Source organism: Euleptes europaea, chromosome 1 (genome assembly GCF_029931775.1).
Source record: "Euleptes europaea isolate rEulEur1 chromosome 1, rEulEur1.hap1, whole genome shotgun sequence".
Classification (NCBI taxonomy): Eukaryota; Metazoa; Chordata; class Lepidosauria; order Squamata; family Sphaerodactylidae; genus Euleptes; species Euleptes europaea.
In genome coordinates, this window is record NC_079312.1 from 98,590,093 (window position 1) to 98,734,271 (window position 144,179).

Consider the following 144,179-nt stretch of genomic DNA (forward strand, 5'->3'; position numbering starts at 1 on the left):
ATGTGACTTGGAAATACTGTAAATCTATCTCTTCTGTAAATGGTTTCCTTCATATCCGCGAATGTTTCTCCCGTTACAGTTTTTGGTCTACAGGCTACTAGGGAGGTGATTTTTGGCTTGGTTTTATTAGGCATTTGCTGGGGTAGCAAATCCTAGCACTGTGAAAAGTTTCTGCTGTCCCACCTGGGGTATTTAGAGATAAAGATTTGAGGAACACCCTTGCACCTAGTCTTAGAATCATAGAATCATAGAGTTGGAAGGGACCACCAGGGTCATCTAGTCCAACCCCCTGCACAATGCATGAAATTCACAACTCCCTCCCTCCCCACACTCTCAATTACCCCTACTCCATGCCCAGAAGATGGCCAAGATGCCCTCCCTCTCATCATCTGCTTAAGGTCATAGAAACAGCATTGCTGACAGATGGTCATCTAACCTCTTCTTAAAAACCTGCAGGGAAAGAGCGCTTACCACCTCCCGAGGAGGCCTGTTCCACTGAGGAACTGCTCTAACTGTTAGGAAGTTCTTCCTAATGTCTAAATGGAAACCCTTTTGATTTAATTTCAACCTGTTGGTTCTGGTCCGACCTTCTTCCAATGATTCCCAAGGGATAAAAAAAAATCAGTGGTTGATATAACAGAGGTTTATTGGTGATGAGGCTGCTGCCTGGCTGTAATGATGATTCCCTTATACTCTTGCTGTGCAATACTGAAGGGGGGGGCAGATGCTCTTAGGAGCTGGCATGACCCCTATGCCGGTATCCGTGCTACTTGTGCTGTACAAAGTGGCATGGATGCTGGCACAGTGCCAATTACGCTGGCCCTTCTGAACCGCGGCAGCAGCAGCGAGGCCTTTGATGCTGGTGCGGCCACTCATCCCGGGAGGCGTTCCCAGGGCCTTCCGGGGGAGGAGATGACAATAAGCAGCTTCCTAATCCAAATTGTGCTAGGAATGCTCCCTAACGCACTATGTTTATTGTTGTTACAGCCAATGGCCAGCATAAGCCCCCTAGCACAATGGCGTTGCTGCGCCACCATTTTTTGGGGTGCAGCATCTCTGTTTGCAACGGGGCCTTTCCCCATTATAGTTTTTTTTCTTTATTAAACCCCTCCCCCTCCCCCGCGGAGGCCGGGAAACCACTCTGAAGGCGCCACAGCTGCAGCGCAGCCACACTGTCCCCAGCTGCTGTGGTTCCCAGGATTGCACTGAAAGTAATGTATTGCATATTTTCCTCACTTTGTATACTGTTTCCTTCACTAAATAAAGTCCTCAGAAATATCGAGCACCATTCTGGCAGTATCAGAGTCATGCGAGCCATTTAAGTAATGGCTAATGCACCTCAGCCGATGCAGGAAGTATACACTTCCGTTAGACTGATTTACTATAAATGTATCAGCCTCACAGGTATACACTTACGCATATAATGAAGTGAGCCCTGCCACAAGAAAGCTTCCGCTTGAATAACTTCTGTTACAAGAAAAAACATTACCACATATGGTCAGAAGACACACTATTGTAAAGATGTGACTGTGTGAATGTGGCCCACTTTCCAATTCTAGGCCAAATTCACACTTTCCTGAGTGATGGGTTGCCAGGCATGGTCTGGAAACTGGCAGGAATCCAGGGAGGGCAGGGATATAGTGGCACTGAAGGGCAACAGCCTATCACTTCCAGGGAAAACAGGAAAGTGATACCATACCTCTCTAGAGATTACCGTTTCTAGTGATTGCTAGTGCAGACTTCCAGGTTTTCCCCAGAAGTGATGTCATGCCATGCCTTGTAGCTAATTTTTAATATTATTTTTATCCTTCTAGCTGAAGGAATGGAGGCTGGAAATGGGAGCTGGAGGCAGGGGATCCCCTACCCCAGCAGGAAATGGGGATTCCTGCCTGAGTATAAGAAAGAAAACCCTCCTTCTACTGCCTCTCAGCTATCCTAAAACAGCTGATGATTTAGGTTCCACATGTGGCTTAAAGAAGTCTTGGTAGTCTTGGCACCCAAGCTACTATGGCACCCAAGCTACTATGAGGGAACTCTGAAAAAATAGGTGAGGCACCTTTACAAACACAGAAGGAGCACTAAGAGTCCAGATAACATGAACACAGAAGCTTTGTTCATTGAGAGGAATAATACAAATATCTGGGAAGAAGAATTAGCAATCTCAAGTATTCAAAATAATATGAAGTAATACCTACTCCTAGAATTCCTTATCGAGGCCTAGTGGTTCCAAGACATTCAAACACTGCACAGTGTACTCCACTGAAGCTGTGGGTTAAAGGGACCAAGGAGGTAGAGTGAGAGGATAAAGCAGAAGCTGTAGCTACTTGTCCTTGCAGATCTAGGCAAAGGTAACATTCTCAAGGCAGGGACAGGAGAAACCCCAGTTTGGGGGCAGCCTCTGCCTCAGTTATAGGGCAAGAGTTTGACCTTAAAAATCTTTTCTCTTCATGCTTGGAAATAATGGAAAGAGGAAAGGGATGAGTCAGAAAGCTTGCTCATACAACCATTCCTTAAGCATATCTGAACAAACACTTCTACATTGTCTGGATACGTTGTTGTTGTTGTTGTTGTTGTTGTTGTTGTTGTTGTTGACAACTTCTGTAATATATGCCTGATAAATGGTCGCCTAGTAGTCATAATAAATGAAGAGAAAGGTCCCTTATATGTAAAAGAGACACTTAAAGTGACTAATGAGTATTCAGGTTCCCTCTTAAACAGATTTATAAATGCAGTTTAGATGTGTGTAGTTTATAAATGCTTCATAAAGATATATTTTTTAAAAAACTAAAGTCCTGCAATTATCTTTCCTTGATGGAAAGAGAAGCAATACGGGGGCCTTATCAATTCTGCCTTGTGTGCCTCTCTTTGTCTTCCCTCAGTCTTGCCTGATGCTTTTCTTTGACATGGGCAGCCCAATCCTGACAGGGGGGGGTAGATGTGTGGTGGCTGGGAGCGGTGCAGCCACAACGCCTTCTCAGAGGTTCCCTGGCCGCCATGCAGGAAATAAAACAATAAAAAATGTAAAATGGGGAAAATGCCCCCAGAGAAAGCAGAGAGGCTACACCGCCAAAAAAGGTGGTGTAGCAACGCCATAACTCGAGGGGCGAAAGAGGTTAGGATGCTGCCTAAAGGCAGCTCCACCCCATGAACCCCCCCTTCATGCTGGTGTGGGCTCCCACTTCTGGGATTCTGCTTCCAGCATGGTCCCATGGCTTGCCGGCTCCAGCGTGTGTTCCACTTGGGATGGCGTAAGTGCCCGTTATCCCAAGATAAATGGGCACTTACGCCAGTATGGGTTTACGCTTGCTGCTATGCTGATACAGGCATCCCCTTCAGGATTGTACTCAAATTGGTTCAGATTAGTTGTTAATAGATACCCTATGTGGTAATACCAGGTGTCTCAAGTTAGTGTAACTGGTTAAGAATTCGAAAGTGTGTATAAACCTGAGCGCATCCCCTGCACTGTATTTAAATCTTTCCCCCATTCATCCCAAACCTCATCAGGACAGATAATAAACCACTTCATGAACAGATGTGCCACTTATTCATCTAGTTCTGTAACGATAATGAAGAAAATTTAATCTGGAGTGTCTGTGCAAGATGATCTGAAAGACAGATTGATATGAATAATAAATCCTCTACACTGGAATCTAAAAACTGACATGAAAAGACAATCATTATGTACTTTACAATGCTGCCTTTGATATCGTCCAATAGAGCATAAAAACAAGCACCTCTGGGGGGGGGCTGGGATCGGGAAGAAGCTCTTGTTTCAGCAAATTCTAAATGTTCTAAATAGCTTCTACTTTAAAGGTACATAAAAGAGATATTCTCCTACAACTGGAAGCTACATTTCATGTTGCAAAAGGCTTTAAATATTCTGGAAAAGGACTGGTAGTCTCAGACTCAAGACACATGCAAGGTGAATCAACTAACGTACTAGTGCACCATTCTCCGGGAAACGAGTAGATTTAAAAGGGGATGTGGGAAATGAAACTTCTGAAAAAGCATTCCACTGAGGACAATGATTTCTTACATTAATTAACCCAGAGTACAGTGAGGTTTACGGCGCTATTTGTTCCTCTTAATAAAATGTTGCTTTAATGTGCTGTTTCGCTAGGCATGCTTTCTGGAGATATGTACAGCAAGCAAGGCTTTCAGCTGGTGCCTGCATAGTGTGCCCAAGGGATAGAAGAGGCCATGGCATTACCGCAAATTTGCATTGGTATAAATCTCTAATGTATGGAGCAGGGCCTCATTCAACCTAAAGAGACCATTCTCATCGTTCATTTACAACTGATGAAAGTTATTTAGAAGAGACATTGATTGTGCCAGGTACTTTTTCAGGACATAATGAGAATTTGTTTTTCAAATGTAACCTCTACCCCATACATGCACTTCTCTTAAAATCTTTTATTAATAGACTTGCATACTTATTCGGAAGTCTATTGTGCTCAATGGGGCTTAATTACTGGTAAGTGTGAAATTCTATACACACTTACTTGGGAGTAAAAGCCATTACATTCGATGCAACTTTCAACTATATGCCCACTAGATTGGGCCATTATTCTAGTATTTTTTTCCATACCCACCCAGAAAAAGTCCATCTTTTAAAAATTTACCAACAGCATTTAAATGCATATAAATGTTAAATGAGCCCTGTGGGGCAGAGTGGTAAGCTGCAGTACTGCAGTCCAAGCTCTGCTCACAACCTGAGTTCGATCCCGACGGAAGTCGGTTTCAGTAGCCGGCTCAAGGTTGACTCAGCCTTCCATCCTTCCGAGGTCGGTAAAATGAGGACCCAGCTTGCTGGGGGTAAAGGGAAGATGACTAAGGAAGGCACCGGCAAACCACTCCGTAAACAAAGTCTGCCTAGTAAACGTCGGGATGTGACATCACCCCATGGGTCAGGAATGACTCGGTGCTTGCACAGGAGACCTTTATCTTTAAATGTTAAATGATGTTTTTCTTTATGACAAAGAAATCATATAGATAATTATTTAAATTATGTTACATTTTGATTATGTTGTCCTGAATGCAGCTCCTTTATGTCCCAGTAATTATTTTCTATAACTTATTTATATAATAATTTTATTGTAGACGTAGTAAGAAGGAAGGGGATTTATCCATTGTTCCCTGAAACAGTGTAAAAATGAAATGACTGATTTTTTTTTTAATTTTTAATTGGGAGTACTAGGAGACTGGATAAGAAGTTGATAAAAACTGCTTATATTTTCAGTCTCTATGTAAAGACCTTAGGTCAAATCATTCACAATTTTGGGGTTGGCTGACATCAAGATGCTGATGATACCCAGCTCTGTACATCCTTATCCAAATCTCCTGGTGATGAGGCAAAGATCCTAAACAGCTGTCTGGCTGCTGTGGTTAACTGGCTAAAAGTTAACAAATTGAAACTAAATCCTAAAAAGACAGAGGTAATGCTTGTTGGGAAGCTGGAGATCCTGAAGGACATTGTTCTCCACACTTTTGATAGATTCAACTGACCCTTGCTGACTCAGTTAAAAGCCTTAGGATTACACTGGATCCAACCTTATTATTGGAGAAGCAAGTTACTACAGCTGCAAAAAATGCTTTCTACCAACTCAGCCTAGCCCGTAAAATGGCCCTCTTGCCTTGATATGGCTGATCTGGCCACTTGGATCCATGCCACAGTAACATCGAGACTAGACTACTGTAATGCACTGTACATTGGTCTCCCCTCAAAATCAACTCGGAAACTCCAACTGGTTCAGAATGCCACAGCTTGGTTATTTTGGGGAGCTAGATTGAGCATGCATATTACTACCATTCTGCGGATCCTCCACTGGTTGCCCATTTTTTTTACTAGGCTTAATTTAAGGCATTGGCTATCACATACAGAGCCCTTCATGGCTTTGGTCCCTCTTATCTGCAGGACTGCATCTCCCCCTATGCTCCACCGTGACAGTTTTACTCATCCGAGCAGGGCCTTCTGCAGGTGCCAACCCGCAAATTGGCAAAATCAACTACTGTCCATACTAGGGTTGCCAGTTTCCCCCTCTCCTCTGGTGAGAGCTTTTGGGGCAGGAGAGTGGTGTGCCCGCATGTGCACATGCGCGCCAAAGTGCTGCTTCGCAAGGAAACTTCGCGAGGAACCTGAGTGGTAAAAGGCCCCTTGCAATCCGTTTACACCTGGAAGTGCCACATCACAAGTGGCCCTTTACCACTCAAACTAAGAGTTTGAGTGGCATAAGGCTCCTCGCGAGGCGGCACGCGCGCACGTTCGCCTGCCAACCCTCAGGTGGTCGGCGGGCAGAGGGGCAAATTACCAGGGTTTGCCCGCCACCGCCGGGCACCTGGCAACTCTAGTCCATACACATGCTTTCTCCATTGTGGCACCCACTTTATGGAAAGGCCTGCTTGCAGAGGTCAGGAAGGCTCCCATTCTTCTGGATTTCTGCAGACTAGGCAAAACTGAATGATTCAAGTGGGACTTTTTGCACAGGTAATAGGTTGCAAGCTTTCCCTCACCTCCCAAGAGCAAAAGAGAGCATAGCCTTCCCAAAGGCAAGTCTCTCCCTGACCTCCTGAGGCAGGGAAGTTTCTGACACAGAGCCACACACACACACAGAGAAGGAGGTATACCTGTCCTATATATCAGCACACTACAATGCCCAGGTTTCTGGGAAAGGCCATCAGCAACTCCCCTAGATCAGGGGAGGGTCAGCCCTAACTGTTCTAAAAGCTCTGATTGTATATGGTGTTCAAACTAATGGTCTCTCATGCCTGCATTACATCATCCTGATCATGCTGAACACATGTGCATCTGCATGTTCTACAATTTCAGTGCATGTTGCAGGTGTTTGGGGAGGATAGAACATAGCAGAAACTTCTGGGGTCTTATATGGACTTTTGGCACTGTATGTGCTCAAAGGGTGGGGCCTCTGGGGGTCTTGTTCCTCTGTAACAAACAAGTGACCTTCAGGGGCAATAATCTGGCCTCCTGGCCATCTCTTGCTGACTCAATAAGATGCACTTCTTTCCAGAGAGACAGATTGTCTCTGTGTTTCTATGAAAGGCAGAGAGGCCTAGATGATTCCAACATGGCTGTGGTCTGGACAATAGAAAAGGCCTAGCTAAGGCTCAGGAAATGCATGAAAATGGCTCTGAAATAACAGAAATAAGGCTCTGTGTTACAGAGAAGGTGGCTCTACTGTGCAGGGTTGGTTTTCTTGACTGTCACGATCATTTACCTATACATTTTCCCTAGAAGCAATCAAGGCAGCTCAGAAGGAGAAGAACAATTTTTAGCTGAAAAACAGCAAAAAGAAAGAGTCTAGGAAGCCCCTCTCCCTGCCCCCACACTACTATCACCCTTAAAACAGTAGTCCTAACAACCGGATTTTGTAAAACACGCACAAAAAAGAACCTGTTTAAAAGAGTCTTGGAATACTTCTCTTAGGCCATCCTGCTCCACTTAAATGTGATTCTTTGCAGCCTCTCAATTTCCTTTCCAATTAAAAAGAAATCTGGATAGTACCTTCACGTAATTAAAATGTCTAACATTTGCAAAATGTCAAGTATTTTTCAAATATCTATTTCAAGCATAATTCCACATGAACGTAGTCTCCCATTCACTCAGATCCTATACACAAATATTGCTGGACAAATATTCTTCTGTTCAAATTATAATGTGATCACAAATTGTGAGCAGCATTCTCAAACACGTACAGATATGCTTGTTGTTGTTTTTTTAATCAAATGTTCTTTCCTTCCTAAATTAGATTACAAATACTTTGCAGTTCAGAACTATGGTTCATATGTGAGGTGAGGGTAGGGTTGCCAACCTCCAGGTGGTGGCTGGAGATCTCCTGCTATTACAACTGATCTCCAGCCGACAGAGATCAGTTCGCCTGAAGAAAATGGCTGCTTTGGCAATTGGACTCTCTGGCATTGAAGTCCCTCCCCAAACCCTGCCCTCTTCAGGCTCTGCCTCAAAAATCTCCAGATATTTCCCAACCCAGAGCCAGCAACCCTTGGTGAGGGGAAGGCACCTGTCCCAAACAGAACAATGCAGATTTTCTTCTGCTGGCCCAAACCAGGGAGAAGATCTTAGGGGGAAAAATGCAAAAGAGATGCATTGCTCCTCTGTGGTGGCTGCTTGGCTTGCTTATCTTGCATGCTTGAGTCCTTGCAGAGAGGGGAAGACTAATCTTTAGTAGGTGATTTAAATTATATCACAAATAGTTTGTGAATGTACATTCCCATGCAGCCATATGTTGCTAAGGTAAGTATGCGATGCTCAGGAGTCCAACATGATGGCTTCTGCCATGATTTGAATGATGCACAAGCAGCAGCTATGAGCTGGCTACCTAGTTTGATTATGGATCTCGCCAAGTACAAATATGCAGAAACAGAAACTGGAGATTATGGGGAAGGGGATTGACAAGAGATGGACTTTTTTAAAGTCAGGAAGTATGAATTTTTGAGCACATTTCTATAGAAAGATCACAGCATCATAGTAGTAGTAGTAGTAGTAGTAGACCCCATTAAATTCCTTGCCTGAATTATTATTATTTTCATTTTTTTCATTATCTTTCTACCCAATGGGGACCCAAAGTGGTCACCCAGTAAGCTTCCATGGCAGAGTGGGGATTTGAACCTGGGTCTCCCAGATCCTAGTCTGACACTCTAACTATTACACCAATCACAATAAAAATATTCTCAAAACAAATTAGGACTTCAGTTCACACGGCAGTGGTTTCCTTTGAACTCAAAGGGATTTCCTTCTAAGCAACCATTGATAGGATTTATAGGCTGCAGGCATGGCAAACCCAGTACCGGATTTATTAGTGTTTTGAAGGAGGGGAAAAAAGAAAATCCCTGGTGGGACTGATGCATTATTATGTTTGGTCAGGAAACTGGTAGAATTGCTTCAAGTGAATTCCCAAGATGGATACTTCTACTCCTATCATGGTGGGTTATTTCCCATTTATATCCCTGAACTGAATTCCCAAGAGTCCTCCACGTTGACACAGTTCAAATGATTCCCTGCAGCAAAGGAATCAAAGGGGAAAACACAGGCCAATAACAGTAAATCTCTTTTGAAGAGTTTGTCATCAAATAAATGCTGTGGCTGGCACTAAAAGTATTTCCAAACATCTGTCACAACAGCTGCAAATGGAAGATATAAAAGACAAGAGAGAGCAAGATGACTTCATAGAGCAGTTGCAGACTAAATAGTGTGAGTAAGGTTTAACACAAACCATGAAGAGTTCTACCTGCTGTCATCAGAAATGAACTGGAGCCAGAGTCGTTTGAAGCATTTATTCCATAGAACGAGAAGGATACCTAACTACAGTTTCTCCTTGTTCAGTCTTTGGTATGGTAACTTTTCTCTGGGTGGAATTCAAACTGCTGCAAGAAAAACTGCACTCATGGAATGCTTTTCTCCTCCCTCCCTCCCTCCTACTGCAGCCAAGTGTGTCCTGTAGAATGCAGCTGCCTAGAGTTTCGGGGTCCCCAGGAACAGCCACAGCAGCATAGTGAAGGATATGAAGTAAGAAAGGGAAGTAGCAAAAATCCAGCAGTGTAAGTGCCCTTCTGCTGGCCAAAAATCAGGATTGGACATTACGAACTGCAAATAGAGAGGACTTCCAGAGGTGGGTCCTCTCCATTTTCTCCTTTCTATAGTAGCTCCCTGTGATCCCTGAAAACCGAACCTATTTATGATGCTGATGATTACCATGCCTTACAATGGGGTACTAACCATTCACCTTGCAACTAGCTTTCATGAAAATAAGTGTGTATCTTTTTGTGATGCCCTGTGTGTTAGGCATATTGACAGGTTTGCCAGGACCCTCTTCACCATCATTTGAAGGTTTTTGGGGTGAAGCCTGAGGTGGGTAGGGTTTGGGGAGGGGAAAGACTTCAATACCATAGAGTCCAATTGCCAAAGCAGCCATTTTCTCCTGGTGAACTGATCTCTATCAGCTGGAGATCAGTTGTGATAGCAGGAGATCTCCAGCTAGTACCTGGAGGTTGGCAACCCTACATATAGAACCCCTTTCCTTCTCTGGATACCACTTGCAAAATATGATTGCATAGCTAGCACTCTTTAATCTCTTCGTCATGGCCACATGTAGGGATTAATTGCTGTTTTCATGCACACCCACAAGAGCACAAGCCCAGGCTACAACAAGGTATCCCCAGAGCAGACTGCTTATTCTCCTGAGGCCTCTCTGTACCCATCTTTAGTTGGTGGACTATCTTAAATTCTAGTGGATGGGTACCTCTGAATTCCAATGAATCACAGGGAAGAATCTCCAAGTGTCCATTCAGTGTGTGGGAACTGAGTCTATGTCGTTCAAATACATTAATTCAATGTCAAAAGAATAGCCATAGACGCCGCCCAGAAGGATAGTCCTGTTAGAGCTGTCTTGACAGGAGCTGCTTAGACATTGTCACTACGTGTTAACTTGTACGGACATTTCTAGAGATAGACTTTGTGGACTTCCAGTGAGACAACCATTTCAGGGTTCAAAACATCACATCATGGCAAACCACTGAAATCTGTAGGACATCTATGGAAAGGCCAGGTGTGACAAACAAAACAGCTGATCACATTCATCATCCTTGTAACTGGCAGCATTCCTCTATTTGTCATTGCCCAGTGCTTACATAAAAGTCAAACCTTTCTGGCTTTGGAGACTGGCATCCTGCCAAGAACACAAAGGCTCTATATAAACCACAGAAAACAGATATACACCCTCCAAATATCCTACAAAGCAGACAGTGCTTGTGGGATTGTGAAGATAAGAGATGAAAAACACTATGAACTCATTTCAATGGAACCTTGACAAAAGGCTGCCAGTCTCCAGGTGGGGCCTGGGAATCTCCCAGAATTACAACTGATCTCTAGACTACAGAGATCATTCTCCTGAAGAAAGTGCCTGCGTTGGAGGGTAGACTCTATGGGATCCTACCCTGCTGGTGTCCCTCCCCTCCCCAAACCCTGCCCTTTCCATCTCTACCCTGAAATCTCCAGGCATTCCCTAACCCAAAGCTGGCATCCACAACACTAGAGCAAGCCACAATGGAAACATTTGAAGACCAGTTTGAGCAGAGTTGTAGGCTGCACCTATCTACTGCATATGGAGACTGGGTGGGGTTTTTTTTTTTTTTTGTAACTTGTGATATTTGGAGGATTAATTTGCCATTAAAACTTTGCTTCTAATTACTCACTGGGCACTGAACTCGTTTTAAAAAGCAATGGGCAAGGCTACTGAGTATATGACAGCATCTCTACATCTTCATGATACGGTTACAAAGCACGAAGCCATCTGTTGTGTTGGCAGCTGACAGGTATTGTAACATTATAGAATATGTACACTGAGATGATTAATGGGGGCAAAAGCACGTGACTGTGTGCAGAAAAATGTCTGAAGTGTTAACAACAGCATACATTTAATTTGGTGTGATAGTAAAATTAAAATTAAAATGCGTGGCAGAGAGCGTATTCCTTGGATAAACAATTTGAGATGGAAATTATTTCTCCTTTTCATTGCATTACCATTGAATTTCCTCACACATGATTCCTCATTCCTTAATTTTACATGCTAATTGCAAATGGTGCATCAAATTACTAACAGCACAATCCTATGCAGGATTAAAGGGAAGTAACCCCCTCTGTATTTAAAAGGGCTTTCTCTCAAGTTAAATGTACATAGAACTGGATTGCCGGTACCATAGCTGGTCACAATTCTGGCAGCTACTGGGTATGTAAACCACCTGCCAGTGCAAGTGGTACTTTTACTGGGGAGAGGCTGCCAGGGGAAAGAAGGAAGGAAAGCTGAAAACAGGGGAACAGATAAAGGTAGGGTGGCTTATGGGTGGAAAGGCAAGAATGAACTAGAAAAAGGGGAGAGACTATGGGGGCTTTCAGGAAAGGGAAAAAGTATGTAGTGAGGGAGGGGGAAATTTGATGCCCCCCGAAAGTCCTTGTGGGTCCCCCCTTGTTTATTCTGGTGAACTGGATTTGTTTCCCCACTCCTACACATGAAGCCAGCTGGGTGACCTTGGGCTAGTCACAGCTCCTATAGCTCTCTTAGCTGCACCTACCTCACAGAGTGTCTGTAAGCCAATTTGATTCTTCCTTAAGTGGCAGAGAAAGTCAGCATAAAAAAAACAACTCTTCTTCTTAATAGCAAAGTTGGCCAAATCTAAGGACATTTAAATTCAGTAATTGGAGCTATAAATGGACAAGACAGATCTTTCAACAAACCTGAAGAACGTCCCAGATTTGCAGGAAAAAATAAAATATATAAAAAATACATTGTGGGGTTAAAAACAAGAAGCAAGAAGAGGAAAGGGGGTGTGAGGGCTTTCAGTGAAGGGAAAGAGGAAATGGTGGAGGAGGGGGAAATAAGATGCCCCCTGCAAACCATTGCATGTTCCTACGAGTTATCTAATTTTACTGCAGAAATTGCCATTGCGTTGACCTGATCAGGCCCAGGCTAGCCTGATCTCATCAGATTTCAGAAGCTAAAAAGGATCGGCTCTGGATAGTCCTTAGATGGGAGACCACCAAGGAAATCCTGGGTTGCTAATCAGAGGCAGGCAATGGTAAACCACCTCCAAACATCTCTTGCCTCAAAAACCCTATGGGGTTACCATAAGAGGTGGTGATGGCACTTTCCACCCCCACTTCTTGAGTTGATTGTAGCTCACCACTGCGTGGCATCAAATATTTTGTTTTAACTGGGGTGGAGGGGAACACATATTAGGCAAACATAATTTAAAACAATCTCTTGTTAGAGCCCCTCATTCATTTATTGAAATATTTTATTGCTTTATATTTCAGTGAGCTTCATTGTCCTGGAACACAAATGTTGACAAACAGGATAAGGACAATGATTCATGTAGCTCAATATCAAACCTCCCACTAAGATTAGCACCAGATCTGGCCAGAAACCAAGGATGAAGTAACTAATAGAGTATGTTCCCAAGGCAGCTGCAAATTATCCCTTTTTTTACTCCCCTTCAAACCCATCTTGTCAACCTATTGGTCCCCAGTTATTTTTGGTACTGAGAAACTGTCTGCATCAGCACTTTTAAATATCCTCTTAGAAGGTGACTAATAACCTACCTTTATTTTTGGCAGACACTCTCTTTTCCTCAGAGAAATGACCAGTGGTGCCATTTTACATTGGGGGGTGGGGATAGAGAGGCCAAAAATTCATAACAATGTTCAGAAGTCTGGTTTATATATATATATATATATATATATATATATATATATATATATATATATATATATATATATATATATATATATATATATATATATATACACAATATTCAGCTAAATCAAATTAAAAACTGATTCCATTTTAAGAATATACGTTGTGGTTACTGTTTATTCCTTTTAATATCTACAGCACATTCATCCACACAAGGCACATTTCCCAAGAGGGAAAAAGCATCCTTTGACTAATTAGATAGATTATAGGGAAATATTATCTTGAACCATCCCACTTTCTGTTCATAATATTAACAGACGTTTGCTGCCATACTACTATTAATTACATTCTAAGTTGCCAATCAGGATAAGAATGAGAAGGAGTTGAGACCAAGAGTGGAAAATAAAGGGGGATTATAAATAGGAGGGAGAAATGAAGGCAGATCATGAAAGGAAGAGCGCAAAATTAAGGAGAGGAGATAAAATAGTAGAATAAAGGGAAAGAAATTAAGGAGAAAAGAAGGGGAGGTAGTTTGATTTTGCTACAGAACACAAATAGGGCTATCCCTTGGCAAAATCTGCATGGGAAGACAAAAATATGAAACTGGGTGGAATCAAACTGTCACAAGAATTATTGGAGAGGAAGAACTTGGTCAAATAAATGACTAGCTGCAGTAACAGGCTTGTGCCTATCCTCCCTGTTCATACACACACGTGCATGCACGCATACATGGAATTATAACAAAATAGTATCAAATATGCATGCCATATACTATGCAACCACTTCATTTTGAAAGCACAATAGAGATCAGATATACTGACTAACAGCATACGGACACCAATAAACCATGCCTCTTGCAAGCCCTCAGGACAAAGCCCTTTCAAACAAAACCATTTTGTGGGACTTCCAAAAGGCTTGCAAAGACTGGGATTCTCAGAACAGTCCCCAGAATCTCATTTGAAAGGGGGGGAGTAACAGTGCAAATACTCTCAAGTGGACAGGAAGAGCATCTGCCAGTTGGAGCGATGGAGCTTCAAAGGAACTGTTGGACTGAATGAAGTTGGGATACAGGTTCCAATGGAGACTCCTTGGCCATTTATGCAGGGCAGTTTGCCTCACGGTCACCCCACCGACTGCTTCGGGGCTTCCTTTTGATTATGCTTGCCTTTCCCTACCATCAGAGGTTGCCTCGCTCTCCCCACATGTTTCCGCGCATTTTGCCTGTGTTTTCCAGATGCTGTCAGAATCCGGAAAATGTGGGCAAAATGCGTGGAAACACATGGGGAGCGCGAGACGACCTCTGACAGTCAGGAAAGTCTTGCATAATCAAAAGGAAGTCCCGAAGCAGTCGGCGGGGATGACTGTGGGGAAGCAGCCCTGCATAAACAGCCCATATGTGAATACACACAGATTTGCTTGATCAGAGCAACAGCTTTTCAGAAGAACCCTTCTTTAATGCACTTTGCATATGAAATCATGAAAAAAAATTCATTGGAAGAATAAATATAAGCAAGAATATAAACAGCCATTTGGGATGAATTATTTCATTTCCCTTAAAATCTGATAGTAGACGTAAGTTCTGCCTAATACAAAAGCTTGTTAGAGAAAGGAGGCTTTCTAGTGTATTGCTTTTCCGTCTTCCAGTAATCAACGGTTGCTTTTTGCACCTGTTTGCCTGACACTTCTCATTGTGTCTAATTCACTAGAGCCAGGGAAACAGGACATCCTACAGGAGGATGCTAAAAACCCCAAGACAGAACATTAGCACAGAAGGCTTCCAGTGATGCCATATTCATTGTTAGTACAAACAATAACCTTGGGTTCTACATTTTGTCCCTCTGCGCTATGCAATCATAATCATTCAGGTGGTGGCAGTTTGCATGGATTTAAGGTTTAAAAAAGGGAAGAAGGATTTACTTCATGTTGATGAGGGACAGTTGAAAGTCATTTATGAAATCATAAATTTTAATGTACAACTTGAGTATACTAGGGTTGGAAAGGACACTAACGTACAGGAGCATCCATCTTTCAAATTGGTATCATTTTTTCTGCTGTCCATATACATGTTTCATAGATCTTTACCTTTGGGCACAACAGAAACCTGCTGTATTTGTTGGTGTCTAGGAGCAAACTGAATCCCCGGGAATTAATAGAGATCAAGGGTGGAGGGGAGGTGGAGGGAATAAAACCATGGTGGGGGCCGAGCTTGCTTTCCCAGCTCAAGTGATCCACTAGCCACTCCCACTTTTGACTTACAGTTTGAAACTAACCCCCTGAACAATATACACATTTGAAAAAAAAACAGACTTCAGCAGAGAAGGGCTTTTGTGCTTAATGATCTAAACCCAGGATTGCTCCAGCACTGGATTCGTGCCTTATAGAAGATCAAACAGACATAGCAACTGGAATTTATTTTGAAAAAACTCCATCTCCTATTGCCTGACGCTTCCATCTCATTTCCATCTCATCTTTTTTCTCCACCTCATTGCCATCTTTCCGATTCTCCCTCCTCCTCCTCCACTTGCAGCTACTGTGCTGTAAACTGGGGCTGCCCACTCCTACCACAGCTTGCACTAGCTGTCCATCAGGGCAGAAAGGCCATTATAACCACCAGGTAGGCTTGCTAGCTCTGGGTTGGGAAATACCTGGAGATTTTCGAGGTAGAGCCTGAGAAGGGTGAAGCCTATGTGCTCCTGGAGAGGGAGGGGGAAGGAGGGGGATGGCTCCAAGCCGGTCGGCAGCCTGGGCACCCCCGGGGAGGGGGGAAGGAGGGACAGAGGGAGGGGGGATGGTTCAGGCTGGCCGCGCCGGGCTTCAACAGCTTGTGTGCGGCTGGGGAGGGAGGGGGGAAGGTTCAGGCCTTCAGCAGCCTGTGTGCGCCTGGAGAGGGAATGGGGAAGGCTTCCGGCTATCTGGGCCGCAGCAGCCCGGGAAGCCCAGAAAAGGTCTGGGGAGGGGGAGAAGGGGGCTTTGGCACCATGGGTCGCAGAAAAGCCCTCCGGGGGCCAGATCCAGCCCATGGGCCGCATGTTTGACACCCCTGTTCTGAGGTCAGGATTACTCATTCAACAGTTAGTTGGTTCTCCATTCCCTTTAAAATTATCAGGCCAGGTCTTCCCAATGAAAATAATCTCCCTTTAAAATGTAAAGGGAGGGAGATCTCCATCAGTCAGCTGTGAGACAAGCTTCCTCTCCCTCCCTCCCTGCTCCTACTGCTTCTTGGGAATAGGGGAAGAAGGACTTGCTAAAATGGTCCTGAATTAATTTGCAAAATTCCCAAAATAGTAAAGAGAGTCCCAAAATTTGGGGATAATAAACAGCATGCCCCCCAGATACAGATCCAAAATTAATCTGAAAGTTTTGGATGCACACATCCCTACAGCAGTTTTGCCATTAACTATTAGTCCTGTTGCCAAATGAATAGCATAATTTAGCATAACAGCATTTTAATCTCAATTTATTTGTAATCATTTATAAAGATTATTGGGCCTTATGGTATTTTTTGAGGTAATTCCATATTTATATCTGTCTTCATTCATTCACTTTCAGCCTTGACACAGAGGCTATTGTTACTGTGGAACAGAATTCATTACACTTAGAAACAGCTAAGACATGATGTATTGAAAGAATAAAGCCGTTTCACTTTGTATGAAAGAATAGTGACTTTAAAAAATGACAACGGGATTATTGGCATTAAGCCTCAGTGTATTCCTAAGTATATGAACAGGATAGTTAGCAAAGAGGCAGATGTCTATAGGCAATTAGTGCATGTTTGGTAGGTCAGGATTCGATTGTCAAAGTGTTTCCCTTCATCACTTGTAGCCATTTTAGCGCCAGTTCTATCAGAACATAACCCAGCAGCTGCCACACTGGATAAAACACCAGAGTTCGAAAAGAAAAGAAACAATGTCATCTCTTCCATGCTGCAAGTAAGACTTTCCAGAAAAGCATCCTGGAGGACCCCTTGGGGATCACACTGAATACATCCTGAAGGCAGCCTCCCAGCATTCCTCCCAGCAGGTCAGAACTGTGTATTTGGTTCCATAAATGATGCCTTTTATACATAGGCTCCTTTTGATAAACAGATTGCTAGGCAACTTGATCAGAAAAGGATGATTTTTCCATTCAGAGTCATGACGTATAATCAGCAAAAATAGTCGCTTTGAATTATATGTATTTTTTTTCTTTCTGTGTCCTTTTCCTAAGCCCACAGATGATGAGGCTGCTCTCAACCAAATAGGACAGCTAGTAGAGAACTTCATTTTGGGAAGAAAGTGCACAAGTCCTTTGTATTATGCTGGCTTACTGGTTACTGGAGAGAGTGGTGTAATGGTGGTGTAATGGTTAAGAGTGTCAGGTTCAGTTCTCCACTCTTCCACATGAATCATGCTGGGTGACCTTGGGCCAGTCACAGTTGTCTCAGAACTCTCTCAGCCCACGGGGAGGCAGGCAATGGCAAACCACCTCTGAACATCTCTTGCCTTGAAAACCCTACGGGGCCACCATAGGTCAGCTGTGATTTGATGGCACTTTCCACCACAGTTGGTTATTGGATTCTCTGTGACTCTGCTATTGGGAATCACAAAAGACTTAATACAATGTCTTGGATCTAATCAACCATCAGTGAATGACATGCAGATCTTCCCATGGGTTTCCTTCCTGCAACAGTTCTTTTTGCCACTGCTGGAAGGTACGAAGGATGACTTCTCCTCCTCCCTAAACAGCAGCATTCACATCAACATAGCTTTTTTTGTCCAGGTGGTTCCCATGAATGCAGTAATTATCTTTCTGTGGGTTTAAATGACTGCTGTTGGGAGGAAAACATAGAGGAAATCTTTATCTACTAGCACCTTCTACTGGTGCTTAGTGGAAGTCAATATTTCTAAATCACTTCTAAAACCCATTTAGTTCAATCTGAAAAGAATTTAAGGTCCCAGATGTTAAAATCTTGTGCTTTTGCTCCATATTACCTGTGAGTTACCTGCTTGGACCTCTGTGTGTATGGACTGGACTTTGACAATTCTTTCACACTCTGTTTCCCTGCTTTTGACCCTTGGTTTACTTATGAACTTGGACTGGACTGGGACCCCATTCTTGGATTACGTTTTGGCTATTTGTACCAGGACTCTCTTGATATCTCGGCTTTGAACTCACTGCTATTGACTACGCTCCTCTGCCTCTGGCCCTGGGACCTGACAGCAACAAAAGTCACAAATTCTCTACTAGCTGTCCTATTTGGTTGATCTTCATGCAAAATTAAGAGGTGGACATGGCTTCCTGGTGAATTAGGTCACTCTGGTCCTGAGAGGGAGTGTGGAATGGAAACCTGGAGGAGAATGAGTTGCTGAGTGGCATGTGTTTTTGTTTGCTTCCCAGTGTGTGTGTGTGTGTGTGTGTGTGTGTAAAGTGCCATCAAGTCACAGCCGACTTATGGCGACCCCTTTTGGGGATTTCATGGCAAGAGACTAACAGAGGTGGTTTGCCAGCGCCTTCCTCTGCACAGCAACCCTGGTATTCCTTGGTGGTCTCCCATCCAAATACTAACCAGGGCTGACCCTGCTTAGCTTCTGAGATCTGACGAGATCAGGCTAGCCTGGGCCATCCAGGTCAGGGCTTGCTTCCCAATACCACAACCTTTTCAGAAACCCCCAGTATATTTGTGTAGCACAACGGGAGGCAAAGCCAACTCTTGTTTTCCTGGAAAAGGGAGATATTGGAGGGGGCCGGTGTCTTGACAAGTATTGCAAACGTTCCTAATTAGTGTAAACAACCACACCCTCTTAAAATGTCCTTAACCAGGCAGTATGTGTGGGAGAGGGTGTGTGGAGTTTTCCTGCACATGAACTGAAAGACCCACAGTGGAAGACAGTTAGGGGAGAATTTTCAATGCCAAAACTGAAATGGAGCCAACCACAGGAACTGATCTTCAAAATGGGAAGAAAATCCTTCATGTCAAAGCAGCCATGGGGAAAATACAATTCCCATGCTCCTTTGCTAAACCACATATGCATGTCACAGCATGCATTCATGAAAGCTGATCACGTATGTATGCATACTGTTTTGCTAGATGTGCAGCTGCCTAGCAAACTCAGACAAATGGTTCAGCAATCGTTTGATCTGATCATTGATCCATCTGGGGCTATATTCACAACTGGCAATTCTAACGGGGGCTGAACCCGAAGTAGTTCATGGATCTCTACTCTAGACTTGAGGCATACGCTGGAAAACCTATCATTTCAATTCCATATCACAACTGAAGAAAGGGAAGGTGCACCGGTTGTAAGATCTGTCAGAAATGTTGTTGTATCATGGAGATTCATCGGGTTCCGTTTCCATTTTCATTAAGATCAAATTGGATGGCTACCCATTGTTTTCCATGCAGATTTTCCTGAATGGACTTCCCCCCCACCAAATGGTGTCCATATATCTGGGAACCTGGTCCATCCCCTCTTTTAAAGACTACTGAAGCATAAAGAAAATTGGACAGTGGGGATCTTATTTTATAGCCCCTAAATTGTGGGGGGAAATGCAAAAATCCCACTAGTTTTCTGGAGCTTTTTGTCCTGTTTTAGCTCAATTAAGCTAAAGACTTCCAGACTGTCTGTTTAGAGAGGCACACACCCCCACACACACTCAGTGTGTTGTGGAAGAAAGGGGGCATACCTATTCAAACCTAAGGAATGAAAAATGCAATCTCACTAATTTACCTGCAAAAAGATGGAAAACAGGTAACCCACTACCTGAAGGTAACTAGAAAAGCCTACCAACCAACAAAAAAATAATTCACAATGAAAAACAAGAAACAAACTCTTCAGAAGCACAAAAAGGAAAGGCAGAAGATCAAAACTCACCAAATATTAAACCTCACAGAAGCAAAAAACAAAACAAAAAACAATACTTCTACCAAAGTCCTCCCCTTTCAGAGAGCCAGCATGGTATCAATGGACTCTGACCTGGAGAACTGGGTTTGATTCCCCACTCCTCCACATTAGTGGTGGACGCTAATCTTGTGAACTAGGTTGGTTTCCCCACCGGGAAACCAACACATGAAGCCAGCTTGGTGACCTTGGGCTCGTCGCAGCTCTCTCAGCCCCACCTACCTCACAGGGCGTTTGTTGTGGGGAGGGGAAGGTGATTGTAAGCCGGTTTGATTCTTCCTTAAGTGGTAGAGAAAGTTGGCATATAAAAAACAATTCTTCTTCTTCTTCTTCTTCTGTCATTAACCCTCCCCCAAGGGAAAAGGATAGAGGAAAGGATAGCTAGTAGTAAAAATAAATGAATCTGACCAGTCTGTTGAGAAGCATCTTCCAGGTAGGATCCAGCCTGCCCGCCAGCAAGCCATCTCTCCCAAGATGCAAGGAGCATTGCAGCACAAAATGGCCAATGTAATGGGCAAATGCAGTTTAAAAACTCCCCCCCTCCAAGAAAGACCATGGTTGGCCAAGGCATCTTACTTGATTGGTCTCAGGGCTAAGACTGGTGAAGAGAAATGCTGTTTCTTTGGGAATGGGGAGAAATATTTAAAAACGAGCAGGCAGGCTCCATTAAATTTCCGACAGCTAATTCATGATGTTAAGAGATCCCGGAGTCATTCCAAGAAAGCTTTGACTGCCTTTGATGTATCCTGCCTGATTCAATGCCAGGGACGTCACACAACTTCTAGGGTTGGTAATGTCCAACCGAACACTCCTACTCTAAAAATGTAACTTGGATATTAAAAGCTGTCATGGGGAGGGAAGGGTGTGTGCAATGTGGACTAGGACCACAGTGCTAGGGAATGGTAGGGGTAAGGCTTATCCCATGTGATTTTAGTTCGAGAAGGGGGGGAATAGATGTGTGTATTTGTGTAATCCTCTTTGAGTCCCTGTGAAAAAGGCAAATTATAAATAACATAAATAAATAAAACGTCATTTGTAGTCTGCCTATAAGATGTGGGATATCATGGAGAAAATAACTAATATTAAACTGGGAGAAATCAGGATTTCTACTCATTCTTTTTGGATAAAATAGCATTTGTTTATGCAGTATACAGCCCATTCCTGAGGCTGGGGGCTGACCCCACGCCAGCCTAAGGGCCCTCTTATCATGGAATAAGGGGCACTTACACTGGCACAGGGGGCATTCCTGTCGATGCCAGGGTGCCACGGAGCTGCATAGTGCTCTTCCGCCGGCACAGCCTGTCCAGGAACTAAATCCCAGAAGAGAACAGTGGCGCCGGCATGGGGGGCGTTCCCAGGGGTGGAGCTGACTCTAGTCAGCTTTCTAACCCCTTCCAACCCAGGAAAGCCTTCTGGGACTCCAACAGGCCTCTTCCCTCTTTTTAAGGAGGCGCAGGCTCGCTTTCCCCTATGAGGAAAAAAGGCCTTTTCCCCCTCCACAGCAGCCAGGAAGCCTCTGAGGGGGCCTCTCAGTTGTGCCGTCTTGACCGCCGCAGCTGCCCCCCCCCAGGAATGGGCTGTTAGAAAGGGACCCACTATAGTATTTGGTTTCCACAGTACCACCACTAGGATATTTGAACTTCTGTGGAAGAGCCCCATGGCACAGAGTGGTAAGCTGCAGTACTGCAGTCCAAGCTCTGCTCATGACCTGAGTTCCATCCCGATGGAAGTCGGTTTCAGGTAGCCGGCTCAAGGTTGACTCAGCCTTCCATCCTTCTGACGTCGGTAAAATGAGTACCCAGCTTGCTGGGGGTAAAGGGAAGATGACTGGGGAAGGCACTGGCAAACCACCCCGCAAACAAAGTCTGCCTTGTAAAAGTTGGGATGTGATGTCACACCATGGGTCAGGAATGACCCAGTGCTTGCACAGGGGACCTTTACCCTTTTAACCTGTGAATAACTACAGTTTACTTGTAATATTTATAACTCTTCCTCATACATTGGAGAAATATAATAAAAAGAAAGAAATGACAGGGTATTCCACTGGAGAAAATCCATGTGTGACTCAGGAAGCAAAGAAGTACACTTGAGAATCAGCTCACAGTAAGATTCTTTTTCAGCAGTTTGGCATTTTATATGAGCGGATCAAACAAAGCTGAAGAGAGAAATTATAAATATTAATCTAGCACCTGCTTTAAAATTACTTTCAGCTTAGAGGAGCAGAGAAAGTCCAGGGTGTGTCACACAGAGGAGGCAAATCCTGAGGTGCCTTCTAAGTTTACTTTCCTGCCTTTGTGGGATGTCACTGGGTTTCTCTTTTAATTGGTGCTCTGGGGCATGGGCAATATTAATTCAGAAAAGGGAATGCCACACCATCTAACATGCTTGCACTCTTTGACAGCAGGGACCAGTCCCTGGAGAGACTCTTTCTCTCTCTGCTGCTTTCTGATCCGAGGGAGCACTTTAGCTTGCTGTTGTCATCTTAATAGTCTACTTGGCATATTTTATAGCTCTACAGTTCTTTCCTATTTCCCTAGCTGTGTCTTGTCAGTGAAAGGTTTTTCCTGTTCATTTTTTTTGTCACTGATAATATGTTTATTTTTAACATTTTTTTAAATTCATTTGTACCCTTTCTTTGTCCCCAGCAGGGATCCAAAGCAGGTTACATCATTCTCCTCCATTTCATTCTCACAACAACCCTGCAAGGTGGGTTAGGCTGAGACAGTATGACTGGCCCAAGGCTACACAGTGAACATCCATGGTACGAGTAGAACTTTGAACCTGTATCTCCTGGACACTAGTCCAGTACTCTTAACCACTATACCACACTGACTTTCTACATCACATAATTATACATTTCACAGATTAACAGAAGTTAAATGTTTCTGCGAAATGAAAATATAAATGATTACCTAAGAACGCACAACTAAGCTTGCAGGCCAAGCATACTGATGAAAAACTGATCCTATCTACATCCATTGGTAGGGCTGCCAGGTCCCTCCTCGCCACCAGCAGGAGGTTTTTGGCGGTGGAGCCTGAGGAGGGCAGGGTATGGGGAAGAAAGGGACTTCAATGTCATAGAGCCCAATTGCCAAAGCGGCCATTTTCTCCAGGTGAACTGATCTTTATTGGCTGGAGATCAGTTGTAATAGCAGGAGATCTCCAACTACTACCTGGAGGTTGGCCACCCTATCCATTGGGCATTATAGCATCACTTTTCAGTCCTGTAGCACTGGCTGAACACAAACAGTATATAGCTACTACCCTGGTGGGACCCTTATACTTTCAGTACTCTGCCATTATAGGGTGAAATACCAGGCAGAGTTGCAGACTAGCAGAGGATCAGCAATCTAATTTGGACACATTTGGTCACTTTGGATTGATCCCACATGTAATAATGGCATAACATGATACCTACCAATGAAGTGACTTAATTTACAACACTGGGCAATACAACTCCTACACTGATTCCACTGTCACTTAGGGAAGGAGCCATGATCTGTAGATCCAGATCATGCAATTCATACTCCGAGTCCTCCGAGGAAGAGCCCAAGGAGCCAAAACCACCAGCCAAGGAGAATCAGGGAGAGCCTAACATAGCTGAGGCACCTGGTGACAATGGTCCAGCAGCACCATCGGCCCTCCTACTTGAGGCTGCAAGGGAGGCCTTGCCACTGTCCCCTGAAATACCAGGCCTCCACTGGTAGGGTTGCCAACTGCCAGGTAGTGAAAACAGCAGCACGAGGGCTCACAATAATGTCAATATTGTATTAATTATTAATGAAAACAGTTGCTGAAGAACTTGGCAGTATAATACAATTATGAACAAAAAAGAAAAAGCATTACTTCATGCATATAATCAATTCAACACAAGGTAAGTACACCCAAAGCAAAATACATGTAAACGGGCAAGCTGCCTTCAAACAAGGTGAAAAATGTTCCACTATCAAGTGGTAAAGAGTCTCTGTGGTGCACTTGATATATCTAGGAAAGGATGAAGGAAGCCGATAAGCCGAGACGACACCTCCGGTTTGGTATTCGTTTCGCATGTGCTTCTTCAGTCGGATGTTGCCATCATGTGAAAACTCTCTAGGCAAAATAAAGGCTTATATAACATAATGTCCATTACTAAATATTATCTGATATATAGAAAACAGAATTATTCTTACCATATGTCTTACAATTGACCCAGAGGGTTCATAGACCACAGGTTCTCATGTCCTTCAGCGAGGTAACAGATCATGAGATAATGTCAGGGTATGAAATTTAAAGTAGCAGCTCATTACATACAGGTGAATTGAATACATGGCATTCTGAGGGTCTTAAAGCTACATATTACAAAAAGCAGGATAAATCAAAATCATTGTTAAGTCCGGTAGGGGTCAGTGTTTTAAAAAGAAAAATGAGTTTCATTTCTTGCCTGTGCAAAATCTGGGCTACATTTTGATGATGAAAAGGTTTGGGTCTATATTTCCATAATGCAAAGAATAGCATGTCATTCTCTGAATGTCCCTTTTTCAGAAAATGTTCTGTTAATGGTGCTTCGAGATTCCTCGCGCGTAAACGCGCTTTATGCTCGCCAATTCTGAGTTTTAATTGGAGTGTGGTTGAGCCAATATAAATTAAGGAACACGGGCACGTGACCGCATAGACCACATTGTGTGATGCACAGTTGCTGAAATGTCTTAATTTATATTTAAATTTAAACGCTGTAGAGCTGACTTCCTTAACTTGCAGGCTTAGCGGGCAAAAGGTACAAGAGCCACACTTAAAATGGCCGAAAGTAACTTCCTGTTGTACCGAAGTAGTACTTGTTTGTATTAGTTGGTCTCTCAAGGAGCTTGTTTTTCTCAAGCCAAAGAGCGGAGACTCTTGGCAACCTAGAACGGTGTGCAGAATGTGCCAATGCTTGTTAATTATCCTTTTGATATCATTAGTAAGATGATTAAATTCTAAGGATGAAACGATCCTGGTAGTACTGCTCTTTGTTTGCTCCGACCGGAAAAGTGACTCTCTAGTTTTTAGTTCCGCTTTGGTATAAGCTGCGTTTAAGACCTGGTCATTGTAACCCCTATTTCTCAGTTGAGCACATAATGCAGATGTGGTTTGTATGTAATCCTGATGAAAAGTTGAATTGCGTTTGAGCCTTAAAAATTGGCTAAAAGGTAAGTTTCTAAGCAAATGAAGAGGGTGATGGGATTCAAAATGTAACCCTGCGCCACAATCTGTAGCTTTTTTAAAGGGTTTAACTGCAATCTGACCCGTCTGGGTCCTAAAGACCATGATGTCAAGGAAGGCTATAGACTGTTAGTCAGAACATCCAGAAAAATTAAGATGACTGTCCAAAGAGTTGATCCACCTATGCAATTCGGAAAAGGTGTTGGCAGAATCCAGGACAAAAAATAAATCATCAATAAATCTAAAATAAAATAAGACATGTGATTGAAAAAATGTATTGCAGAAAAGGAATTTATTTTCAAAATCCGCCATATATAAGTTGGCTATGGCAGGGGCGCACGCGGAGCCCATAGCCACGCCTTGTTTTTGTAGAAAAAATTGGTCCCGATAACGAAAAAAGTTGTACTCAAATAATATATCAATGAGTGAAAGAATAAAATGAGTAGGAGGATGCGGGTTCTTTCTGGAGTCTAAGTTGTCCTGGATAATGTTCCTTGCGGCATCCAATGGGATGTTGGTGTACAAAGCCGCAACATCCAATGTTGCAAAAACTGCTTGTTCAGGGATCTTCTGCTTCTCTATTTTCCTAATAAAATCACCAGTATCCTTAATATAGGAAGGTGTGAGGATGCTAAGAGGCTGCAAAAATGAGTCAACGTATTTAGAAACAGGTTCAAGCAGACTGCCGCAAGCTGAAATAATGGGTCTACCTGGGGGGTTGTTCAGTGATTTATGGATTTTAGGTAAAGAGTAGAAATGAGGCACTTTAGGAAATTGTACCAATAGAAAATCCATTGTGGATTTGTCTATATAATTTAAAGACAAGCCTTAATACAAAACAGTTTGTATAATTTTGGTTATTTTATTAGAAGGGTCATTAGATATTTTAATATAGTATTGGCCATCATTAAGTTGTCTAAGATTTTCAAACTCCTATTTTTCTGTGTCCATAATAACCACCGCACCGCCCTTATCAGCTTCACGGATAGTAATGTTGGGATCATTGGCTAAAGACTGTAATAAGCCATGGTCAGTTTTTGATAAATTGGATTGTTGAAGATTTCTCCACGCCTTCCTTTTTTCCAATTTTGCCACGTCTCTAAGGACTACAGCAGAAAAAGTATTGATAAAGTGGCTGGAATTTTTAGGAAGAAAAGAAGATTTAGGTCGAAAGTTTCTTATGGCAGAAGTCTGGCCCTGGAAAAAATCTTTTATTTTAATGGTGCGAAAAAATTTAAATAAATCTACACGGGTTTGGAATGCTGAGTAGCGCGGGGTCGGGACAAAACCAAAACCTAAATTCAAGACGCGTAGTTCATCTGGCGTTAGGGCTCTAGATGAAATATTGACTACTAAGTTTGTTGGTACTGTTGTTGGCGCCTTGGGCGTCTTGGTGGTCTCGGGTCGTAGGAAAAATCCCGTCTCCCAGATCAAAGATGGTAAGAGGAACCATAAGAGCCCCCACTGGAGATGCTAGAGTTGCCTCCTTCTGAGGAGGAGGCTTCTGTGTCAGCGGCCCTGGCTCCGCCCTTACTTCTAAAACTCCTAGTTTGTTGTCCCTGCCTGTGCCAAAAATAAATTTTATTGTTGGAATAATCATCACGGTCCCTTTGGAATTTGCGACTTTTATAGCCCTCAATATCTGCTGCATATTTTTCCAAATCTTGTTCTAGTTGATTTAATTGAGTCTCATACGCCTCATCGGAGAGGGTGGATTTAAACTCCATTTTAAACTGTTCTGCTTCTTCCTTGGACATTTCCGCTTCTTTAAGAGAGCGTTCTATTATTAACATCATTAAATCAACTGAACATTTGTTTAAAATGGAAACCCATTTATCATTGAATTCCTTATCCAATTTATATAGTGCAGGAGGTTTCTGCATACGTAAACCTCTCGGTATGATCTCATTTTCAATGTATTGAGACAGTTATAGCATGCGATTCTGCCCTGACATTTCGTTTCAATGCATTCCAAACTTTAGACATATCTTTAGTTGGTACTTTGCCTTGCACTATATAAAGTTTAAAATGGAGTTTAAATCCACCCTCTCCGATTATTAAATGGTGGGTCCAGTCTTTTGACAGTCCTAAAGATAAACACTAAGATTAAATAATAAAAAGACATATACACAGTAGTTCCTTTAGCTCTATCTCAGAATGTTCTATGTGGCAGGAACAATAGTGTTGAAAATCTTGTATTTTGGGGTTATGTTGTCAAGGATCTATTTAAAAGTCCAATTGAATGAGGTAGGAGGCAAGGTAGCCTTCCTCTAGACACCATTTTTAAATTCATGGCAAGTTGGCAGACAAAGCACAGGAACAAAGTGGGATGCTGTTTTCAATATTGTTATACAGATGCTTTGTTGTATTTATCAGTTTTGAAATATTTTAACTGTCATCTGCCTTGAGTCTTTCTGAGAAGGACAATGAGCTTTTCTGCAGTCTCTTTTTCCTCATCTAGAAGCTCCTGTTTCTTCAGTGCTTATTTTACATTTTCTAGCAGTCAATTCGATATAGCAATTAGATCTAGCTTATTTCCCTGCTGATTTAAGCAGCAGCTTTTTATTCTTGATAAAACCGGATGTGATGTTGAATCTACCACTAGAGGGAGGAAAACACATTCAGAACTTTAAAAAGCACACACCAAAGAAATAGGAACTTGGAGAGGAGGGAAAAAAGAATGTGGAAAAGCCTTATAAATGGTGCTAGCTAGCTACCTAGATGACCCAGGCTAGCATATTCTTGTCAGATCTTGGAAGCTAAGCTGGATCAGTTCTGGTTAGTATTTAGATGGGAGACCACCAATGAAGTACACGGTCACTACCCAGAGGCAGGCAATGCCAAACCACCTCTTGCCTTGAAAACCCCATAAGGGGTCATCACAAGTCAGCTGCAATGTGGCAGTACTTTACACACACAGCAAGCTAGATAGATAGACTCTTCCCTGTATGTTCTTCTCGATAAAAAGGCACTTTACACATGCATAGCTAGATAAATAGCTAGTTAGATAAATAGATAGACTCTTCCCTACAAGCCTGTGTATCCTTCTTGATAGGAAATCGATTCAGGTCAGGTCTTTCTAGACCCATGGATGCTATTATGTCAGCCTCTTTGATTCAAGTACAGTACAAGAGACTATTGGAGCACTGGGTAAGTGCCCAGCCAATAGGAAGACCAGAAGGATACTCTTATAAGTGGGCTATGCTTTCCTCATGCAAGCATTTGCCATGCCCTGCTGATTAAGGGTACCGTAGATTTTTTCAGTGAACCTATTTGACAGACTGTGTGCCAATCAAGGATAGCTGGAGATTGCATCAAGCAATTCAAACAGCTGCTGAACTAGTTTACAGCTGCCTGTTGGTCAGCTTCATATCCACCCTGCCTCCTAAACAAAATAGTTACTTAGTGAAGTTGCAAAAGGGAACTGTTCCCTACTCCCCAGACATGGCTATTTGTGGCTACTAGTAAAAATGGTGACTAGTCAAGATGCATACCTATTCTCTCCAGGATCAAAGGAGCATGCCTATTATATTGGGTGCTTTGGAACACAGGCAGGCAGTATAATGCTGCTGCAGTCATCTTGTTTGTGGTCTTCCTAGAGGCACCTGGTTGGCCACTGTGTGAACAGATTGCTGAACTTGATGGACTTTGGTCTGATCCAGCATGGCCTTTCTTATGCTCTTATGTTAAAGCTGGACAGAGACAGAAGCAATGCTTTTGATCTCTGCATTGCAAAAGGGAGAGGACAGCTGGTCTTTTCTCTGCTGACAGCCTGGGATGGGGAAAACATAAATGAAATCAGCTGGGTTTATGATCAGCCCCCGCCCCGCCCCAATACGCTGCATCTCAGCAAGTTTGGAAGGTAGCAAATTTTTCAAGATGGAAGATCAGAAGAACTTGACTTCTAGCTGATCAGCTGAGAGTCAGCTCCTGATTCCACCCCCTAAAAACTTTACTGGATACATAGCAAAATTTCCCCAGCTGTAGATCAGAAGCCAGGTCCCAGCTGGGAGTTGGCTACTGATGGCTGCAAGTAGCCTGTTCACCCATGAAAAGATTGTGAAAAGCTGAACAGCCCATCAATACATTGGCTGCCTGATCCACTAGTGATTTCATGTTCTTAAAGTGTGCTACAAAAAGTCTTAGTCTTTAGACTGATTTGACAATAACTAGGGATGGCAGGAATACTGCTGGTTGCTCAACACAAGTAGGGCTAATTGGTGGCTACCGTGAGATATCTAAAAATGAAGGGTCATTCCTAAAGTATCCCCCCACACACAAATTCACTGAGGTGGGTATGGCTGAGTGACACATTATTGCAGAGAAGGCACCACTCAGCACAATTAATGTTCAGGCTAGGACAAACCATCCTGGCAGAAATACTGGTCAAATCGGGAACCAAGGTGGTGTTGCTCAAAATGGTGGTAGCCTGTATGCTTTCTTTAATTGCAACTTAAAAGTCAGAGTGAAAGTTTTGATCAGCTAAATTATTTGGAGGATGCTGGCACAACAAAATTATTTAGGAACAATTCAGAAAGTTTCCTTGTATAGAAATGGTATATTCTGTATAATAGTAAAATATGCTTAAACGTAGTTTATCATTTCATCTCTTTAACAAAACACACCATACAACTTCCTTTATGCCTGTTAGGGAAATAATACTGCCATGTATGCGATCCCTTATAAATGTTATCCTTCTTTTTAAAAAGAAATTATGATCCATCCAGGGTAAAGGGCAATTTATTCACAACATCATTTTAACCATGCTTGAAATTTACTGTTTCTGAAGTACAGTTACCCTATGTCATCTGCTTGTGAAACATGCTCACCAAATGAAAGTACTTACGAGTGCTCCAACTGAATCTTAGGTCTGGATATAAATTAAACTACAGCTGTACTGTCATTTAGCCCTCTCCGAAGAGCAAGACATATAATATTTGTCTTTAGGGCCTAACGCCCTTGTTGCAAGAAATTTCTTGTCTTATGTACAGTGTCTGACATTATAGTAAAGTTCAGAAAATAAAAGCAGTAAGGCAGATATTTATTGTAAAACTGAATACATGTATCCTACCACATTGCCACCAAACATCTCTGGATACTTTATAAAAGAGAATTGTTGGCCTGTTTGATTGAGTACTAGTTGCTTAAGGACGGAGCACAATCGTACCTCCGCAACCATTACAAGCACCAAATCTAGGGCTGTTGAATTTAAAAAAATTCGGTATAGTTCGGATTCGGCCGAATTCAGCCTGTTTAGATTCGGGATGTGTCGAAGTCCGAACTCCCCCACTTCGGATCCGTTCAATTCGGCGGGAATTTAAAGTTCGGGGAAAAAAATCGGCCGAATAAAGCCATTAAAAACACAATCACGCCTTTCCGCGGCTCTGGGGGGCATTTTTGGGGTTAGAGGTCCCAAACTTTCAGCAGAGCTTCAAAGGACGTTTATTGAAAGACTCCCCAAGTTTTGTAAAGATTGGGTCGGGGGGGGCTGAGATATGGGCCCTGAAAGGGGTCCCCCCACCCTTAATGTGCATCTCTCAGCAGAGCTTGCCGCCCACGCACAAAGCTCCCAGTCCCGACAACAGTTTGCAAAGCAACTCAACCTTGTAAAACAACACCTTTGCAACAGGGAAAAACCAGAAGACACACAACTGAAACCTCCCCCCTCAAACCAGGGAGCGAGAGACTCAAGGGGGAACACACACCCCAGGCAGAACCGACGAAAGCCCCCTTTGGCTTCCCCCCCACCCACAGAAACTGCTCCCTCCCCACACACACACAGACTCTGCTTTCCCCCCCACACACACACACACATACACAGGAGAAAAGTTATAGATTAAAGCCCCCAAAGGGGTCTTACTGTGGCTGTCTTCTGTTCCATCAGGAGGGGCTGGGGAGGACTTGTAATCCAAGATGATTCCAATTAGGCACGGGACGTTTTGCTCTGGAGAAGATGCACACAGGATCGGCTCGCTGATCCATTCATCCCAATAGGGAAAAGGGGAAAGCCCATATCTCGGGACCCCCTGACCCAATGTTCACAAAACTTGGGTGGTCTCTTAAGAACACTGGTCTGAAACTCTGCTCAAAGTTTGGGATCTGCACCCCAAAAAATGCACCCCCTGCAGCCACGGAAAGAGAAAAGGGGGGAGGCGATATTTCTGCCCCCACTGAACCCATCTTTACAAAACTTGGGTGGTATCTTAAGAATAACTGTCTGAAGCTATGCTAAAAGTTTGGGGGCTATATCCCCAAAAAGCGCCCCCTGAAGCCACATAAATGGAAAAAGAGGGGAAGGGAAAAGGGGGAGAGCCCATATCTCGAGACCCCCTGACCCAATGTTTACAAAACTTTGGGGGTATCTTAAGAAGCTTCATCTGAAGCTCCACTAAAAGTTTGGGGTCTGTACCCCCAAAAATGCGCCCCCTGCAGCCATGGAAATAAAAAGGGGGGAGCCCATATCTCGGGACCCCCTGACCCAATCTTTACAAAACTTGGGGGGTATCTTAAGAAGCTTCATCTGAAGCTTCACTAAAGGTTTTGTGTCTGTACCCCCAAAAATATGCCCCCTGCAGCCACAGAAAGGAGCAAATGTGCACAAGCACCCCACTCACACACACGAGGATTTCGCTCTCTCTCTCTCTCTCCCTGGCCGGGCCGCACATCAGCTGATTCCTCCAGTACTCAATCCTGACTGATTGGCCAGAAGAAGACCCAGCTTGCCCACCGATTGGCCGGGGGAGGAGAATGCTGCTTACTGACGGTTATGCTGCGTACTGACGGCTGAATTTGCCGAATTTATTCGCGAACTCCTGAACTCGCTGAATTCGCCCCCCCCGGTTGCCCGCCAGTTTTGAGTTCGGTTCCTCCCGAACTAAAAACCACCGAATCAGGGGAAATTCGGCTGATTTTCAGTTCGGGCCGAACCGAATTGACAGCCCTAACCAAATCCCTAGACTAGGGATGCCAGCTTTTTCTGGCAGGACTCTTGGATCTTGCTACTTGGGTTGTGCACCTTTTCCAGTATTTTTAGGGCTAGGGTTTAATAAACCCTGAATTTTTTTGAAAAATTCAAAAAGGTGAATATAATGGATTTGGCTTTTTTTGAAAAATTCAAAAAAAATTGGGTTTATTAAACCCAAACCAGAGAGATATGAGCTGAGGTTCGGCTTTCAGATCCCCACTGCTTGCCAGCTCTGACCTTCAGGTGGAGTTTGGAGCCAGCAGGCAGTGTTGGAGCCAGCAAGCAGCATGCATCTGAATGCTGGAGGTTGGAGCTGGCAGGAACTGTGGATCTGACTCAGGTAGGTAAGGGGGGAGGGAGGGGGGAAATGATGGTGGGGCCAGAGCAGTCCCTAATAATGCTGAAAGATGGCATTATTCAAGATCTGCTTTTTCAGCTCCCTTTAATTACTGCCATTTTTTTACCTCCCCCAATACCGGAAAGGTAATTTCTGGGGGGGGGGGGTCTGGATTTAGCTGAATGCACACCCCTACTTACTATAGATACTAGTTGTTGTAACCAGAGGAACTTGCTGGGGGGGAGAATAGCAATGCCTAGGTTGCCCCTCAGGTCTAAAGAACCTTGTTGTATCCACTTCCCCCTCCATCAAGGTTTGAGTTAGTAGTATATGGATTGAATTAGATTTATTAAATGACCTGCATTATCAAACTTTAACTCAAACTATTAAGTCTCAGTTGGGACTGATAGGCAGCACACTAGCTGCTAGCATTTTCAGAAATGCTATCTGTAAAGATAAATAGGGAGCCAATTTTTCAGCAGACCCTTTGGACCTGTTTTGGGGGTTATAGCACAGTGTTTCATGTATGCTCATTCTCATCCTGAGAGTCATAATTCTCCCCTCCCACTCCCCCAAACATCTTTGTCAGTATGTATCACTCTACAGTAATAGAAAAGGTAAAGGTAGTCCCCTGTGCAAGTACCGAGTCATTACTGACCCATGGGATGATGTCACATCACGACATTTACTAGGCAGACTATGTTTACAGGGTTGGTTTGCCATTGCCTTCCCCAGTTGTCTACGCTTTACCCCCAGCAATCTGGGTATTAATTTTACCAACCTCAGAAGGATGGAAGGCTGCATCATACTTGAGCCAGCTACCTGAGACTGACTTCCTTTGGGATCGAACTCAGGTTGTGAGCAGAGCTTTGACTTCAGTACTGCAGCTTGCCACTCCGCACCACGGGTCTCCTTGCAGTAAAATAAACAGTGAGCAAATCAATAAGTAGACAGTGAGTATAAAGAAACACTTATTTTTAATGTCTTACCATTTGGTGATTAAAGCAGTGTTAATGACAATATTTCACACATGTACATTTATGGGAAGTATCATTCCCCCCTCACTACCTTTAATTACCTGTCTCAACCATCCATGACCCTGGATACAATCACCTCACCTCAAGCAAGGAAATGAAACTTTACCACCACAGCTACTGCACAGCAGCAAAGCTTTTGGACAGCTGTTCAAGGCAGATGGCTGATAGGTGAACAGATCAGATGTTCACCTCATGGGTTATTACAGCTGTAGAAAACAGTATGCTTGCCTATTGAACATGTTCACTGTGAAGTCCATGGCACCTTAAAGATAATTGTTTTACTTAGTGTTTTTTAGAATTGCATTTGCCCACTTTCCAGCTCTAGAATTATTATATTTTAGCTATTGTTTCTTAGCAATTTAAATGTTGAGCAAATGTTTTTGAATCTGAAATGACCTGAAATTTAGTACCATATGCTTAATCATTTTGCACACTCAAATCCAACCTATTACATGCATAATGGGCCTATGGTCGAGGACAGCGATGGTTCCACTCTAGCTGGCCTCCCTCCTCCTCTCCCGTCCCTTCATTCCCTTCCTACTTTCTTTCCCTTGTTTTTTTTTTCTTCCCTTTTTTCCCCTTCCCCCTCCCTCCTTTTTCATCTCGTCTCTGATTGTTCTCCCCTTTACTGGTATTAGTCTCATGGGGGTGCTGTCTTATATTTTATATTTGGTTAGGCTTTTAAATGTTACCGTATATACTCGCGTATAAGCCGAGTTTTTCAGCCCAAAAAAAGGGCTGAAAAAGCCGGCCTCGGCTTATACGCGGGTCAATACGGTAGGGGAGGGGGGAGGGAGGGAGGGAGAGAGGAGGGAGGAGGGAGGGGGGAACTTACCGCCGCCGCCATCGCCGCCTCCGCCGCCATTGCTGCCGTGCCCGCGTGGCTTCCCCCGGCCAGGAGCGCCCTGGAAGGGCCTCCAGAGGCCTCTGGAGGCCCCGGCGCCGCCCCTGCCGGGCGCAGCGAGGACCCTGCCTGCCGGCGCCGGCCTGGAAGGGCCTCCAGAGGCCTCTGGAGGCCCCGGCGCCGCCCCTGCCGGGCGCAGCGAGGACCCTGCTGGCCGGCGCCAGCCTGTGCACCTGGATTGAGGTAAGCCTGCGGGGGGGGGGAGGGGTTATAAGCCGACCCTCGGTTTATACGCAGGTGCCTAATTTTTCCCCATTTTGGGGGAGAAATTAGGCACCTCGGCTTATAAGCGGGTCGGCTTATACACGGGTATATACGGTAACCTACCCATCTGTATAGGGCAGTCATTTTAATTGTATATTTTAAATGCTGTTAGCGGATCTGAGCTGGACTCTGGTTGAGAAAACGTGAGATAAAAAACAAATTAATAATAATAAGTCTGAGTGATCTATGCTCCATTGCTCTTTTAAGGCAAACCTTTTGTTTGTTTGTTTGTTTGGGTTTTTTTAATAGTATGAACAGGGCTAAAAGCTGAGGCTGAAGTTGTGCCTGGAGTGGGGACCAGCTCATGGGGGCTGGGGTGAAGGAGAGAAGGATAATAGAGATACATGCAGAAGTTTATGAACATGGAGTGGGGGTTGGCTTCTGCCAGCAGAGGGCTCTGAATGCCCACCCCACCTGCAGCCCCTTCCTTTTAAACATGAACTGTGAATAAGGTTGCCAGGTCCCTCTTTGCCACTGGTGGGAGGTTTTTGGTATGGGGCCTGAGGAGGGCGGGGTTTGGGGATGGGAAGGACTTCAGTGCCTTAGAGCCCAATTGCCAAAGGGGCCATTTTCTCCAGGTGAACTGATCTCTATCAGCTGGAGATCAGTTGTTATAACAGGAGATCTCCAGCTACTACCTGGAGGTTGGCAACCCTAACCGTAGACCAAATTGGGGCTTGCAGCCTTCAGGTCTGCTGGTCCCAGCCTCCCACAGTCTTGCAGCAGGCCAAGGGGAAGCAGGGCTGAGAATGCTGCCCTAGAGCTGTGTGGCTGAGGGCCAATGTTGGGTGTAATTGCCCAGAGGCATCCTGTTCCCCCTCTACCCAGGCAGAAACAGTGCTCCATCTTAAGACTGAGAGCTAAGCTTCAAAACCTAACATTGCTTGATGTTTCAGCAGAATTATTGAATGTTAGTACAATTTACAGTATTAGTGAGGAAAGTTCAGATGGTTGCAAACAAGAGTGATCAGAATAATTGTTGGTGAGGAACTGATGACTTAATACTCTCTTGATGTAGCAAATTCCTGCCCCCTCTTCCCTTGGGTCAGAGAATTGGAAATGAGGGTCTGTGAATTGTGGGTATGTTCAACAATTCTCTCACATCTGTCCTCTTCACAGAAGATGTTACTGGCTATTTGCCTACATCCGACACTGGCTTTACTGAAATGGAAATTTCAGGAATTAAGTTATGCTCTGAAAATGACTCCTTTGGCTATTAGAACATTAAAATCTCTTTATATGCAAAAGGCACTGAGGAAAGGCACCGTCTTACAGAGCTAAAAGGATTTAGCAATGAACTTGAGAAATCGGTTCTTGTACATTATCCAGGCTGTGTGACCGTGGTCTTGGTCACACAGCCCGGATAACCTACAAGAACCGATGAACTCTGACCGTGAAAGCCTTCAACAATATTTTGAACTTAAGAAAGTTACTAAATTCTTGTAATGAATTTGTTGGTCTAAGTCTGTCATTATTTTTCCTGAGGCTTTTTCTTTTTCAAAAAGTATAGCCATGGGGTCTGTGATTTAAAGCGAGAGACTGGAGTGTGTGTGTGTGGGGGGGGGGAAGAGTATTGAATTATTTTCCATTGTGCATTTTTTTCTTCTCAAAATCACCAGTTCCACCACCCCAAATCACTTTTATCCCCTCAAGGGAAAATGGCACTATTTTGCAAACAGCTGAGGCATAAGCCTTCACTTTGGAGGACCCCATAGGAATTAATAGTACCCTGCTTTTCTTCTCCCCTTCACTCAGTATGCACAAAGAAACAGCACGTATTGGTGTCTGGGGCACAGGCAGCCTCTGTTCATCTTTCATATCCCTCATCCAGTCTTTGCTTTCTGAACGCTGCAAATCACTCTAGAACCACTCCCACACACGGAAGTATCATGGCTATTTAAATATTCTGACCTAGACAAGCATTTAAAAAAAAAAATCAAAAAGTGCCGGATGTGGGCATTTGGGAATGGTCTTTAATTGCTGTTACTAATTGTTGCTTCCCCTCTATTCACTTAATCATTTCTGATTCTTGTTATTCCAAAACTGTTAATTCAGCATGGTTCTATTATTCCCCTCCTTTTAGTATCTGACACATGAACACATGAAGCTGCCTTATACTGAATCAGACCCTTGGTCCATGCAAGTCAGTATTGTCTACTGAGACGGGCAGCAACTCCAGGGTCTCAGGTGGAGGTCTTTCACACCACCTACTTGCCTAGTCCCTTTAACTGGAGATTAGGGCTGGTGATTCGGTCCCGAACTGAAAAACAGCTGAATTTTCCCTGATTCGGCGGTTTCTACTTCGGATAGAACCGAAGTAAAAAAAGGCGGAAAAATGATGAGCCGAAGTCGGCGAGTTCAGGCAGATGCCGAATAAATTCATACAAATTCGGCACCCCCGAAGAAGCATTCTCCCGCAGCCAATCGGTGGCCAAGCTGGGTCTTCTTCTGGCCAATCAGTCACAGGTGAGTGCGTGAGCCTGGCCGCTGTGCGGGAGAGAAAGAAAGAGTGTGTGTGTGTGTGTGAGAGAGAGAGATCCCCGTGGGGGTGTGTGTGCACATTTTTTTTGTCAGCTTGCCTTTCAGTCAGACCCCCGGGCCGGGGTAATGGTACGGCCCAACTGCCAAGGCAATCAGACCCCTGGGCCAGGGTAATGGTATGGCCCAACTGCTGAGACCCTTCTTGCAAGAACCCCCAAGTTTTGTAAAGATTGGGTCAGGGGGTCCCGAGATATGGGGCTCGGAAGGGGTCCCTCCCCAAAATCGCCCACAAAAATAAAGCCACTTAAAGCACATCGGTGGCATTCCGCGGCTCCGGGGGGGCATTTTTGGAGGTAGAGGTCCCAAACTTTCAGGGTAGCTTGAGGAGACCCTTCTTGCAAGAACCCCCAAGTTTTGTAAAGATTGGGTCAGAGAGTCCTGAGATAAGGGGCCTGGAAGAGGTCCCCCCAAAATCACCCTCAGGAATAAAGCCACTTAAAGCACATTGGTGGCATTCCGTGGTAGGGGGGGGAGCATTTTTGGAGGTAGAGGTCCCAAACTTTCAGGGTAGCTTTTTAGAAATTTTTTTATTGTTTTCTAATTAGATCACATTAACATCAATCCTCAAATCAACAAAATCATACAACATAAACCATTTTTCTGTAAACATTATAGTTCTTATTTATTGACTTCCCCTCTCCCTCCTCTATCTCTTTAATATCTCTATTCTCCCCTTTGCATTCAAATTCTAATTCATTATATGTCATTTATATATTTAATTACATATCTCATGGTCATAAAAACTAAGTTTATCATTATTTCTACTTCAATCACTTGAATTAGCTCAAAACATAACCTTTGATACTTCCCAAATTAAATTCATGTATACAATATGTTGTCCAAGCCTCCCATTCTCCCACAAATTCCATATTTTCTTTCTGATTTACTAATGCTGTCCCCCTTCTGGATGCACACCTTAACATGGTGAGGGGGTTTGTGAGTGTCAGGGAAGCTGAGAGCAATACCGTAAGGGGTCTAGACTCTATCAAGAGACTAAACTCCTAGCAGAGTCACTCAAGACGGAATGGTCACAGCTGAGACACCAGACAAAGATGTATCCACCCCCTTAAGGGATCAATGGCCACATCTGCAGAAGAGAACAGGCAGTTCCAATGGGGATGGGGGTAGAGGAATCCCTGAAGGTTAGCTACTGGGCAGTAGCAGTAGTGGAAGGTGACACTGGCGGAAGATCTTTCGTAGACAACGGCAGTGCCACTACGGCTAACTCTGGTTAGTACTGCGCAGAAGAAGGCACTGGTAAACCACTTCTGACCAACCTTTACCTTGAAAACCCTATGATGAGACAATCCAAAATGAAAAAAGATATAGTGCTGAAAGATGGGACCCCCAGGTTGGATGACACTCAATCTGCTACTGGGGTAGAGCAGAGGACAAGTACGAGTAGCGCTGTTCTTAATGATGCGATTGGACTAAAGCCGAAAGGACGTTCAGTGGTTGACATGAATAGATGCAAAAGGAAAGTCCGAAGCTGTTCGACGCATATAATAGGAACATGGAATGTGAGAAGCATGAATCAGGGTAAGCTTGAAATTGTTAAACAAGAAATGGAACGTATGGACATTTCAGTTCTGGGAGTAAGTGAATTAAAGTGGACTGGATTAGGACATTTTCAATCAGAAAATTACAAAGTGTTTTATTCAGGGAATGACAAAAAGAGAAGAAACGGAGTTGCTTTAATAGTGAGGCAAGATGTAGCAAAGGCAGTCAGGAGCTATAATGCAAAGTCTGACAGAATAATATCAATCAGACTTCAGGGAAAGCCTATCAACATAAGCATCCTTCAAGTTTATGCCCCAACTACAGATGCTGATGAGGAAGAAATTGAAAGTTTTTATGCCAGTGTTCAGGAAGAAATTGATCACACACCTAAACAAGATTTGCTGATAATCATAGGTGATTGGAACGCAAAAGTAGGAAACAAAGCAGAATCAAATGTTGTTGGCAGATTTGGGCTAGGAGCACGGAATGAAGCAGGAGAACGCCTCGTAGAATTCTGTGAAGACAACAATCTGTTCATTGCAAACACATGTTTCAGGCAACCAAATAGACGATTGTATACATGGACATCACCAGACGGCCAGTATAGAAATCAAATAGATTATATAATTGGAAGCAGAAGATGGAGAAGCTCTATTCTCTTGGCCAAAACAAGACCAGGAGCCAACTGCGGTACAGATCATGAATTGGTAATATCAAAAATCAAGATAAAGCTTAAGAAAAACACCAAAACATTCATAGCACCAAAATACAATCTAAGCAATATTCCGGAAGAGTTTAAAGACCATGTAAGGAACAGATTTGCATTACTAAGTTCTAGTGAATGTAAACCTGAAGAACTATGGGTGGAAACTAGAGATATTATCAAGGAAGAATGTGCAAAGACTATTCCTGTAGCCAAAAGAAAAGAAAAACCTCGATGGATGTCTGAGGAAACTCTAAAAATTGCCAGAGATAGACAAGAAGCAAAAGTAGAAGGTGACAGAAATAGAATCAAAAGTCTAAGTGCAACGTTCCAGCGACTAGCACGTAGAGACAAAGAGACCTATTATAATAACCAGTGTAAAGAAATAGAAGAGAACAACAAAAAAGGAAGAACAAGAGATCTGTTCCACAAGATCCAAGAAATCAAAGGGAAATTTAAAGCACGGTTAGGCATCCTGAAAGATCAGCATGGAAATACATTAACTGAACAGGACAAAATAAAGACAAGGTGGGAACAATACACTGAAGAACTATACAGAAGAGATGAAAGGATAAAAGATTCTTTCCAAGAAGAATCTTTTGAAGAAGAACCTACAGTTTTAGAAAGTGAAGTGAAAGCTGCACTGAGAGCAATCAGGAGAAACAAATCACCAGGAGCAGATGGGATATCAATAGAGCTATTCCAAGCCACAGAAACAGAGTCCATCAAAATCTTGACAAGAATATGCCAACAGATATGGAAAACAAAACAATGGCCCACAGACTGGAAACGATCCATTTACATTCCAATTCCCAAGAAAGGAGACATCAAAGATTGCAACAACTATCGGACCATTGCATTAATTTCTCATGCAAGTAAAGTGATGCTCAAAATCTTACAGCAAAGGCTGTTACCATATATGGAATGAGAAATGCCTGATGTTCAAGCTGGTTTCAGAAAAGGAAGAGGCATTAGAGATCATATTGCAAATATACACTGGTTACTGGAGCATACGAGAGAATTTTAGAAGGAAATCAGCTTGTGTTTCATAGATTACAGCAAAGCTTTTGACTGTGTGTATCATGAAAAGCTATGGCTGGTTTTAAAGGAAATGGGTGTGCCACTACATGTGATCGTTTTGATGCGCAACCTGTACTCTGGACAAGAGGCCACAGTTAGAACAGAATATGGAGAAACGGAATGGTTTCCAATTGGCAAAGGTGTCAGACAAGGATGTATTTTATCTCCCTATCTCTTCAATCTATATGCAGAACATATAATTAGGAAAGCTGGATTAGATTTAGATGAAGGTGGAGTGAAAATTGGAGGGAGGAACATTAATAATTTGAGATATGCTGATGACACTACATTATTGGCAGAAAATAGTGAAGATTTGAAGCAACTACTGCTGAAAGTTAAAAGAGAAAGTGCCAAAGCAGGACTACAGCTGAACATCAAGAAAACAAAAGTAATGACTACAGGAGAATTTCACAACTTTAAGGTTGACAATGAGGAAATTGATATTGTTCAAGACTTTCTATTCCTTGGCTCCGCCATCAACCAAAAGGGAGACTGCAGCCAAGAAATTAGAAGGAGATTGAGACTGGGAAGGGCTGCCATGAAGGAGCTAGAAAAGATTTTGAAGTGTAAGGATGGGACTCTGGCCACCCAGACTAGATTAATTCATGCCATCATATTCCCTATTACTATGTATGGGTGTGAAAGCTGGACAGTGAAGAAAGCTGATAGGAAGAAAATAGATTCCTTTGAAATGTGGTGTTGGAGGAGAGTGTTACGGATTCTGTGGACTGCCAAAAAAACAAATCAGTGGGTTATAGATCAAATCAAGCCTGAACTGACCCTAGAAGCTAAAATGACTAAACTGAGGCTGTCGTATTTTGGTCACGTCATGAGACGACAAGAGTCACTGGAAAAGACCATCATGATAGGAAAAGTTGAGGGCAGCAGGAAAAGAGGAAGACCCAACAAGAGATGGATTGACTCAATAAAGGAATCCACAGCCTTCAATTTGCAAGATCTGAGCAAGGGTGTCAAAGATAGGACATTTTGGAGGACTTTCATTCATAGGGTCGCCATGAGTCGGAAGCGACTTGACGGCACTTAACACACACACAATGCTGTAAGTTTAGCCATTTCTGCTAGTTCCAACATTTTATTTATCCAGTCAGTTTTATCCGGCACCTCTGACAATTTCCATTTTGCTGCATATACCAATCTTGCGGCTATATATTAAAAAGGATCTCTGAGTCAATATTGATTCCGGTATAATACTTAACAACATCATTTCCGGAGTTTTCGGGATTTTTTTTTTTTTTTTTGTAAGATCAGTCTTAGTTCATTGTAGATCATATCCCAAAAGTTCTTAGCTTTTTCACATAGCCACCAAACATGATAAAAGGAACCAACCTCGTCTTGACATTTCCAGCAGTTTGGTGACATTGTTTTATACATTTTAGCCAACTTTTTTGGTGTTAAATACCATCTATAGATCATCTTGTAAATATTCTCTCTTAACGATTGTGATAGTATATATTTCATATCTCTTGACCAAAGTCTTTCCCATCTATTCAAAGGAATATTGTAATCCAATGTCTGTGCCCAAGTTATAATTGTAGGTTTAATTTGATCTTGTTCTGTATATAATATCAACAACATCTTGTACATCTTTGAAATTAGATGGTCATTATTCTCCAATAACGTTCGTTGTAGAATTGATTTGTCTTTGGTGAAACCTATTTTCATATCATGTTTATATACAGATTTTATCTGATGATATTGGAACCAGGTCAAATGTTCTTTTAAATCTTCCTGATCTTTTAGGGCACATTTATTATCTTCCCATAACAGAAGATCCTGGTAGGTTACAAATTGAGATGGTCTCAATGGTAGTAATGTTAACATTTCTTGTGTAGAGATCCATAAAGGCGTTCTGATTTCTAAGAGATGTTTTGCCTTGGATTTGCTGCTCTGGAGATGCATACAGGATCGGGTGATCCATTCATCCCAATAGGGAAAAGGGGAAATGGAAAAGGCGGGGAGGGAAAAGGGGGGAGCCCATATCTCGGGACCCCCTGACCCAATGTTTACAAAACTTGGGGGGTCTCCTAAGAAGGCTCGTCTGAAGCTATGCTGAAGGTTTGGGGGCTGCACCCCCAAAAAAGCGCCCCCTGCAGCCACAGAAATGGAAAAGGGGGGAGGGAAAAGGGGTGGAGCCCATATCTTGGGACCCCCTGACCCAATGAGAGATCCTGAGCAGGTGCTGCTGCTTGCTGGAATCAATATGGATTACTCCTCCTGACCCCCTGCTTCTGCTGGAAGAGAAGACATCCACAGTTTTACCCATTTTGGGGCTTTTATCTATAACTTTTTTCCTGTGTGTGGGGGGAAGCAGCTTCTGTGTGTGTGTGTGAGGGGGGAAGCCAAAGTGGGGTGGGTTTGATTGCCTCTGTGTGGGACTGTGTTTTCTGCTGTTTTCATTGGTTGCCAACTTCGTCTGGAGTTAACTGTGGGTCAGTGAGTCTCTCTCTGGCTGGCTGCTATTGTTTCCAATGGGCTGTGCAGCGGCTTCTGCTGTTTCTAATGGACTAGCCTGTCATTCGTTTTAGTGCATCCCATGTCAGTGAGTCTCTCTCTGGCTGGGCCGTTCTTCTCCTTCATTTGGAATTTGCATCTTCTGGTTGGGGGGGAGGGAGGTTCTGCTCGGGGGGGACTTGATCTCCTCCTTGCCAGTGTGATTTGGGGGGGTTGCCTGTGCCGGGGGGGATTGATCTCCTCTTTGCAAGTGTGATGGTTGCTGTGGAAGATTTGAATCCAGCAGCATGAAATCTATCAATCCTGAAGATACGCAATTTGCGCTGGTCACACTTATGCTAGTAGCCTTATGAGATGCACTTTGGCTGTGTTGAAATGAAAAGATATGTTACCCATGCTAATTACGCTGTTTACTTACACTTTGAGCGTTGTTGGATGCACTTTTGGCGTAGTTACATCAGCTCTTAGAAGCCACGGACTGGCTTCTACTGTGTGTGTGTGTGGGGGGGGAAGCCAAAGGGGGGTGGTGCTCTGTAGAGATGCACCTTAAGGATCACCTGCTCCCATTCATTCCAATGGGCAGATGGGGGGACCCCATATCTCGGGACCCCCTGACCCAATATTTACAAAACTTGGGGGTTCTTGCAAGAAGGGTCTTGGCAGTTGGGCCGTACCATTACCCCAGCCCAGGGGTCTGGTTGCCTCAGCAGTTGGGCCGTACCATTACCCCGGCCCGGGGGTCTGGTTGCCTCGGCAGTTGGGCCGTACCATTACCCCGGCCCGGGGATCTGGTTGCCTCAGCAGTTTGGCCGTACCATTACCCCAGCCCAGGAATCTGACTGAAAGGCAAGCTGACAAAAAAATGTGCACACTCCCCCGGGATCTCTCTCTCACACACACAGCCACTCTTTCTTTCTCTCCCCGGGCCACGCAGCGGCCGGGCTCGCGCCCAGGACCCTCTAACCCAATCTTTACAAAACTTGGGGGTTCTTGCAAGAAGGGTCCCCTCAAGCTACCCTGAAAGTTTGGGACCTCTACCCCCAAAAATGCCTCCCGCCGGGTCAGCGGAAAGCCGCGAATGTGCTTTAAATGGCTTTATTTGGCCAAATTTATTCCCAAACTTCGAATCTCATGCCGAATTGCACAGATCCAAATCGGGGGAGTTCGGACTTCGGCATTTCCCGAATTAAAATGTGCCAAAGTTTGCCGAATCCAAATTTTACTGCATTCTTTCCCCCAACAGCCCTACTGGAGATGCCAGGGATTGAACTTGGGACCTTCTGCATGCCAAGTAGATGCTCTACCACTGAGCCACGGCCCCACCCCTGACCAGGATCAGAAGAGCATATTTAGTTGTTCCTTTCTCATAATTGCATTTCATTCCCTTAGGTAGTATTGCACACTCTCTCGCTCTTTTCCTCCCTCCCTCTCCCTCCATCTCCCTCCCTCTCCCTCCATCTCTCTCTCTTACTGTATTTATGATATAGTTTTTCAGCACCCAGAGATGAAGCAGAAAAGTAGATAAAAGCTTCCACACAATAAAAACAGAAAATCAATTTTAACCAGTATTTTTTTTTAAATGCAACCTTTCTTCCAGTTTCATCAATGTGCTTTGATGTGCTTCTCTGTAAATGTAAATGATTATAGTTATGGTTTACATCATATTGGAGATTCTTATTTGCTTTCTGAGTCTAGGAACACTAAAAAAAACTCTTCTTTTCTTATTCCATTTATGGCATTCAGCGACTCCCTTTCTTCTCTTTATTCACATATCTCATTTTACCAACTTGCTTTGCTATTGCCATTGATCTATGGATCAATTTGGAGCAGTTAAGAAATATATTTCCAATGTAGAGTCTAATTGTTTAAAGCAGAAGCCAACCTTAATTGCATGCTTACATTTTATTTCAAAATAATTGTAGATGAGAAATTAGCCATATGATTTTGATAACAGTGTGTGAGATATTTCTCCTGATTTTATGACTGGCATCCAACAAGTCACACATCAATGAAAATGCAGGAGAATGCTTGACCTTGATTATCCAAATCCTACTATCTTTTGTATAGGAGAAGAATGAAACTTCCATATGAACTGAACTGTATAAAAATAGACTTATTGCTTTCCTGGGACTGCAACTGAGAAAGTCTAGTGACTGCTGCAGCCTATATCTGTGTATATTCTCGCTCACATTGTAGTTTCTCATATTATGTCACATGGAGACAATAAGTATCTGGTTTGCATGCATGTACTGGCCCATAACTGCGTACTATATGTAATTGGTTATGATACCAGTCAATATTGAGCAAAGTCTCCAGGGTTCATGGGAGCAATAATGAGAAAGGGTCTAGCTATGGAACTACTGAAGATAATTGTGGGGATACATCCAGCAGACAGACACCACTGCAAACTAGCAATTACTTGCAGACTTAGCTTAATGACAGCAGCAAATGTGATGAACACAGGACACAACCTTGAGGGCGAAAAGGGTAACAGTGTCCTTTTTGTGGTGAGGTCTGGCCCATAGAAAGGAAAAAAAAATGTTACAAAACCAGTTTTAGTTGAGGTGTAAAATTGTAATAAATTACAAAAAATTAAATAAAAAGTTGTTTTATAATTAAATACCTTATTTTAAACCAAATGATGCAGCCCTCCTTGAATCTCCTGGACATCCTTATAATTGTGATTGAAATTTCTTCCATGATTTTATTTTGCTTGCTTGAGTTATGTCTTAATGATTTGTATCAAGACAATAAGGATTTCCCCATGAGATAGCATCTGTCCAGAACGGGTAATTTGACATATGCCATTGTGCAGCTTGTTTCATCAGTCTCTTGTTCAAGCCACGCAGCTTACATGTTCAGGTGCTTTAATATTTTGAATCAGAAGAAAGCGATGCAGGAGAGGTAGTGATGTCCATCACCTGGGCATCCAGTGTTAGCAAGGAGACCAGAAGGGCTCCCAAAGTGCAGGCTGACCTGTTCATGGAGTGTGCAACTCCATCTAGTGCAGGATGAAAATCTTTACTTCCCACTCCATGATACCTTAGTTTTGTCTGGACTCCGTATTCAGTTTCAGTTTGTTTCCCCTCAGCCAGTCTCTCACAACCTTTCAGTCTCTTGGTCTCCCATAGGGCTGTTGAATTTTAAAAAAATCGGTATAGTTCGGATTCAGCTGAATTCGGCCCGTTTAGATTCGGGATATGCCAAAGTCCGAACTCCCTCACTTTGGATCCGTGCAATTCGGCGGGAATTCAAAGTTCGTAAAAAAAAATTCGGCTGAATAAAGCCATTAAAAACACAACCGCGCCTTTCCGCGGCTCTGGGGGGGCATTTTTGGGGGTAAAGGTCCCAAACTTTCAGAGGAGCTTCAAAGGACGCTTCTTGAAAGACCCCCCAAGTTTTGTAAAGATTGGGTTGGGGGGGCTGAGATATGGGCCCCGAAAGGGGTCCCCCACCCTTAATGTGTATCTCCGAGCAGAGCTTGCCACCCACGCACAAAGCTCCCAGCCCCGACAAACAGCTGAAAGCAAGGGCGGAGCAGGTGTGAAAAAATTTGCAAAGCAATACAACTGCAAAGCAACACAAGCACACAATGCAACACCTTTGCAACAGTGCAAAGCAACACCTGACACCTGGGAGTTTGCAAACCATGGAAAGGGACAGAGGCAGCTAGCTATGCATAATGAGCAGGAAGGGGTGGAATTTCTCCTTTTGCATTGGACTTGGGACCACGCAGATGCATTCTTTAAGTCACCATTTGAAAACCAGTTTTGAGCAAGCATCAAAATAACCTAACTGATCTTATGAATGAGGGAAAACCTGAAGACACAAAACTGAAGCCCCCCCTCAAACCAGGGAGAGAGAGACTGGAGGGGGGAACACACACCCCAGGCAGAACCGGCAAAAGCCCCCTTTGGGCCCCCCGCACCCAAAGAAACTGCTCCCTCCCCACACACACACAGAAAGGAAAAATTATAGATTAAAGCCCTCAAAGGGGTCTTACTGTGGCTGTCTTCTGTTCCATCAGGAGGGGCTGGGAGGCTGGGTAATCCAATATGATTCCATTTGTATCCAATATGAGATCCATATGTATGCATCTCTCGAGGGTGATCCATTCATCCCAATAGGGAAAAGGGAAAAGCCCATATCTCGGGGGGCCCTGACCCAATGTTTATAAAACTTGGGTGGTCTCTTAAGAAGCCTTGTCTGAAGCTCCGCTGAAAGTTTGGGGTCGGCACACCCAAAAATGCGCCCCCTGCAGCCACGGAAAGAGAAAAGGGGGGAGCTGATATTTCTGCCCCCACTGAACCCATCTTTACAAAACTTGGGTGGTCTCTTAAGAAGGATTGTCTGAAGCTATGCTGAAAGTTTGGGGGCTGCACCCCCAAAAAAGCGCCCCCTGCAGCCACGGAAATGGAAAAGGGGGGAGAGGAAAAAGGGGTGGAGCCCATATCTCGGGGGGCCCTGACCCAATGTTTACAAAACTTGGTGGGGTCTCTTAAGAAGGCTCATCTGAAGCTCTGTTGAAAGTTTGGGGTCTGTACCACCAAAAATGTGCCCCCTGCAGCCATGGAAAGAAAAAAGGGGGGAGCCCATATCTCAGGACCCCCTGACCCAATGTTTACAAAACTTGGGTGGTCTCTTAAGAAGGCTTGTCTAAATCTCCGCCGAAAGTTTGGGGTCTGTGCCCTCAAAAATGCACCCCCTGCAGCCACGGAAAGGAGCGAATGTGCACAAGCACCCCCCCACACACACACAGGAGGATTTCCCTCTCTCTCTCTCTCTCTCCCCGGCCGGGCCGCACATCAGCTGATTCCTCCAGTATTCAATCCTGACTGATTGGCCAGAAGAAGACCCAGCTTGGCCACCGATTGGCCGAGGAAGGAGAATGCTGCTTACTGACGAATTTGCCAGATTTATTTGTGAACTCCCGAACTCGCTGAATTCGGCTCCCCAGTTGCCCGCCAGTTTTGAGTTTGGTTTGTCCTGAACTAAAAACCGCCGAATCAAGGGAAATTCGGCTGATTTTCAGTTCGGGCCGAACCGAATCAACAGCCCTAGTCTCTCATACTAGTTAAACACATTATCAGCTTCCTGCAATCTTGATGGGCAGGAGAGAGCGAGAGCTGAGTATCATCTGCATATTGCTGACACCTCTCTCCAAATGATTTCTTCTAGCAGTTTCATATAAATATTAAATAGCGTGTGGGGCAATATGTAAGCTTGTGGAACTTCGTAGGCCAATGGTCAAGAGGTAGAACAGAAGACCCCTGACACCACTTTCCAAAAAAAACCCTTAAACCAGTTCAACACTGGTGGTCAAGAAGAATATTGAAATGTTATCAAAAGTCACTGAGAGGTCCAAGGGAACCATACTCTGAAACCTGACTGAAAAGGATTCAAATAATCAGTCTTATCCTGGAAAACCTGGAGCTGAGTAGCCATCACTTTCTCCAAGATCTTATTAAAAAATGGCAAGATACCAACCTAAAACGTTATTTAGGTCTGTGACATCAAAACAACAAAGGCTACTACCACCTTCAAAACCAGAAGAATGGATCCCATGCTCAGTGAGTATTCATAGTAATTTTTCTTTGGGGATAGCTCTTCTCTATCAGATTTTATTAGCCCAGGATGAAGCAGAGATCCAATGAGAGAGGCACCAAGTACCCTGTCCAAATTCTTGCCCAAACTGAAAAGAATCCATAAAAATTCATAAAAAAACCCTCAGCAGCTCTATAGATAATGTGATACTCAAGTCAGATTGGATGGGAGCAATTTTATCTGCAAGGTGCTTAGCAAATTTGTCAGTGAGAATCCAAGACATCCACTATTTTCTCCCAGAGGTAAGAGGCTGTAACAGGCCTTAAACAACTTGGAATAACTTTGCTGAACAGCACTTCTATTACGGCGGAAGGGACTTTCCTTGACTGCTGCATTGCCACCAAATAGCCCACAGAATGAGTTAATTTGGTTGAAATCAGTTCAGGTCTTCTTCTACTGTCTCTCTAGCTGTCATGCTAGTTGCTTCGTGATACTTTGTCCTGCCAAGGACCAGTATACTAAATGACTCTGTCCATGTGGGAAATAGTGTTTAGCAGCAGTTGTATCCATTGTTCTCAAAGCACCCTAACTCTGTAGCTTGACTGTCAGTCATATCAGGTAGAACATCCTCCAGAATTGTTGGGACACCATTTGGATCCATCTTTCTCTCGGGCTGAATAATTTTAACTGCCCCCCCCATTGCAGCTAGAGTTTTGTGCCAATGTAGCTGAAACTTCACCAGATCTGTCTGTAACAGTAAAATCTTACTGCACTTTCCCATTCCTAGATCATTGTTCTCTTGTCCCATACAGAACACCAGATCCAGACTTGTTTTATGTATACATGTATTTATTTATTTTATTATGCTTATACCCTGCCCTCCCCAGCAAAAGCCAGGATCATGGTTTATTTAATTTGTGCCCTGCCTTTCTCCCCAATGGGGCCCAAAGCAGCTTACATCATTCTCCTCTCCTCCCTTTTATCCTCACAACAACCTTGTGAGGTAGGTTAGGCTGAGAGAGTGTGGCAGGCCCAAGGTCACCCAGTGAGCTTCTATGGGACATGAGTGGGGATTCTCACCTGGGTCTCCCAGTTACTAGTCTGACACTCTTTACTCAGGCAGATCTGTGGTTATTGTGTCGGCCATGAAGTCCTTATCAGCTTCGGACTGCAAACTCTCAGCAAGTATACTAAAATCCCCAAGCATCAGACTTGGCCAGCTCAGGCACCAGTACACTGACTAGAACTTAGGAGACCTTAATTCAAATTTCCCTAAAGCATGCTGGCTGACGTAGGCTGCTCATTCTTTCTTGATGTAACCTAAAAGGTAAAGGTAGTCCCCTGTGCAAGCACCAGGTCATTACTGACCAATGGGCTGATGTCACATCATATTTACTAGGCAGACTTTGTTTATGGGGTAGTTTTCCAGTGCCTTCCCCAGTCATCTTCCCTTTACCCCCAGCAAGCTGGGTACTCATTTTACCAACCTTGGAAGGATGGAAGACTGAGTCAAGCTTGAGCCGGCTACCAGAAACCGATTTCCTTCAAAATCGAACTCAGGTCGTGAGCAGAACTTTAACTGCAGTACTGCAGCTTACCACTTTGCGCCACGGGGCTCCTTCACACATTTTGTGTGAACAAAATAGTGGGAAGTAGCATGTACTAGAATTCCTTGGACAAAGGGCTGGACAAAAGACAGACCAAATTTCCCCTCTTATATATTATGAGACATGTGCATGCATTGACAAAGTACAGGGTAAAAAAGCAATCACAATGTACTTATATGTAGATGACTGCATCAGGATTGTGTTGTGTGGAGAGTTTTACTGAAGTGCACAAAAAAGAATCTCAATATGACTTTGCATCAAGGTTGGGTTTTTTGTCAATGTTTTATCAATGTGCATTGCTAATAGAGAGGAGGAGGGGAAGGCAGGAAATGAAGGAATTGGAAGCCATAGCAATCTGGATACACACGTTTATTTATACAAAATTTAGGTGTGCAGAATTCCTAACACATCATTTCAGTTTGGGGAACAAGAAAGAAGGCCACAATCTGGACAGAAATGTGAATGGCAAGAGTTTCAGGAGTTTCCTTGACGCTAAATTTGTTTACCTGGAGGAAGTCCCATTGATTTCTGTCAAGCTATGTTTAGCATTTCAGCCTATAGCTGGTTTGAAAAATGTGATTTTTGTTTTGTTTAAAAAGTTTGTATTAACGCCCCGGTTTTCTCTGTGTTAAAGATCAGAACAGATAGATAGGGAGCGGTTTACTTCCTCGCCACTGACACTGGAGAAGCTCAACCTACTTTGTTCATTGCCTAAATGATCCACTGTGCTGCCCCAAGCCTGCATTCCATGAGTTTCATCGAATTCCCAAATGAACCTCCCATTTCTTACCATCTGTTAGCATTAATGCATCACCATATGCTTATGTTCTCCATGGAAATACTAGCGTAGCAGTGAGAATTTTGCGGTTATATTACATTGTGGCAATATTATGAAAATACAGCACCAAATGAATTCCAAAATGAATGTGTTTCCCTCAAGGCTGTAGGAAGCTTAATATTGGAATTATGACTAGAGGGAGCTTTGTGCTCATGGCCTAGCCAGTTAGCGCATTAGAGGCTGGTTAAAAAAAAAATATCCCCTTTCATCTCTGATGGCTGGTTCCTTCTTTCTTTTTTTGTTCCCTGTGATGAAAGGGCTTTTTAGAAAAGCTGGGCAAATCTTATTCCACCTTTCCTCTCATGCTGCAGAAACATCTAATGTTGTTGGACTATGGTTCCTGCTGTTTTTTGGTTTTTCCCTGCTGTTTTTCTCTTTCACTGAAAAGGTTTATCTGTTTTGCATGCAGAAGCTCCGACTTTAATACAAGGGGTAGATGATAAGAGTGCCAGCTGTGCTCATCAGGCAGTCTTTTCCTTGTGGTGCTGTTCCTCAAGATTGTCCACCCAGCAACAGTCAGGTTGCAGGCTTTTCTGTGGTAGGACTAGTCCTTTGGAATAGTTTACCAGAGTGGGTATGGGGGGGTATCTTTACCTTCCACATTCAGGAAAGTGTGTAGCTCAGTATTATTTCAAAGGGCATTTGATGGAAAGTAAATTCTTTTGGCACGTCTGGCTGTGTTGGTTTTATCTTGTGTGCTTTTTTAAAAAAATAATTATATGCTATTTCTTATCTTGTTGACTGAGGCTCATTAGATTGTTTTTAAGTGGTAACTTGTTGCTTTGTTAGCTACCTTAAGTCCCAGGAGAAACGGCGGGATATTAAAATTTTTAAATAAATAGGTAAATAAAAATGTCGGTGCTGTTGCTTGCTTATTTGTAGGATTAGGAATTTTACAATTAATAGATATCCCACCCTTTCTCCAAGGACCTTAGGGCAGCATACTGAGATTAGTCCCCCTGGAGAAATGGCAGCCCCCAAATCTTCAGGAATTTCCCAACTCGGAGGTGGCAACCCTAACAGTCCTAGTCCAACACTAGCCATTACATCACAGTAGCTCTCATGCTCACAGTTTTACTTCCACAAAGGCACGTTAGTGCTCTTAAAAGACAATGCACCTTTTTGGATACTTTCAATATCGGAGCTGACCATAGGAAACAAAAGAAGGCAGAGATAGATTACAGGGCAATCGGAAGTGGGGATGCTTTAGCACTTTCTAGTTTGGCTCACATCCAGTTCATCAGTCGTGAACATGGAGCTGATTTTTTGATTATCAGTTTGATTGTTCATTGATTTGTTCCTAGTTCTTCAGCAGGTAGCTTCATTGTCTTCCTTCCTAAATGTGCAGCACTATTTAGCTTTTCACCCATGCACATTGTCACACAGTCTGAATACAGCAAGTCTGACTGTCAAACAGATTCATGGAAACATGTGCAGCATCCCAACACACATCACAGACCTTACATTCTTGCAATGCTAGTCTGCATGTTGCCTCTGGGCTGATTTCAGAAAACTCTGTACTCTGTGTTCCAGTACTTACAAAGGGTGGCTGGTGAAAGAGTCACTCATAAGGCAGGAAGGAAGTGAGTGGTGATTGGTGCTAAGGCCACATGGCTCCTCATCTCTAAGAACTGTGTCCATCTCTAGCATCAACTGGACATATGAGATAGCAAGGCTTTTTCCATTGGCCTGGCTGGTGCCATGAAACCCCTCTCCTTCCAGAATCAATTTAAAATAGAAGAAGTGTTGGTTTTTATATGCCAACTTTCTCTACCACTTAAGGGCTAATCAAACCGGCTTACAATCACCTTCCCTTCCCCTCCCTACAACTGACACCTCCCCAAACCCCACCCTCCTCAGGCTCCACTCCAAAAACCTCTCACCGGTGGCGAAGAGGGACCTGGCAACCCTACAGATTAGTGTCCATCGCTCATGTGGAGGAGTGGGGAATCAAACCTGATTCTCCAGAGTCCACCGCTCCAACCCACTGCTCCTAACCACTACACCATGCTGGCTCTAATTTCAGTTGGAATGATATACACTCTCTCATATGACATTAAAGTAACTGCACATTTTCCTGTTGCCTTCCCCCAGTAGCTTTTTTTGTTTCATATTCATTCTTGCGTCCTGCACTCTCAAGTGGTTCAAAAAAACTAATGAAACTAATACAGGGGGAATAAAACAATAAAAATATGAAAACATACCTGTAAAAACCATACAAAGAACTTTACAATGTACATTAGATTGTAAGGTATAACTTGAATCAATATCTATTTTTCATTTTGCCCAAGGTCACATTGGCTCCCCCCACCAATATCTGTTCATAGCTATAAAGAATCATTGCTTTCACATTTTAGTTTTACAACACACATTTATTATTGTCTGCTTGTTTTTCAATGCAAATGCAGTGAAGTTATAATGGACAGCAAACTAATGTTTTGGAAGAATATGTTCTGTCAGATCCATGCAATATATGTCACAGTGGCTTTGTGTGTGGGATCTTTGAGTATTGCTTTCAAACTTTATGGTAGTTTCAGGAGGGTAGCCATGTTGGTCTGCCATAGAACAGCTAGATTTGGATCCAGTAGCACCTTAGAGACCGACAAAAGTTTGGGTGTATAAGACTCTGACAGCACATTCCCGACCCTTAAGGGCAAAAGCCCTTAGGAGACCAGGAAGGCATTGTCCCAGTGTTAGGGCCCTCCATGGCGGCGTCCGGGCTACTTATGCTACCTAAGTGGCCCCAATGCTGGCGGGGAGGGCCAGGTGCTGGGTGCCACCATGGCAGCACCGCCCTGGGATGCCGGTGGGAGGCCTTCCACCGGCATCCCACCAGCGTAAAGGCCCATGCTGGCAACCTAGGGGTGTCCCGGCATCCTGGGAGGCATTCCCAGGGCATTCTGGGGGGAGGAGCTGCCGTTAGGCAGCCTCCTGTCCTCGTTTGTCCTGGGTACGCCGGCGGTGAGAGAAGCAAGGCTGCGCCTGTTTTTTAGCAGGCGCAGCCTCACTTTTCTCAATGGGACAAAAAGGCCTTGTTTGACAAAAAAAGCCTCTAAAAGGCTTTATTTTATCTTTCGGCAGCTGTGGAATGGCTTAGGAGGCGGCGCGGAGGTGCCTCCTCCCCTCCATCCCTGGCTGCCACCAGCTCAGGAATGGGCTGTGATAGTCAAAGCTCCCTTTGTCAGATACAGAGTAGGAATGTAGATCCCTGAGCAAGGGTTGCCAACCTCCAGAGCTATTTGGGTTGAGCAAGGGTTGCCAACCTCGCCGCCCAAGAGCTATTCGGGATTATTTGACACATACAGACGTTTTGTCACAGCCCACTTCCACTTCTTCTCTTCTCCTACCTCCTCCCGTGGGTCATTTTCGATGCGGCTCATGTTCGGTTTGCAATTTGTGCCTTCCAGTTATAGAAATTACATCTACTGCTACTGGTTTTAAATATTCCCTTAGGCACTTCTCCAATTGCGCTTCCAAACAGGTCGTGTATTGCATTTTGTGAAAATGTCGTTTGATATACATAGGCTCCACAATTAGACCAGTGAGAACAAAGATCGCTGAACATCGATCCAGAATACACGCAAACAATCTTGAAGCACCGCTCACTGCACACTTTTTGGAGAAAGGACATAGTGATAGTGATATGTCTTTCTGCGTCCTTTGGCAGTATCAAGGTCGACCTTTTGATTCTCAAAATATACAAAAAAATTTGCACCAGATGGAAACTAAACTTATTTTTCTTTTGAGAACTCTATCCCCAGATGGCTTAAACAATGAAATTGATTATTCTTGTTTTTTATAATCTGACAAATTGCCATTCATTGTTGATTTATTTTTACAGTTAGTGTACCTTTAAGAGCCCCGTTTCATTCTTGAGCTGTCTTGTTCAGCAGCAGCTAACTAACAGTCTCTCAAGTCCTTTTAACAACCTTTTTGACTTACCTAACTTAATCCTATCTTTATGGAGACCCGCATAGAAACTGCTTGCGGTCCCTGTTGAGATGTCACCTACTATGGTTTCTTGAAATTGTGCTTTTGGGTAAGAAATTTGTATGGTAGCTATTGTTCTTTGATGGCATAGTTCTTTATTTATTTTTAATACTTGGATAAAAATTTATATTATTGTACACAGATACATGTAGCTGATGAAGCCATATGCGAAACGTGATTATGATCTAGACGCCACGTTCTGTACTCTTCCCATCGTGGCTTTGGTTGATCTCCAGCAAGTTGATTATATCAAGCTAGAAAACGAAAAGCTTTACAACGAATTATTTCTACAATATATTTGACTTACCTGTGACTGGTTTTATATCAGTTGGATCAGTTCTATCAAGCTTCCCTCATGCTGGATTTGATATTGTTGTATTTATTTAATATTTAATACTTACCTGTATCTTGTTGTACTTCATATTTGTATATATTTATTTATTTATTATCACTTTTGCACTTTAGTCACATATATAAACTTTGCATATTTCTAAAAATTGTATTTTGTGCTGTTTGGGTTACTCCAACCTCCAGGTGGTGGCTGGAGATCTCCTGGGATTACAAGTGATCTCCAGGTGACAGAGATCAGTTCACCTGGACAAAATGACCACTTTGTAAGGTGGACATTATACTCCACTGAAGTCCCTCCCCTCCTCAAACCCCATCCTCCTCAGGCTTCAACCCCCCCTCCCAAATCTCCAGGAATTTCCCAACCTGGCACTGGCAAGTCTACCCTGAGCCCTTATGTCTCAGTCAGAACATTGGAGGGGTGTTGCAAATAAAGGAGTCAGGATGCAAAGATACATTTAAAGTTAAATCTGCTTGTGTGTCTGTAAAGTGACACAAGTGGATATCCCAGCAACGGGCTTTCAAGGCAAGTGTGAAGCAGAGGTGGTTTGCCATTGCCTTCCTCTGTACAGCCGTCCTTGGTGACCTCCCATCCAAGTACTGCCCCTGCTTACCATATACCTCCCTTATCAGAGCCACTGATAATAGAGGAGTTAGGAAGCAGGCAACAGATTTCCCAGGATCTGGATTTAAGTGACAATGCTCCACACATTGTTTCCATATAGAGAATGCTAAAAACACAGCACATAAAACATTTTTGTAGGTTTTTGTGGGAGAAAATGTGTGCGTTTTGTAAATAATGGGGCAAGGAGCCATATTCTCAGGGAGGGATGCACACTACACCAAAAGTGTCACAGGAGATGGCAAGTACGTAACCTGTCCAGTTGCTCAGTGGGAAAGAGCAAGGCAATGGGAAGCAGGAGATGTAGATTTACAGACCACCCTTGCTGAATAGAAATGTTACCTTTGAGAAACCCATAAACTACAACCATTTTAAAAGGGCAAATGATTATTATAGCATAGCAGATCTAAAATTGTAGTTTGTTTTTTTTAAGCCTCTCTGAACCAACTCTTTCCCCCTCTCACCTGCAGGAAAAGATAAAGGAGACTGGATACTTCATGAACTGAACAAATGGGGTTACCTTATACTAAGTCAGACCCGTGGTCAATCACAGTCAGTATTGGCTGCTCTGGCAGTGGCTCTCCAGGGTCTCTGGTAGAGGTTTTCCATATAATCTGATACTATACCTTCTAACTGGAAATGCTGAACATGGGACCTACATAAAAAGCTGATGCTATATACTAGGACTGTTTTCCGTGCCTTATTTCTCTTGCATTTAAGCCACTTTCCTCAGTTTGGAAGCTAATTTGCATGGACATCATGCTATGCACCCCAGATACAAATGGGGCCCCCAGACTTTGAGGCGCCAGCTTGCCAATCGACTCTTTCCACCAGTCCTTGGGAACACTGAACTTCTGAACCTGAAAACCGATTGACAGCTGGGCTTGCAAATGCCTAAAGGAAGGGGGTGACCCTTTCGTGAGCCCATAAAATTAGACCCGCTGTCCCAAACGTCCCCAAACTTTGGTGTCCATCTAAGGATATTCCCTTGCAGCCACACTGCAAATTTGGTGACTCTACCTCCAAAAATGCCCCCACAGGAGCTTCGGGGAAAATCCCCATAGACTAGAATGGACCCAATTTGGGGGGTAAACCCAGAAATAAAGCCAAAATACCCATTTACCAGTATGGGTATTCATCTTGTTTCTGGTTTATTGAAAAAAAATTGTGTGCAATAAACTTGAACCTGAAATTTACCAATTTTTTTTTTAGCACAACCCTAGTACTGTATAAACTACTGAGCTATGGCCCATCTTATTCTGGACAGCAGGATCTGAGGTTCTCCTCGATGATTTTATCACATTTAGCCCACTGAATTATAATCCTTATTACAGAACTCAACTTTGCCAGTATCAAATGAATCACATTAGTCTGTAGAAACCCAAACAGGATTTGGTTGGGTAAACAAAGCTGAGCATAAATAGAGAAGAACCTGAAATAGAGATGAACCTGGTGTAAGCATACGGGCCACCTAAACTTCCGGACTGGACATGGCAACCCGATATGCAGGCACACGACTACTGTTCCAGCCGCGCGTGTGCCCCAAAAGCTACTGGGACGGCCGCTGCGCGCTCCATTGAAACTGACACGGCCGCTCCTGTGCGCTCCGTGCAGCTGGCAGCTAGGAAGCAGAGGCAAGGGCAACCTCCAGTGAACCTGAGAGACTCCATGTTCCTGTTCGTCCCTGTTCCAGCCGCCGCCATCTCGTGGAAAGCAGACTGTCATGTAGTCCGTGCTAGGGCTGTTGAAAAAAAAATACAGTAAAATTTGGATTCGGCAAAATTCAGACCGTTTTTATTCAAGAAATGCCGAAGTCCGAACTCCCCCGCTTTGGGTCTGTGCAATTCGGCATGAGCTCTGGAGTTCGGGGAAAAATTCGGCCGAATAAAGCCATTAAAATCACAACTGCACCTTTCCGTGGCTCTGGGGGGCATTTTTGAGGGTAGAGGTCCCAAACTTTCAGCGGAGCTTCAAAGGACCCTTCTTGCAATAACCCCCAAGTTTTGTAAAGATTGGATCAGCGGGGGCTGAGATATGGGCCCCGAAAGGGGTCCCCCTCTTTAATGTGCATTTGCAATTAGCAGAGCTTGCCACCCACTCAAAGCTCCCAGCCCTGACAAACAGCTGAGCTGCAGGGAGCAAGGGCGGGGCAGGTGCGAAGAACTTTGCTAACCATGCAAAGCAACACAACCTTGCAAAGCAACACCTTTGCAACCATACAAAGCAACACCTGACGCCTGGGAGTTTGCAAACCATGGAAAGGGACAGAGGCATGCTAGCTAAGCATCAGGAGCAGGAGGGGGTGGAATTTCTCCTTTTGCATCGGACTCGGGACCAGGCAAATGCATTCTTTAAGTCACCATTTGAAAACCAGTTTTGAGCAAGCATCAAAATAGACCTAACCGATCTTATGAATGAGGGAAAACCTGAGGACACACAACTGAAGCCCCCCCTCAAACCAGGGAGAGAGAGACTCGAGGGGGCACACCCCCCCAGACAGAATGGGCGAAAGCTCCCTTTGGCTTCCCCCCCACCCACAGAAACTGCTCCCTCCCCACACACACACAGACTCTGCTTCCCCCCCACACACACACACACAAGAGAAAAATTATAGATTAAAGCCGCAAAAGGGGTCTTACTGTGGATGTCTTCTGTTCCATCAGGAGGGACTGGGAGGACTGGATAATCCAATACGTGGGAGGTTTTGCCTTGGATTTGCCGCTCTCGAGATGCACACAGGATTGGCTGATCCCATTCATCCCAATAGGGAAAAGGGGGGACCCCATATCTCGGGACCCCCTGACCAAATGTTTACAAAACTTGGGGGGTCTTGCAAGAAGGGTCCTTTGAAGCTCCACTGAAAGTTTGGGGTCTCTACCCCCAAAATGCACCCCCTGCAGCCACGGAAAGGAGCGAATGTGTGCTTTAAATGGAATAAAAATGCACATTAAGGGGAGGACCCCTTTCGAGCCCCATATCTCGAGACCCCCTGACCCAATATTTAGAAAACTTGGGGGGTCTTGCAAGAAGGGTCCTTTGAAGCTCCGCTGAAGGTTTGGGGTCTCTACCCCCAAAAATGCGCCCCCTGCAGCCACGGAAAGGAGCGAACATGTGCTTAAAATGGAATAAAATGCACATTAAGGGGAGGACCCCTTTCGGGCCCCATATCTCGAGACCCCCTGACCCAATATTTAGAAAACTTGGGGGTCTCACAAGAAGGGTCCTTTGAAGCTCCGCTGAAAGTTTGGGGTCTCTACCCCCAAAAATGCACCCCCTGCAGCCATGGAAAGGAGCAAATGTGCACAAGCACCCCTTCATGGGGATTTCTCTCTCACACACAAACAGATACTCTCTCTTTCTTTTCCCGGGCTGCACAGCAGCTGGGCTCATGCACTCCATTGCTCAAACTGATTGGCCAGAAGAAGACCCAGCTTGGCCACCAATTGGTTGCAGGAGAATGCTGCTTACTAACTGACGGTTATGCTGCTGCGCCGAACCCCGAATTCCCTGAATTCAGCTCCCCGTTTTCCTGCCTTTTTTGATTTTGGTTCCATCTGAACTAAAACCCACCAAATTAGGGGAAATTCATCTGTTTTTCGGTTCAGGAGGAACTGAATCGACAGCCCTAGTCCGTGCCAATACCCCCCCTCCCATCGCAACATCAGCAGATAAATGGACAATTAGCAGCGATCCTGATATCAGCAATGAGTCGTCCTTCCAGCTATGCAGCAGCGATCCCCAGACGTTAGCAGAGATCGAACCTTTTGTTTAAGAACGTTAATCACTTCAGCACAGATCTCCCGGTTCCTCCCAGGTTGCAGAAGCCATTGGAATCAGAATAGATTTCTAAATTCTCACTACCCCACCCCGGCAACCGAAGATTAATCCTTTTGTCACCTTTTGTCACCTGGGAACCTAGGAGGGGTAATCCCATCACCCCGCCCCCAGAAAAACAGTATATTGGGGTGCCCCCAGACCATAATGTTACCGTAGGTCTTTCCTGGCATACTCGCTGTTGCTCTGTTGGTCTGGTTTTGCGCAGCTTGACCACGCTCCCTCCCGCCCCACTGGCTGAGTCTAAGGGGAACCCCTTGCCCCCCCCCTTTGCTCTTATTTTCTGCTATCTTAGTCTACTGGAACTTGGACAACTCCTCATCTGGAAAAGGTGCAGTATTTCCCCAACCAATGACCTGCCACATTGGCATCCGTCCTTATTCTACTACCTTTTATTTCTTAGAATCTCTGTATGTTTGTGTTGCACCACCAAATGCTTGAAACAACATAAATGCTCTTAATTCGGCAATCCCTTGTCTGTCTTTATTCAATCAATAAACCTTTAATTGCATATCCAATATAACAAAGAGGAAAAAACAGTATAAATACAACTATCAGCTAAAAAAGCTAAAACAAACATAAAATCATAACGCAGAGTTTCCCAAATTTTTCATTGTTAACACATCGACTATGAAATTGGCCACCGCCACAGTGATCTCTACTGTTGTATCGTTCAATAAAATTTGACATTTTATTTTGTTAGGAAGATAATATTTAGAATGTATCCAAGTATTTAACCATTTCTTCCTAGCGGATGCGTATAATGAGCAATCTAGCAACATGTGCTCAATTGAGTCCAAAGAGTTGGAGCCACATTCACATTTCTGTTCATGTTTAGGAATATTTTGAAACCTTCCATATAACAACTTCGATGGGAAGGAATTTACTCGCGCAAGAGAAAAAACTCTGTGATGGCTAGGACTATCAAGATTGTATAGATAATGGGGGATACATCCCGCAACATTCTTAAGTTTTAGTATAGCTGATGAACAGACAGGGGGTTAAGACGGCTGTATTTTTTGAAGTTCAATATCTAAAAGCCTCTGTTTAATAGTCTTAAAAATATAAACTTCCGAGGAGAAAGTTAACTCCTCCAGGGAAATGCCAATGGATCTTATTTTAGATCGAATTTTATGATCCCAAGAAGTATTAAAAATTTCCTTTAATAAAAAAACAGAAGCGAACCATCATCAGTATTAAAATACAGTTTAAGCCAATAACGAATAATTAACATCCATGCCTTAGTTTCAATTAGATTTAATCCTAATTCAGAACACAATGCATAATAAGAAACACAGTTTGGGAAGCCCATAATTTGTCTAAAAAAGGATGCTTGAATCGCCTCCACTTCATGATTAAAAGCATTAAACCATATAGGAACCCCATAAAGAACCTGAGGTAAAATTTTAGAGTTAAAAACTTTAACAGCGGCAGGAACAAATTGATTGGAAAAAAAGAAGGCTTTTAATTGGTTGGAAGACAATTTCCCCAAATTAATAGACCTTCTCCTATGAGTTGCCCATTGAAGGTTAAAATTAAATGTAACGCCCAAATATTTATAACACTTAACTTGTTGGATCTTATTCTTACCAATATGCCATCTATAGGAGACCCACTTTCTATTAAAAACCATAACATTGGACTTGGAGTAATTAATTTTGAGCTCATTAAGGTTGCAGTATTTCTCAAAGGCCATCAAATAACGCTGAAGGCCAACTTTGGTAAAAGATAGAATTGCCGTATCATCTGCTTATAGAAGGCAAGGCACTGCTCTGCCACCTAATTTGGGAGGGTGGCCGTCCATAGACTCCAACGCTCCAGGCAGATCAGAAAGAAATAAATTAAAAAAAAGGGGGGGCAAGAACACACCCTTGTTTTACACCCTTGTTGGATGGGATTTTGTCAGTAAGAAAACCATTTGAAGAAAATTTGACCCGCCACGAAGTACCAATGTGAAGTTTCCTCAAAAGGAGTCTGTCTTTATTCCTAAGGTCACAGTTAATGGGCTCTGGTATAGTTGGTTGATCTCGCTAAAGAAATATTAAAGTTACCGATCTGCTCATATAATTCCCCATTCAAAGAGCATTTCGGGTAACACTGGCCTTAATTGTCCCCTGTGGCTGGGAGAACCAATACTATTTTAATCCCCTGCCAAACATAATATGAGCTATCTTTGAAGCTCACTGGATCTCCGAGCTCTAGAAAGATGTGAAGATTTCAGTCTGTCACCAAAGTAACTGATCCTGTAAGAAGAGAGTTTTATTCCCATCCCTAGTTTGCATTAGAGACTTAGTGAAATAAAACAGCACTGGTGCTCTCCACCCCAAGCAACTAGTGAGTAGAACACTGTCACAAACCTTTCTGTTTCTGTAAAATCAATCCACATAAGGGACTGTTATTTGCTCCACAGCAGTTCAAGATGTGTATTCTCTGGGAGCAAGCTGAGTGATTTAACTAATAAGGACAATAAATAATTAACTACACAGAACCTTCTTCTCTTTCTTGAACCATAGCTCAATACATCTTACTGGTGGTTATTTGCTTCTGCCTGTAGCAGAACATAATAACCACTACTTGAGGCTCTCCTATAAGACTGCGCTCTCTATGTGTACCTGCTGTGCACTTATATCTTTAAAACAGTGCTGCAGTGCTGAGCCATATGCTCCAGGCAGCTTAGCACAACTCTTGATTTTAAGCATGCTGGAAGTAATTTAGATTGAACATCATGACTATGATTTGATTCCCCCTCCCCTTTTCATTAACCATCTGCCATGCTTATACTACAGCATTAAATCATCTTCCTAATCATCAAATGATTCAAGATAGTAACAAAGATCAAATATGTCAATACAGTAAATGTGCTGGCAGGGAGAAGTTATCGTGATAAAGATGGACATAGTATTGCTCAGTACCTCATCTTAGGATCTAGGAGACCCACAACCAAAAAGACTTTGATAGAAAGACCACTTTTTTTGGTTAAAATGCAGGAGAAACTTAATTGTTCTTATGCTGGCCCTTTATTTGAATGGTTTGTGGGGAAAAGTATTGCCTGAGTAGCAAATTGCTGCTAAACAAGGAAAAATAATGAACCGAATTCCACAAGCATCTGGTATTAGGACTATGTGCTTCAATAATACTAAGAGTGGGTGGAGATTCTGTGGAGAATTTTTGTAGATGTAATTCAGCAGTTTTCACTGACTCGTCTATTGTGGTATGCCTGGAGATATCCTCTCTTCTGGGACAGTGTTTCAGAGGCATTTGTAGCTTCAGTAAGAAGGGAGGAGATGAGAAATTTGTGCTCTACTGATGGAAATCCCTTCCCTCAATGGAGATGGTTTGCAAGAACAACCATGCTGGACAAGACCAACTATCCATCTAGTCTGTTCCATACAGAGGCCAACAAGATGCCTGTGGAAGGCCTACAACCAGAGCAAAAGGCCAAAGTCTCCCCCTTTTGTTGCCTTCCCTGCACTAGCAACCAGAACATGCAGTTGAAGATGGAGGTTCCATTTGGTCAACTTGGCTAATGATGAACCTGTCCTCCATGAATTAGTCTATAAAATCATTGTATGTAACTCAAAGTAGAAAGACACTGCATGCATCTGAGAACAAAATATGCTGTTTGTATGAATACATTGTAGGGTGGTGTAGTGGTTAAGAGCGGTGGTTAGCAGTGGTGGACTCTAATCTGGATAACCGGGTTTGATTCCCCACTCTTCCACATGAGCAGCGGACACTAATCTGGTGAACAGGGTTGGTTTCCCACTCCTCCACATGAAGCCAATTGGGTGACCTTGGGCTAGTCGCAGCTCTCTTAGAGCTCTCTCTGCCTCACCTACCTTACAGGGTGTCTGTTGTGGTGAGGGGAAGGTGATTGTAAGCCGGTTTGATTCTTCCTTAAGTGGTAGAGAAAGTCAGCATATAAAAACCGTTCTTCTTCTTTGGCTCCACCTATTCCTCCATTGCTCTAGAGCACAAGATAAAGGGAACTTCCAATTAGACATATTGTAGCAGTTTCTAGTGTATATCAAAATAAAAGATTTGCAGACATCTCACATACTTAATGAAATCAAGAAGAGAAGCCTTAGTTCTTTGCAATAAGGAAGTCAAAGTGTCTGGTGGTACTTACAAGACTAGAAATGTGCAGTCCCTCTTCTCAATAATGATTTGTTTTGTAGTATGTTCCTGTTAAGTACTGACAGGAACTCAAGATGTTTTGTGACTGTTTCACAATGCTCACAAAAACAGCAGCTCCAAATTGTATGCCTCTTTCCATTGCCAGCTTTCTCTGTCCACAAGCAACAACATTTTACTTTTGCAAAGTGGAAGGGAGTAACTGGTAAGAGTCGTATAGTACACGACAGGACTTTTGCATATTTAGTTTGTAAATGCCTTCTGTGGATAATGGGATTTGCAGTTTTCGATCTCTTCCAATTCAATTCATAAGGCAAACACCCAGTCCCATAATACCCAGCAAGAAATATGGAAGATGGGCTTTACCTTCTCAAGGTAAACTTTCCTTCAAGCTACCTGTTTCCCCATTGCTGGTTACCCAGCATCCCTTTGCAAAAGTTAGCCTTTGTTGCATGGGAAGGTGGAGAGGAAGGGGCACGGAAGGCTGATTAGCAATGGGTGGCAGGAACAAACTCCATTCCAAGTAGGGTTGCCAGCTCCGGGTTGGTAAATACCTGGAGATTTTGGGGGCAGAGCCTGAGGAGGGTGGGGTTTGAGGAGGGGAGGGACTTCAATGCCATAGAGTCCTATTGCCAAAGTGGCCATTTTCTCCAGGTGAACTGATCTCCATCAGCTGGAGATCAGTTGTAATAGTGGGAGCTCTCCAGCTACTACCTGGAGGTTGGCAACCCTAATTCCAAGCCCGGCACAGCTCTGAAGATTTTCAGTGCAACATTCATATAATAGCAAATATTCATGATGAGGGATTGTTATGATCTAGTAGAATGGGCTTCTTGAGTCATTCTGAAGTTTGTTAGAGGCCTCCTGGAAAAAAAAGTAGTGTATAATATATTTTTAGACCCAGATATTTGAAGAGTAGCACATATATTGTCAATTGTTGGGTACAGTAGGGAAAAAAGGCTGAAGCTGAATAACGTTCTTTAAATTTCGTTACACCTACACAGCTGACCTCTTTTCTGTATTCTAATTTAACTTTGCTTGTGCCTCATTAAATGTGCATGAACCTGTCTTTTCTTCAATGGCTTGCAGATGGGATGCCAGGAACTAATCCTATATATATTGGAAATGACCCTGTAAAGTTTCCCCCCAATGTTTTTATGAAAATACCCATCTGACTGCAAGGCAGCACACAAATCCAGCTAGAATATGTCAAAGAAATAAGAATAATCAAATGTGGAAGTCACAGCCTTAATCCAGTTCATATGGATTGATGAGTATCAAGTGATATGCTTATTTTAGTTTGCTTCCCATTGTCAGATATTTCTGTTTCCATGAAAATTAATAGATGTGCTACCATTTTACACAAACTAGCTACCAAGAAAAGCATTTGTCTTACAAGTATACCCTTTGACGACTGAAGCAAGAGCTAGGAGATGTTCACACTTCATTTCACCTGATTATTGGAGGAATCAATCTTATCTCTTAAACAGATGGCCCAGGAACACCGTGGTGTTTTCTGGTTGTACTTAATTGTGGTAAAAGACCCCAGTTTCTTCTACTACCTAATAGTACCAGGAAACCATAATTATCCTGCTTCAATTGGATTCTAATAGAAGATACCAGAAGATGTCTTTGTCCCATAAATCTTAATAGAGGGCATTTAGGAAGCATAAATGCTTCAGCGATTGATAATGAGGTCAAGGTATGGGGATTTGGGGGGGTCACAAGATGGTTCTTTCAATGCCTTCACCAGATAAAAAGCACTCCTCTACCTATGATTTATGACAGATGTCAAAACCTGACCTCTAAACTCAGGATTCACACCTTCTAAGTTATTTCATATTTCTCTGAGTCGACTGAAAGCATCCTTGATTTGCAGTTGGTAACAATAAGTGCTTTTTAATGCAAACCGCCAATTTCTCCATCTGTTCATGTCCAGAGTACTTTCACTGGTGGGTTCAGGAACATGGTGACAAGCAAGTTTGTTAGAGAAACTAACTGAAATATTTTGTTAATACAAACAAAAGAGGAAAGACCAACAAATTTCTTAGTATGTGGCAAAAATGAAAAATAACGACAAAGAATAAGATAGGAAAGACTATAACACATGGCAGTAAACACAAGGAGGCAATTCAAGGCTTGCTTTGAATTGAAAATTGCTGAAGTCAGACAGGCATTTTTATAATACCAGTAAAAACAGACATTGCTTTACAGGAGGGGGGAAAAAATATTTGGCTTACAGCCTCATCGCACTTTACATAGCAATCGTGTTTACTGGTGGTACATAAATGTTTATATAGCGGAAGCAGGTGTGAATGATATAGATATGCGTCCTTCAGCATCTGTATACACATGTCACAGTTCTCAGATGCATGCACACAGCTTTTAAAAATTACATGCCAGATGTCCACACTTTCTGTATTTGTTGTAGGACATACTGGTGAACCATTTATATTTCCCAGGCAAGTATGATGTTACATAGTGTGAAGAATCCCTCTTAATTATTGTTTATACAAGAGCTGAACTCAAGAAAACATCCTGCAGATCTTGGCTATTATGGCAGAGAACCCTTTGGTAATGTCTCTTTATTACTACAGCCGAAGTCCACTTATTTGTTCATGTGCCTGTGTGTGTTGGTCCCCAAAGTCCCCGTCACCAAGCTGATTCAAAAGTGATGGGAAAGTACCCCGTGTCTGCTGTTGTAAGCCTGGTCTCTTTTCTTTATCCTTTCCTTCCCCACCTTCCTTTAGCTTGCATATTTCTTCTTTTTAATGAGCACCTGTCAGGACATGGGGCTGTATGTGAGGAATGATGTGAGCTGGTTTGAAAGACAATTATTGTCTGACAAATCAAAATATAAATCACATAAAGCAATTACATCATTTATAACTCAAGGGCACAATTCTAAATTTTCTGTTCAGGGTGTTTTAAAAATAATAATTTTCAATGTTGATTTGCTTTTATAAAAGGAAGGCCAAAAAGCACAGAGCTTCTGCAGAGCTTGTAATGGTGGGCGAGAGTTTGCTGATCATTTCTGCTAATAGAAGGAGACAATTTTTTGTCTATTCCTATCTTCTGATGCAGATCTCTGATTCACCATTCATGCTGATTCTCCCTTCATGCTGTCTCAACCAGGAACAATTTAGGGAGATCAGTAGGGTTGCCAGGTCCTCTTCACCACTGGCGAGAGGTTTTTTGGGAGGAGCCTGAGGTGGGTGGGGTTTGGGGAGGGACTTCAATGCCATAGAGTCCAATGGCCAAAGCAGCCATTTTCTCCAGGGGAACTGATCTCTGTCAGCTGGAGATCAGTTGAATAGCAAAAGATCTCCAGCTATTACCTGAAGGTTGGCAACCCTAGAGATCAGTGGAGTGCAGCAGAAGAGGGGAGGCAAGCAGGGAAATTCTGTTCTAATAGAATTGCTTTCCATTAGCAGAAATGGCTGGTGGGATCCAGCCCACAGTGTCATAGAGTATTGGAGATGGAAGGTGCTTTGGAAGTCTAGCTCGTTCCTCTGCTCAGTGTGTGTATTTCTGAAAGAGTATCACCTGTTCATCCTTGCACCTATTCACCTAGTTGGTAGATTTCTTTGTAGCATCATAAGAACAAATCACCATAATATTGTTGAAGGCTTTCACGGTCAGAGTTCATTGGTTCTTGTGGGTTATCTGGGCTGTGTAACCGTGGTCTTGGTATTTTCTTTCCTGACGTTTCGCCAGCAGCTGTGGCAGGCATCTTCAGAGGAGTAACACTAAAGAGACACTGTCCTTAAGTGTTACTCCTCTGAAGATGCCTGCCACAGCTGCTGGCAAAACGTCAGGAAAGAAAATACCAAGACTACGGTTACACAGCCCAGATAACCCACAAGAACCAAATCACCATAAATCTACTACAATGCTGAGCTATCAGAAGTTGAACTCCTCTAGCTTCTGAGGTACAAATAAGTTCAAATATGAATTCAGTAGCACCAGAACACAGGATGGATATAAAACCAAACTGTCTACAGTTCCATCGCTCTTGGATGAAATATATCAGAAAGAACATAATCTACCTCCAGAATCAGATTTTCATCTTACAGTTCAGGCTTTATGCAGACATTAAGCAAATCTGTGCCTCCTCAAGTAAACCTAGAAGATAAATTAGTGGTATGACAATCTCAAGCTCATGCTGTCCTCGTCTCCTGCGAGCTGTAGTCAGTGAATGAGAGATATGCTAAGCATAATGACATTACACTGTGCATTACTGATAGTCGACACTATCAGGGAGATGTATGTGTGTGCTGCTAGTCAGCTGCTAGAGTCTTGTTAGGCCCCAAGGGAGGTTATCAACCTCAAGGTGGGCCTGGAGGTTTCCTGGACTTGCAACTGATTTCCAGTATACTACTTCCTGTGGAGAAAAGGGCACTTGGGGGGGGGGGGTTCCTGTGGCATCACATCCCCACTGAACTCCTTTCCTTTCCCAAACTCTGCCCTTCTGAGGAACTGTCACCAAATCTCCAGGAGCTTCCTAAACTGGAGTCAGCAACCCAAGCCCATGGATTACTTCCTTAGTTGAATTTTCATATGGCTGGACCAAGTGGCAAGGAATAGTACAATGTTCCATTATCAGCATTAGAGTTAAATAGAGTTAAAATACAGAAAACGGAGCTGGGGATTTGTTTACAAATGCAGCAGAAAAAGAAGCACACCGAAGCATGGGGTTTGTCTGAGTACATCATGGTAGGAACCGATTTGAATTCACTCTTGTGCTGGAGAGAACAGGTGCTCCTCCCTCCCTCTCATACTCTCTCTCACACACACACACATATATATATATGCAGAGAAAGAGAGAAACCACCACCAGAAGTAGCAGCAGCAAACCTCTAAAGAGGCTAAATATTCCTAAATACCGGAAACAGGTAACCCAGAAGCATTTCTACTAGACAAAAGTAGCAGTTCCTATTGCATACTGATCCTGGGAAGCAAGGGTTTTTCTTCCTTTTCACAGCGTGAAGACGAAATGCCCTCTGGATAATAAGGGGAAACAGGATATAAAATAATAATAATCCAGCTAAGTGCTTTCTAACCAAATAATTGAGATAGCATTATGCTTAAAGACACTCATGCTATTGCAGTGGGATTCGTTTTATTGTCAGCCACTCCCTTGTTCTTGCATTAAAAAAAAAAAACCCTTTAACAAAATTATGCCTTTCCGTAGCAATCACTTTTTAAATTAAATTCCAACATCTAGTGCATAATATAGTGCCTACTGGGACTCCCCATATGGTTTTAGGGAAAGTGTAAAGCAGCCCCAATTTGGTACTCAGATTTGGAACCCCACCAAGCCAAGATGGTGTTCAGAAAGAAGCTTGGTTTCTCATTTGCAGGTCTTTTACAATCCCACACATCAGTCTATTGATTAGCCCGTTTTACAGGTGCTGAGAGAAGAGGAGATCAGAGGGAGTCTTAGTGGATTGTTCCATGTTCCTTACAACAAACCTGTGAGGAGGGCTAGGCTGGGAAAGAGTGTCTGCCCCAGAGGTCATTTCATGAGCTTCATGGCTAAATGGGAATTTCAGCCCAGGCATCCCCGATCCTAGTTGGACACTCTAACCACAACTATACCAGAATTGTCATCACCTCTATTTGTTCCTGTAGTGAAGTTTATGTAGCCCAAAAAGATATTTTATTGCACTTTAGCTGATCTGTATGACCATCTCCCATTCCCTCTGTCATAAAAAAGTTATTAGCACTGGTAAAACTGGATATCTTTAGGGAGAGGTAGAGATGGACAGGAGAATCTGGATTCAGCGCTCGCTTTCCAAAGAAGTGATCTAACTTGAAAAGACTGACAGGGCTGATCACTTGTTTGGTGATATATGTGTGCATACCCTCAAAGGCTGGTGGCCAGGATTGCCCCTTTCACACATAGACATGGAAATTAATGCTTTTATGAGCGTTGACCACTCTTGCTGACTTGGTTGAACAATTTGCTCTATTCAAATTCAGCTCAGAGGAGCAAGTCCATTTCTAGTGCCTATGTTATGTTCTGAGTCACTGACTGAAACATCTAAATTACATTTTTTTTAAAAGCTAATATTTGCAAAATCAGCACTAACTAAGGTACTTCTGGTCTAACAGCACTTGTTCATATTCTCTACAGGCCCATCAAATCACTAAGCCACAGTGCATTAATAATAATAGTTATTATTTATGAAGTCTTTTAACTCGACAATAACAGGCTGTGAATATATCTTGGAAATGAGATCTTTTATCCATATTCCCTAATATGACCTTAAAATGTCTACCATTATGGGGTAATTGTTGAATACCCCATGATTACAATTTTATTCTTAAAATACTCCTAAACTGTGTAAATATTTTGTAAAGAGTAATGAGCCTTTACCATAAAGGCTTACAATCTAATATGGGCTAAACCAGATTTCTGAAATCCCATGCAGAATCAGCAGACAACAATGCAGAAGCAGGCCCTAGGGTTGCCAGGTCCTTCTTCACCACCAGCTGGAGGTTTTTGGGATGGAGCCTGAGAAGGGCAGGGTTTCGGGAGGGGAGGGACTTCAATGCCATAGAGTCCAATTGTTAAAGCGGCCATTTTCTCCAGAGGAACTGATCTCTATTGACTCGAGATCAGTTGTAATAGTAGGAGATCTCCAGCGACTACCTGGAGGTTGGCAACCCTATCCTGCCCTAAGTGTGTTTAGCAGATTGCATAAGCAGTTTTTACCTCCTGAGTTATCTCTTGGAACAACTGAGTCAACCAGTCCATGAAGGCCTTCACACTTCACCCGAAAAAAGCCATTAATCACCTGAGTGGTGGAGTCTGTGGGCCTACCACCTGGGTCATAAGAGGTGGCTTAGGAATTGAAGTTTCATAAGACCTGGAAGTCAGCATGGTGTGGTGGTTAAGAGCAGTGGACTCTAATCTGGAGAACCCTGTTTGATTCCCTGCTCCTCCACATGAGCAGTGGACTCTATAATCTGGTGAACCAGGTTGGTTTCCCACTCCTACACATGATGTCTGCTGGGTGGCTTTGGTGACAGTTCTCTCTGAGGAAGGAAGGGTGATTGTAAGCCAGTTTGAGACTCTTTGAAAAGGTAGATAAAATTGGGATACAAAAAACCAACTCTTCTTTTGAGGTTGGGAGGACAGTGGAGAACATTGGGATCCATACAATCTTAGGATGGCCTTGCCTGCAAATGTATACTGATAAAACATGTGATCTTTGGCCCTATTTTTCACAGGACTCAGAACTGTGTATATGAACCCCATGTATATACAGTGGGTACAATAAAAGGGTAGGGTTAGAAATATATTGAATGTTTATAGGCAGGGCCTGCTGACACAATTACATTAATCCCTGATACACATCCAGTCTGAAAAGTGCTGAAAATAGTGTTGTCAGCTCCATGTTGGGAAATACCTGGAGATTTTGGGGGTGAAGCCTGAGGAGGGCAGGTTTTGGGGAGGGGAGGGACCTTGGTGGAGTATAATGCCATAGAGTCCACCCTCCAAAGCAACCATTTTCTCTAGGTGAACTTATCTCTGTCACCTGGAGTTCAGTTGCAATAGTGGGTAATCTCCAGCCACCACCTGAAGGTTGGCAACCCAAGCTGAAAAAGGAAAGTGATAGTGTGAAGTAAAGGGGGAAAAATCAGATTCAGGTAACTATGATTATCTGGTGTAATGGCCACTGCAGGAGATATTTCTGGAGGGAAAGAGCTAAACAGTATGGCAGTTGATCCTAGTCAGGCTCTGGTCTCACTGTCTCACCTCTGTTTCTGATGAAGGCATAGATGGAGACATTTTTGGAAGGAGCCAAAATGAATAAGGGGCATTTAGAATTCAACACCCACCTTAAACACAAAATTTCATGTGTACTATGGAAGTGTCATTATTTACAGGGACTGAAAACTGAGCAAAACTATGAAGAGAAATTATGAAGAGAAAGACACAGAAAAGGGAAGAGTCAGAAGTACAAGCAGCAGTGAGCCCAGGCCACACTTCTACTGAACACAGCATTAGATTCACAATGCCTCTAATGACAAAATGATTGCAACAATTCTGTGACCAAATTAATTCAGCCTTTAGATGGAGGTGTGAGAACCTCCGTCTGATTTCCCAAGTACCTTGAACTACCCCCACCATCCCACTGAAGAAATCAAAACTAAATTAGGGGGGAAATCAAGATGCTGTGATATTTGGCAGATGCAAATACCTGGCTTTAGACTGTATCATTTGGTCTATACAGTGTAAGTTGGGGAAGACGTTCACTGGAATGGGTCTAGGTTTTTTCCCTCTTGTGATCTCTTGTTTTTCAGATTGAACTCAATCAAAGGCCACTTCTGCCCCTTTGATCGTAAACATGCACTAATTTTCTTAAGCAAACAGACTTCAGGCACAATAGAGCTTTCTTTCCAGTCAGCAGAATACTTTATTACCAGAACGGTCATTATTTATTTAGGATCCCTATAGAGGTAATTTGTATTCCAATAGGTATGTGTATATATTGGACATAAAATCAAAACATGTCAAACTCCCTACCAATCAACTTGTGAAGAAGTGATTGGGGTAAAAGCTAAGGTGATCTAGGGTTATGAAGTGAACATATCATAGGTATTTCAACAACTCTTAGTTAATATCAAATCAGAAGGTTATTAAAACATTCATGAAATACATAGAAGCGATCACTGATAAGATAAAAAGCAAGAATATAAAACTAGAAAGAATGATGAATATGCATCAGTTGGTCAATTTTATGGAAGGTACTGATTTTTTCCCCTTCTGAAACCCTTTTTCATTTATTGACTATTGTTGACTGCATCACCTCCACTGGAAGTGGTAACTTCCATTTCATATGATGTTCTGTGACCACCATCCAGTTATATGAGGCAGCATATAACTGCCTCAGTATCCTTGTTTGTGTTGTTCACTTCACAAATTAAAGATGGCACCTTTTCCATTATTACCTATGGGAGGTTTTTTGGGGGGAGGGGTGTAGTGAATGTTTTTCAACCAAATGACACCAAAATCACAAGGGACTGAAGACTGTCTGTCCACTCAAGACCACCCAAGTTTCTTGTGAATTAGACCCATGGTTCCAATTCTATGAGCCCTTGAACAAGGCGGCCCCAGCCATCCTATTTCCAGAGGAGGAAAGGGCCCTACCCGCACAAATGAAGGAGCAAAAAAGAGTGGCAGCTTTCTTCAGTTTGTCTCCAAAGATGATTGGCTGAGAGCACTCTGTTCTTCTCCCTTGCAAGAATCTGATTGGAAGGGAGCAATACCATTGCATAGGAAATCAGTGGAGTGAAAGAAAAGGTTCATCCTCTTCTGCTGGTAAGCACCTGAAATTGAAAAAACAAACACAGATTGTTTTGGGAAGGGGTTTCCATTATATCAGTAACCCCATATTCGTATTACTGTTCCAGGAAATCACAGTATCAACCCAAACCAGCAATTTCTTTGCATATTGTTGGCTCAGGAATTTTGTTATGCACACCCCTAGTGGTTAGAATGATGGCTTAGAATTTGGGAAACCAAGATTTAAGTCCTTACTCTGCCAAGAAATCTCATTGGATAGTCTTGGGCCAGTCACTCTATCTCTCAGCCTAACCTACCTTACAGGGTTGTTGTTGTGAGGATAAAACAGAGGAGAGGAGAATGATGTAAGCTACTTTGAGCCCCCAGTGGAAATAAAGCAGTTATAAATATCTAAATAAATAAATACAAAATTGTCAATTAGCATAGTATCAATTATACAGAAATATAATGAAAATCTAAATAATCCATCCAGTACCAGGAAGCACCATTTACTAGTAAAAATAAAAAACCCTGAAACCTTCTATGTGTGTGTGTGTAAAGTGCCATCAAGTCGCAGCCGACTTATGGCGACCCCTTTTGGAGTTTTCATGGCAAGAGACTAACAGAGGTGGTTTGCCAGTGCCTTCCTCTGGACAGCAACGCTGGTATTCCTTGGTGGTCTCCCATCCAAATAATAACCAGGGCTGACCCTGCTTAGCTTCTGAGATCTGACGAAATCCAGGTCAGGGCGAAACCTTCTATAGAAGCCCTTAATTTTGGTGCCTGGACTGCCCCAGATACCTGGTATGCCATTAAGGCATATAGGACCAAAGGTTTGGCACAGAAGCAGGGCACTGCTACACTGAGGTGAACCAATATTCCAGGAACCTGGAATCCATCTTTGTGTATGTGCTATACTTTGGAGTTGGCAGGCAGGAGTGGGTACTGTGCATCATCCTGCCCTGGGCATGAAAGGCTGATAAGACGATGGGAGTAAGCAAAGCCTCCCTCGCATATTAAATCAAGAGCTGCTGGCAGCCACCTGGAAATCACTGGGAATTGTTAATCCCATCAATAGTAATCAGGAGTATTCAGTGAAAGCCTAGCTACTCTTTGCATATCTGATACCCCTCCAGCATCATCAGGTATTCAAAGGAGCTTGAATGAGGCATCTCCTGCTGACTCACACCCATCCTGGGAAACTCTCCTTCCCAGGAGAGTTTCCTTCCATCACTGGTACTGAATCAAGTAGCCAAAGCAATCACTGGTACTGAATCAAGCAATCACAAGTATTCTTTTACTTCTTGACGTTACCTCATACTTCTCATACTGGACGACCAAAGGAGTAATTAAGGTGTTTTCTCTGGCCAAGCTATTATTTGCCAGTTACCTCATGCCACCCTAGGCTCATTTTAACTATAAATATTGCCCCGTTGCCATTCATAGTGTGTGTGTGTCCTGGATCCCCACATACACTCCCACTTACATGAGGGCCCTTCCTCTCTTCCCCCTCTCTACTGCATTGCTTTCAATGGATGCCTCTCTTCTGGACTGGCAAATATTTCCTTAACCCTCACTCTAGAATCCCACCCCTTCTTCCTTTTATTTCCTGAGTTCTTGTATGAATCAGGCATATGTTTTTGTTGTGTATGCTTGAAACTATTTTTACAATAAAAAATCCTAAAGCCACTTCTTTCTTTAGTAAGAGTTTTCCAAAAGAGTTTTCCAATCTTTGTCAACATTAGCAAAATATCATGGTCACCCAACCTCTTACAAAGTTTAAGTCTTCCGCGCTAATTCAACTAGGGCTGTTGGGAAAAAAAATTCGGTATAGTTCAGATTCGGCCGAATCCGGCCCATCTGGATTCGGGATATGCCGAAGTCCAAACTTCTCTGCTTCGGGTCCGTGCAATTCAGTGCGAATTCAAAGTTCAGGAAAAAAAATTGGCAGAATAAAGCCATTAAAAACACAACTGTGCCTTTCCGCGGCTCCGGGGGGGCATTTTGGGGGGTAGAGGTCCCAAACTTTCAGTGCAGCTTCAAAGGACCCTTCTTGCAAGACCCCCCAAGTTTTGTAAAGATTTGGTCAGGGGGGGCTGAGATATGGGCCCCGAAAGGGGTCCCCCCACCCTTAATGTGCATCTCTCAGCAGAGCTTGCCGCCCACGCACAAAGCTCCCAGCCCCGACAAACAGCTGAGCTGCGGGGAGCAAGGGCGGGGCAGGTGCGAAGAAGTTTGCAAAGCAACACAACTGCAAAGCAACACAACCATGCAAAGCAACACATTTGCAACCATGCAAAGGCTCCTGTAGAAAAGTGGGACAAAAACATCCTTTTAAAATCATACTGGAATGGCTCCCCCTCCCTCAAATGACTTTGATTGTCTTCTTTTTTTAAAAAAAAAGTAATCTCTTTACACATGCTCTTTAGTGATTTGCATGCTCTTTGAAAGGGCATCAAAGGACAAAGTCTTGATTGTCAAATGCCAGGATGTAGAAAAAATCAATTCCAACCCTCTCAAAGACAAAAGTGCTGCTGCAGAAGTCACCTGGTGCTTGGATGTGTTCATTGCCATTGAAATCTTGTAAAGGAGACTCTGTGCCCAACAGGAACCATGTGCCAGCTTTTACACATTGATCCAGCCTTTTGCACACTGGCTAAAACCAGACACAACAAACTAACTGTTCTGATCCTTGAGCCTTTAGGACATATAGTGTAGTTAGAATTTCTTGATAAGTTTCTTGCCATCCCCCGAGGACTTCAAAATCTTTGGTCATTACAGGTATTCGTTTGTTTAGCAAAACTGAAAATTATTCTGTCACCAATTACCTTTGTGCATGGCTTCTATTCCTTTCTTCGTTATATTTTAATTAGGTAAAATTCAAATGTAATGAAGAAAACTATAAAGACCACTCTCAGTAGCATAATCTAATTACATAATCGTGTACTTCCTGCATTTCATGGGATTTTGACCTTGCTTGTTCTATTCATAAAGTAAGTCTCTCTCTCTCTCTCTCTCTCTCTCTCTCTCTCTCTCTCTCTCTCTCTCTCTCTCTCTCTCTCTCTCTCTCTCTCTCTCTCTCTCTCTCTCTCTCTCTCTGTCTCTGTAAATGGATCTGACAGAGGGCTGTAGTCTACAAAACCTTATACTAAAATAAAGACATTTGTCTTTAAGGTGACAGAAGAACACGAATAGAGCTTGCTGGATCAGACCAGAGGCCCATCTAGTCCAGCATACTGTTTCACACAGCAGCCAACAAGTTGCCCTTTAAAGGTAAAGGTAGTCGCCTGTGCAAGCACCGGGTCATTACTGACCCATGGGGTGATGTCGCATAGCAACGTTTACTAGACAGACTATGTTTACGGGGTAGTTTGCCATTGCCATCCCCAGTCGTCTACACTTTACCCCCCACAAATTGGGTACTCATTTTACTGACCTTGGAAGGATTGGAGGCTGAGTCAACTGTGACCGGGCTATCTAAAACCGCCTTCTGTCGGGATCAAACCCAAGTCATGAGCAGAGCTTTGACTGCAGTACTGCAGCTTACCACTCTGCTCCACAGGGCTGTAGGGCCAAACAAACAAAGCTACTTTTTGTTTTTCTTGCAACAGACTAACATGGCTCAGCATACATTTTAATGATTTTTCCCAGCAACTTTAAAAGCTAGACAATTTATCTTAAAAAATGAAAATGAAAGAGTCTCATTATTTTATGCTGTCTGTGTTCCACCGTGATAATCCCAGTATGGTTTGATCCACAAGGAATCCTAACCAATGTGAATCTTGTGTATTTATTTGTATCCTGCCTTTTAGTTTAATACATTTTCAAACAGGAAAATACAACATAAAGATGATTACTAATAATATCATATCATCAATAAATACCAGTTACTAACAATAAAATCCATGTAAAAAAGCAGCAATAGCTGTAACAATACCAGAGAACATGTCAGTGGGAGATGAATAAATAAATAAAATTTAATATTTATTTTAATAAATAATGCAGCTTGGATGGGCTCAGGGTTATCTGTTTTTACAGTATGTTTTAATCAGCTGTTTCTAATTAGATATCTGGCATTGTATTGTTTCTATTGATGTTATATGCCTTGGTTTCTGAGTGTGTCAGGAGAAAGGTAGGGTTTATAAGTAGTTTAAACTAATAAAGCTCAAGGAAATGAGTTTTTTTTTCAACCTGGTGGTACCATATGAGTATCTCTGAAAAGAATATCCCACAGCTTGGACACTATATCTTCCTAATCTTCACCAACCTTCCACTCTCTGAAGGACTAGGGCCTGTGAATATGATCTCAGAGAATCCTCATTCTCTAGTCAGAATGAAGTACAAGAATCTTTAGTAATTCCTATGAAGCTTTGTTAGTCACATATTTTATAGTGAAATCCTAACAATACTTTGTTGGGAGTAAGTACCATTCAATAAACTTGACTAGGATTCTGAGAAGACTTCCTTAACATTATTAGTTGGTGTCATCAGTTTTCATAGCAGCTATCAATGCATTGATGACCATCACTCTTCAATGGGTGATTGGTTTCATTGAAACTGACAGCACTATCTGTGTGGGAAGCTGCAGTAAACCTTTGTGCGATGTTATAGTTTCTTATGTTTCCCCCCTGTTTGTACATTTCTGGAGGGCAGCTATATATTTTTCATTTCTGTGTTATTTGTTGCTGATCCTTTTTTATGGCTAACGTTCACTCCCATCTGTTATTGAGGGTGAAGGTATTATACGCTCTTGGTGCAACATGCTGATATGCACAGAGTATTAATCAGGACTAGCATGTTAATGAGGTTACAATTAAGCTTTCCTTTTGTGACTCAGAAGACAAAAAAGACCCCCCAGAACTAAGGATGAGCAAGTAATCCTTATATTGTTTCTTTGTGTATTAGTTTATATTTTTGCCAGCAGTTTTTGTTCTCCGCTTTTTGTTGTTGGTACACACACACACACACACATATATATATCACATCACACACACACACAATTTAGCAGACTTTATGTACACATTGGACATCACATCTGTGTATAATGTGATGTATAATACTGAACTGAAACGAAAAGGCTGTTGAAATATTTTATAAGAAAATCCAGCATAAGAATACAGAAAATGGAGTATAAATAATGAATTGTGTCTGATTTGCACAATGGTAAAGCAAAACTGAAGTAGATTTTTAGGTCAAAAGAACAGGGATGGGAAATTTAATCAGCTCTTGGGGGTATCTGGAATTCTGCTTTATGGGAGGTTTGTTTTATTGGTTTTAGATAGCAATTTTTAATAATCTGCTTTGAACCATGATGGAAAACAGGACAGAAATATTTCAATAAATAGATCTGGGACAGATGAAAAATAAATGTTTTGAAATACTGTTTAAAAGCAATCCTGAAACTCTGGAATCATTTGGATCTCACAAGCCTTGGAAAGCAGAAACCTGCATCCGGGGTTGTGTCCCGCAGAAAATTTCTGCTGAGTAATTTCTCTGATTGACCCTCCTGCTACGAACCTTTACTTCCCACCTCATGCTGGGGTTTTTTTTTGTGGGGGGAGGTGGTGTTTTTCTGCTGCATAAGGAGGGGGGATGTGAGGAAGTTTGGCTCCACTGAGAAATTTGACCCGTTGCAGAAAGATTTCATAGGATTCAAGCCTATATCAGCAATCACAGATTTACACATGTGCATTCATCAAATAATATCTGTAGCACCACAGGGTGACTTCCACGTGTGAAGATTTCACAGATCAAACAGCAATGGTCATATAACTTAAAATGCACTGGAGGAAGTTAAACATCTTGGGTATAGGGGTTTCAAGATTCGATGTATTGCCTTTTTACAATAAAGACCCATCTCTCAATGCTGGGTAAGAGGACAAATAATATATTTGACTACTGCTAGTTTTGGATTTGCTAGCTGTATTATAGCTGTAGTAACTGTAGTAGTCCTATAGAATAAGAAACAGATGAGATGATGACTTTGTTGGACCAATTAATGTTTTACTATTTTAGAGAAGAGCTTTTTCTGAAGGACATCAAACTCTAACTACTTTGGAAAGCAAGATTAAGTCAGTTTTTTACAGTTAGGAGCACACAATTGCATACCGTATGGGAACTGTACTTAACGGTAAATGTTGCAAGAAAACCAAAAAAGGAATGATACATTTGCTGTGCAATTGAGACCTTGTCTAACCAGATTTGAAAATAGATTGTTCCCCACAGAGATCATGAGCTAAATAGCTGCTCCTGAGAACTCACCAGTATGTTGATTACAGCTGAAAGAAAGGAGGTTGATATAAATTGGCCTCTTTCTAATCTTCATAAACATATTTAATATCACATAAAAGATACAGCTGCTGTCACTGGGGTTGCAAATTTTAACCAACTCAGTCAGTAGACTAAATCTGATTTATTAATTACTAGGTGCGAGCTTAAATATATACAGAACAAGAGTTTGTATACACTATTTGTTACATGTATGATAACTTTGGATGTGATGCATTACTGTAAAGAAATTAAAAAAGAAACCATTTTAAAATAGATTTTTTAATACTGAAGGGAGGCCTTTGTTTATTATATTCTCTCTCATTTTGTTCAATAATAACCCAACGAAGCATCCATATTGAAATACATTCCAAATATTTAAGAAAATGCAATTAATTTTCATTGAACTATAGATTAATTGATTAAAAGCCAGTAAATAGACAAAATTAATTTATTAAAAGTAGAAACCCGTGAAACTCCTCTATGAAGCATAGAGGGGTTTTCCTGGGCTGAAAGGGGTTTGGATGCTGACCAACATCAGTTCCACCCCTGGGAATGCCCCATGAACACCCCCTCATCCCAGCATGCACTCACTTTTGAAATTTTGCTGCCCATGCAGCAGCACCAGAGGCCAAGGCTCACGCTGCTGTGTCGCTCCCTGACGCTGGTGTAAGTGCACCCTGAGCCAGTGTCTGTGTTACTAGATGCAAAGTGGCATGGCACCAGAATGGGGGTCATGCTGCCTCCTATGGTGCTTTGCTCCCCCTTCAGGATTGCATGGTTAGTGGACCAGGCCAAAGATCCGGCATCTAGTCCAAAATTTAAATCCCAGTGATGACAGCCAGTTACTGCTTTGAGACTCCCTAAAGGTAGAGAAAAAATAGGGTATAAAAACCAACTCCTCTTCTTCTTCACATTGTCTGCCCCTCATCCAGGGTACCTCCAAGGAGGATTCTATCTGCTTCTCTACAATCTTGTTCCTGGCTGACTTCTTGAGTACACCCAGGAATCATCTATGTAGATTATGATTGTTCAAATATTTTTAGCATTGAGAGATACAGAATTTATAACTGGCAGAGCTCTGGCCAGTGGGAAAAAATGTAAGCCTATACCTATGAGAAAGGATAGGAAGAATCAAGCCACCATCCCCAGACATAAGGCATTTCTAGCTTAAAGGATTCTGATTAGAGTGGTCCAGATAAGTGAGTTGTTAACTGTTTATTAGAGCAAGAGAAGCCTGATTTAGTGTGCACCCTGCAGTGAGATCACATCAAGGAGTGTATTATTCAGCAGGGGCCAAGATGGCTTTCCTTTTAATCTATGTGAAAACTAGATTTATAGGAACAGAGTAAGAGCATTCTGAAGAAGGGCCATAAAACCAGATGAGTCGTATTTCTTCTTCAGAAACTAACTTTTAACAGCTCTGTTGGGTGCTCATTTGCAGTCGCCTGGTGAAAATTTTGTCTGCACTGTTTATGACCCTTTCCACTTATTTCTGCAGCAGAACAGATTGGTGGGTTTGGAGGGGGTGCTGCTTTTTTATTTTTTTATTTATTTTGCTCTGTGGTATCTGGGCATGATTTGCTGTAGGAGTTTTTTTGATGTGTAATCTCTTGGTCTGCTAATTTGCCTACTAGCTTTGATTGTCTCAGTTGGGAGTGGTAAAATTCCTACAGGGAGACGTTGTGGAGAATGCTCCTTGCTCCTTCCTTTGATATTTCATTTCCAATATCAGAGCACTTTGCTTTCCTTTCTTGTTCTACTGCTGGTGCCATTTTATGTAGTGATAAGCTGCATACTCTATGTCTTAGGTGTGACGGTGGTAGCCTTTTCAGCTTCTGCATGCACACATGAGCAAAGCACCCCATCCTTTCATTTGTCCTTTGTAATCGCCTTTGTTTCCTACTAGGCACATATTTAACAAAGAAATATAGGTACTTAGCAAATGGTTTGGTGAGACCAGAAATGCTGTGCAGCAGGAAAGAACAACTGGAAGCTCAGAACTGTCAGCACAAGAACTGGCTAGAACTGCCGAGTCTCAGAGGATGGCTGGAGGGAACTAGGACAGTGCCAACAAAGGTTTGTTCATGCTGGCAAAACAAGACAGCACCACGGATTTTGGTAGGCATTTGCAGATCCCCCCACTTCCGTTCCTTTATTGTTTCAGAGTTCCACTCCATGCTGAGTTCCACTTCTCCTTCATTCTTGTTTAATTAGGAAAATTTCTACAATTAATGCCAGAATTTAAAAAATGTGCAGTTTGATGCAGCTTCTATTGACTTCAGTTTATATGCATTTCCCCCTACTACTCAATGTTATAGTGCACAGATGTGCATTAGACTGTGGGAAAGATGCAGAAATACTGGACATACCATTGGGGGAAAATGCAGTCTGGAGGTGATAGTAAGTATGATTGCCTGATACTCTTTGTGAGGTGTTTTACTGATGTGCACTTGCACTCCTTTGCACTGGTGAACCACAACACAAAAGGAATTTTGATACAGCTGAACTTACAATCACGTCATATCAAGTTTCCTGTTTGTAGCATTTGAACATCAGTAGTGTAGAGGAGGAGAGAAGGGATGAACTGAAGGAATAAGAGAAATTGAGCATGCGTAGCACTTTGTACAAAACAGTAGAAAAATTCTGATGTGTCAGTTCCAGTTCAGGGGAAGACAAGGTAATTTGGAATTTGAGGGGAAATTCAGATGATGAAAATTTCAGAATTCATAGATTTTGCTAATAATTTTCTAGACCTGAGTCATCTATCAACATTCGCCCACTGACTGCAAAAATAAGCAGTAGGTTATGTGTGACTGTGTTCTCATAGATCAAGTACCGCAGATAGAACTTGGGAACAGCATACTTGAAGCACCACCTACTCCCATACCAACCTACCCATTTACTACAGTCATCTTTCTGCTTCAGGTGCCCCTGTCTTCTGAGATAAGATGGGTGGCAGTAGGGTCGTGCAAACAAATTTTGGGGTAAATTTCAGGTTTATTGGGCCCTTTTTTTTTTGGTAAACCCATAATAAACCGAATACCCATACAGGTAAATATGGGTATTCGGCTTATTTCTGGGTTTACTGAAAAAATTGGGTCCATTATAATCTATGGGGATTTTTTTCAAAGCTCCTGTGGGGGCATTTTTGGAGGCAAATGACATCCTGTGAATAGTCCTTTATTATAGTCACCAAAATCTGATTTCAAGAGATGGTCACAGTGCAGGGAAACAAAGCCTCTACTCAGGGCAACCTTCAGTTTGAGAGCAGTTTTTTTTGGGAGGCTGATATCGGAGCCAGCTGAAATCATGACAAAAGCAGCTCTTGTGAAGGAGATAGCTCATCCGTGTGGGTGAGGAGTCTTCTTCAGAAGCCCAATAAGTAGAATTAGCTGGTTTTTAGTTGGAGAACATATCCCTCTGGATGGGACTGGGTGAGCCCCATCTTTTAAGTGCAAATCAGCCCACTGCCTGGTTGGTCACACTAAGTTGCCTCCTATTACATGACCCCTACCTCCTCTAACAAAACCAGTTTAAAAAAAGCATAGAGCCATGCATCTGAGCAAAGGTGAATAGCCGACCTTGGAATCCTGAGAATAGCCAGGAATTGCCTATTTGGCTGTGGACAGATTCCCAGGTTTTGGTATTCAGTCAACCCAGAATCCGAATATTGCCAAAATGGCTAATTTCGGGTTTATTTTCGATTCAGGTATATCAATATGCACTAGCCTAGTGTCAGCCTGAGAGAGGGCCTTCTTAGTTGTGGCTCCAAAACTCTGGAGCTTCCCTGGGCTATTCATCTGTCTCCTCCTGTTACTGTCTTCTACCAGCAGGTAAAGATTTCTTTGTTTCATCTGACATTCTCTCAATGATCTCTCCTTCTTGCCCTATCTTTTAATTAGTGCTTTTTAGTGTTTTTAAAATATGTATTTTAGTTTTGGTTTTAATTGTTTTTAAGAAGGATTTTTATTCTAAATGCTTAAAAAAAATTCCCCTGCCCTGGTGGCCCTGATGGGGCAAAAAGGTGGAATACAAATTTTGTAAATAAATGAAATTAATAAACTTGAATAGTGTACCACTACAATGTTGTGCTATGTTTTAAATGTGTATTGTATTGATATCAATATGGGTTGCCCTTTATTGTCACCTGCCAGTTGGGGATGTTAAGAACTTTGGCACCAGGACTCGTTTACATGTAAGTTGAGCTCCTGACCTTGATGATTTGCTTCAAGCTTGACTCAAACACTGCGTTAAGCAGCTTTGTTCCTGTGGAGTACCACTTATGATACAGAGTCATAACTAGATCATGACTTGGCAAACAAGCTAGAGTTTTTAGCCTGTGTCATCAGTGGATTAAAGGTTCTCAGTCACCAGAGAAGGAGGCTATACATCCCCCATAATCATGGTTGGGCTGTTAAAGTAACCTACCTCTTGAGCACTGAATCGTTCACAGTTCATTCCCTCTTTGTGCCTGCATATCAATGCCTATGAAGTATTGCTTAAATGAGCTACAACAGATACACTGCCTGAAACAAAATACATGAGCTAATTTATCCTGTTCGGAACACTTTGGCTATAGGTAATTTTAGTTTTCAATGCAGGTACTGCGTGCCATGGATACTAGAGCAAAGCATACCTAGAGACATTTCTCTCTCTCTCTCTCTCTCTTTAAAATGAAAAACAATATTTTGCAGGCATGAGTGGGAGAAGGAGAAATTGTAGTTTTACGAGGCCGTTCAAGAACGTACATGCATGCATTTATACAGATCCAGACACTTCAGAAGCCATTAGAGATCACTTAATGATGGGACATAGGGAATATAATTAGTAAGTTTCACCCCCAGAGCCCATGCAGTTCCGTAGCTTACAAAGCCATCTTGGATCACACCAAGAAAACATGTTAGGAATTAAGTGCAATAAATGACATCTTACATTGAGACAATCCTCCATCTAGGGCTTGGCTTGTGATATCTGTGCTCGTAGGGCAATAACTTGACATTCCCACCAAGGAATGTCCAAATAATGCATATTTACCTGATAAAACAATCAAGTTTTCAGTCAACAAGTGTAAACTCATCTCCTGCCATTATTAGCATCTCCCTCAGGGTAACTCAAAGGACAGCAACCATGTTCCCACCTGGCAGAAAAGGCTATGCATTTTAAGGATAAAGGGGCCACTGTCATTAGGTTCTCTTTTGCCCCAGGACTATCCTGCAGCCTCATGACTCTGAACAATACTGATGCTTCAAGAGCAGGCAACATATGAAACTATGGCCATTAACGCATGGCCATTTAATCCGGAAATCTCCCTGGAATGGATCGATTTAACTCCGTAAACACGCATGGCAGAGCTTCCCCAAATTGGCAAGTTCCTCTGTTATTGTGAATTTTAAGCAAGCCCTGCTACAAATGTGAGAGCTTGCTGGAGTACAATATTACGAGTCGACGCCCCGACTCTTCCCATCCAACCGGCGCTGGCTTCCCCTCACCTTTCCCAGGAAGGAGGCGCCCATCTTGCCGTTTCCGTTGTGGTGGAGGCATGCAGAGCCATGCCGCCATCCCCACCCACCTCTCCGCCGCTGGATCCCCCTCACCTCCATTTGGGACAGTGCAGCAGAGGCCGTCCCAACAATGGGAAGGTGTGGTGGAGGCGCATGGAGCCAAGCCCCCCGCCTCCACCTGCCACCAGAACCCTGCTCCTCTCTCACTCCCCAGCAGCGTGCCTTTTGGTCCATGCGTTCAATTTTTTGAACACGTGGTCCAAAAAGGCGCTACAGGGGAGGGACAAACCCTCCCTAAAGTAGACCATGCATTAATAGCCTTACTCTCTCTCTCTCTGCCACACTCTCATTTGATGTCCCAGTTTAGAACTCTCTCTCTCTCTCCCAGCCAGCTAACCCTGCCTCCTTTGTGGCTTGTTTATCAGCTCCAAGTTGCTTGTCCCTCCCCTCCCCAGTTCCTTCCAACCCAATCTCACAGCTCCACTGCCTCTTTTATTCCCTGAAGACATCCCCTTGCTCAGTTCTACCACCACTCTCCTGCATAACTCACTTTTGTACCGACAGACCAAGGTCCACAAGACAAGATCAAAAAGGATCTCAAAAGCAGCAGTTGCAGTGATTGAGGGGAGGAACTGCAATAAAGCAATATGTGACTGGACATGCAGTTGTTTTTCTCACTGTCCAATATGTTTGGGCTATTTGGACAGTGTGTTGAACATTCAATACTGATGGTCACAATGTGCAAGTAGGCCAAAAGCCAAACTAGGGGATGATCCAGCCTCCCTGGTACCTATAGAACAGTGATGGTGAACCTTTTAGAGACCGAGTGCCCAAACTGCAACCCAAAACCCACTTATTTATCACCAAGTGCCAATACGGCAATTTAACCTGAATACTGAGGTTTTAGTTTAGAAAAAACAACTCATACATTCACATATTTTGTGTTAAAAGAAAAACACAATAACAGAGCTTTCAATGATACAAACAACTTTTTATTGAAAGGTAAAAGTTTGCATTTGACATGCATCTCTCCAGGACTCGTCCTCTGCTCAGCCACCGGACATTATTGTACATAAGTAAACAACTATACTGTGCCTGAACTTTCTCAAGAAGTGCTTGAAACTGTCGACAATTCAGAGCACGAGCCATGATGTAATTAACCATTTTTGTGACATCTTTGAGGACATCGTCAAATTTTTTGAACAATTAATGTGATTTTTGCTGTTGTGTGCATGCTGATAATTTGTCTACCTATGGCTCATACTTTGTAAGTTTGAGAGCAACACATGCAGCACTCAGGTCATCTGTTAGCCTGTTTCTGGTGTCAGATTTGATATAATTCAAAGCTGAAAACAGCTGCTCACAAGCATAAGATGATCCAAACAAAGTAAGGAAAACAATCCCAAGTGCTGTCATTGACTTAAAATTATTTGGCAGAGAATTCCACACTTTAAGGATTTCATTTTCAGAACTAACTGTGCTGTCCTTTGGCATCCCTTCTATCTTCTCAAGTGCTTCACGCAGGTCATAGAATTTATTTTTCCAGATAGAGCTTTATTGAAATTCTATTAGCTCCATTTTTAGATTTTCTAAATATAACCAGTGTAGGCAGGAAAGATCAAGTTCTTCAAATTTGGATTTATCTGGAGAAGTAAGAAAACACAGGGTTGTCTCCATCTTACGGAACTGTAAAAATCTGTTACTGAAATTCACCTTTGCAGCTGCTACAATGCTAGAAAATTCCTTGTAGATTTCCTGATGGCTTGTAGGATTGTCTGCAAATATTGTAGAATTTTCTAAATGCTTTTTTAGATGGGCGGGGCCCCAGACAAACTGAAGACAGGCGGGGGCCCAGACAAACAGCTGAGCTGCCCTGCAGCTCAGCTGAGAGGAGTGTGTATGGCAAGGTTGTCTCCATCTTACGGAACTGTAAAAATCTGTTACTAAAATTCACCTTTGCAGCTGCTACAATGCTAGAAAATTCCTTGTAGATTTCCTGATGGCTTGTAGGATTGTCTGCAAATGTTGTAGAATTTTCTAAATGCTTTTTTAGACGGGTGGGGCCCCAGACAAACTGAAGATGGGTGGGGCCCCAGCAGCTCAGCTGAGAGGGGATGTGTGGCAAGGTGCTTGGCCACAGCCTCCCGGTCCAAACTGAAGAGGGCGGGCCCCCGACAAACTGTGGCAGCAGCTCAGCTGAGAGAGAGGGAGGGCGCCAGTGCAGGCTTGGGGAGAAGGAGCACCGCCCTCAGCGCCCTCACCACGGCAACACGGCACAGCCCTAGGCAGACGCGATGGGTCCACGTATGCCCACAGAGAGGGCTCGGCGTGCCGGCTGTGGCACGCGTGCCATAGGTTTGCCAACACAGCTATAGAATAATGGATCCTTCTGTTCTCAAGGATAAGAATACCACAAGCTTGCTTCTTGAAGACAGCTCTGTGCATACAGCCATGACTGTTCTAGTGTATACACAGTTGGATCAAGACTAACCTTTTATGAATGAAAAAAACAACCAGATCTCATATACATCCTGGTGAATAACTGTAATAATTGCTTTAGGATTTGCTGACATTTTAAAAAGGGTATCACATAGCTTTAAAAAATTTTTTTAGAATTATCACAGGAAGGCCAAAAATAAATACTATGTAAAGGAATCAATTTACACTATGCATTAATTTTCACTCAAAAGATGGATTATTCAATGGGGAATGATCTTTTCCTACTCCCCCTACACAGGTTATATGATCAGGTTTGGAAGGCTGTCGTTATTCCCAATAGATTAATCATCTCCAGACTCTGCCCTCTACCCTTCCCCCTGTTGACGCTTATCACTTTGACATTGCTACACCCACACCCATCTGGCTGGGTGGCATTTTGCCGTGCTCAGATTGGCCAGACCCTTCCATTAGGTTCCATGTGCCAAAATGCATCATGTTTCAGATGATCAGCTTTGCTTGGAGCATAGGCCTTCAGTTCTGACATCTCCTCATCAGCGTAAAATCCTGTCTCCATGATAGCACAACCGTGTATCCCAAGTTTCCTCCTGAGTTGGAAAGCTGACCGGTAACGGCATCATTCCGAATTTGACTTTCAGCATTGATTTCTGTTTATCCAGTGCAGGTATTTTCAGTGAAATGGAGAGGGAGAGAAGAGAAGGAGGGGGAAGGGAGAGGCAGAGAGAGAGATCTACATCTTGCAAGAGCCACCTGTGATGCTTTCAGAATTGCAGATAAGAAGGGCATTTATGCTGAAAGTTATACTAATAAGAACATCTGTATACTCCAATACCGCAGTGAGCAGCTGGCATATTTAGAACAGCCTCCAGCTTGTCTTTCAACTCTGTTAATAGAAACTGAATATCTCCTGAGATCAGTTTATCACTAATATGTTATTTCTAAAATGGCACATGCACCTATACAACATGTGCATAAAAATGCTTGTGCATTTTCTTGCTATCCAGATATTCAGTGACGAGAACTGTTTCGTGAAAGTAGTTGGCATTGCTAAGATGTACTAAGATACAGTCCAAGCCTTAGCTTGAGATACATTTCCCACTGAATGCGATCTCCCCCTCTCTCCCTGCCACACACACACACCATTCTGCAATGCATTGGGCATATTGGAAGCAGATTACAGTTTATGTAATGACCATTTTCATGATTAAAAACGTCTATTCTGAAACAGACAGACACTGGGATATTTCAATGAAGATTGGGCTGAAGAATTCAATAATTCATCCATTTTGTTTGGGGGAGGGACTGTTATTAAACCACTTGTGAATGACATTATGATTAGAAATTAGTGCCAGTGACTAGAGAGAAAAAATTAAAATTGAATTGTAATGATCTGAGAACGTGCTGTCCTTTCACACAAGGAGGCAGGTGTCAGATGGGGAAAAGTGAAGTGGCAATGGGGGAAAATATTATCTGTTTTTGCTTGTCCTTGTATGTTGCAATGATTCACAGATTCAGAATTGCAGGGTTTTGAAGCTCCCAAGCCCAGGAGTCTCAGTCTAACTGCTCCATATGCATCTGATGATGTGACTTCTGCCTAACACAAGCTATGTCGGAATAAATTTTGTTAGGCTTTAAGCTGCCACCGAACTCCAATTTTGGTGTGTTTTTTCCACTTTGTATAGAAAAGATTTGCTAGATCTAGGGAAAGAACTACGTGTTACAAAGAACAGGAGAGCACTCCTCATATCGATCGCCTTGCTAACCCTCCGGAAAGTTCAATTTATCCTGTGCATTGCTGTGCTCCTACTCTATTATTATTGGCTCGTACAGGTGGGGAAAACAGACATTGCTATGAGTAGTGTGTCTGGGTCTTGCTGCTGTTGGGGTTATTCAGTGCTATAGGACTCCTGTTTAATCCTGAAAGTGCAAATTAACATGTGAATAAATGTTTATGATTGCTTTATAAGAAGTGGCCAAATGTAAGCAGTAATTTTTAGTTTATATTTTCTGATCTATTATTAGGATCATTTGTTATATTTATATTACACTTTTCAGCCAGGTTGGCGTGCAAACTGGGTTACAGTCAAAATCAGTAACAAATAAGGATTGCACACATGGTTTCCTGTCTTGGGTGCTTTTCCTTTGTAACAATAGCAAAGAGGCTTTAGGGGAGGGTGGTGGTGATACCAATCATGATTTGGATGCCATTGCTACTGAGCTGCAGTGGGGCTGCACCACTTTTTTGGTGGCACAGCCTTGCTGTTTGCAATGGAGCATTTTCTCCCTTTTTCTATTTTTATTTATTTATTTTGTAGCATTTTTTCTCTGTGGTGGTTGGGAAGCCTCTGAGGAGGTGGCATGGCTGCACTGCTCCCAACCGCTGTAGATCTACCCCCCTCCCAGAATGGGCTGCATGATTCTCAGGTTTTACATTGGTTGAGCTTAGTGTAGTGATAGAATTAATAGTGTTCCTATGGTGGGAATTCTCAGATGTTATTTTTTTTTCACCATAGGAAACAATTGAGGATGGCTTGGACACCTTGTGCAGGGACCCATAGGGACTTGGGATTTGGAAGTTATTTAAAGGACAGTCATCAGCAGACCCCCTGCAATTTTGGTGGCAGTGCCTTTAAAAACAGTCCCACACCTTCACAGAAAGTTTTTCCCATAGGGGATAATAGAGCTGAAAAACATTGGAAAACAGAAAAAAACCATATCTGAATACTATACTGGTATTTGGAACCTGGGAAACCAAGAATACCAATATTTTTCAGCTCCAATATATCTGGATCCTTTTTTTTATTATTATTATTATTTTGCTGCATGCCCCTAGCCTCCACCATGAGGCTTTAGGAATGATGTGAGCATCCTCTGTAAGATAAGAGACTATATCATAAGATCAGTTCTGTGAATGTCATTCTCAGTCTAGGACTGGACCTATATCTCAAATGAAAAGACATATGTAGAGAAAGCCATGGTGAAACAGGATTTTTGAAATAATTTTGTTGTCCTGTATTCTCAACCTGAAGGCAATGGCAAACCACCTCTGTTAGTCTCATGCCTTGAAAACCCTATTGGGTTGCCACAAGTCACTTGACAGCACATCACACACAATATTCTCAGCTTGATCCAGGTTAAATGTTATATCCTCCAAAATGTTATACGTTAAATCCCCAAAAATATTGTTGGTCACTGCTTATAATAGTTTATCCTTTTGCCCTTTAAACATAAATGCCTATGTTCCTTGTATAAGCCACAATTACCTATTTATCAGTTCAAAAAGAAAATACCAACAGAACAACAATTTAGCATGAGTGAGTGTAAAGTTTAAATCCAGAAAATTTGATGGAGGGCAACCCTCATACACTTGAATTCAGAAATTTCAATTTAATTTCAGACATCAATAAAGAATTATTTGGGGGAAAATAGTTTTTTTACTATGAAGTCTTTTAAATTGGTTCCTTTCCAGGAAGAATGCATGTACACTTTCAGACTATTTGTTGGAAACAGATTGTGTGAGTGGACTTATTTTGCACTTCGTGACCCATTTGTACATCCTGCCCTTGCAGTACAGATGAAATTGCTTAACTTGCAAATTGTGGTATAGGAGACTTACAATTAATCCTAAAAAGAAATACAGCTATCTAAGCCTATTGACTTCAATGGACTTACAAGAGTGTAGCTCTTAGGATTGCACAGTAAAAGTGATTCCTCAGTGGAACAGGTTTCCTCAGGAGGTGGTGGGTGCTCCTTTGGAGGTTTTTAAGCAGAGGCTAGAAATGCTAATTCTGTGAATTTAGGCAGGAAGGGTTGTGTCAGTGTTTGGCTGTCATGGCCCTTTCTTACATGCCCAGGGTAATGCTGATTGCCACTTTGGGGTCAGGAAGCAATTTTCTTCCAGGCCAGATTGACCAGGGATCCTGGAGGGGTTGTTTTTTTTGCCAACTTCTGGGCATGGAGTAGGGGTCACTGGGTGTGTGTGTATGGGGGGGTAGTTGTGAATTCCCTGCATTGTGCAGGGGGTTGAACTAGATGACCCTGGCGGTCCCTTCCAACTCTATGATTCTATGCAAACCAGGGTGCAGTTTTGGAATTTAATTACATGTATTTGATTTCAATTTCCAGATCAATTTCTGTAATCAGCAAGCATGTACTAAACTGCCAGCACAGCAACTATCTTTTTCAGTATCTAATTTGAGGAATGTATTCCACACAGGTGCAAAAAATGGAACATATGCAAATATTGAGTATATTTTAAATTGTGGGAAGAACTTCGGCGATGGGGCAATGGAAATGACCCTGGAACACATCTGGGAACGATGAGCTTGGCAATTTTGCCTTCTGAGCCTGTGATTTCTGAACTTTGGAAGCATCACTCTTGAGAAGATACAGCACACTTATATGTTTTGGTTACTCATTTGTTAATGTTCACACCATCTCAGTATGTCAAGGATAGTATAGAATATGTCTTCCTGGGTCTACCCTAGGGTTGCCAGCTCCAGGTTGGGAAATACCTGGAGATTTTGGGGGCAGAGCCTGAGGAGGGCAGAGTTCGGGGAGGGGAGGGACTTCAATGCCATAGAGTCTAATTGTCAAAGCAGCCATTTTCTCCAGGTGAACTGATTTCTATCGGCTGGAGATCAGCCACCGCCTGGAGGCTGGCAACCCTAGCCTACCCCTAGCTTGCAGCAGCTCCTGCTGATTGTGCTGGCCTCTAGAAGAGAAATAGGAAGGTTAGGGACAGAAAACTGAACTTCCTAGGCAGCTATAGTCCTGCTCTTTAATAGGAGAAAAACTTGGAATTGAGCAGCAAGTGTTTTATCTGCATCCTGTGACATGGGCTTACATTAAAATCACGTCTATTGTCCATATTAATGAGAGATAATTTGAACTAAGTGCTCTGAAGGGTTGAGTATTAAATGGACCCAGGAAAGGTGCAGTAACTACTTCACCTCCCCTGCATACAGTAATTACTAAATTCATCTAGAATATTTACAGGTTGATGGACAACAGCTGTCTAGCCAAGGAGAAAGGGGAGAGAGCTAGGCTTTTGTTGTCATGTGAACAGACAAGACCTATACATAAGCCGTATACATAATATGCTTGGGTCATCTTTTGTATTTAAAAACTGGAGGCCAGAATGTCAAACTGGTAAATATAAGTCATTATATCCAATATAAGTTCCATTCATCACAAAACAGAATCGAGTTTTCATTGCTGGCAATGGCTACACCCTTTTTCATAGCAACTGTGGAGTAAGGAAATGTGTGTGTGTGGGGGGAATGATGATATTGAATTTATTTATTTTTTACTTGGGATTTGACTGTAAGCTACACTGAGCTGTTCTTGGAAGTGCAGGACATAAATCAAATAATAATAATAATAACAGTAATAAAGGAATGCAAAGGATACGAGAACACGAAAAAGCATTTTAGTTGAGCTGCACATGCATCATTTTTATAGGTAGAATGAAACCTTTAAAAGGGATATACAAATATCTTCTTTTTGTGGTTTCTTTTTGATTTCATACAGTGTCATTGCGAGTCTTTTCTCTTTGCCCATTTGTTGCTGCTGTTGTTCCAAATTCATTTGTTTCTTTTATAGCTTTTTACAGCTTTTTATGCAGTTTTATGTTATGTGCAATGAGTTGAATCCTGGTGCTGTCAGCGATTAATCTTTTCTTCCTTTCCCTTTACTCATCATTACCTTGTGAACTCCCAATGGGTGATGCTGATGGATGGGAACCTACATAGCTAAAAAAGCTTTGCAACACATCGGGCTGCAGGGAGAAGAGGGAAATTGCCCCCTTCTTCTCCTCTACTAGTAACGGTAAGAAGCACTGCTGCAGAAGCTTTGCTGGAGAAAGAGTTAGGAGGGATGATTGAGTTCATGTCTGCCTCCTCACTGCAGCTGTCTGTACTGTACCATTTCTTTGTCCATGCAGGTCTCCCAACCTTAACCTGGAGGTACATAGGACTTAATCCAATTTTCATGTCATTTACATGTGGCTGATGCAAAAATGGGCACAAATTTTAACAGCAATATTAAGTGTTGCTGGGAAACAAGAAGTCCAATGTTTTGTTTGGTCCCAAGGGGGGAGATACCAAAGTAGTAACTAGAACTTCTGAACTGAAAATGTATGTTCATGAAACTTGGTAGTACCCTTAATCCTGAGAGATTGTCAATCATAAATGCCAGGAGTTGGCGGTGTCCTCACCCCTGAATGGGAGTGACATTGGATAGGACTGCCATGAGAAACTGCCCCTTTAAAAAATCTTTGCCTGTGTTATAGATCTTCAGTGGCGTCTAAGTTCGGGGGTAGAGACCAGACACAGCAACAGGCAGCTCCCAGCCTCATGTGGGGGCTGCTCTCCCTGTGACCAGCCAGAAGGCATGAGTTGTAAAGGAGGCTGGTGAGGAGACTCCTGGCTACCAGCAGAAGGAATAAGGTAATCTAAACCCCTTCCCTCTCACTCCGAGGCCAATAGGGTAATGTTCTGGGCTACGATAAGAAGGAGGGCAGAGCAGGCACCACCAAAACTTCATTTTAATCACTAAGCCAACTGGCTAAACCTCTAACTACCTTTGCTGATTCTGGACAAATTAAAACAACCTTACAGGTAGATAATGAATCTTGGTTCCAGTGGGATGTATCATGTTTTTTCTCTTTAAAGATAGACAGTTCAGTCCTAAGACCTATGACATCTAAGGTTACCAGGTCTCTCTTTGCGGGAGGTTTTTGGGGTTGAGCCTGAGGAGGGCAGGGTTTGGGGAGGGACTTCAATGCTATAGAGTCTAATTCCCAAAGCAGCCATTTGCTCCAGGTGAACTGATCTCTATCGGTTGGAGATCAGTTGTAATAGCAGAACTCCAGCTAATACCTGGAGGTTCACAACCCTAATGACACCAGAACATCACCAACATTGGTTCAAGATTGCATGTCTAATCAGTAACCTGTTCTCTTTCAGCAGATAAAATACATTTTAAAAAAATTCAACTATAAGGAGCTGAGAGCATAGCAATTGCTCTGGAAACCATAGCAACACCACCACACCTACCAATAAAGGATTGACATACTGATGGTGCCCCTATGTCAGCCACATATGGAAGCCACCAACACATTGCATGCCACCAACACTGTCATGCCTCCATGACATCACCCTGGCCCACTCACCTTAAAATAAAACAAGTGGAGGAACAAAAGAGACACAGCACTCTCTGCTGCATGGAAGAACTGTGGCATTTAAAGGGTTCAAGTCCAGAGAAGGAGTTATAATGTCCCTAACAGCAGCATTTTCAAAGGCAAGATAAGGAGTACTCAGACACTAGGACAGCAACAAGAGAACACAAAAAATGGCTTATTCAGAAGAAGAGTTGGTTTTTATACCCTGATTTTCTCTAGCTTTAAGGAGTCTCAAACGGACTTACAATCACAGAAACTGTGATCTATGCTACTGTGTATAGCTTGCCGTAAGTAGGATCCTGCTAACAGACAAAAGGAAGTACTTCTTCACACAACACATAGTTAAATTGTGGAACTCCCAGCCCCAGGATGTGGTGATGGCTGCCAACTTGGAGGGCTTTAAGAGGAGAGTGGACATGTTCATGGAGGATAGGGCTATCCATGACTATTAGTCCAAATGAATACTAGTTATGATGCATACCTATTCCCTCCAGTATCAGAGGAGCATGCATTTTATATTAGGTGCATGGAATACAGGCAGGATGCTACTGCTGCAGTCATCTTGTTTGTGGCCTTCTTGGAGGCACCTGGTTGGCCGCTGTGTGAACAGACTGCTGTACTTGATGGGCCTTGGTCTGATCCAGCATGGCTTTTATTATGCTCTTATGTTATTATTATCTAGTCTGGACCTAAATCCTATTCCTCCCATGATATCTCCTTGGTAAAGCAACTTGCTGGCCTCTATGGCTGTGACAGCATCAGATTTACACTTAGTGTGCTGTCACACTGGTGTTATACTGCCATATGTCTAGATACACCATCATACTGTAGTCATTACTCCAATCTAGGGGCTTAGTTGCCATCCTAAGCATTTGCTGAATGGCTTTAGGGTGTTTCCATCAATCATGATTAATTTAAAGCAGGGGTGGGGAACCTCAGGCCCGGGGGCCGTATGTGGCCCCCGGGGACATTTTTTGTGGCCCTCGGGAGCTCCGGGGCCCTGCTGCAGAGGCGGGGCGCAGGGCGGCCCTCCCAAAGGGTGTTCCCGGTGCCACGGCTTACAGCGGCGCTACGGCGCCCTTTGGACCTCCTCTCACCGACTGTCGGTTGTTGAGCAGCGAGAGGGAGGGGGAAAGAGGCTGGCGGCTCCCGGCAGCAGAGCATGCATGCAGGAGCCGATCAGGCTTTGGGGGGGGGCCCTTTTGTGGAGACTGGGGAGGAGAGGGAATGGAGACTGGGGCCCGGTTGCACGGGGCTCTGTGCGCCGCCGGGTGTGTGTGTGGGCAGGGGAGGCTGGGGCCCGGTCGGGCAGGGCCAGCAGGTGTGTGTGTGGGGGAAGGCTTTTCTCTCTTTTCTTCCTCTTTTTCTGTCTTTCTCCCTCTTTTTCTGTCTTTTTCTTTGTCTCCCTCCATCCTTTTCTTTGTCTCCCTCCGTCCTTCTCTTTCTTTCTCCCTCTCTCTCCATTTCTTTCTCCCTTTCTTTCCCTTTCTCCCTCCTTCCCTTTTCCTCTTTCTCTGTTTTCCTTCCTCCCTTGCCGATTGACTGAGGGCTGCGCCCCCCTGGCACCTCGTTTGCTCGGGCCCACTGCTGGCTGCCCTTCCGCCTGGGAGGGGGGAGTGGGGGCACCCTGCAGGCCTTCTCTGTGTGGTCTCCCCTGGGGTTGCCAACCTCCAGGTGGTGGCTGGAGACCTGGCAACCCTAGCCTCTTTCCCCCCCCACCGGGAGATCTACACCTGGTATGGCCCCTGAATGATGTCATAAATGTGCAAATGGCCCTTGGCAGGAAAAAGGTTCCCCACCCCTGATTTAAAGGAAACATATGATATGAACCATAATTTCAATAAATATACTTAGAATTACTGCTTGAGTGTAGCAATTTTAAACATACTTACCAGGAACCAAGGTTCATTAAACATAGTTTCATATTGGTCTACTAAACTTATCTGCATGAAGCCCAGATATAGCTGTACCCAATGTGAGTTGTAGATCATTTGTGTGTGGGGGGGGGAGCAGTTATCTGTGACCACTTTCTATTCAGAACATGAATGCCAGCTGACAGTACGATTGTTAAAATTAGGTCAGGTCTCCTGGTAAAGAATGCACGAGGGGGATGCAAAAACATTACATATGCAAATGACAGAGAGAGAGTCACTAACCCTTTTCAATTTATCTGCCATAACTAAATGCAATTCAGGCTGCAGAGCAAGATAATGCTTCTGGCTATAGAAGAGACAATGACAGTGTAGGTGGAAAATAACCCTTTGTGTTTGCTTTCAGAAATCCAGTAAAACTGCTTGTCTCTAAGATCTATATCATTACTTTCCTTTCTGTGTTATAATACTACTTTACATTTTTATGTCAGCCATCGTGAAAACACTTTCCTGGGAGTAAGCCCCATCAAGTAGAATAAGAAGAGGTGGTTATTATACCCTGCTTTTCTCTACTTTAGGATTTGCCCTAAGTCAGTTTGGTTGTCATTAACATGTAATTGGCCATACCGGTCCATAATACTTGAAGGTAATTTGTGATTCTCAGTGCATAATCTGTTCCTTTGCTTCAGCACCTTAGGCTGTCTCAAAAATCTACTCATGGTTAGCACGACTATGGCTTCATCCAACAAAGCAATTAAAATAACAGCGCAAGCCCATGCGGTTGCTTATTGATGATTATGCACCATTGCTTCTTTCTAGAGATTAGACTGAGTCATTACTAAAGTGATGGGATCAAATTAACCATTAATCTCTCCCCGGTGCCCTTTAATGTTGGTCATTCGTTCCCACCAAGACCCATCCTGATCTCGACTGTAGAAATGTGCATTCAGAATGTGACTAATCAAAAATCTCATCTAAATATGCTCGGCTCATTAACTTTGGAAGGGTAATTCATATGAATGAAATTTACTCCCTTTTTAATCTGAAACAACTCGACTAGACTAGATTTGGCCACTTTTCTTGTGGCAAAGGGTAACTGAGAAGCAGCAACAGGCAAGAGTGACACAGCAGATGTGAACTTGGCAGGCACACCACCCAGCAGCCCATATTTGCACCCCAAAGCTCCATTTCTGATTTCATGCACAACATTTCCTCCACTCACATGCTCCTAGCTTCAATGTCTCCAGATATCAGCCTTTAGCCTGATCGCGGGAGTGGGCTGTAGAGGGGATGTGGATCACGGATCAGTGGTAGAGCATCTGGCTAGCATGCAGAAGTTTCCAGCTTCAATCCCTGCCATCTCCAGTTTAAAAGGGATCAAGTATTAGTTTGAAAACCTCATCCTGAGACCCTGGAGAGCTGCTGCCACTCTGAGTAGACAATGGTGACTTTAATGACCAAGGGTCTAATTCAGTAGAAGGCAGCTTCGTGTGTGTTTATATGTTAGTGGGCACATGTATTTCCTCCCCCCCTCCGGAGTAATGGATGAATACAACTGAGCCAAAAAATTGGGGCTGGTTGAGGAAAGAGGATATGTAATCATCTTTATACACATAACCCCCTGGGTATAATTTTATTCCTACAATAATCTCACAGTGCCCCAGCATGAGTGTCTAATCTCATCTTCCTTACATTTGACCTTTTAAAGCTCTCTCACAAGTTTGTATCAACCTCCAAAGGCGCACTTGAGGTGAAAAATTGAGGCTGCCATTATGGCACAAAGAGATTTTAATGTATGTAATGGGTGAATAGAATCAGAAATATTAGGCTTCTCCCTTTCCCTCCCCATAATCCTGCCATGCCCTGACCTGGATAACCCAGGCTAGCCCAATCTTGGAAGATCTTGGAAGCTAACCAGGGACGGCCCTGATTAGTACTTGGATAGAAGACTACCAAGGAATACCAGGCTCACTATGCAGAGGCAGGCACTGGCAAATCACCTCTGAACATCTCTTGCCTTGAAAGCCCTATGGGGTCACCATAAATTGGCTGTACCTTGACACCAACCCCCCAAGTAGTCCTGCTATTTGATATCTTTGAGGAAACAGGCAAATATATTAGTTGTGTACTTTGTAAGGTGAGCCAATGATATAATTAATTCTGTTGATCAAATGACACCATTGGTATGCAAGTGTATTTTCAGAATCATAAACCAGAAATGATTGAGTGTATTTTTATAGTTCTTTCTATCAAATGTTAGCAATCACTGATTGCAGATGATCATTAGTGAAGGCACTGCCAACATTCACTGGTAAATGTCAACACTCTTTTACTTCTGAGGTTCACAGTTACACTTCTACTAAATTTGACAACTCTATGTGAAGGAATTGGCAACTCTTTGACATCATGTCACAGGTCATTGCTGCTTAGTTGGTATTTTAAACAAGAATGTGGTGCGCGCACACATGTACGCACACACAAAGGTTACTGTAATCTCTTTATCACAGTGGCACTTGATATGAGAGATTGAAATGCATGGTTTAGAAACTGAACTGTATAAGACTGCTACACATTATAGCAATAGGCCAACATCGCCAGGCTCAGCCCGAAGCCACATGCATTTGTTTGAATATCTTCATCAAACCCTCAAGAATTCTGAATAGGAATCTGTGAATGTTTAATTGGGACACTTGTAAAGGAACATCCACACATCCACTTAGTTACTCTCCCCATCCCTGCCATTCTCCCATCCCTGTTTTTAAGCCACAAACTAAGCAGACAATTGAATTTGGTGGTGGTGGAAAGTGACATTAAGTCACTTGCAATTTGTGGTGACCCTGTAGGCTTTCAAGGCAAAAGATGTCCATTCCCTACCTCTGCGCAATGACCTTGGACTTCCTTGGTGGTCTCCCATCCAAATACTAACCAGGGCTGACCCTGCTTCTGAGATCTAAAGAGACTGAAGTAGCCTGGGCTATCCAAGTCAGGGCATGGCAGGATTAGGGGGAGGGAATTGGAGAAGCCTAATATTTCTGCTTCTATTCCCAGAATTTACAATATTTCTCAGAGTTGACTAAGCTTAGGCAGAGTCCTTTAACATATTGTCTCTAAAGCCTTGCTGCAGGATGTACGATTGGTAATATCCCTCCTTTAGCCCCTAATTCTACCTACCATCCCATCAGCAGTTCAATGGAATGTTCTCCTTCATTGAACATTCACATTTTGACACTAAAATTAAGACATATGCAAATTCAACTCATCTGATTAGGAAAAAAAATCACCTTTGGCATAAATCTGTATGTCGGGGGGGGGAGGATTGTTAATGTCCTATCTGAAAGAGATGATGGATGCAGCCATTTAGATGAGAAGGGTGTCAAAGTTTATGGAAAAGGCATTCATCAAACCCATCCAGGTCCCTCAAAACATGAAAGACAGAGCACTTTACAAAGCCATACTTTTAAATGTTCGAATGCCTTGTCTCCCACCTATGCTTTTAGTGCAGAATGTGCTTTGTATTCCAGGGGCAACTGCAATGACACTGAAGGCAATAGAAAGTTCAATTGATATAGTTCAGTTCATTTAAGGCCATTTTAACTTACATTTCTAATGACCCTTCATGACAGTCTCTCTTTGTTTCCCCTTTGGGTACTCTCCTCTCCAAATTCTTATTGACTAAAATGTGAAACTCTTAAAATTATACTTGGTAACCCTAGAATAATTGAGGGCAACAGGTAACGGCTTATTACCGTAGGAATGTGGATTATGTGGGAAGCGCTGATTATCATTCAGAAGCGTTTCACACAGGGCACGAAAGTTGTGTCATTTCACAGTGAAAAAGTATAACTCTGAAAACAGAGGAAATAATAGAGATTCACCGCCCTTTTTTCAACTCCAGCACAAGCGACTTTTTTTATTCAGTCATAAAGAAGCTAAATAAAACTTGAAACCAGCTGATTGTTTATCTAATTCTGCCTTCCTTTCCTGATTCAGCTTCTAGACAAGCAGTAGCTAAACATTTGAATTATTGATAAGCTGTCAGTGTGGTAAAGAGATGAGTTTGCTATCCAGTTCTGTTTTTTTTCCATAGATTCTTCCATTTATCCTCATTGTAAATAAAATCTATATATTAAAAGAGACTTCCTCATTTTTAAAGGACAAATCAGAGATACCAGCCAGATCAAATCTCTAACATAAAAGGACAATGCAGAAATATACCTTATAATGTATGGAATTGGATGATACTTTAAAATCTTCTCCTGTCCTATCCAGCGGGGGGGAAATCTTTAAAGAAGACCTTAAATAAGATAAACTATTTCTACTTATCTAGACCTCACCTTTGGAGAGAAGTAGCTTGTGGAAAGCACCTTTATGTAAAAATCAGGAGGATTAAGAGAGACTAAACACTCCTTCCTCCTACAGATTCCTCCCCTATAAGTTGGGGGAAAACCACAGGAGAGGGTTTTGGACTCCCTGCTTAGCTTGAAGGTCTTTCGAGTCATCTGGTTAGCCATTGTGTGAATTAAGATGTTGGGTAAATGTTAGACCTTTTGGTCATGGCACTACAGCCATGGATCTGGTTGTCTTGTCTACCCCTTACTTGTTCAAATGAGATATGGGACAAAATTGGCAGGGCTGGAGTCACACTATAGCAAATTGGAGGAGAGTTGGGGGGGTGCTATTTAAGGGAGCTGCACCCCTCCCATGCAGGCATTTGCCATGTGTAAATCCAGCAAAGCTTCTAGAAAGCTGCTTATTTAATTGCCCCTTCACTGTTGTATTCATAATATGCTGACAAACACAGAGGTGTGCCAAATGTTTCCTGAGATAACTAATCACCTCCTAGTCTCACTTGTAAAGCAATTACTTATTCCTTGTACATTAAAATGCTAAGCATATATGAAGAGATGCATCCCTTTTCTTAAATTAGAGAACTTCATGGTTTACAAAAATCACCAGTAACATTTCTAGTTTCTAGCTTTATGGAAAAGGCAAATATTCACAAGATCTGCAAGAAGTAACTGCTCAACAGATAAATAGGTTGCCTGAATCTTTATAGGGAGCATTAGAACTATATGAAGTGTTATGTAGAATTCCCATTTCAATTCTCTTTCTCATCTAAATGAAGAAAAGGGATCCTTCAGCAGATCAAAAAGGTTGTAGGATGGATACACCCAATAACAACTTAAGCAAAGTTTGCATTAAAAACTACCCAGGATATTTAAAAGAAGTTTTTTTCTTTTTCTGGAGCTACCTCAGTTGATCCCTGAAGATATTATTCCAATCTCCATTCAAACAAACAAATGCTTTCTTTCAGTAAGTATCGATAGATTCAACAACTGCAGATCTCTGTAATAAATTTCTCAGATTTGTAAACTACAATGCAAAGGTATGTAAAAGCAGGATCCCCTTTTAAATTTCCTTTGCTAACCAATGATCATCCACACAAATTGCTGCTGTGCATAGATTTCATCTCTGATCCAGCAAAGAGAGCTCACACACAAACCTTTATGTTGCATGGGAGGGTGAGGGGTGGATATTATTTTTAGTGATTTATTTTACAAAATTCCCTGCCTTTCTGCCATCATAAGGGCCACCAAGGGCCACCAAAGCATACATAATAAAACCACATCTTTAAACTGCAGAAGGTAACTCCTCCATTTTGAAAGGAGGTGATAAAGATCTCAGTCTAAGACCCTGGAGAGCTGCTGCAAGTCTGAGTAGATAATACTGACCTTGATAGACCAATGGTATGATTGAGTATAAGACACCTTCATGTGTATGCTTGCCATAAAGTTCCCTAAGCAAAAAGATAACAGCATGGTGGCCAAACACAGTAAATAAACTATAATATAAGCTATATTATAATAGCCACAATATTACGAACTCAACCAATAAATGTAACAAAATTAATTATGTACATGGACAAGGGTGCACAAATGCAAAAATGCAATATTCCTAAATGATTAAAGCACACAGCATATTAAGATTCCTCCACATATGTGATAAGCAAGTGAAGTCCACAAACTTATATGGTCAACTCCTGCACTCGTTTGGTAAGCCATAAAGTTCCCAGCATGCCTATCTAGGACCCATATTTTTAAGATATGCAAAATACGTACATAAACGTAACAAAATGTATGTTGGTATATAAACGACTCTCCCTTACTTTGTGGCTCAAATGACCACAAGGCTAAAAAGACATCTTTCTAAATTTTTAAATGCTCTCTCTCTCTCTCTCTTTTTACACAATTCATTGGTTAAAAGTGTTATATACCTTATGAGATTGATAGTAGTAATTGTGCAAGTTTTGTAAGCATAATTCTAAAGAGATCTCCTGCTTCCCACACGAACACGTGTACTAATATTTATATACCTGGATCTTTGATCTCCAGGAATGGTGTTTGCCATGGAGTTATGTGGAACTGGAATAGAGTATGATAATTTAATCTATAATTCAGGTTTACTCCAACCAATTAGCTTTTACTGTGAAAATTTACCATGAGAAGGGGGGGAAATCCTATAATAGTTTCTGTGGCTTCCTGTTCTTATAAAGACATGTTCCACATAGTGAAACAGACAATTTATTTGTATAATTAGTCATCAAACTACTATAATAGAAGTATAAATATAGAAAGTATAAATATATTCCCCTCAAACTGAAAACAGCCTCTACCACACAGATAGCAAATACCAATTATTAACAAACCCACTTCTGTACAATTTATATCTCATTTCTCATGCAACCAAAGTTAAGCTACTAGTGTTGTAATCATGTGCACACTTACTTGGGAGTAATCCCTACCTGATATAGTGTGACTTGCTTTTGAATAAACATGCATATGATCCCATGACATATCACGTTTGTTTCCTTGGGAAAGACAGCTGAACATATGCAGTCTTCTGTTGTAATTACACATTTTAACAACCTGGACACAAACACAGTTGGCAGGTGAACTTACCTTGCTGGAATTCCCTTGATTACACATTAGGTGAGCACCCAATGGTCATGGTGTGGGAAAATGATATCAGAGCCAGCCGAAGTCATGTCCAAGGCAGCTCATTTTAAGTAGATTGCTCATCCACACAGGTGAGGGAGTCTTCTTCAGAAGGGCCATGAGCAGCTGACGGAAACTACATTCTCCGGATTGGTTGAGGCCCCTCTTTTAAAGTGCAGATCACGTCAGCTCACTGCTGTCAGTTGGTCAGACCTAGTTGGTTCTGATTACATGACCCCTACCTCAAAAGGGCCCCTACTATGGGGACCTAACAAAACCAGTTTTTAAAAAGTAAGAAAGAAAACGGGGAGAAAGCACAGAGCCATGCCTCTGAGCAAAGGTGAATAGCCAAACCTGAAAAGCTGAATACCCAATCGGCTTTTTCGGAAATCACCTCTTTGGCTTTGGCTTTATCCCCAGGTTTTGATATCTGGTAAACCCAAATCCTGAAAATTACTGAAATGGCTAATTTCGGGTTTATTTTTGGTTTGGTTTTATCAATATGCACAACCCTAAATAGGAGATTACTGGATCATGGGAATCCCATCGACGTTGCTTACCTTTATTTCAGTAAAGCTTTTTGACAGGGTTATCCATGATGTTCTGATGGGTAAACTGGAAGACTGCAGACTGCACTCTAGAATAGTTAGGTGGATAGGGATCTGGTTGGAGAACCTTACCCAAAGAGAAGTATTCAATGGTATTTCATCTGATCAGAGAGAGGTGCCCAGTGTAAGCCTCACTTCAAAAAGGATGTCGACAAAATGAAGTGGCTGCAGAAGAGAGCAATGAGGATGATCAGGGGGCTGGAGATGAAGCCCTACGAGGAAAGGCTGAAGAACTTGGGAAAGTTTGGTCTGGAAAAGAGGAGGTTGAGGGGGGGCATGATTGTTCTCCTTAAGTATTGGAAAAGCTGTGTCTTCGAGGAGGTCAAGGAGGTGTTCCTGTTGGCAGCAGGGATAGGACTTGCAATAATGGTTTTAGATTATGGGCAGAAAGGTACCGGCAGGATATTGAGGGGGGGTTTTCACAGTAAGAGTTGTTCAGCAGTGGAAACAAGTGCCTAGGGAGGTGGTGAGTTCCCTTCACTGGCAGTCTTCAAGCAGCAGCTGGACGAACACTTGTCAGGGATGCTTTAGGTTGATCCTGTCTCGAGCAGGGAGTTGGAATAGATGGCCTGTATGGACCCTTCCAGCTCAATGATTCTAAAATATTTAATGGAAATGTTTTATATGAAAGCAAACAATTCTTTTTACATAGCTGTCTCTTTAATTTTTCAGGGATGAGTATATTTAAAAGAATGAAAGAATTGAGAGGATTTTCCTCTAGATTTTTCCTTACAAAATTGGATATGTAAATTCAGCCCCTACTTTGAGTGGTACACTTCACATCTAAAATTGTCATTAGTAATAAGTATTATTTATTTACTTAAGTAATTATTTATTTATTATTTCAACTTGTAATACTGTTCTCTGTCCCAGCCAAGGCCGAGCTCAAAGCAGTCAGCATCAAACTCGACACAATATAATATGATAAAACCATAGTATGATAAAAACCATACATGAATCACTCTAAATTTAAAACCAGGTTCCTATTAATCAGTTGGTGCCCATTTATTGCGGACAGGTTCACAGCGGGCCTGAGAAAGCAGTCAGGACCCGAATTTAAGCTCAGATGAAAGGAATAGGGAGGCCAGTTCTGATAGAAAACCATTCCTGCCCTCCAGCATAGGCCTTGCAGAACATCTGGGTCTTACAGGCTCTGCAGAACTTGACTAAGCCCTGGCCCTAGTTGAGGACAGCTGAATACTTTTGGGATTGAGGACCACCAGTAGGTTGTTGTGAGCAAAGCGTAGAGCTCTCTTGGGGGGGCATACCAGGAGAGGCAATCCCAGAGAGGGTTGTGCATATCGATAAACCCAAAACAAAAGTAAACCCAAAAAAGGCCTTTTCGGCTTCTTTTGGGTTTAATTAAAGCTGAATGTTCAAAGTGGCAATAAAGCCGAAGCCAGATAGTTGATCGCTGAATCAGCCGAACAGGTATTCAGCTTCTTTCAGCTTCAGCTGTCCCCAGAGCTTTCCCTATGGGGATATTTAATGAGCTCTGGGGAAGGTGTTTTTTGGAGGTAGAGTTCCCTCATTTTAAGGGTAGCTTTAAGGGACTCTCCATGCATGAACCCTGAATTTTTGTAAAGATTGGGTCAGGGGGTCCAATTTTATGGGGTCCCGAAGGAGGTCGTCCCCTCCTCCATGGAGAAGCATTGTAAACTGCTACTCTATGGAGGAGGGGGTTGACCCTTTTGAGACCCCATAAAATTGGGCCTCCTGTTCCAAACTTTGGGGTTCATGGAAGGAGAGTCCCTTGCAGCTACACTACAAATTTGGTGACTGCCCTCCTGGAGAATTTTTAAAGTACTTACTTTTCACAGTCTGTAATGGCTGCTTCCTCTCCAAAGAAATGTGGGAAAGTTCAGTTTCCCATGAATGCTTGTAATGGGCTTGTGCAATTATGGGTATTTGGCTTATTTCGGGTTTACTGGGAAAAAACTGGGCCCAATAAACCTGAACCCTAAATTTACTGAATTTTTTTTTTGCACAACCCTAGTCCCAGATCATTTAGGGCTTTAAAGGTTAGAACCAGCACCTTGAAGTACAGAATGAGGCAAGCATTTCCACATTGTTAGTGTAGAATATATCCTGACAAATTGAAGACAAGATAGCAACCGCACAGCAGAAGGTAGGATGAGTTCTATCTAATCAGAAATGCACAGACTTCAACACTGTTTTCATGACGGGAATGTGCAGGGTGTCAGCAGGAACAGGAACAAAAGGAAACATTATTCCCATCCTCTGGGGAAAGCCGTAACAATACAGTAGCAATCAGATAATCTTCTTCCAGATCTCAAAGCTACAATATGGTCTTTTATGCTGTTGTATACTATAGATTATTACCTGGAAAAAGCTATCATTTTCTCCTAAATTGTAGAAGACTAACTCATAAGGGAATAAACTGGGCACACAAATCTGAAGCTCAGCATTTTGGTACAAGGAGGTGTATTAATGTTGATTCTTTACCTAATATAAAAAAATGGGTACACATAATAGATTTTCTGTCATAAGCATGCCAGTTTCTTAAAAAAGGACACATTGCAGTCATTTTCCCAGGACATTGTCCACCTTTGAAGTATAGATTCTAAAAATCAATGAGGCTGAATAGAGATATATGGTGTCTGCCTATGAGCAAACCATTTCAGCTAATAATGCCATAGTGCCCATTTCTAATTTGTCTGTTAATTCCTTCTAGATTTTAAACTCAAAACTCTGAAGCAAATGCATACTTAGTCTGAACACGTAATAGAGGAAAACCTTTAATTGGGTGATCATTGGATGACCCACGTCATAATGTTCACTCCTACTTGCTCTGTGCTCCTCCCCAAGCCATCTCTCTCCCAGCTCCATACTCTCTCCTCCATGCATACAAGCCAGAGCATTCACATCAATAAATGTACCTTCCTCTGATACATTCCCTGAGCTTTCATATGTAGATCATGTGGCAAGGAGAAGAGGATTCCTAAATCCTTAAGTGTGAGGCTCAACATGATTTTGTCTTGATTATGATAAAGCAGACAAGGAAAGTGGTGACAGCTTGCTATGATACCCTATGGATTGCTCTAAGCTATCTGGTATGCCCATTAGACGTATATGGAACCTGAATGAACGCAAGAAGCAGGGCACTGTTGTGAACCAGGGAACAAAATGGAAGGTCCCTGGAATCCATCTTGTGACACTCTGGAGCTGACAGGCAGGGAGGGGCTAATCTGCATTTCCTCCAGGCCCCTCATGACAGATGTGACTCCTAAGAACAATGAAGAGGAGACAGCCTCCTTAGCATATGTAATAAAGTTCTCCTAGCAGCCACACAGAAGCTGCTAGCAAACCTCTTAATTGCATCAGCAATCAAGACTCTATTCAGAGAACTTGGACTTACATATCCAGATGTCCAGTTAACCCCATCAAGTTGCAAAATAGGTAAAGCCAATTCCCTCTGAGTCATTTCCTCCTTCGTGGGAAACCTCTCCCAAAACATACTTAGCTGTACTTATTCAGAAGAACCTAGGTATTGTTCCTACCTGCTTCTACCTCCTGTTCTTTCAAACTCAAACACCTCAACCAATCAAAGAGTAATCAAACCTTTGTCCCTGGCAATGTTTGGTCACCAGTGAAGCCATAATACCTCAGGACACATTTCTGGATATAAATATATCTTCAAATTTTGTGTGTGTGTCCTGGACTCTGCACAGACCCTCACTTGTTTGTTGGTCCTTTTCTCTCTCTCTCTCTCTCTCTCCTTCTGCAGCTGCTTATCACTGGAACATTGCCATGATTCTACAGGACAGGTGAATATTGCCCTTCAATGACCTTGTATTCTTGTGTCCTGTTTTCCTGAGTGTGTGTACAACTAAAATTATTTTAATAAAATCCTTAAAATTCATACAACACATCATTTTGAGAATATTTCCACTGGTATGTTCATCCTTGTTAAAAAAAAAAAAAAAGGTATCCAAGGTCCAGTACTCCAACCTCTCGCTAAGCTTTGTCTCCATTGATAATTTCTCCAGTTAAATGGATACTGTCTAATTGGCATGACAGCTAGACTGCTTCGAGCTTCCTTGCTAAGAAGATGAGTTCTAGCAGAAGGGTTGTTTAAAAAAAAAAAAAAAAACCTCTCTGTACCCATTGAAGAAATAGATTCCTTTGAAATGTGGTGTTGGAGGAGAGTGTTACTTTCCGTGGACTGCCAAAAAAACAAATCAGTGGGTTATAGATCAAATCAGGCCTGAAATGACCCTAGAAGCTAAAATGACTAAACTGAGGCTGTCGTATTTTGGTCACATCATGAGACAAGAGTCACTGGAAAAGACTGTCATGCTAGGAAAAGTTGAGGGCAGCAGGAAAAGAGGAAGACCCAACAAGAGATGGATTGACTCAATAAAGGAAGCCACAGCCCTCAATTTGCAAGATCTGAGCAAGGCTGTTAAAGACAGGACATTTTGGAGGACTTTCATTCATAGGGTCGCCATGAGTCGGAAGCGACTTGATGGCACTTAACACACACACACCCATTGGCACCAGCCTTTTGTTGGCAAACCTGTCCTGCCCTGCCATCATTCCCATTACAGTGTAGGATTAGCTGGTTGCTTTGGGGACAAATAGTATCTGTCCCAAATTGGCCAAGAAAGTGCTTTTCTGTACTTTATGCTACTGTATTTTGCTTTTCTGTACTTAATTCTGTACTTAATGAGGGAGTGGAATTATTCAATAAATAGGCCTAGTCAGAATAGACTACTGAAGTCCTAACTATAGGAGTCAATAGGGTTACCAGGTCCCTCTTTGCCACCGGTGGGAGGTTTTTGGGGCAGAGCCAGAGAAGGGTGGGGTTTGAGAAGGGGAGGGACTTCAATGCCATAGAGTCCAATTGCGGTCTTTTCTCCAGGAGAACTGATCTCTATCAGCTGGAGATCAGTTGTAATAGCAGGCGATATCTGGAGGTTGGCAACCCTAGGAGTCAAGATTAGCTGTTTGCTGTTAAAATTAATTATATCAGCCAACACCCTGAGGTATCTAAAGACCAGGAGATGTAACCAAACCGGATACTTCAAGAAGATCAACCCAAGTGCTTGGGGAAGGAACTCTCAGCACTGTATGTCAATGCCTAAGCCCTCATGCTACGTGGTCTAAGGAAATTGTATCGATGGGCAGCATCTTTCAGCAGTTTGGTGTGCATGTAAGGATAAGTGAACAGTGCCTGTTTCATTGCTCTAAGCTTTGGGTCAGGGTGCGAATGCCCAAATGCTGGCAGACCTGTAGTATAGCCTTTTAGGGAACCTGCACTAAAAGCAGGGTAAAGGAGATTATTACTTGCAGTTCAGCTGTTAACATTAATAACTCTTAGTTATTACAATATTTAGACCTGTATTTTTCTTTCTGGAGTGGGAGATCACTCTTATTCTTTCTTCTTTTTATGTATTTATTTTTTTAATTAAAAAGAATTAATAAAACTATTACTAGAAAAATACTCTGTCAAGAGAGTAGTCTACACCGTAACAGCACTGATAAACTCTGTAGAGTTGCAGCAGACAATAAACAATAGAGTATAAACTGTGGAATAATTTATCGGGAGGTCATGCTAAATATCTGGGGTAGTATTTACAAATTCAATGAGGTACTCTGCTTACCTTCCATCACAGTTTGTAGTTACATACACATTACTGATGTATGGAAGTACTGATATTTTCTAAAGTGTTAACACAACTGGGTCAGATGTTGCTTCTTTCACTGCATCTTTGAAAGTTTTCAAGAATGTATATCACATCCCTTGAAATATATTGTCTGATCAGTAGTCAAAATAATAGGAGAACTAAGCAGTTGGTAATTTTTGATCAAGGTCTGGCTGAAATAATTTATCTACAAACTGGACTGCAATTCAGATATTTTACTTTTATGTTTATATGCATTCACTTATTTTGTTTCATTTATTAAGTGACTGTTACAGGATCAAGATATTGCAAAATAAACAGATGTGTCTTCCCCTTCTCCTTCAATCAGTACTGTTTTTTAAAAAAATGAATCTTAGTATTTGGCCTCTAGGATTCATAGACCTAAATAGTCTAATTGCCTTCAGTGGACTTCTCTAGAGTTAATTCTTTTTTTTTTTTGCTAGTAAAACTAGCCACAGCACCAGGCAGACCTATGTACACTTACTTGGGAGTAAAATCCACTGTACATAGTGAGAGCATGCATATGATTCAACAGTACCTGTATGCAAATATAATCCCATTCCTACAAACTTCTCAAAAAACAATTTTGTATCTTAGCCTTGCATTTTTTTTCTTCATAAAGAAGGCTATACTGTTTTCATATGTATTCCTATCTGAAGTTCTAGATGTCTTAATCTAAGGATTACAGCCAAGATCTCCTTCAGTTTAAGTATAAGCAACCTTTTAAATAACATTACAGAAAAAGTTATAGAAAGTTTCAAAGTTATAAGCAGTCATTCTGTATTTCAGGCACAACCTTCAGATCAGGGCATGAAACCTTCAGATCAGGGCATGAAACCGCCAAATACCTATCTCATGATACATCAATAGCTTAATTAGAACACACTGTTGCTGAAAACACCTATTGCTCTAGACATTAGTTAATTAAAAATCTTGAAGAGTCATCTCAGAGTCAAACAATGTCAGCGTATTTTTTTTCCGCCCAAAGTCCCATCTTGAGGACATGGATGCAGCAAAGCAGACCTCCATCACTTGGGTTCTGTCAGTTGTCAAACAACTCAGCACTAAACTTTATAGCAACAGCGTAATGACCTGGAAAAATTAGCTGCTGCATTACATTACCCAACTTTCATCACTTAGTTGTAGTCCATTAAACAGGCAGACCTATTGGAGCTCATTTTGAGTGTCTGTGTGCAAGGAAAAGTCAGCAAAGAGAGGTTTCATAGCATCTACAAGCAGCAAGATGAAATCCCTCTGGCGGAGAAGGCATTAGGCAGACAAGGAGATTAATCCGTGCACAAAGAGCATGCCATCTGTATAGAGATTATAATCAACATGAACACATAGACCCATGTGGACCTTTTCATAACTTACTACAGCTACTTCCCTGTGGCTTCTTTCCACACTCCAGTAGGAGGCTAGCCCAATCTCAGTTGGAGATCAGTTGTAATATCAGGAGATCTCTAGCTAGTACCTGGAGTTTGGCAACCCTACTGTTAATGGATGAGGCATCCTAACAATTCAGTCTGTCAGTACTGAGAATTACAGAACTGTATATAACAGTTCCCCGCAGCACAGAGTGGTAAGCTGCAATACTGCAGTACTGCAGTCCAAGCTCTGCTCATGACCTGAGTTCGATCCTGACGGAAGTTGGTTTCAGGTAGCCGGCTCAAGGTTGTCTCAGCCTTCCATACTTCCGAGGTCGGTAAAATGAGAACCCAGCTTGCTGGGGGTAAAGGGAAGATGACTGGGGAAGGCACTGGCAAACCACCCCTTAAAAAAACAACGTCTGCCTAGTAAATGTTGGGATGTGACGTCACCCCATGGGTCAGGAATGACCTGGTGCTTGCACAGGGGACCTTTACCTTTTTTTATATAACAAAATATGGACTCTGTGAAACTTCAAACCTGCAGCCTAATTTGAACTTTGAGTTGATCAGAATAAGGATTGAGATCATTAGACGCTTTACTACTATAGTGAGACATTAATAAAATACAAAATAGCCTTTGATGGACTAGGATCCGGAAGATCCAAGTTCATATCCATGGAAATTTGCTGGGTGACTGTGCCAGTCTCCCTCTCTCAGCCCAGTTTATCTCACAGGGTAATGCCCTTGAGGATAAAAGGGAAGAGTGGAGAACAATATTTTAAACCACTTTTATCTCCATTGGGGAGATAAGGGGGAATATAAATATTTTAATTAATTAATTAATTAAATAGTCTATGAAAACCTATCCTGGAATAAAATCTTATTAGTCTTTAAGGTGTCACTAGTCTCTGATTACTTTTTCTGCAACAGACCAACATGGTTACCCCTTTGGAATTAATAAAAGCATATTTGTTTTTACTATACCACCTTGCCCTTCCCCTCACCACAACAGGCCATCTGGAAAATGAAACAGCAGGGATAGAGTTTCACAGAAGCACTTCAGGCAGGACCGTCCCTATAAGAAGATGGCCTGATCCTCAAGTGGCAGATTTTGGGGGATGGCAACCTCTTATCCGAAGTCTTGCCAGCCTCCCTTTGCCAGTCAGCTGCCTTTTGTCTGCCTACTGCTCAACTGCTTCCTGTGCCTGGAAGGTGGATGATTTTTCATGCCTCCCTGCTTCTTCATGGTGATATTAAAACTAGTGTAGCAAGCTACATATCCTGGTTCCCAGACTTTTGCAAGATTCCTTCTTCTCATGAGAGGTCTGCCACAATTCCTGGTTGCCTCCTGCCATGGATACCAAAATGGCAGCCAAACTCTTGTGAAAGGAATTGATTTTTCTAGAGTTCAGGGAGCCCTATATGAAATGTACAATGTGTTGCTTGATTTTTAAAGAGGGCCCGGACAGTGCCAAGGTAAGGAGAGAATTATTTCCTTCAGCAACAAAAGCAAGGTATGTGGAGGTACAGTGCTGTCTCAGGTACTGAAAGATCTTGAACCTCCACTTCCTGCTGTCTGGTTCAATATATTTTTCATCCCCAACCAGTTGCAGTATGTGATCAAATATCTGTGCAAAAGTGAAATAGTTTCATTGGTACCTTTAAAACATTGCTACCCATAAAAACCACTAATAGAGTTGGGACAGTGGGATATTTTATTGTTTCAGTAGAATGTGACGCTTATGCAGCAGGCTTTGGCTGAGGTTAAATTTGAGTCCATGGAATTGCAAAGTTCTAGTGTGGCATAGTGGAGAGCTAGAGTGATGTAATAGACTGAATCCTCATTCCGTCATAAAATTCAGCCTGGGTGACCTTGGTCAAGTAATTTTTTTCTTAATTAACATATTCATAGCAAGGCTGCTGAGATGGGGGAAACAATTCCAGGGCCCTTCTCCACCGGGGGGTGGGGGGCAAAAGGAGCATCTTCTGATCTTCCTCATCTTTTCCCATTGCTCCTGGACTTGAAAAGACATTACGGAGCAGGCAGTGTGAGAGCGCAGTCACACAATTTCTCAGCCACTGGTATAAAGAACGTTCCGCTGACTGCAACTAGAAAAATCCATCTGTTCCATCCTCCTACAATCAGTCCTTTTTAATCACTGTATTACGATAATCAGAATATAACGTACCCTTTGCAAAGGTAAGTGGAATTTTAAACTATTGTAGCTGGCCATCTTGTTCTTTATTTGTTTTACTGAGAGCATCAGCAAGAAAGATTAGCAAGAAAACAAATTCAGCGTACAAATAGAAGGGGTTTTCCTGGCAGGATATATATTTTGCAGAAGACTTAGCTTCGTTCAGAATGAAGAGCCTTTTTTAGCCTTCCAAGCCTTCCGAACATGTAGCTGTGATTTTAAATGAAGAGCTATCATGAAACTGGTACTTTTTTTTTTTTTTTACTGCTGGGTTTCAGGACTCTTGACTTTGTTCCTTTTTCAACTTTTGTATGACACACATCAAGTGCAAATCCTTCCTAGATGACAAAACCTGCTAGAGGGAATCAAGGGAAATCATCCTGGATTTGGTACTCTTTGAAAACACTGACATCTTCAGAAATCAGAACGAAATATTGCACCTTCTAGTCTTTTTTGTGCAACCTTCTCACTTGAACTGACCTTTTTCTCACACTTTAAATGATAATTGCAGAGTATGTTCAATAATGCATGTTGGCGAGGACAGTTTCACACCAGTCTGTCTGAATGTAATGAAGGGGCTGTCAATGTAAAACTCTGTAGGCCAATGGCGTACTTGAGTTATGGAAGAAATAGAGTTGGGTTTTCTACAGCTTTCAGTTGTTGTGAATAGAAAGAAGATAAGGATATGTTGTTACCTACACTGAAGTTTAATTTTCAAAAAGCAGACACATGCATAATTTAAGAAAAGGCTTTCAGTGGAAAATTTCCCATGGATAGTCTACAAGACCCAGTTTGATGTAGTAGTTAGAATGACAGTCTAGGTAGGATCTGTAAGATCCAGGTTTGAACACCCATTCTTGCTGGGTAGGATTTGAGTCCAGTAGCAGATACTGTCAGACATCATCAGGTATCTGATAAAGGGACCTTTGACTCTCGAAAGCTTATACTCTGGAAATCTTGTTGGTCTTTAAGATATTACCGGACTCAAATCTTGCCCTTCTACTGCAGACCAGCATGGCTTCTACCACAGGCCACCTGAAACACTCTTGCTGGTTAACCTGAGGACAGTCACACACTCTCAGCATAACCTACCTTACAGGGTTGTTGAGAGGATAAAATGAAGGAGAGGAGAACAATGTATGCTGCTTTGGGTCCCATTTGAGAGAAAGGCAGGGTATAAATGAAGTAAATAAATAAGTATAAGTTGCATCCAATAGCATTCAAAATCTTCATACAAAACAACTTTCTCTGAAACTGATGCAAGAATGTACCCTTTCCATGTGTTTGCAGTGCAATCATGGAATTAATTCAAAAAATATATAGTTGCAGCACCAAACATTATGGGCTGGATCCTATGACTCCCTTCGACTAAGCAAAGCGCCTTGCAGACAAGCTACTCAGTCAGCGGGAGATGCACGATCCAACTGCATAGTTAGATGTACTGTGTTCTGCCTTTAATCTGCGACACTCTAACTGGTGCCATAATAACTAGAGCACAGTCAAGACAATCCACTGGGTCAGAAGATCATAAAAATGATTTAATTCAAGGAGCAATCCATGCAGACAATCTAGGGTTACAGTAAACTAGATACCTTGCCCAAATTACAACTATTATTGGGGGCAGCAGATCACTACAATCCTATTTCCCAGACCCAGGAAAAAAGATAACTTAAAACTGGGTCTTCAGAATTAATACCTATCCATACCTATTAAATACAGTTAATCGTTAGATGCATTTAATCACAACTTTGTTAAAAGGGAATAGTGTACATGTGATCTTCAATTAATGTGGATAAACAAGAACTGTGAATAATCTAGGATTTTTTAAAAAAATCAGCTGTAGACTCTCCATTTGTGTCAGCATTCTTGCTCACAAAGGTTTACAACACTGTAGAAACAATCACACGTAGTTTTAAGAAAATAATCTTGCTTGTCTATCATGGTTAATACTTTTTCTTTATTTCTTGACCTTGAAAGAGATTGGACACTGAAATGGCACAGAACAGATTACATCTTCCATTTATTTTATATGCAATTTTAGGTTTTGTTCTTAGTCAATTTAGCTTCATGCTGGAATGCTTAAATCCTTATAAAATTGATTTCAGAAATTTTGTTTACATTCATGTTACAGTTTACAAACCATACTACCTCTGCCATAAAAATCTTATTTTTAGTCCGTAACTGTCTTGCTGTGGTTTTTGTGGGATTGTCAGCCAATTTACCATAGAAACCATGGTTATTATTTTGACAAACATGCTTCTTCTTTTTTTTTTGTAAATTCTCCATGGAGACAGTGGAGACATTTTTGTACAACTTGGAAAAAGTAAATACCAGAGTGAACAGGTCAGATGAATACACTGCTTATCCAGGCCTACATCTATACATCATTGGATATTGTACTATTCTTTTGCTATAGCAACCATTCATAACTGGATATTCCTTTAACCAGATATAACCAATCTAGTTGTGAATGCTTTGCATAATGCAAATATCCAATGATGTGTGGATGCAACCCAGGACACATAAGGAGACTGACCAGGACAGGGTTTGTAATATGAGATCATTTAAATTAAAAATGATATTTTGCCAATGAATAAATGTTTGTGTTAAAATTTCTATGAATTGGGAAAAGATCAGGGAAAAGTGAGACGAAGTATAATATAATTTCAACAGGAATTGCTGTGTTTTGGTTTATTTATGCAGTGTTTTTCTTGTTGTAAACTGTTTTGGGTCCCTTTAGAAGAAAAATTGCTTATAAATACTTAAATAAAAAAGTCAGCATACAATTTGTTCCCCTGAGTTCAGTGGTAATTAGCATGACTGTTTTATTTTCCAGAGCCAAAGAAATAAATTGGGCTTACGACAACACACAAGGCTGAGAGCTTATGGTGTTAAAACAAAGTAGTAGGAGGTGTGGGCATAGTATTATCAGCAGCGGAATATCTTGTGAAAGCTGAGGGCTGCATCCAGACATCACAACAAACTCCCGTGATGGGCATGAATGCAAACTTGTTGCCATGCTAGTACTCTCTCTCTCTCCCTCTTTTCCCCTTGAGCATGGAGCATGATCCAAAGTTTCCAGAACTAGAGATTGTTTCTTCTCTACAAGCCAGGTTTTAAAATCAGGGTTAGAACATAGTTTAGAATACTGGTTTGTGGGAAAGAAGCAGACTCCACTTTGCCTAAGCACTGCATTTGTTCAGTTTGAGTTAAGGCTTTCAAAATCAGGAAGCCTTCAATTGTACTCTGTACTTGATTTGGGTGGGGGGAGTGTTGGTGGGAAGAGAGATTGAGAGAGCATGTGAATATGGCAACAAGATATGTTCATCCCATAATGGTTAACCAGAGGGGTTTGGTGGGAGGGGGTGTGGTGTCTGGATGTAATTTCAGCCTTAGGATGGGTTCATACATGAGCTAACCCCACTGTATTCCTTCTGTGTGATTGTTCCTTGTGTTGATATCATGATAACCACTGCCATTTCATGTACATGTGGCCTTCTCATTCACATGGAATATCTCCCAAATTGTCACAAGCACACATACATCACAAAGAATGGTTCAAGCAGCTCCTCTGCAAGTTCTGTAGAGTTTATATTAAACTGCATGAAAGCATATGCTTTTACTGATTTTCCACATATGTCATTTTAACTTGTTGCCACTGCAGGACAAAGGAAGCCATTTTGGTAGAGCATTACAGGTAAATCTATAATTTACCTTAATAGGCCAACTCCAGAATAAGTGGCTGAAAGCATACTGCCCCAAACGAACAATTAATGGAAACAGTGGTTTTCTTCAATTAATAATAACATATATTTGTAAATAAACTAGATAAAAACATTAATTGATCCTTAATTAATGCTTTTTCTAGGGTTGCCAGTCTTCTGGTAGGACCTGGAGTTGTTGCAGAATAACCACTGTTCTCCAGTCTACAGAAATCAGTACCTCTGGAGAAAATGGCAGCTTCAAAGGCTGGACTCGATGACATCATATCCCCGTTGAGCTCCTTCCCTTCCTCAAACTCTACCCTCCCCAGGCCTCATCCCTAAATCTCCCCAGATTTTTTAACCTGGAGTTGGAAAACCTAACTTTATGTCTTCTCTTGGGTGCACAGTGTACCATTTAGAATGACAAGTTACAGAGTTCTGATATTCATAAACACTTATTATTTAAGCTGATAAATTTGACATTAGCCAAGAGACCTGTCCCTTTTCCAAGAGGGTACATCAGAGATATGAGCAGTATCTGTTAGCGAAAAACATGAGCTACAGCTTTTTACAGTGAGCTAATGAGGATGTGCAGTGGGGTTTATACTTCATTAAGACACCACTAAAAGGAATGCAACAGGCACTTTAATGTAAGCATGAGAGGAAACAGATGCCTTGAAAGCTGTAAACATATAAAAAAGATGGGGGGGAGCAGTCCTACAAACCTTTATGAGCATTACCACAATGAGTAAAGAGACAATAAAGAGACAAGTTCATCAGTAGTAAAAGTATTATTTTCATGTCAATGGCATCATTCATATGAAGAATTCAATTTTGGCATCAATCCTAAACATCTGTACATGCATGCAAAAATCCAGTTAACGAAATCAGGCCATGTAATTGTACAAGTATTTGGAGCTCTGGCCTCAGTTCACTGAGATGACTCCATGACAGGTAGTAGGCAATACCTTTTAAGAGGTGGAGAGGGGCCTTAAATCCAATCGTTCTCAATAATTTCAGTAGAAATCATTTTCACATTAAGGTGGTTCATGGTCACATCTCTATCAAAAATCCAGAGTTGTGGATCTCCAGACTGATGATGGCTCTATTCTCTATTCAGCATCAGAATAAGTGGATTGTTTTCAGTCAGCAATTATGCATCAAGATGCCCAGCATCTTGATTAAAAAAAAGAAAAACCCTAATAATAATGATGATGATGATATTATTAATAATGATCTCAATAAAAACAAACACTTTAATAATAATGAGGCTCTCTACCATTTTTTAAATATTCTGTGTTTTGTCTACAGATTTATAATGTAAATGAGTAAACAAAACACCAAGGTCAGAATTCAAAGTGCCATTCCATGTGTACATGGCTTTTCACTTTCTCCCTTCTGGCAGCAGTTCCTCCATCTGCTGAATAGCTCTTTCCCAAAGGTCATGGGATCCTGTGAACAATGCCAGAAACACAAGAATATTAGGATGATCTGTTTGATCAGTGACCAAAATAAACAATGTAGGAAGTGAAAAAACCCCATATCAGATTGTTGAAAAAGGTCCAGGAGTGGTATCCCACTGTTGGCCCTTGAAACATAGATATAGAAACAATGAAGAAGAGAAAGTTCCTGGAACAGAATAGCACAGGAGCCCTTTTCACACGGTACAGTGAACACCCTCACATCCTGCATGTATATGAGTATGTCTGTTTTTAAGAAATCACCAATACACATTCACTTTTCAAATGAAACTAGGTTCCAGTATGTGTGATTTCAATCACATGCTCAGCTGTACATGCTTTGAACGTAGCATGAAAATTACTCAATGCACACATAAAGAAAATCTAGTGTACACTGAGGTAATTAGTGTCTTTGGGGGAGTAATGTTGTAGGACCACTGAAAAAAATGACTGCACTGAAATGGTCAAATCTTCTTCTATTTTAATTACAATGTATACCCCAGAGTTGTATTTATTGTATTTATGTGCCCTTATTAGTTTCTCCCCCCCCCACCACACACACACACTCTTAGTGTGGGTTAACATATCTACTGAACTGCCCAAAAGTTACCAGCAGGCAAAAATCAGTCCCTTGAAAATACTAATCATAGGAGACCTAAGAATTCCTGCTCTTCCCAAAGAGATCAGTTATTCTCATGTTTACTGTAGAGAGGGTGGGTGAGTCAACATCACACAGCAAATGCCTGTATGTGGAAGCCAGCAAGTCCCTTTTAAGGCTCTCCTGCAGCCTTCTCCTACAGGCTGAGCATTTAACTGCCCCAAACAATCAGATGCCATGCCTTATTTGAAATCTTGAAGGGGGTGGGGCAGCAGCATCCCTAGCCCTAACAGCCATGAACAGATTTTTGCATTGGATCACCCATACTTTGCTTATTCTAGCATAGCTGCCTGGGAACTGTAGTTCAATACAGTCATTTCTGAGTAGTCCCAATGTGATGAATGCTGTCAACCAAGCATGAATGCAGTTGGTGCACTAAAATTACACCTGTGTTTAAATTATGTGTTTCAATGAAACATGGTCATGTGCAATCCAAGTGAGCCAGTAAATTGTGAGCATGCACCAATAGCAGCTGCTGAGGCAGCCATCAAGCAGAATGCCACCAACTGTGTATATGCAAAACTCCCTGAAATATTGTTCCTTTTAAATTGCAAGCAAATGTATAGTAAGTGTATAGGATTAGGGCTGTTGATTCGGTTCGGCCCGAACTGAAAAACAGCCGAATTTCCCCTGATTCGGTGGTTTTTAGTTCAGGACGAACCGAACTCAAAAATGGCAGGAAACCGGGGAGCCGAATTCAGCGAGTTCGGGAGTTCACGAATAAATCCGGCCAATTCGGGGCCGTCAGTAAGCAGCATAAACCTCAGTAAGCAGCATTCTCCTCCCCCGGCCAATCAGTGGCCAAGCTGGGTCTTCTTCTGGCCAATCAGTCAAGATTGAGTACTGGAGGAATCAGCTGAGAGAGAGAGAGAGAGGGAAATCCTCCTGTGTGTGTGGGGGTGCTTGTGCACATTCGCTCCTTTCTGTGGCTGCAGGGGGCGTATGTTTTGGGGTAGAGACACAAAACTTTCAGCAGAGATTCAGACAAGCCTTCTTAAGAGACCACCCAAGTTTTGTAAACATTGGGTCAGGGGGTCCCGAGATATGGGCTCCCCCCTTTTTTTCTTTCCATGGCTGCAGGGGGCGCATTTTTGGGGGTACAGACCCCAAACTTTAGGTGGAGCTTCAGATGAACCTTCTTAAGACATCCCCCAAGTTTTGTAAACATTGGGTCAGGGGATCTCAAGATATGGGCTCCACCCCTTTTCCCTCCCCCCCTTTTTCCATTTACGTGGCTGCAGGGGGCGCTTTTTTGGGGATACAGCCCCAAACTTTCAGCATAGCTTCAGACAATCATTCTTAAGATACCACCCAAGTTTGTAAAGATGGGTTCAGTGGGGGCAGAAATATTGGCTCCCCCCTTTTCTCTTTCTGTGGCTGCAGGGGGCGCATTTTTTGGGGTGCAGATCCCAAACTTTGAGCGGAGCTTCAGACAAGCCTTCTTAAGAGACCATCCAAGTTTTGTAAACATTGGGTCAGGGGGTCCCGAGATATGGGCTTTCCCTTTTCCCCTTTTCCCTATTGGGATGAATGGATCAGCTGATCTTGTATGCATCTCCAGAGCAAAACGTCCCGTGCTTAAATGGAATCTTCTTGGATTACCCAGTCCTCCTCCCACCCCTCCTGATGGAACAGAAGACAGCCTCAGTAAGACCCCTTTGGGGGCTTTAATCTATACTTTTTCTCTTATGTGTGTGTGTGGGGGGGAAGCAGAGTCTGTGTGTGTGGGGGGAGGGAGCAGTTTCTGTGGGTGGGGGGGAAGCCAAAGGGGGCTTTTGCCGGTTCTGCCTGGGGTGTGTGTTCCCCCTCCAGTCTCTCTCTCCCTGGTTTGAGGGGGGGGGGGCTTCAGTTGTGTGTCTTCAGGTTTTCCCTCATTCATAAGAGCAGTTAGGTCTATTTGGATGCTTGCTCAAAACTGGTTTTCAAATGGTGACTTAAAGAATGCATTTGCCTGGTCCCAGGTCCGATGCAAAAGGGGAAATTCCACCCCTCCTGCTCATTATGCATAGCTAGCTGTCTCTGTCCTTTTTCATGGTTTGCAAACTCCCAGGTGTCAGGTGTTGCTTTGCACAGTTGCAAAGGTGTTGCTTACAAGGTTGTGTTGCTGTGCAGTCGTGTTGCTTTGCATTACTGTTGCAATGCTTTGCAAACTTATCAGCTGTTTGTCGGGGCTGGGAGCTTTGTGCATGGGCGGCAAGCTTTGCTCAGATATGCTCATTAAGGGTGGGGGGACCTCTTTTGGGGCCCATATCTCAGCCCCCCCGACCCAATCTTTACAAAACTTGGGGGGGGGGTCTTTCAAGAAACGTCCTTTGAAGCTCTGCTGAAAGTTTGGGACCTCTACCCCAAAAAATGCCCCCCCAGAGCCGCGGAAAGGCGCTGTTGTGTTTTTAAAGGCTTTATTCGGCCGAATTGTTTTCCCAAACTTTGAATTCCCGCCGAATTGCACGGACCCGAAGTGGGGGAGTTCGGACTTCGGCATATCCCGAATCTAAACGGGCCGAATTCAGCCGAATCCGAACTATACCGAATGTTTTTTAATTCAACAGCCCTATATAGGATACTCAATTTGAGAGAAAAGTCACAGCAAGTGGGGTCTGTTTGGTTTTTGAACTTTTTGTGTTGTAAAAATCAAACTATTACTACTCACTACTCCCAAATTCAGTCTCTGGCATCTCCAGTTAAAGGGTTTCACATTGCAGATACTGTGAAAGACCTCAGCCTCCCTGAGGCCACACCAGTCACATTGGACAATACTGAGAATGGGTCAGGGGTGTGACCTGGTATAAGGAAACTTCATCTATGTGCATATATACATTTTGAAATATAGTCCTTTAAAAATTCATTCAAAAATAGCTGAAGTAGTTAATCCACAGAACAAACAGAAGAGCATTCGGTCAGGTCAGAGACTGGAGTCCCCCACTCCCAATCCTCCTGGACTGGATTAGCCATGAGACGCTGGAATGGAAACCTCCCCTCCATCCTTAGATGCAATCTACCAACATAAAATTATATACCCCCCTTGCTATTTCAGTATGTGTGTGTTAAGTGCCGTCAAGTTGCTTCCAACTCATGGTGACCCTATGAATCAGCGTCCTCCAAAATGTCCTATCTTTGACAGCTTTGCTCAGAACTTGCAAACTGAGGGCTGTGGTTTCCTTTATTGAATCAATCCATCTCTTGTTGGGCCTTCCTCTTTTCCTGCTGCCCTCAACTTTTCCTAGCATGACTGTCTTTTCCAGTGACTCTTGTCTTCTCATAATGTGGCCAAAATACGATAGCCTCAGTTTAGTCATTTTAGCTTCTAGGGTCAGTTTAGGCTTGGTTTGATCTATAACCTACTGATTTGTTTTTTTTGCAGTCCACGGTATCCGTAACACTTTCCTCCAACACCACATTTCAAAGGAATCTACCGTATATACTCGCTTATAAGCCGAGTTTTTCAACCCAAAAAAAGGGCTGAAAAAGCCGAACTCGGCTTATACGCGGGTCAATACGGGAGAAGGGGGAGGGGGGAGGGGGAGGGGGGAGGAGAGAGGAGGGAACTTACCGCCATCACCACCGCCGCCACCGGGCCCAGGCGCCTTCCTCTGGACGGCAGCGGCCTTCCTGCGCCGGCAGGAGGTCCCTGCTGGCCGCGCCGCCGCTGCCCATGCGCCCGGGCTCCTTCCTCTGGCCGGCAGGGGCCTTCCTGTGCCGGCAGGAGGTCCTTGCCGGCCGCGCCGCCGCCGCCCACGAGCCTGGGTGCCTTCCTCTGGCCAGCAGCAGCCTGGAGGGGCCTCCTGCTGGCCCACGAAGGCCGCTCCGCCGCCGATTCGCCACCTCTCCCGGTAAGTAGGGGGTTCAGGGGCTCTTCCCCTTCCCCCCCCCTTGGATGGCACTGGGGTCGGGGTAAGTTGGGGTGGGTCGGGAGGGCCTGAGAGGCCGGCGGGAGGGTGACCTGGGGCAGGGGCCCTGCGCTCTAAAATGGCGGCCGCCATTTTAGAGCGCAGCATTGCCGGTAAAGGGAATTTCTTATTGACCCTCGGCTTATACGCGGGTCAATAAGAAATTCCCTTTTCTGGCCTCAAATTTGGGGGGTCGGCTTATACTCGGGTCGGCTTATACCCGAGTATATACGGTACTTTCTTCCCATCAGCTTTCTTCAATGTCCAGCTTTCACACCCATACATAGTAATAGGGAATACAATGGCCTGAATTAACTTAATCTTGGTGGCCAGTGACACATCCTTACACTTCAGAATCTTTTCTAGCTCCTTCATGGCTACCCTTCCTAGTCTCAATCTCCTTCTGATTTCTTGGCTGTAGTCTCCCGTTTGGTTGATGATGGAGCCAAGAAATAGATGACGGAGCCAAGGAATTTCAGCATACCCACACATCTCTCAAACTGAGGCTGTTACCGCACTAGGTATTCCCAGCGATGTATTAAGAGTTTGAAAATGTTATAAAAAGTACTGTTTGCACTTTCTATGTATTCCCACCGATGTATTAAGAGTTTGAAACTGTTATAAAAAATACTGTTCGCACTTTGTTTGGACCCTTTAGCTGTGAAGACGTCTTCCAACCATTTTTTAGCCGTGGCATCCCAAAACCCTTTTAAAGCGATGTTTTTTATAACATTTCCAAACTCTTGATACATCGCTGGGAATACCTAGTGCGGTAACAGCCTGAGTCACACATGTGTTTCTGGTTATTTGTAACAGCTCAAACTTGTATAGTTCGACAAAAAAGTGTGTGTGTTTGGAGGGAGGGGATTTCCAATCAATGTTGTGCCTGTAGCAATGTGATTAGCCACTAATGTTAAAACTAAGGCATGTTATTGCTAAAAGACACAAAGAAGTAATACAACTGTATGAAATTTCAATTACTCAAAGGCACTGGAGATAGAATAAAAATACCACCATTATCTAGGGAAGTGGCCCATCTCCTAGCAATGCAGGGTCTTTAGTGATTGCTATGTTCTGCCAGCCCTCAAGCTACATCAAGGCAAGAACATAACAACCTCCCTTTGGTTCCATTAGTCACCTGCACAGATCCCTTGAGCATAAGGGAAGAACATATATTGATTCTTTTTTACCTCTGATTTTTTTCTGGCTCCTTGTTAGGGAGGTATATATAATAAGTTAAAGAGAACAACAGCAAAGTTTATAAAGGAATTTGTCTTTCTTCCTCTCTGAATGTGATTCTGTTGGGATGAGAAGGATAAATGCATTATTTTCTGTCAGCAGAAGTTATGTAGCATACTTAAGTTATTTTTTTGTTTTTAAAGCCTTTGGTGCCCTGACCTGGATGGCCCAGCCTAGCCTGATCTTGTCAGATCTCAGAAGCTAAGCAGGGTCGGCCCTGGTTAGTATTTGGATGGGAGACCACCAAGGAATACCAGGGTTGCTGTGCAGAGGAAGGCACTGGCAAACCACCTCTGTTAGTCTCTTGCCATGAAAACCCCAAAAAGGGGTCGCCATAAATCAGCTGCGACTTGAAGGCACTTTACACACACACAAAGCCTTTGGTAGCCATTTCAAGAGAGTTATCTGTTCTGTAATATTTCACTACTGTGGAATGACAAACTCTTCCTCAATGGTGAAATACTTTTCAAGTTTCCATAACAGTCTCAGAACCAAAGCTGGTCAATTGGCAGATATGTTGGTCCCAAGCTATATAGGCCTATAAATTGCCCCTAAAAGATGATTGCATGTCAGTGTAGAAAGAACAAGATTGGAATGATAAGATCCCTACAACCCACTCCAGTCAACTTTCTGGCTGCGGCATTCTGTATCAAATGTAGCTTGTGAACACCCTTCAAGGTCAGCCCCATATAGACAGGATGCACAATTACTAATGACCCAATTAAATATTTGGGAATTAATATCCCAAAGAGCATTGACATATTCAAACATAACTATGGAGCAGTTTGGAACAAAATAGAAAAGGATTTGCTAAGATGGGCCAAACTAAAAATTTCTTGGTTGGGTAGGATTGCTACCATAAAGATGAGAGTGCTTCCCCGGTTGAACTTTCTATTTCAATCAATTCCTATAAGAATAAAGGACAAGATAATAAATAACTGGCAACAGAAAATTAACAAATTTGTTTGGCGGGGGGGGGGGGGAAGCCTTGCATCAAATTCAAAATCATGGAAGATGAAAAAAAAGAGAGGGCTTGGCAATGCCAAACTTAAAAATCTATTACCAGGCGGCAGGTTTAGTCTGGATAACGGATTGGATAGTAAATCCGAGTGACAGAATGATAAAAATAGAAGTAGCCGAATTGTAGTGTGGGCCTCATTATCTACTCTGGGAAAAAAACACAAGTAAACATCTCAAAGACAGGATATTTTGGAGGACTTTCATTCATAGGGTCACCATGAGTCGGAAGTGACTTGACGGCACTTAACACACACACAAACATCTCAAGCATGTCTACCCGCATCCAACTGGTGAAAGCTTGATTAAGATTTGGCAAAAACATAAACAAAGAATAAGTCCCACTCCCTCACTATTGATGGCTCCCTTTAACACTTATGGAAGTAGGGCTGTCGATTCGGTTCATCCCGAACCGAAAAACAGCCAAATTTCCCCTGATTCGGCGGTTTTTAGTTCGGATGGAACCGAACTCAAAAAAGGAAGGAAAATGGGGAGCCGAATTCAGCGAGTAAATAAATTCAGAGTTCAGCGCAGCAGCACAACCGTCAGTTAGTAAACAGCATTCTCCCTTGGCCAATCGGTGGCCAAGCTGGGTCTTCTTCTGGCCAATCAGTCATGATTGAGTGCATGAGCCCAGCTGCTGCGCGGCCCGGGGAGAGAAAGAGAGAGTATCTGTTTATGTGAGAGAGAGAGATCCCCCTTGGAGGAGGTGTGTGCACATTCGAGCCATTCCGTGGCTGCAGGGGGCATATTTTTTGGGGTAGCGCCCCCAAACTTTCAGCATAGCTTCAGAGGACCCTTCTTGCAAGAACCCCAAAGTTTTGTAAAGATTGGGTCTGGGGGGCTGAGATATGGTCCCCGAAAGGGGTCCCCGCTCCTTAATGTGCATCTCTGACAATGGGGGTTTGCAATTAGCAGAGCTTGCCGCCCACGCCCAAAGCTCCCAGCCCCGACAAACAGCTGAGCTGCGGGGAGCAAGGGCGGGGCAGGTGTGAAGAAGATGGAACAGAAGACATCCACAGTAAGATCCGTTTTGGGGCTTTTCTCTATAATTTTTCTCCTGTGTGTGTGTGTGTGGGGGAGAAGAGTCTGTGTGTGGGGGGGAGGGTGCAGTTTCTGTGGATCGGGGGGAAGCCAAAGGGGGCTTTTGCCCATTCTGCCTGGGGGTGTGTGCCCCCTCGAGTCTCTCTCTCCCTGGTTTGAGGGGGGGCTTCAGTTGTGTGTCCTCAGGTTTTCCCTCATTCATAAGATCGGTTAAGTCTATTTTGATGCTTGCTCAAAACTGGTTTTCAAATTGTGACTTAAAGAATGCATTTGCCTGGTCCTGAGTCCGATGCAAAAGGGGAAATTCCACCCCCTCCTGCTCCTTTAGTGTGCCTCTGTCCCTTTCCATGATTTGCAAACTCCCAGGCTTTGCATGGTTGCAAATGTGTTGCTCTGCATGGTTTGCAAACTTCTTCGCACCTGCCCCACCCTTGCTCCCTGCAGCTCAGCTGTTTGTCGGGGCTGGGAGCTTTGGGCGTGGGCGGCAAGCTCTGCTAATTGCAAACCCCCATTGTCAGAGATGCACATTAAGGAGGGGGGACCCCTTTCGGGGCCCATATCTCAGCCCCCCCCTGATCCAATCTTTAGAAAACTTGGGGGTTCTTGCAAGAAGGGTCCTCTGAAGCTACGCTGAAAGTTTCGGACCTCTACCCCCAAAAATGCCCCCCGGAGCTGCGGAAAGGCGTGATTGTGTTTTTAATGGCTTTATTTGGCCAAATTTTTCCCCGAACTCCGGATCTCATGCTGAATTGCACGGACCCGAAGTGGGGGAGTTCGGACTTCAGCATTTCCCAAATAAAAACGGGCCAAATTTATTCGAATCTGAATTTTACCGAATTTTTTTTTCAACAGCCCTATATGGAAGTAAGATCGAAATTTGGAAATATCAAGTAAGACCTAATGAACGACCAGGGAAAAGTCAAAACTTTGCAAGAAATGCAGGAAAGTACCCCTAATTTGAGCTGGTTTACCTATCACCAGCTAATATCAAGACTAAAGGAGGACTGTATAATAAGAGGAAAACTAAAGGAAGAAACCGATTTTGAAAAGCTGATAAACAAATTGAGAGACCATCTCCTAGGTAAAATTTACAAATTATTATTGACATACGACACCGAAACAGAGCAGGTAAAAACATGTCAAATTAAATGGATGGAGAACCTCAGTGAAAACATACTTTTAAAAGATTGGGAATACCTGTGCCAAAAAGGTCTGAAATTTACTCTCTGCCAAAGCATCCAAGAGGAGCGATTAAACAGCAATTAAACAGGTGATTTATAAAAACTGGCACTTGGTAAGTAGTATTCCTGAGTGTGAAGAACTACCTAAGATAGGTTTAAGAAAAACCAAATATTTAAAAGACCAACTTATAAGATCTGACATTATTCCAAGGAATATTCCACAACCGGTAACCATGGGGCATTTTGCCTGTGGACACTGCGTAAATTGTCCCTTATCCCTCCCCGTTAAAGAATTTACTTGTATCCAAACAGGCTTTAGATTTAAATTGAGATCATTTACAAACTGTGCATCTAAGAGGGTGGTGTACATCATTAAATCTGTGTGCAATTTGATTTATGGTGGGAAGACATCTAGATCCTTGAAGTATAGGATTGGAGAGCATTGCTCTAGGATCAGAAATCAAATACTTGAGGCCCCTTTGGTTTCACATTTTTTGGAAAAAAAATCATAAAGACACAGATATGCAGTTCTTTGCTATTTGGAAATTGCATAAAGAAAATTACACAGATGTAGAGAGGGTGTTATGCCAATAGGAGGAACTGTTCATACACCTGTTCAAATACACTTATCCTAATGGCTTGAATGCAGCCATGGAACTTTCTTGTTATTTATAGATTGATTATTATTTAAAAGATCAAGTTGTAATTATTATCATTATGGGATGCTTAGTCACCTTTCCCAATTGAAAATCATTGCATATGCTGTAAAATTCTGTTTTACTTACCATAAGTACATTGAACCTGTATAGTGAGGAAAATGGTAAAAATACATATTAATAATAGACTATATATGTTTTCTTAAAACTTATTTGTAAAATTCTGTCATATTTACCATAAACATATTGAACCTATATGTAAAGTAAATGGTACTATCTCATGTCAACAGCAGGTTTTAATGATAAATTTTGAAAGGATACTTACCTAATGACGTGTGAAAACATATTGAGAACATCTGTTTAAGATCCTTGTTGTATAAATTTTGGAATGGAGGCATTGTAACTCAAGCTGACTAAAAGTCTATTGCTAGGAACTGCGAAACTGCGGTCAGGTAAGATTATATTGATATTGTCCTAGGGAGTAATGGGAGAATGATGTAAAAAAATGTTTTAAGGATGGCTATAATTATGATTGTTATCATAGATTCAAGCTACATAAGTCTGAAGAAGCAGAAAGATTTATACCAGCGAAACAAGATTTAAAAACCCGGGATCTTGTCACAACATTGTGGTGCAATTGCGCCTACATTGCGGTGCAACTGAGCATGATGGATTGTGTTTGAAGGAACAAATAATCCTCTGTGAGCAATATACATCTTAGCAGCAGTTGCCGTACAAGCAAGAGTTAACAGCAACACAGAAGCTCTGGAGGACACTGCATGATTGGATAGCTAAGGTCAGCTGACCGGTGCAGCGAGTGCATCCTTGACGCGGCGCGGCGGACTGCGACAGCCGACAGGAAAATTAGTTTGTTCCATTTCCTTGGTGTTTGGAAGTTTTACAGTGATAATGTTTGGAGACACACTTAGTGGGCATAATTTTTATGTACAATAGAAGTTTAAGTTGTAGTAAAAGAACGGTGTGTGTTTTATTCACTAGCGGTATAAATTGTAACCTTGTAAAATTGGGTGTATTTAAATACAAAAAGAAACTATTTTGAGTGGCTGCGTGTTGAGATATATTTTCCGCAAGGAATTTTCCAAAGCATCCAAGAGAGCTGCTTAAAATGTTCCATAGGTGGTACATAACCCCAAGCAATATTCAGAATATGAATAAATCATCTTCCGGATTATGCTGGAAGTGCCATAAATCTAGGGGCACCTCCTATCATTGTTTGTGGACTTGCGAAAGGATTCAAAATTTTTGAAAGAAGCGCACAAATATATTGAGATAATTCTGGAACAACATATTGATTTTGACCCAAAATTATTCCTTTTAAACAAAGTCCCTGACACTATTAAAAATGACTATCATGATATGAGTAAATATCTAATAACTGCAGCAAGGACAACAGTAGCAGTTACCTGGAAGACGGAGACCATACCAGATGTGCAAACCTGGCTAGAAAAACCATTGGATTATATAACAATGGTGAAACTGACAGACTATTTGACAGACAAAATGCAAGAACATCATCAAGAAAATTGGAAGCCCTTCTATAAGTTTATTGCGACAACTCTCTAAGAAAAAGATAAAAAGAATATTCTAATTGCTAGCAAATATATAAAAATGAGATTGAGTTACTGTTAACATGCAAGGCATATTCAATTCACAAGTCAAGGTACACGCCAAACATATACTGGCCTAGACTATCTAATATCTAATTTAAACTCAGTGCAGCAGGCGAGAAAGCTCTGAACTGGTATAGTTACAAATATAGCTATAAAATAGACTTAAATATTAAGACCAGTTGTGTGACAGGTTGGATTTTTTCCCATTCCCCAGCCCTGTCCTCTTTTTTATGTTATTATTTTATGTATTGAATTCATATATACAGAGATATATTTAGCAATTCTTGTCCATTTCTTTCGAAAACGAATAAAAAGATTATAAAAAAGGGCAGCCCCATATAGAGCACATTGCAATAGTCTAGATGTTAACAGAGAGCCAGTGTGGTGTAGTGGTTAAGAGCAATGGACCCTAATCTGGAGAATCAGGTTTGATGCCCCACTCCTCCACATGAAGCCTGCTGGGTGACCTTGAGCCAGTCACAGTTCTCTCAGAACTGTCTCAGTACACACAAAGACAGGCAATGGCAAATCACCTCTGAATGTCTCTTGCCTTGAAAACCCTACGGAGTTGCCATAAGTCAGACACAGACATATGTAATTTATGCATGGGTACCTGAACTCACATTTGCCCCCTGTCTGACTCGGTTGTTCCTTGGAGTTCTGCACGTGTTCTCCGTCAATTACAAATGACCTCACTGCCAGCCCTCACAATGTCCAGGTATTCCCATTCCTCTGTTAAACCGACTCTTCCCTCTCCCCTGAGCCCATCCTGGCTGAAATCTCTGTGCAGATTGCAAAGCATGGGCCACAGGAAGATTGGCATCTCTCACAGCCAATCACAAAACAGCATGTAAAGAGGTGGGAATTCAAACGCTTCCTGCTTTCTATGGGCTCTTTCTGAGCAAAAGAAAGGCTTTTTAAAACTGAGCCTTGGATTTCTCCCTCCCTTTCTTTCAGATTGCTCTGTTGTTTGTTTTTTTGTTCTTAAAATACTTTTTAATGCAGCAATTGGGTTTTGGGATGGGGAATCTTCTCTCATAGTGAGCACTGTGAAGTAAGCCAATTACAAAGCAGCATTTAAAGGGTCAGGACTTGATTTGAAACTCCCATGCATAAATGACCATACAGATGTTACCAGCCCAGTGACAATATCTGTTATGCTCAGAAAGCCTGCAGCTGGCTCACCAGTCAAAGTTTTTGAAAGATATCACTGTTTATTCAACTGGAAGTCCAGGTCCAGCAGCACCCTCAAGCTACAAATCTGCTCTTCTGAGAGGAATACAATACCTGGCATACAATACCATCCAGTACAGGTGACACCTCAGTTCCTGGATCAAGCCTTCTGCCTACCAATAGCAATATTAATTATCTTGATTGTGTGTTTTTAAAACTCCAAAACAACTGAATCCAAATGTAACCTTTTTTGTTTTTTGTTTGTCTGTTGTTTTTGCACACCCCTAGTTAGTTGTCACAGACTGTTTGTGAGATCTCATGAACAAAACATGTAAGTATGGCAGCCAGCTCTCCATTACAGCTCGCAAACAGTCTGTGACAACTAACTAGGGGTGTGCAAAAACAACAAACTGTGTAAACTCAGAATACAAAATGACATAATCAGGCTTCAAATTATTATGTCAAAACCAAAACATCAAGGAAATTTAGTATTTTTTATAAGTTGCTATGTGGAAAAGTTTGACAAGCTTGAAAGAAAATCTGCCATCATGAATAAACAGGAGAAAGAAACAATTGAGCAGAGCACAATGGTCTTCCCCCTTCATGCAGGCACACACCCCATTTTCACTGGAGGAAATAATTTCTTGAAGGATATTTAATTTCTTTATCCACCAGATGCAAATGGTTAGAATTTTGTTTACCAGGTTCCTAAAATATGCCATGACGGACATTTAGTTGTTAAGCCTCAAGTCGGGGACAGGGGATAAATTTAATGATTCATAAATTATTTATGTCTGAGGCAGGAAGCTTAAGTCTGGTATTGCTGCCAGGTCATGACCTGCAGATAAGGATGAACTTGTTACAGTATATAATCTTTCTGTCTCAAGATCGAATGGCCCTGGCACCCTTACATCTCGTGCATCTCAGGTGTAGTATGCATGGTTGGCTAAGGCTATCTGTAGGTCACAGATTCTGCCTGAGAGAAACAAGCAATCTGGTGCAAATGGAAAGTAATTATAACAGGAGCAATTATAGTGTACAGTCAAAGCCAAGGTGGAATAGATATTACCGAAGCCAAGTAACCACAGAAGTAAAGTCCAACCATTGCGATAGAAAAATGATCAACCTGAACACATTTTCAAGACTTTTTCTTGCTCCACAGCATTAATGCACTAAACCTCAGTGTTATGTTACTCTCATCTATTCCTTGAGACCTAGAATGACAGCTCAGGCATTCGCCTTCCTTCATGCCCTGCTTTCTTCAGCCTTCCTACTAAGTAGTGAAAACTTTCTCCTTTTCTAGGAAGGCTTTGATGCTGGAATGAAGTTAGGGCAGCAGGTGGAATTTAAAGCTAGCTTTGAACATTTGAGTTTATGCCCATTTGTTTCAAATATGATTGCAAGTTCTGTTTCTTGGTTGTGACTAGGGTTGTGCATATTGATAGACCCGAACAGAAAATAAACCTGAAATTAGCCATTTTGGCAATATTTGGGTTTTGGGTCAACTGAATACCAAAACCTGGGAATCTGCCGGAAGCCAAATAGGCGATTCCTGAAAATGCCGAATAGATATTAGCCTTTTCCGGGGTTTGGCTATTAACCTTTGCTCAGATGCACGGCTCTGTGCTTTCTCCCATTTTTCTGTCTTTGACTAATTTTGTTAGAGTCCCATAGTTGGGGCCGTTTTGAGGTAGGGGTCATGTAATCAGAGCCAGCTTGGTCAGACCAAACTAGGCGTTGTGGTTCAGACCCCAGCAAGTGAAAAATCTTCAGGGGAAGAACCAAGCCAGAAGGAACTGGCCTTCCTTGAACCCCAGCTGGCTGAGAGCCCATTGCAATCCACCCCACAGCAGGGAGAGAACAAGGTTCAGCAGAAGGAATCTGAATCACAGGCCAGCCCTGCCGGGGATTCCAGAATGGTTGTGGAGATGACTGACTCAATTGACCCAGTACCAGCTGCAACCCCTTAGATCAGAGGTTCCCAAACTTATTTGGCCTACCACCCCCTTTTCAGAAAAAAAATTACTCAGCACCCCCCTTAAATCTACCTTCTTTAAGCAAACAAACAGAAAGATTCAGTGACAAATTAGCATTCATTTATGTATCTGTATTTCTACCTACGTCCTACAACACAGTAAAAAAAAGATGTTGTAAATAAGACACATTGAAGCTTGAAATTGTAAAATTATTTTTTTTAATCAACCATAGTAACATTTGCATTACACACAGAAAATTAAGGTAAAATTAAGATAAAATAAAATGAAGGCACATCTCTGTAGTATTCTGAGGTGATGTGTGCTATTTTCTCCTTGCCTTCCTTATTTTCACTGCCACCAAAGGTTCTTGCCTTAGAATTCCTGGTTGGACTTAAAGAACAGGATGGCTTAGTTGTATATGGTGGAATGACAGAATGGTCAGTGCAAGGGGATGGCTCTGAGGTAAAAGGAGAGCCTTACTCTAAAAAAACACAGTTGTTTCTCTTAAACATAGAGTTTATTTATAACAGCATAACAGTTTCCATATGGTTAATAAGTGTAATGGTTCCGGATAGCTACATAAGCAAAATGGTTCCAGATAGGTGTGCTGTCCCTTTTGTTCTTCTAAAGTTCCTTAAGTTAACCCAGCCACAAAAGCTTTCTTTCTTACTTGCCACTTAGGCTAATAACTTCCACACAGAACACGGGCTTATTATCCTCACTCTCCACTTAGTCTCATAATTTCCACACAGGCTTATTTTCCTCACTTACCACTTAGGCTCATAACTTACACACAGAACACATATTTCTCTCCCACTCTACAGCACCTCTCTTTTTCACTCACTCAGCTCTCTTCCCTCACTCACTCTACCCTGCCTCTCTCCCACAAAGCCTGTCTGAACAACCGGTCAACTCCATCCCCTAGGGTACAGCTAACATCCATTCATAATACACCATCACCCATCCAGCCTCCCTCTTTCTTACTGTACAGGTCTGCATTTTAAATCACAGCAACATGCATATAAAACTCCACAGTAAAACCTAGACGTAAACACACACAAAATATTTACATAGTGAAAACATCACATTGCTCATTTTAAATTGCAAGCAAATTATCCATACAAATTTATAGGGTACTCAGCTTGACAGAAAACCTGCACAAAGTCTCTAAGATGAACTTTTAATTCATTAACATACAAATGCAACACGGGAGAAAAGTTTATAATTAATTTATTCCCCTTTCAGTTTGGGTGTACTCAGTCTTGGTTAAGAGGACTAAGACATAGCCTCCCCATCTAATTGGCGTATACAGGCAATATACCCTTCTGGGATTTTCAGCAGGGCCCAAGCATTACTATTTTGGGCCTAGTACAACTAGGGTTGCTAACCTCCAGGTACTAAAAAAGGAAAGCACGTATGCTGTAAATCGGATATGATTGGTAAAGAAGAGAAACAGCATGAAGGCTCACAATGAATAAATGCTAATACACTGTAATATGATACAATTCAAATATACAAATTAATGGTAGTTCACAATTTAAATATACAAATCTTGAAAATGAAACTTAGAATGTATCATCTAAAGTCCATAACAAATTGTCAGTCAGATCTATGTCAGTGTATCTGTGTACTTGCTGCAAGGCAGACGAGACCAAACGGGGAAGTCCTTGGTACTCATGGGGCTCGGGACAGCAATGTCGCGCAGAGCACAGCTAGTGTAACGAGAAACGCAGTGGAGGCAAAAAATCGGGCGTGAAACCAACTGGCCAGAAGCAGGGAGCAGAGTCCTCCGATCAGCTGGGCAGGTGCCAGCAAGGGCAGGGAATGCCACTTCTGGGATGCATTTTTGCTGAAATATTAGCTTCGTCAGCCTGTGGATTGCCTTACAGCACGGGTAGGGAACCTTTTTTCCGCCAAGGGCCATTTCGATATTTATAACATCATTCGCGGGCCATGCAAAATGATCAACTTAAAAATTAGCCGACCAAGACCCAAGCAGGCAGCGCCCCCAGATGACCCCCCCCATGCGTTCGGGTAAGCAGGCAGGCATCCAACCAGTGGTGCACTCGCCCACCTGGTGGCATAGGATGGTCTGTTGCACCAACCGGGCATAGCCGTCCAGCCACATGCTGGAGTTGCTCCTGACCGCATGGTTGAGGCCGGATTCTGCAGCCGGCTCCTGCTACCTCCACCTGCAGGGATAAAATGAGGACACGCTGGCTAAGAACTCGCCCCCCTTCCCCCGTGCATTCTGGCCCTGCCCCCTTTAACCCCTCCATTGTCGCCACTTCTGCCCCAGCCCTCTTGCAGTACAGAGGGAATACATTTCTCCATGGCCCGGGTGGAAAAGTTTCTTGGGCAGTCCTAGCAGCTCCATAACTAACGACTCTTCTGCAAGGGGGGAAAAGGTTCCTTTTCTCGGCAAAGCAAACCCACATCTGCCTTGAATAGAGGCTATTCCTGTCCGCTGGAAGGGGCAGATCACCAGTCTTAGATCCTTCTGAGCTAGAGATCTGCCAGGACTCATGAAGGGCCACACCAAATGATTTTGCAGGCCTTAAATGGCCCCCGGGCCTGACATTTCCCACCCCTGCCTTACAGCAAGTTCCAAATTGCCTCTAAAAATATAGTAGTTGGCTCTAACATTCAAAGAATTTGGCTGCACCAGAAAAATGCAATTTAAGTGTCAGTGTACTATTATTTTTTAAAAGTTGTCCCTTACAACTTAATTTGCATGCAAACTTGAAGGTGAATCTAAGGGGGAAATGGATGCAAATTCTAGCACACTTTTGTAAGCCTAATAAAAAGAAAAGAAAATGTACTCATTTACCAAGCAGGCAACTGCTTTAAAATTAGTCCTTTTTGCCAATTATATGGCCAATCACATGCAGAGTACATAGGGAAAAGCAACTGTTACAAGGCTGTAGAACAACTTATCTGTGCATGCTTTTCAATTTTGTAATTAGCAATAAAGCTAATGGAAGTTTAGCAAGTTGAAAGATTTTTAGAAATTAGACCTTCTGATGTTAATAGCATAGTATATTGTGCTTTTGTAAACAGGCAATAGAGTTGCGCTGTACTAAATGATTCACAAAGAAAAATTATCAGGGACTGCGGCGAATACTACAGTGTATAGCTTGCTGAAACTAGAATCCTACTATGGAATTTTGCATTATTTAATGTTTCATGTTAATACTTATGCTTTGCTTCAGTTTTGTTTTTAGACATCTGGTTGGTTCTACAACCCTAAATCTATTGCATGGTTTATTTAATGTTTATTGAATGTCCCATCCGTCGATGATATTGACTCACTCTGTGTAATCTGCCTTGAGTCCAAATGAGAAAGGTGGACTATAAATAACATAATTTTTTTTAAAAAAATAGCTGAGGCCATTTTCAAAAAACACTGTGTGATGTGGCATCAGAGCAGGGGAGACAAAAAAAAAAAAAAAAAAAGCCAGACATTTAACTGGGCTAGTGCAAGCCTTTACATCAAGCTAAAGAGATGTTTGAATCCTGGACGTAGTACTCAAGCCCTGCTAACTCACACGATGGTCCCCAGTGTCTTCACCTACCTGGCCTTAGTCACTTTGCATATTCACCTTGTACCATAGTGCCCCACATCAATGAATTCTCTGTGAATTATTATTGGTTGTTTAGATGTTTCTATTATTGTTCCATTCTCTCCTCTTCTGTCAATCATGATTAGGGTTGCCAGGTGCCTCTTTGCCACCGGCGAGAGGTTTTGGGGCAGAGCCTGAGGGGGGGGGTTTGGGGAGGGGAGGGACTTCAATGCCATAGAGTCCAATTGCCAAAGAGGCCATTTTATCCAGGTGAACAGCTCTCTGTCAGCTGGAGATCAGTTGTAATAGCAGGAGATCTCCAGCGAGTATCTGGAGGTTGGCTACCCTAATCATAATATATTTCCTTTCCTCGTATCTTTTAACTTTTTCCTGGATTCACATTCTTCCCCCCTTATTTAAGGAGGTCTGTGCCACCTTAGAAGGAGACAACAAAGGGAAGCAGTCTTATTCAGAAACCTATACAAAGTACAGGTGGAAAGCCCACATGGATCCAGTACTTCCCACAAATCACATGCCAGAGAGGATCTCCTGAGGGAGAAGCCCAGGGAAGGCCAGGGAGGAAGGGCCAGACCAATCACAAGAAGCCACAGCAGAGGCAACCGGTGTGTGAGAGAGGGGGGCCAGGGAGAAAGAGAATCCCCCTTGTGCTATTCTGAGGTTTTCCCTGGAGCAGGACATATTAAGGGGGACAAAGGAGGGTGGTATAGCCTTGGACTCTGTCCCAGGTCTGCCAGAGTCTGACAGAAACCAAGGTTGCTCTACTCTCCCTTTCAAGAGAAGCTGAATATTCAAACACCACCATGAATAGAATTTGAAATCTTGCAGCTATGAGATGCATAATTTCTTGCAGGCTTTTTAATTGCTAAATACATCAAGAATCACGAACATCTGTAAAAGTAGAATCTCTGTGGTCACTGAAAAGCAGAATCTATAACCATCCAACTGGAAGCAATAGGCTTGTAAGTTAGAAGTCAGTGACTAGATAATTGTATGTCCCTGACATTCTAAACAAGCAATCACTTGAAGTTAAAAAAAAAAAAAAATCTATAGACATAAATCTTCCTATTGGAACTAGAGGTTCTTCTCTTCCAACAACAGGGAATTAATCTGGTGAGCCATGTAGGTACAGCAATAACTTGTTAATGAGTTATTGATTTTTTTAATTAAACCTTACTGGTATCATATTTCCAATCTAAATGAATGCATCATTAAACTAATTAATAGCATAACGATAACTAGGGTGCCTTGAAATGGCAATTAATCTTTGTCACAGTCCTGTGGAATAATCTATAGCTTGCTTGCAACACAACGTTTTTGGGTCTTTGCTGTATTGCAGCCCTGACAGGAGGTTGTTTTTGGAGTATTCATGCAGAAAGAAACTGGGAGGCCTACTCTGGGGCCACTGGACACTATGACAAATAGCCAGCAATCCTTCATTGGAATGAGGATTCTCACAGTTTGAGGATTCCTATGAATTAATAAAATGTCACTTACAAGCTAATTATTGAGCATTTTATCTATCACACTGACTCTGCCAAAGAGATAAAGACATGAAAAGAAAATTATTTTTAATGGAGAAACATTTGGTATGTTAACTTCAGAAATCTTGTTATCCGTGACTACTTTAATGAGCTGAGTGCATGGAGGTTTATCGGGCTTCAATCAGTGACAGAACAGGAGTTGGTATAATTTACCAACCGAAGCACTTCATTAAAAAAATATCTGATTTTATTCCCTGCCAGTGTGACTGGATGAATCAAACCACAAGACCATCAGTGTATGTGGAGCAAGGACCAAAAATTAGGTGTAGGTACTCAAATAGCACATAGCACTAATTGTACTTAAATATGATGCTGGCAGGCACGAAAAAGCTACCAGCCCAACTTCACATGTGACCTGCATTTCATGTAAACTGAGCCACTATGCATACAATCTTGTTATGTGTTCCATGTTAACATACCAATGAAATGCCTGCCTATAGATCTCTGGTCTACTAACATTACATGAATAGTAACTGAGCACCAGGTTTAAACAAGAGGCTCAGAGCATATAATTTTCTGTGAATAAGTTCTTCTGTCCACCATCATGTTTAAATCAGGCCAGAGTTGATTAGCTCCACAATATTATAAAGCCATCTTTTCAGTCCCAAGAGGCAATCTTTATAGCACAACCAAGCTCTTCCTAGTTCTCCAGTTATTTCATACACCCTTTGAAATTTCTCTAGGAAAAAAATACTTTTCAGTAGAATTTTCAAAGTGAAACCCAGAAACTTCAGTTAGTGCAAAATGAAGTAACTCAGCTGGAATTTGGAGCAAGCCACTTCACACACATCACACCAGTTTTAAGAATGTAACATTGGGTGCCTATTTGTTTTTTACTTGAATTAAAAGTTCTGGTGCTTTAGTTTGAACACATGAACACATGAAGCTGCCTTATACTGAATCAGACCCTTGGTCCATCAATAGGGTTGCCACGTCCCTCTTCGCAACCAACGGGAGGTTTGGGGCATAGCCTGAGCAGGGTGGGCTTTGGGGAGGGGAGGGACTTCAATGCCATAGAGTCCAATTGCCACAGTGGCCATTTTCTCCAGGTGAACTGATCTCTATCGGCTGGAAATCAGTTGTAATAGCAGGAGATCTCCAGCTAGTACCTGGTGGTTGGGGGAGAAAAAGGCACCACTGTACTAATATCAAGGAGGTTGGCAACACTAATAGTGAGGGATAATTAGGTGGGGCAGAAATCTATGTAGAAAACTCGCGTGGAGCGCAATTTACCTCAGAAGTGCCAGCATCGTGACAGGGATGCTCTAGAACTCTCCCCCAAAACTTGATAGTTTCCATAGAGTTTTTGGAAGAATGTGCTAGAGCGGCCCGCGTGATGTCAGCGCTTCTGAGGTAAATCCAGAAGTTACGTCATAGCGCCACATATTCTTTGTACATGGAACACCCACCCTGCCTCAGCAAAGCTCCCACTGGTAGCATGAGGGGACCTGGCTACCCTAATTACACAAGTCCCTGACTGGCTGGGATCACATAGTGATTGAGAAAGAAGCCCTAACATAAAAGAAACAATGGCATGGAAGCACCAAATGATCAAATAGTGAACAAACAGTCTGAAATATATGAAAAAAGGAACAGCAAAGGAAGTTGGTGGACCCTTTTGTCCCCATGAGCATGTATTGGCTTTAGGGCTGTTGAAAAAAAAATTCAGTATAGTTCGGATTCGGCAAAATTCAGCCCATTTTGATTCGGGCCGTGCCAAAGTCCGAACTCCCCCGCTTCGGATCCCCGAAATTCAGGTGAGATCTGGAGTTCGGGGAAAAATTCGGCCCCCCGCGCGCCTTCAGGGGGCTTCCCTGAAGGCACGCGGGGGGCCCTTTAAACAGATCTGCGCCTCCCAGGGGGGAGGTAGAACAGATCTGCGCCTCCCAGCCGGGAATACATCTGTGCCTCCTGGCCAGGAGGCGCAGATCTATTTAAAGGGCCCCCCGCGCGCCTTCAGGGGGGTCCCCTGAAGGCGCGCGGGGGAGCTTGGAATAGATCTGCGCCTCCTGGCCAAGAGGCACAGATCTATTTAAAGGGCCCCCCGCGCGCCTTCAGGGAAGCCCGTGAAGGCGCGGGGGAGGGGGGCAGAGGGTTTTAAAGACCCCCCCACCCCTCTTCCCAGGACTCCTGGGAAGAGGGGGGATGGGTTGTCAAGCCCCTCTGCGCTATCTGCGCAGGCAGGGCAGAGGGGTTTAAAGACCCCCGCCCCTCTTCCCGTGACTCCCGGGAAGAGGGGGATGGGTTGTCAAGCCCCTCTGCGCTGTCTGCGCAGGCAGGGCAGAGGGGTTTAAAGACCCCCGCCCCTCTTCCCGGGACTCCCGGGAAGAGGGGGGATGGGTTGTCAAGCCCCTCTGCACTGTCTGCGCAGGCAGGGCAGAGGGGTTTAAAGACCCCCGCCCCTCTTCCCGTGACTCCCGGGAAGAGGGGCGGTGGGTTGTCAAGCCCCTCTACGCTGTCTGCGCAGGCAGGGCAGAGGAGTTTAAAGACCCCCCGCCCCTCTTCCCGGGACTTCCCTGGAGGTGCACGGGGGGGGGGCTTTAAACAGATCTGTGCCTCCCGGCTGGGAGGCACAGATTTGTTTAAGGGCCCCCCCGCGCGCCTTCAGGGGGCTTCTCTGAAGGCGCGCTGGGTGTGTGGAACTGATCTGCGCCTCCCGGCCGGGACGCACAGATGTATTTAAAGGCCCCCCTGTGCGTCTTCAGGGAAGCTCCCTGAAGGCACACGCAGGGGGGCGAATTCGCCGAATTTATTCAGGAACACCCCAAATTCGGTTCCCCATTCCCCCCTTTTTTGAGTTCGGTTCAATCCGAACTGAAAAACCGCCAGATCGGGGGAAATTCAGCTGTTTTTCAGTTTGGGCCGAACCGAATCGACAGCCCTAATTGGCTTATAAGTATTCGGGGGGGGGGGATCTATCACAGTCATTATTTGCAGATTTTACACATAGTTTTTTTTAATCACTCTTACAATTCTGTGTATTCATGTAAATTTACAACAATTCTCATTCTTTGTAAATAAGTATTTAGAAGTGAAAATAATATCCCAGCCGGTGGGGAAAAATATGATGCAAATCATAGCTGGAAGTGGGCAAAAATGGTAGCTTTATACATAATGATATGTTGCTTCTCAAAATTGAAGAGGCATTTTTGGTTTGAAATAGAACTTTCAGTTAGAATATCAGTTTAAGAAGAAAAAAGGGATGGTAGAAAATGATTACATTTTCTCCTTAAATGTGCATCTAATTTCTTCTGAAGATGAAACTTGAAACTGTGTCCAAGCCTTCTTGAGATAGTGTTGTCGATTATATTTACAATAGTAGCCAATCCATAAAAACTGCCGCTCAAGGCAGAGTGTTTATAGAGAGGGGGTAAAGAACTCCAAATGACTTTTCACAAGCAGGCAATAAACACAGAAATTATACTTCGACTGGAAACATCTTCAAGGGAATAAAGACCCCATACAATAGAGCTCAGAATAGGCTGCCATAAGAAAGGAGCTGGCGAGGTCATCTCCCCTACTGAGTTATTCATGGCTGGCCCTGTTTTCCCCTTTCCTCTCTCGCTTTAAATTGTCTGGCCCATGGCTTTCATTATCTCTACTTGGAGGGCAGGGAAGAGAGAAAATTATCTCATTTGCATGCAACAGGGGACATGTAGCCAGAGGGATCTGTTCATGTTTCAGAGGGTAAATTGTTTTGATGACATGAAAATTAGATTATTTGGTTAGTTTATGTGATTTCCCTTACAAATTATTCCAGGGGGCCCTTTCAGAGATGTTTGGATCTCCTGTTTTTGATGCGTTAGGGAAATGATAAATAGATCCTCTGTGAAACAGGTCTCCAGGAATATTTCTTGTTCTGACTGTAGTTCACTGCATCTTCATACAGTGTGCTTCTATGTCTTTCCAATCAGTCAGGAAGGTCAAAACATTCCAATTATCTGGTTATCACACAGGCAGATTGTTCACGTAGCATGCTTTGTATTATCACAATCCTTTGTTGTTGTTGTTGTTGTTGTTGTTGTTAAGGCCTTTCATGCCCACAGCTTGTAATACCCCTTTGTAAATGCTGCTTTGCTGCTGTAGGCATTAAGCTTCATGTTCTATGACAAACAACATAATCTTTTTTTAAGTCAGAAAATCAGTTCCAGTGATCCCTTCTCATCCAGCACTACAACATAACCCATTTTGCATCTGTTTTTGTTCCAGACAGAGGTACGAGGGTAAACTGAAATAGATCTCTTACTGATTTACTTACTAAAAATTATTGTATTATTAAGTGTTATGAAATGATGGACAGCTGCATTCTGAGGAGTTGTCCTGGTCATAGAACCCCTTGATTGACAGGGAGTTCTGATGGAATGAAAAACTGACAATTGGGAACAGGCAGTAGAAGGAGAGCTGTTAAAGGACAGTGTTGGAAACAGCAGAGTGAGCTGCAAGCTATCTGTAGAGGATTCTCCTCTGGAGTGAGAGGAACACACTTGATTAGATTTGATCTTTATTACAGTCAATGACCAGCACAGATAGAACTTATAAAAGCACCAATTTACCCAAGTATACAATAAACTACACATCAGAATAAAACATGCTGGTTCATTTGTTGGCATAGATAAAATCACTTCGAGAAAGAGGAACACGCTTGGGTTTAGGATCAGAATGGATCCATGACCAGCTTTAAAAGGAAATAGCTCTAGTATTGAGAGGGTGGTGCCTAAGCCTTTAACAGGAAATAGCTCTAGTGAAAGGAGTGATAGCAGGCCAGTTTAAAGGGGAAAAACCTGAAACAAAGCACTGACTGCCAAGTTAAATCAATCTTAATCAATAATCAATCAATCAGTCAATGATAAAAGTATCAGCACTTGTCTGTGAACCAACTTAAATACATTTTGAATCACAAAATAGCTCTTGTACACGACCATCATAAGTTCCTCATTCCTGTTGTTCTGTTACAGGCCACATTCATGCTAGGACAATTTATTAAGCTCATCTTTACATTTCCCTCAAAGGAGACAAATAAAACCATTTTAAGTGTTACTTCAAAAAGCCTCTTGTGTGCCAAATATTTCTGACCTTTATATAAACAAAAGTAGAACATTCGCCATAAGCCCACTTCATCAAATATAAGAAGTGTATCCTATATTGGTAGACATATATGTCTCTCTATGTGTATAGATATAAAAATCCAAAATTAAACACATGGGTATAGAAAGAAATATTGAGAGGCACAGCTGTGCAAACTGAGTTGATGAGGAGGGCATTTTTGGCAGGAACAGCTTGCCTGGGAAGTAGAAGGGAAGCTTCTCCACCTTCTTTTACACGATTATGATGGCTTCTATGGATACTGGGACCTGCCCTGGACCACTGTGCTTGCAATATTTAACAGTAGTTTGAATACTGAATGAGTAATTCTTCCTCCTGTCAAAAGAATTGAAGCAATACTTGATGAAGTAATAGCAATAGTAATCATTTTTATTTGGTGAACTCTAGACAGTGCCCTGACCTGGATAGCCCATGCTAGCCTAATCTTGTCAGATCCCAGAAGCTAAGCAGGGTTGACCCTGGCGGAAAGAATTTGGATGGAAGCCCTCCAAGGAATACCAGGGTCACTATGCAGAGGAAGGCAATGGCCTACCACCTCTGTTAGTCTCTTGCCTTGAAAACCCTACTGGGTTGCCATAAGTCAGATGTGACTTGAGGGAGAAAGAAAGAAAGAAAGAAAGAAAGAAAGAAAGAAAGAAAGAAAGAAAGAAAGAAAGAAAGAAAGAAAGAAAGAAAGAAAGAAAGAAAGAAAGAAAGAAAGAAAGAAAGAAAGAAAGAAAGAAAGAAAGAGATTTATAACAAATGCCATGCCCAGTCTTTGTCCCCAGGGGGGACCCAAAGCAGCTTCCTGTGTTCTCCTGTCCATCCATTTTATCCTGACAACAGCCCTCTGAGGTCTAGCTGAGAGAGTGTTACCCAGCAACCTTCCATGGCAGACTGAGGATTTCAAGTATTAGAGACACACGACAGATTG